Raw genomic sequence first — 144179 nt, 5'->3', positions numbered from 1 at the left:
GGGCGCAAGGCCCTAGGGAAGGTGTTGTGTTGACTTTCTCAGTATTACTGTGATACGCTGCTTTATGCCTACTATGGTTTATGCTGGTGATGCCTGAGGCCTAATAGGTTTATGCCTCCAGAGGTGGCGTAAGGTGTTTAGGCTAGTGAGGTTTGTGTGCCTAATGTGATTTATGCATAATGTATTTATGCACCTGAGGTTTGTGCAAGATATATTTTATACCTAATGTGTAGTGTATTTAATTTTAGGCTGTTAGGCATAATGGCATTTATGCTAAGTTGATGATGCTAAGTTCATTTCTTCTACCAGTAGTGACTGGTTGTTATTACTGATTGACTACATTTATTATTTGTGCTCTACATTTATTATTTGTGCTACATTTACAATTGGTGATTTGTGATTGTTCTGACAGTGGCCCAATTGGCCCTGTCAGGTGTATCTAATCCCCTGTAGATACTGCCCAGTGCCAGTTGGCACAGAGTAAATTGTGTGATTATGATCTAATGTGTTTTATGATAATATAAAGGCTATTTTTATACGTAACCTTGTGTGGAATTCCTTTTGTGGTGTGCCTAGGGTGTGCTGCTGTGTGTGTGTTGTGCAAACGCTTTACACATTGCCTCTGGGATAAGCCTGACTGCTGGTGGGAAGCTACCAATGGGGTGAGCGAGGGTTATCTTTGGCGTGTAACTCCCAAGCCCTGACTACAGTGGTGGTCTCAGCCTGGCTTTGGAGCAAGCCTTAGCCAACCAGAGATCCCATTTCTAACATTGGGGATCAGCGGTGGGATTAGGACTTGTGTTTGCGCAGTACCACAGAGACAACAGGTTGCACTACAAACTCTGCATTTAGATAATCACGTGTTTGGGGATTATTGTTTCTGAGTTTTATTTTATTGTTTCTCCTGAAAGTGTCATTTTAAAATTGTGTACTCTTGCTTCAGCTCAGACAGCTAGGTCTCCTGTGTTGCACGTGTCTCTGAGCGTCCTGCCAAGATGGAATCTGCTTTTAATTTATGTGGTCTGTTTAGATACAGTATGTGAGAATTGGTAGAGTTCTCTGAAGAGAGAGACATATCAGTGAGTGGGTCAGACACCCAGTCCAAAGTTAGGGAAAACACAATCCAATGGCAAAAGGATGACTGGGAACGTGAGCGCAGTGAGGAGGAAAGGGTCAGGGCTGCACGCCAAGAGGGTGGTGGGTCTGAGGGGAGCCCTGAGAAGTCTGAAGAGGAGGAAGAAAATGACAGGACAGGGACGCCAGTAGATAGTGAGGACCCCATAGATAGGGAGTCCCTTGCTGGGTCTAGTGACGGGGCAGCCCCCTATCCCTGTCCCAGAGGAGTGGGTAGATAGGAGGGAAGAAAGGGAGCATCAGCTGGCTTTGGAGAAGCTCAGGGTAGAGCATACCAAGGAGATAGCGCAGCTGGGTGTGGAGGAGAAAAAGTTTGAGACCGAGAGGGTCTTAGCGCAGTAGAGGATGGCGGAGGCTGAGAGGGCCTTCACCAGGGAGAAATTAGCTGTGGAGGGTAGATTATCCCCTGAGCGTAGTGGTAGTCTTCTGGATTCGCCAGTAAGGGTGGAGTCCAGTGGTGGCAGCGATATAGAGTCCAGTGCAGAAAGTTCTATTCCCAGTTCCCAAAGTATGGTACCTTGTTCCCGAGAGGAAGAAAGCAGGTTGAAGTCCAGCGACTGTAAGATGCTGTCTCACCAGGATTGGGGGGCTTTTGTGGATGAATGTTATGATGCACTGATGGATTGGCTGGCGGTCAACCCGAAGCCGGATATTGATGCAGCAGTGAATATGTTATCAGAGCAGATGCTCAGTCATTGTTTGCCGGGGTTGCGACAACACCTGTTGAGATGTGACTACTTTAGTATATGGGTCCTTGCAGAAGAAGCAGACCTCTGGGAAAGTACCCAAGGTTCTGAAGAGGCGTTGGGGAGTGATATCTAAAGTAGTGGCTCAGGTATCTTCCAGTCTTGTAATTGGGAAGACTTTCAAAGTAGCCCAGCTAGGTCCCAGAGTAGTGAGAGGGGTGTAGAGGCTCACGTCCTGTCTCAGTGGAGTAGGAGTTAGTGTGGGACTGAATGTTCCCAGGTGCCCGAAAAACAGTCTCAGAACCTGGATGGTTTCTTCAGGGAACACCAGGTTGGGGCCTAGGCTGCCCTGTTAGTCTATTTGAGGAGGATCTCCTAGTATCCGGAGAAACTGGAGCGTCTGTAAATAGTGCTTCAATGGTTCTAGTGTCTGGCAGTGCCACTCCAGTTGGGAGGGTACAGAAGTCAGAATTGAGGGGTGGATGTGTTTCCCAGTGGAAGAACCGGTGGGTCAGGGACCAGCCAGTAGGGAGCCCTGTTCCCTTGGAGTGTCCATGGTGACAACACTTCTGTTCTGGAGGATCTTCGCTCACTGTCAAGTGGACAGGGGACGGGAGATCTGCGCCAGGCAGACTGTCACACAACATATGAGTCATGTGTTACCCTCGGGGGATCCTGTGAGTCCCCAGAAGTCCTGGAGTGTCAGGCAAGTACTCAGCCAAAGGGTTTAGACCCAAGGTGGGACCTGCCTGACCTGGAGGGAAGTACGTCTGAAATCAGTGTCCTGACCGCTTCATCTTCCAGGGGTACCGCTCCAGTTGGGAGGGTGCAGAACTCTGGAAGGAGGTGCAGAGGGTGGGAGTCCTCGCCTCTGACCCCAGTGCAACCTGAGGAATTAAACCCTAGGTTGGCAGACCAGTTATGGGAGAGAGGTCCTGAACTGGTGGGAGAGTGGAGTTCTATGGGTACCTTTCAAAGGAGGAGAGGGCAGAACCCTAGAAGGAGAGGTAGGGGGAAGAGAGAGTCACCCGTGCCTTGTGGTCAACTTGAGGGGGTAGTGTAGTTCCTATAGTCCCAATAAGCTCTGCGCATTGGAATAATATCTTCAGTAGTGTAGACGTAGGGCTGAGGTTAACTAGGTCTCTACTGACTATATTAGACTTAAGTTTTGTGCCAGCTAGCTAAGAGTTCACTAGAAACTTTCTCGAATAAGCGAGGAGGAGTTTAACCTCCCTGGATAGACAAGAAGGGATTTAGTTTCTGACAACCATAAAACATGACAACTTTGCTCTCCCTGAATAAGAGTATATCTCTAGAGTCGTGTGAAAACAAAAGACAGCTATTTCACTCAATCAAAGGTGCGTACTTAGTTTCACCAGATTGCAGAGAAAAAGAGAGACGGGCGTTTTCAATAAAATGTGTTATTTATTGAGCAGTCTCTTTCCTCATACAAGACAAATGAATTGCTACAATTGCAATACTTGTAGTTAAGTAAAGTGCATACAGTAAAAGCAGGATTATGAAATAATACTGTAAAAGCATTGATATAGTTTCTTAGCCATATGATACTTTAAAATGGATAAAATAGATACATACATATATACATTGACTAATCGTACTCAACTGGTGCTTCTAACTACGCCTACCCTGGTGTACCTGACCTAAGCCTAATACATGGAAAGGAGTAAGTAAGTAGCAGTTTAAGTTAAGTTTGCTTTGCCAAGAATATGACTCAAGAATTCTCTGTAAGGGTTTAGTCAGTTCAGTACCTGGGTATTAGAAGGCAGGAGGGCTGGTATCTCTCTCTCAGGACTCGGTATCCCAGTCACCCGCAAGGGTAAGCTGGAAACGCCGGAGGCTGGATTTCTCGGCAGGAGAAAAGACAGCGTCTTTCTCAGCGCGTCAAAAGGGAGGGGCAGCGTCCGTGGGCTCTCGCATCAGCTGGGCTCTCGGGCAATGGTAGCTGCTCCAGATTCGTCACAACCGTGTGTTTGCTTAAGGCAACGTTGGTATATTTATACCTGAAAGGTGCCGGTTTTGACGTAAGGCTGGACATAAGACGTTAATAAAGATGTCACTAAGAACTGGTCTTTCTTGCAGTGCTTTACTGGAGTTCTCGGACGAAATCAAAACAAAGCAGCGGGGATTTCCCAGGTTGCTGGAGGCTTGGATTTGTTTAAGAACTCGGTGTGCTTTCTAGGGGGCTGGAGGAATAGGCTTGCTTAATGTGACAGCATGCGCTATGACTAAATTATGAAACGGGTTTCTATGCCGTTGTAGGGATATTATTGATTTATAACCGGACAAGGGCAAAGAATAGGAATATTGATTCAGGTACCTAGATAAACACACTACAAGGGTGCAGACCGTAGGCTGGAGGATCAGTGGCAGTCTAGAACAGTCTTGATGAGGGGAAGAGTGCAGAATGGCTACTACGTGCCAGGGATTACTACCCCCCACTCTGTGAATGGGCAAGAACCAGTTACATCAGGTTGGCCTAGGGCCTGGTCCTGGCCGCAGACAGCTAGGGAGTACCAGTGGGATAGCCCAGTTGTCCTGGACAGCTTTTACAGAAGGAACCACATGGATTCACCGTGGCATAGAACAGGAGGGTGTCTCTGCAGTTGCGGGCCTGGGTCCGTGTTCTATCGCCCCAAGCAGGGAAGCCCATCACAGGGGTGATTGGTCTGCCCTGCGTTTTGGCAGGAAGGGGGTTATGTTGGACTTGGCCCTTTTGGCAGGTTCACCCCTAACATTTTGCCTTTTAATATGACCTGATGTTAGTTGTTTTTGGCTTCTGCGCACTTTAGCACTGTGTTGCAGCATAAAGTGCGTGCGCACTCTGAGTGCCTGTGGTGAGATTGGCCTGCCCTCCGATAGGAATGCATTAGGGATATGTGTGTCCATGGTAATTCCTGGTTTGAGAGGAGTGCAGGGGCGAGTTTGGTGTGTGCGAACTTGTGAGAATAAATGCCGCGCAATGGTGTGCACAGATTTATTGTGACTGGTGGAGAAATGCCACTTTTAGAAGTTGGCGCTTCTGTCTGCTGATTGTCTGCCTGCCTGATGTGGAGTGCATATCTGGCTTGTGATTGACAGGGACTGGATGGTGTGCTTGGCTCCAGGAGCCAGATGGGTCTGCCCCGTGGTGAGTAGGGAGATCTGCATGTAGATGGGAGGGAGGAGTTGCACCTGGGACCTGAATAGGGCTGTGCTTTCCCTTCACAATGCTGGCTCTGCCCCCTGTGGTGCGTCCGAGCACTTAGCACCCACCTGACAAAGGGGAGAGGAGCTGAGCGCCACAAAGTGCTCCAAAGCTCCCCCAAACCAGTTGTATCTGGGTTTCCCCCAGCCCTGTGCTGTGTGACAAGGAGGAAAGTGTGTATAAAAGAAGGGGCTGTGACCCCATGAAGGTTGTTCTCTCTGGGTTCCTGACTTGAGGGGGGCCTGCTGCTGGGTGCCAGGAGGAACCACCACTAGGGACTGCCTCCCCGCTGGAGGGCCCTGTGAGCTGGCATGCCTGAGTCCAGCCTTTGCCTCCCCTTCATTCCAAGACTTTCCCAGAACTTTGCCTTACTTTGAAAGAGCGCTTTGCTTTTTACTGCTGGCCAGAGCACTCTTGGACTTTGCGCTCAAGTGAAGCGCCATATTGTCCCGAGGAGCGCTTTGTTTTCCATTGCTAAAGAAGCGCTTTATTGTTCTGAGGAGCACTTTGATGTGAGATGCTAAAGAAGCGCGTTTTTTTTTCCTGAGGAGCGCCTTCGTTGTGGGCTGCATCGCTGAGCTGCGATTGATTTTGAGGGAATCCCAACATCGGCATTCCCCTGCCTTGCTGAGGGCTTGCAGGAGCCTACCCCGCATTATGGCCGTTAACTGATGCGAAATACCGCAGGTGCACACCCCTCATTAAGAGCAAGTAATACTTGTGCCCACTCCGCTTTGGTAAATAGGGAGAACGGGAGCCTACCCCGTATCCCCTCCGCACTGCAGAGATCACCGCCGCAACCCGGAAGTGCAGGAGATTCCGCCCGGATGTTGGCGGGGCCGACTCCGGATGTGCGGTTGTTCGCTGGGCTCCTGTGAGCGGTGAGAGCCCTGCGCAGGAAGGAAAAACGCCGACATGCCAACCACGAGACGGGAGCCCTCCCCACCGACTGGCGCTCTACCGAAGCCGACCTGCAAGGGAGAAGACGGGGGCTACACAAATGTCCAGTGACTGAAAGCCTGGAGAGCCTGTGAGTGAGGGCTTCGCTAGCACATGGTGGTGCAGGCCCCCGTCAGGGTGCAGGTTTCATGCTCCCCGAGGCGCATTGCTGGTGCCTGAAGCATCGTTGGGGGCTGTTAAGGCACCGTAGTGCCAGTACCTGTTTTGACAGCTGCCTGCACGAACGCGGGCAGCTGCAACCTTGGGGCCAAAGTGTGGAGCCTTGTTGGTGCCCCATGAATACGGAGGGTGCCAGTGTCTTACTTGACTAACAAGACACCAGGAGGAGCCCAGTATTCATTGGGCCAGTGCCATTTTTTCACCAGCTGCCCTACTTGGCAGAGGGCAGCTGCTACAATGTGCAAACTCGTGACTACGTCCTAGAGAGGGGCTCGGAAGACACGCTGGTGCCAGGCCTCATTTTCACAGCTGCCCAGCAAGTAGTGGGCAGCTGCTACGTTTAGGTCAAGTGTCCCTTCGCACTTTTTGGATGTTGCTGCATTGGCTGCTTGCACCCTGACTGTTGCACATTGGGCGTTGAAGCCCCAGCGTATGGCCACTTGGCCTGGTGACAGGTTTGGTACATGTGTGCACCACGAGGGTGCAAGGCCCTAGGGAAGGTGTGCACCTTCTCAGTATTTCTGTAATATGCTGCTTTATGCCTACTATGGTTTATGCTGGTGATGCCTGAGGCCTAATGGGTTTATGCCTACAGAGGTGACGTAAGGTGTTTAGGCTAGTGAGGTTTGTGGGCCTAATGTGATTTATGCCCCTGAGGTCTGTGCAGGATATATTTTATACCTATTGTGTAGTGTATGTATGTTTAGGCTGTTAGGCATAATGGCATTTATGCTAAGTTAATGTTGCTAAGTTCATTTCTTCTACCAATAGCGACTGGTTGTTATTACTGATTGACTACATTTATTATTTGTGCTCTACATTTATTATTTGTGCTACATTTACAATTGGTGATTTGGGATTGTTCTGACAGTGGCCCAATTGGCCCTGTCAGGTGTATCTAATCCCCTGTAGATACTGCCCAGTGCCAGTTGGCAAAGTGTAAATTGTGTGATTATGATCTAATGTGTTTTATGATAATACAAAGGCTATTTTTATATATAACCGTGTGAGGAAGTCCTTTTGTGGTGTGCCTAGGGTGTTGCTGCTGTGTGTGTGTGTGTGTTGTGCAAACGCTTTGCACATTGCCCCCGGGATTAGCATTACTGCTCGTGGGAAGCCACCAAGGGGGTGAGCAGGGGTTATCTTTGGCATGTAACTCTCAAGCCCTGACTAGAGTGACAGTCTCTGCCTGGCTTTGGCGCAAGCCTTATCCAACCAGAGATCCCATTTCTAACAACTAGTAATATTGTGACCTAAGTAATCTGTGGAGTTTGTCCTAAATTTGCATTTCTCAGCTTTGATAGAAAGGTTATGATCACACAGTTTCTCTAGAGCTAATTTTAAATGAGAATCATGCTGACATACATTGTCCCCAAAAATTAATATATCATCTTGGTACACATAAACACCTGCGAGACCATGAAGTATATTTTCCATTACTCTTTGGAAAACCGATGATTCTGACACTAAGCCAAAAGGCATACGTATAAATCTGTAAGTGCCAAAAGGTGTAATAAACCGTGTAATAAACAAAGCGAAGTCCCTACATGACTCTTCTAATTCTATTTGGTGATATGCCGAAGTAAGGTCGATTGTACTGAAAACTTTGGCACCACCCAACAAAACCAATAATTCATTTATATTCGGCAAAGGATATTTATCAACTGCTACACATTTGTTTAATTGCCTCAAGTCAATGCAGAGTCTCAAATCCCCATTAGGTTTGCGTGCTGCTACCACTGGGGAAAACCATTCAGTGCCTTCAACCTTTTATATGATACCCCAATCCTTTAGTTTGTCAATTTCCTTTTGCATGTCCTCACTCACAGAAATAGGAACCTTCCTTTATTTATTTATTTATGCAATTTATAAAGCGTGCAACTACCCATGGGTGTCTCGGAGCTGAGGACTGGAGCCAAGGAAGGTAGTCACGACGCGATATTGATTAAAAAGCCATGTCTATATCTGTTTCTTAAAGGTGAGCAAGGTAGGACTGGTCTTGATGTGAGGGGGAAGCTTGTTCCAAAGCTTGGTGGTGGCGCACAGAAACGATCTGTCACCCCAGGATTCTTTTTTTGTGCGAGGAACAATGAAAATATTGGCAGTGAGGAGCGTAATCATCTAGGGGGATGTAAAGGCGTAGGGATTGCGTCAGGTCCGAAGGAATTAACGGCCTTGTATGCAATGCAAAGAGCCTTAAACTTAGATCTGCTTCTGACAAGTAGCCAGTGGAGTTGGCGAACCACTTTAGAAATGGGTTGAATTTGGGAGTGCCTGTCAGCAGCCTGCGTTATCTACTAGTTGGAGTTTGTTAAGGACTCTTTCTTGCGTATTAATGAATATGTTGTTGCAGTAATCTACTTTGGACATGACAAGTTTGCTGATTAATGTTTTAGCTGCTGTGGATGGGAGGGAAGGGAGAGGTTTCTTTATGATTTTAATGCTGTAGAAGGTTGAAGAGACTACTGAATTAGCATGGTGCATGAACAACAACTTGGTGTCGAAAATGACTCCAAGATTTCTAACTTTTGTAACTGGAGAGGGAGGTGTTCCTAAGTCAGCTGGCCACCAAAGAGAGGACCAGGAGTGTGTAAGATTACCGAAGATCATCACTTCCGTCTCGCTGGAGTTCAGTCTGATGGAGTTGTTTGCCATCCAAGTGCTTATAGCAAGCATTCCCTGCTGGAAGTTGGCTACAACCTGAGCACCATCATTGAGTATTGCTAGCACTAGTTGGGTGTCATCGGCGTAGGATGTGAGACCCAGGTTGTAGGTTTTAATGACCCTTGCCAGGTCTGACACGTAGATATTAAACAATGTCAGGCTTAGCGAGGATCCCTGAGGCACACCGCAAGGAAAGGTGAATGGAGGGGAGGTGTAATTGCCAAGCGTGACTGATTGTGAACGGTGGGCCAAGAATGATGCAAGGAGGGCCCTGCCATGTGAGAGACACCCAAAGCAGTGACACGGTCGATCAAGGTGGCATGGTAAACCGTGTCAAATGCTGCTGAAAGATCAAGTAGGATGAGAACCACCGCTCCTCCTGCATTGAGTATTTTGTTAATTTCATCAGACGCTTTGATGAGGGTGGTTTCTGTGCCGTGTCCCCTTCTGAAGCCGAATTGGGTGTCTTCCAATAGGTGGTTTTGCTCGATGAAATGTGTCAGTTGGGTATTCATACTTTTTTCTGCAATTTTTGCTGGTAAGGGTAAGCATGTGATAGGCCTGTAACTAGTTGTGTCAGCTGAGTCAAGGTTGGTCTTTTTGATAAGGGGCTTAATGACCGTCTTTTTCCAGATGGAAGGGTAGATACCGGTTTTGAACATAGAGTTAAGTATCTTAGTTAAGTTGGATCCTATGATGACAGGATTAAGTTTAAGGGTGGCCGGAGGGCATGGATCGTCTGGGGATCCTGATTTCATTGAGGAGAGGAGATGAGTGGTGAGATCGGGGGAGATTTGAATAAATTCTTCAAAGGATGGGTGGTGGTGTGTGCTAGTGGGAGTGGAATCTAGAGGAGCAGGGGTGCCTGTAGGATCGCTGGATCCACTGGTGTTAACTGAGGGTATGTTGGAAGAATTATTTAGTGTGAAGTTATTGTAGATGGAGCTGACTTTCTCCTGGAAGTATGTGGCTAGCGAGTTACAGAGTGTCTGGGATGCGGTGATGGGAAGAGTTGATCCTTGCCCTGAGAGCTTAGTGATGACTTGGAACAGTTGCTTGGTAAAGTTTTTTGCAGATTCAATTTTGATTGCAGAAAAGAAATGTCTTTTAGCTGTGATCAGGAGGCGTTCATAATTACCTAGGGATTATTTATAGAGGTCTTTTTGGATGGGGTCATAGTTTAGGCGCCAGCAACGTTCTTGTTGTCTGAATTTCTGGTTTTCCCACCTAAGGCTCTCATTGAACCAAGGCGCAGAGACAGTGGTTCTGTTATTGGACCTTTGTTTGGTAGGTACCGCCAAGTTGACCGTGTTGTTGATCCAACATGTGTAGTGATTAGCAGCTAAATCGGGGTCATTGGGAGAAAGGTCGGGCTGAGATGTAAGTAAAGAAGATTGAAACCCGAGGGGGTCGATGTTGCTCCAAGCTTTGAACTGTCTGGGAAGTGGGAGATTTAGGTGAGGAGGGGAGTTAGTGTTGGATTGGATATCAAAGAGGACTGCATGATGGTCAGTCCAAGGTAGTGGTAGGACAGTTCCTAGGACAAGGCGCTGGTGATTGGAAAAAAGTCTGTCTAGTGTATGTCCAGCCGAATGTGTGGTGGAGGCGACAATTTGTGAGAGGCCTACCGCATTGAGTTCGGATAGTAAGGCTGCAGTGTCTTGTTCATCATGTAGCTCCAGATGGAAATTAAAATCTCCTAGAATGGAGAAGTTGTTTTCTCCTGCCACTAATTAGAGTAGACAGCCTATGGAGGTAAGGAATTCTGAGCGGGATCCAGGGGGACGGTATAAAAGAATACCTTTGAAAGGAGAGAATTGGGGAATTGTAATTGAGAAGCAGCAAGCTTAACAGATATTAGTGGGGACTAAGTCCGTCTTAATGGAATAGTTTTCCCGTTGAATGAGTGCAAGACCTCCCCCTTTTTTATGAGGTCTGTCAAATCTGCAGACAGAGTAGCCTTCTGGGGTAGCTGTGCAAAACTCCGGCCCAGAGTCCAGGTCACCCCAGGTTTCGGTAATAAAGGGAAGGTCCAAGTTGTGATTTTCTATTAGGTTCTAAATTTCGTATTTGTGTTTTGGAAAGGACCGAGTGTTTATCAAGGCAGAGTGAATGTTTGTATGTGAGTGGATCGAGCTGGGAGGAGGAGGGGGTGACTGGAAAGTGTCTAAGGAGCAGTGGCATTTTGGGCAGCGCGGGATAGGATGAAGGACGCATTTTTCAAATTTGAAGGTGGGGCATTTATGAGGGTAGTTACGGGAGGAGAGTATGGATTTTAGTTGTTCAGGAGTGTAAACTAGTGGTTTGTGGTGGGTAGGTGTGCCAGAAGGATCAGGGGGGAGGCCCTGGGCCCAGTCCAGGCATGGACGGGTGCAGACAGGGTTGCTTTTAGCGTGCCTTTTGCGCGCAGCCAGCACGGCCACTGTGCGCATCTGCTGAGCGAAAGGAAAGGCATCACTTTTTATAGGTTGGCCAGGGGCAGAACAACTGGTCTGTTGACCTGTGCGCCGCTGGCAGAGGAAGTAGTAACCACTTCCGGTGCACAATTAGAATCATGCTTCCCTCCACAACAATCTGAGGAATTCAGCGATGGACCAGGGAAGAGCGTGATGGAGGTGAGAGCAAGCAAATGTAAAGCAAGTTAAAAGCAGTAACTTAGCAGTGTATTTCAGTAAATATCGGCGCAGTGAAAACAAGATTAAGTAAAAGACTGTGGGAGCCCTTTGCCAGGCACTCCGGGAAGATAGCGCTGTAGCGTGATTTACCTTCACTCGGTGAGTTCCTCACCTTGCAACGGATGTATGACATTACAACGCATGCTTTTACCACGCATGCCTTTACAACGCAGTTTTTACAACGCATGCTGTTACAACGCATATCGCTTAGGGGTGCTGGATAGTGAATAGTTTAATTTACTATTCCAACTCCAGTCCCCCTGGATAGTAGGGAAGGTGTTGGATAGTAAATTAAATCTATTCCCTATCCTAGAGCGCCCCCCAGTGCAATGCCTAATGACATGCGTTGTAATAGTTGCGTCGTAAGGGCACTGCGTGGTAAAAGTTGCGTTGTAAAGGATGTTTCCCCCTTGCAACATACCGGACCGGCATCCTTTTTAAATACTATGTTATGTTTATAACCTTTAAAGCAAACCCAAATCCTTTCTGAAAACATTAGGATTTTTTTTTTAGATCAGTAACCAAATCACCATCATCCTTCTCAAGAACAGAATTTACATAATTTTTAAGTTGAATAGGGGTATCAGCATTAGGATCAAGGAAAATTCCAAGATCACCCTGATGGATCCAACTGATAATGCTGTTTCCCTTCTTTGACACATACATTTTTCCTGAGATCAATCTACTTTTATATTCAATATGACCTAAAAAATATCCATGAAGTTTGATGGGTTCTCTGCCAATGGCCTTATGTCAGGTTTCAAGAGCTTGACTTTACCTTTCAAACTATCCATGTAAAATCCACAAGAGACAATAGTAATTTTTGCCCCTTAATCAAATAATACTCTAGTGATAGCTCCCTCAACTAAAATATCATCAGAAGGACAATTTTTCCTCTTTTCTCCACTTACTACTTGTACCACAATTTGTCCGCACTCATAATTATCTGTGCTCGATTCTTCATTTTCACCATCATGAATCTCAACCTCTTTAACTTTGGATATAGGCTTATTGTTGCACATTGAGGCTAAGTGACCCTTCTTTTTACATTTTGGACACGTTTGACCCAAAGCAGAACATTTCTTGTTGTTAGCCAAGTGTCCCGTTCTGCCACACCTGTAACATTTATTGTCTACCCATTTCTCATTTAACCTTTCTTTGTTTGATGTGGCACCCTTATAACGTTTATCTTTAGTTGCAACATTTAATTTACTTTTATTTTTACACATTTTAATGAATGTTCAATCCTTTTAGCTACACTGAGAACTTCATTCAAGGTAGGCTCATCACATAGCCACAATTCCTCCCTGACCTTTTTTCCAAGTTGCATCCGAACATTAACTGGTCTCCGTTCATCAATCAGATTATCAAATTTGCATGAAGATGCAAGTTTCCTCAAATAAATTACATACATTTCCACAGTTTCGACATCGCCTTTCACCCTTTTAGCAAATTTATACCTTTCTAAGATGGTGCTTACCTTCGGGAAGTAATGCTTATCTAATTTCTTGATGCATATTTCATAGTCATTGAGTCCATTAGCTTCCTCTGACGATAGATCTGGTAAGTGATCAAAGACGTCCTGACCCTCCGACCCTAAACTGTGTAGAAGTAATGAAGATTTCCTTTCAGCGCTAAGTGAAGGTCCAACTACCCTAGCATACCTTTTGAACACCACCTTCCGCTTTTTCCACTGTATGGGTGGAGTTACTGCACAAGTAAGAAAGAACGGTGCAGCTGTAACATTCTGCATGTTTAATTTCTTAAATTTAACTTGAAATAAAGTAAAATAAATATTTCATACAAAGTTGTAATGTATTACCCCACTTTGTATAGGTTTATCACTCTATATATGTATATGTGCCTCTACATGAAGAATGAAAATGAAGTATAATTACTTTTTGCACCTTTGTCAATTTACCCTATCAACTTGTATTTATTTTCCAATTAAAGAAAACATTACAACTGAGCTTTTCGTAATTACCACTCTCACAATTCAAATTGAAGTACTGTGCACGTCAGTGCAATGAATGCTGAGCACATCAGAGCATATGGAATGTATACTGCCGTGCGCATCAGCGCAATAAATGTTGTGCGCATCAGCGCAGATTTGTTATCAAATATATTACACCAAACAAATTACGGTGCTGTGCGCATCAGCGCAGTGAATGCTGTACGCATCAGCGAAGAATACTGTGCGTGCCAGTGCAATGAATGCTGTGCGCATCAGCGAAGAATAATTGCCATGTAGTAATAAATAAACCAGATTATACTGCTGTGCGCATCAGCGTAAAGTATGCTGCGCGCATAAAGGCAAATGAAGAAAACTCAACGCTGCCTCATTCCAAATGACTACCTTGTGTTATGTCGTGGGCCCTAGGCCCACATGCTGTTAATAACTGCGACGCAGACACTGGATAGATAGTTCGTTAATGAGCCTTGAGCAAGAGCGCTCAGCTCTATTTATTGACTGTGTCACGTGATGTCGTGACATCAGTGGTGGGTAGGTGTTTAGTGTAGGCTTACAAGTTTAACCCTAGCCTGTGTCTGCTAGGACACAACATTCCTCCCAAAATTTGATAAAAATTAAGGAAAGACAAAAGTCCGAATCTGTGGAGCAAATACACAAATATACAATTATTACAAATTAAATTTAGTCTCTTCAGCCGCTTGCTTGATGACGATGGAAATTGCTGCTGAAACTTTATTTCTTCTTGGCTTGACGTCCTGGTTATCAGTGGGCGTGCTCTTCTTTACTTGCGCCGTGGAAGTGTGTTGGTCAGTCCACTGAGATCTTGCTTTTGAGGATAACGTCAAACAGGATGACCAGATGTTGGACTTGAAGGATGTTGTCTTCTGCTGGTCCGTCGGTTTCTTCACTGTAGGCAGCTTGGCTTTACTTTACAAAGGATGGAGTGTTCGAAGGACATTCTTCTCACTAGGACGCCCCTCTCTCGGATGTTCTTCTGCCACGAGATGTCCCGGAGGCCCTTTTTTACAGGTTTCCACAGGGCCGGGTATTATTCCACAGCGTTGCTCCAACTCCACAGTCTGCGTGTGAATGGAGGAGACGATGGGGGTACTACCTCGCAAAGTCCGTAGCTTCACCTGAAGGGTGGTTGTTGACTTGTGCCTTTGCCCACAAGTTTCTCATCTTCCTGGGACGTGCAGGTTAGACGGCGATGGATTCATCTCTCGTGTCGGGTCCCTCTGCCACCGGTGTCCCTGAGGCCTTTGCCCCTTGGATCTCCACGGGCTGGTGTGGAATGGTCAGTTCTCCTTATTCAGGCCATCTGAGCTCCCACCGCTTCCAGGTTTCCGCTCGATCCCAAAGGTGGGTGTTGCCAATGGTCCGGCCTGTGCTCTCCTACCGTCCACGGGTCGTCCGGGTCTTGTGAATAGGTGCCTGTTCTGTTCTTGGTGCTATCAGTGTTCTCCTGGATGTGCGGGTCACTGTACACGATGTTGTGGTGTGTCACCTCTTCTTCTTCTTGTAGGTGTGTGGACTTGTTACACCTCTCTTCACCTTTTCCAGATGTTCCTGATGGCGTCGTGCCACATGACTTCTTACTTCAGTTCTTTTCTTCATGGCGTCGTGCCACTCTTCTCCCTTTCCTTTTCGCGACACGGTGTTGTCACCTTTCTTCCTTTGTCTTGCTGACCAGGCTTCTTCAAGCAGTGTGCACTCCGCCTGTTTCCGTCTGGTCCTGTCCTGTATTTAGGACACTGTCTTCTCTCCACTCTTTGGTGACTGGACCGGTCATTACGATCTTCTCTCTTGCCTCCTATTACTTCTAGTTATTGTTGGTGTTGCGTCTGTTTCTCCAGGTCTTCTGATCTCTCAGTTTACGGACGTCTTCTGGCAGGACATATTCATCCTGACTTCTTGGCAGAATTTCTTGGGCGCCCCTCTGGCTTGTCGGATCATCCTTTTCTTCTTGGGCGATCTTCTTTGCTACCAGATGGGGTGGACAGCTTCCTCTTCGTGAGTCTTCTTGCTCTCCGCGATCATTGGGATCGCCATGAGCTTCTGCTGCAGTGCTTTTTGCGTTGGCGCAGTTTCGCCTGCGCTCTTCGTGTGCTCTGCTTTTTCCGGAGGGTTAACTTTACCTCTCCTTGGACCTTCTCCGGTGGTTGCACTTCTCGTGCGCGCTTCCGGTGAGGCTATTTAGCTTCTTGGGGCGTTGACCGTGCTTGGTTGCTTCGCCTCCTTTTGGCTGCGGGGTAACTTTGTGTTACTCTTCCGTTGCACGTCAGTGTGCATTGCAGTGGCAAGTTCTTGCTTCACTTGGTACCGTCGTGGTACATCTTCAGTGTCGCTTTGTTCCTTACGGTTCATTAGATTCTTTGGCGTCGTCGCTCTTCCACGTACGTATCGCACTTTTCTTCTTCACACTTGGGTACTTGTCTCGCACGTCTTCTGGTGCTTTTGGTGTGGCTTCCTTACTTTCAGGCGCTGTCCTGTACTATCCGCGTTCGGGGTACACTTGCGCTCTTCCATTGGTTGCCTTTGGATCTTGCTGCTTGCGGTAGACGTCTTGACTCTCCCTCGACGTCCAACGTGAGGTTGTTGTCTCTCCTGCGTTGGCGGTGAGCACCTGTGGCCACAGGCGTCACTTCTGCAGTGGTGATGGGTCTCCATCTACTTCCGCGTTGCTGCAGGCTTGTTTTTCCCTGTAGGCTTTCCCTTGTGCTGTCTTGTGGTGCAGTACCATCCAGTGTCCACTAGATGGCGGAGTAGGCTGTTAGTCCCTTCAGCAGCAGCTTACTCTTCACTTGACTTTCCCTCTTGTTGTTGATGCTTGGAGTCCCGGGCTTGCAGGGCCTGCTGTTGTCCAGGAGTGAGCAGAACAGGAGGGGGCTGGAGTCACTGCTACTGAGGTACTAGGTGAGTCCCATTTCTTTCTTTTGCCTCTGGGGCTGTAGGGCACAAAAGTGTTTATGTTGCGGTGGGGGCAGTCTCTCTGCATTGTCCTCCCTGCGAATCCACGCCCTGGGCATTTATGCATCAATCCTTCCCGCACCTCAGGAGGTGGTCTCTCCCTGCGGTGAGGTTTCTTTCTCTTTGTTGTCTCTTTGGAGGTGGGGACTGCAATGTGTGCGGGCTTTTTCTTACTGCGGGCTGCCCAGCGGGGGTGCCGGTGATGCTCTGCGTTGTGCCCCAGCGCCCGGCAGCTCTTCACATTCGCTCAGGATCTCTTTCCCCTGTAGCAGCTTTATCACTCACGCGCTGCACAGGGTAGGGGAGGGTCGCGCTATTCCCGGGGCTTCCTGCTTCTCTTTCTGTCCCTTGCCGCTACTGCTTCACTCTCACATGCGGTGCGGCGGGGAGAGGGTGTCCGCTCTTTGATGCAGGTGTGTTCCGCTTTACGTTCAGGGACCGGCAGCTCTCCCGTGCATTTTCTTCACCCCGCCGCCGCACTTCACTCACTCTGCGCGGTGGGGGACGCTGGAAGCAGGCTGCGGGTGGGCACCGCGAGTCGTGCTCTATTACGGGCCAGTTTTTAATAGCGGGTAGGCTCCGCTTTCCTTACTCAGTGCCCCGCAGCTCTCCTTCACAGTTTGTTAACTCCCGCCGCCGCAGCCTCTCTCTTCACACGCTGCGCGGCGGGGAACACTGCAGGCAGGTGGGCTCCGCCGGCGCTGCTTTATATAAAGTTTATTGTCGCTGCAATGTCTGTGCGTGTGGGCATCGCGTCAGTTCTCCATACGGTGGGTTCGCTTCATGCAGGCCGCGGGTGGGCACCGCTGGCCTTGCTTAGTCAGTGGGGGACAGTGTACGGTTTATAGCGGGTGGGCTCCGCTTCCGGTGCTTTACTGTCCTGAGCTCACCTTCGGCCGACGGGCCTGTTCTTCAGCTGCGGCCGTGGCGAGTGGGCTCCGCCCGGCCAGCACTCCTCTCCGGGGCACAGTCGCGGCCGGTGCAGGTGGGCCCTGGCCGGTCCGCTTTTCGTCGACGGTAGGCCCGGGGCAAGGCACACACCCCTCGGGCCTCTCGGCGGCCGGCGCCACCTCATCAGCAGGGGGTGCCCTTCGCTCGGGCAGTATTCTCTCCCCTTGACCCACGAAGAAGGTGGCTGTGGCACGCTGGGGCTTAGCCACTCCTCGTCGCCAAATGTTATGTCGTGGGCTCTAGGCCCACATGCTGTTAATAACTGCGACGCAGACACTGGATAGATAGTTCGTTAATGAGCCACGAGCACGAGCGCTCGGCTCTATTTATTGACTGTGTCACGTGATGTCGTGACATCAGTGGTGGGTGGGTGTTTAGTGTAGACTTACAAGTTTAACCCTAGCCTGTGTCTGCTAGGACACAACACCATGTTCAGGGTTGCACTGCGGAATGACGTGGAACACAGCTGGGAAACAGGCTGCCAAGTAACGTTAGCGCATTCAAGATGGCTCCCATGTTCAGATTCACGCTGTGGAATGACGTAGAACGTATCTACTGAAGAGGATGCCAAGTGACGAACTCAGAAGAAGCGAGCACTTAGAATTCTAAGGAGAACGACAACTGCGCAAATGGAAAAATTCTAATTCGAGGATATCAACTCACAGGTATCGATAACGAAAACGTTGATGTTTACTCCCAAATTTCAACATTTACGTTTAAAGTTTAACCATTTGCTAAGGTTCTCGGTCACTAAGGATCACCACAACTTCAAAATAGTTAGGTCGGTGAGTTACATTAGGCAGCAAATCAAGATCATTTAAAAAAAAAAGACTAATGTTTTTCCCTAAATAACGCACTGCCAGAATGTCAAATGCTGGTTACCATTATCAGCGCTTTACAAATACAATAATAACTCTCTCAAATTAATAAGGATGAGCCCGCATCGATTTATGTAAACTTTAGACCCCCACCTAACAGCCACAAGGGGCAAATATGCAGCGAAGCTCCCAATCCTCTAAATAATAAGTTGCAAATAACAAGAAAGGCTTGTTTAAATTCCAATACACATTCCCAGGTTCTTTGATACATTTTGAGAGAGAAAGTCATGAAGTTGAAAGAGAAATATTTTGAGTAATATAAGTTCTTTTGATGATGAATCCTATTTCTTTCATATGAAGATATTTCCCAACAATCTTCAGTGTTGAGATCCTCTTTAGGCATCCTGCCGACTACGCCAGTGAAGCATTTCTGTAACACAACGACTGAACAGAGGAAGGCTGTTTATTCTTAAGTTTATTCCATAGAGAATCCCATCCATCAAGAGGCAGGCATAAACAGCAACTGAACTAGTTTACTTACAAATCTCCTAATAGAATCCAGTGACATAATTGCATAACACATGTAAGATGTTGTACATGACATATAACCAATGTACTAAGATAAGAAGGAAAGGCAGTGCACCACATGCTGCTTACTGGTTTACCCTTTTGTATGTGAAGGCCACATAGTGTGAATGGTGTGAATGGTGGAAACAAGAACATGTGTCATATTTTGTCTGCCCCCAGGAGCTGGACATGAGAAAAAGCATTCCAAATTTTAATGGCCATGTTTATAGAAAAGGTATTATGGTGTGGATGTAAACATACCTACTCTTGTAAAGGGAGTTAAAAGTTGGATTATGGACTGCCTTAACATGCAAGGGATTAAATGGATATGATTATAAACGTATAAAATACATAATGGATAATTAGCCTACCTTACCGCTTTTTATTTAGTGCATTGGTTGAGATATTATAGCTCACTACATTTGCTGTTTAGTTTTTCTGTATGTTGTTCTTTCAAAACTGTCATACTATAAGGTACAATTGCTAATATTGTGCATCTACTGGTGTATTCTTTTAAAGCATATATTGTATTCTTCTAAACTGCTACTGTAATGGATTTATAACAATTGAAGATCTTTCGATTCCGCTCGTTCTCCTCCATGCCTATCTCTACAATTATGCAATTAGTCTGTCTAAAGTGATCATTTACTCCAGAAGACAAATTAACATCTCGTTAGCAATGCATTGTGGCTTACAGATTCCTGTTCCACGCACAGTCTTCCTATGCTGTGGATTTTTGTCTGATCTCGTAACACAGGCTCAAGGACGCCTTTCGAAGTGTTCAGTCTGCACATATGTTCAGCAAATGGTAATTTGTTGAGAAATAATAACCAGAAGCAACAATCCAAGAAGACTTGCGAGCCCGCATCCCTAAATGTAACACACACACTTGCACACACAAAACACACATGTGAGGCATGTATATGCACAAACACAAACACACACAAAACAGTTTTTTGCATATTGTTATCACTTAGGCAAGACGTATGTCATATTTTTGTAAATATATGCCAAAATGTGTAATTTACATATGCTATCTATGCAAATGGACAGAGTATAGTATGTCATTTATTATTGTATGCTGTGAGAGGGGCCATGGCTCATGAGAGGCAAAACCTGAAATGAATTTTAATACTTCCTCAACAACGGTATTCAATTGGCATATATGGTTTATGCAACCATATGTTTTCATGTGTACCTGTTTAACAAAATGTATTTAATCTAAAGCAGGATGCAAGGGGCTAATTGTGTGCAGTAAGGTAACATCGCATTGAAAAAACCTTGTGACTATTGGGAGAGCTAATTTCCTGCATAATGTAATTGTTACATGCAATCAAAAGGATAGTAAAAGGTGTATTTTCTTGAGTCAGTGTTCCTTTAGTGTTGTAAAAAACATCAAATGTTTACACTTTAGTGAATGTACACTATATGTATATAAATTGACACAGGCGGCAAAACTGCATTTGTAGTCAAGGTTAGGTCAGCTTGTCTAATATATTTGTAATTTTGCTAATAGCTGTGACACCTTTTTATGAGTCTGCACAAAACTTTCCAAAACAATAAATGTTCATCCACTTTTGTTTTGTCATGGTAAGCTTCACGCAGATCTTTTAAGTGGGGCCAAAAAACGGAAGGGATTCTGTTAGAAATGGGGGTCTCTAGTTGGCAGAGGTAAGTACCTTTGACCAAATAGGGACTCTAGTCAGGGTAAGGGGGATACACACTTTAGATAACCCCTGCTCACCCCCTTGGTAGCTTGGCACGAGCTGACAGGCTTTTCCCAAAGGCCATGTGTAAAGTATTTCTACCACACTCACAGTAACACAGTGAAAACACCACAAATGGACACCACACCAGTTTAGAAAAATAAAATATCTTTTTCTAAAGTAAAACGACAAAAATCCAATATACAAAAACTCAGTAGAATGTCTTTAGAAAGGTTGTTACAAAAATAAACTTGTAGATGATGAAATGCAACACTTTACTCACAAAGTACCTGGGATGCGTAACGCAAAACAAACAAAAAGGGTCGCAGAGAAGGCGATACGTCGATTCTTCCTGCACTCCAGTTCCAATTTGACAAGATGGCGCTTTGATGTGTTGCGACAATCTGGTGCGATGCGAAAAAATTACATCTTTACTGCGATGCGACAAAATAGAGGCGATGCATGCACGCCCGACGGCCGTGCAGCGAACTCTGTGGTTTTCTGAGCAGCGACAGGCCCTGTAACACGGTACTCCGGTGATGACACCCTCAGTGCTTCTCTGGTGTTGCGGCAGCGATCAGCAGCAGCCCGCTCCCTCAGCGATGCAACGGCCCTGCGACACGCTTCTCCGGTTATACAACGGCACCTTCTCTGTGGAGGCATGCTTCTCCAGTTATGCGACGGCGAACAGCGACAGCGGCGATACACTTCCTGGATGATGTGACAGTGGCTGCTGCAGCGGCGTCACACTTCTCTTTTGCATTGTGCTTCCAGCTCCCTTCAGCAAAAAGGCCTCACACAGAGTTACAGGCCCTCCTAGCAGACTGGAACTCCCAGCAAGGAAGTTCAGGGAAGCTGTGGGTGAAGTTCCTTTGTTCCTGGGACTTCAATAACAGGAGGCCAGCTCTACTCAGGCCCTTGGAGACTTTTCTTCAGATGGACACAGCACACAGCAAAGTCATTCTTCAAGCAGGGGACACAGCACACAGCAAAGTCCCTCAGTAGAAACAGCAAACTGCAGGCCAACCCCAGACACACAGCAAGTGCAGTACTTCTCCTCATTCTGTTCAGCTGATCTTCTTTGGCAGGGATTCCTCTTGATCATAAAGTGGTCAAACTTTCAGGAGTTTCTGCTCACATATTTATACCCCAAAAGTCATTTTTCTCTATGTGTGAGGAGTCCAGGACCTAGTCCAAACCAGTTCTGGGTGCGCTCTGCCAGTGCACAACTTCTTCCTTTGTCAGTGTGGGCCAGGGTCATTCGACACACCACAGGAGGTGGAACCAGCATTGTGGAAGGCAGGCACAACCCTATTCAGGCTCAGGTGCTACTCCTCCCACCACTCCAAATGCAGATAGGTCTATTCAGCCTAGTGCTGACTCTCCCAGACTCCTGGAGCCACCCCAGTCCCTGTCACTTTCAAACCAGACAGTTAATCCACAAACAGGCAGATGAACACAGAAAGGTTGAACAAGAAAATAGCCACTTTCAAAAATTGCTATTTTCAAACACAGAATTTAAAAAACACCTTTCCTAAAAAATGTGTTATTAAATTCTGAGTTCAGGGGTACCAGATTTCAATTTTCTATCTTGCTTCTATGGGAAGATATACAGGTAAACATGTTACACAGCAGTCCCCATTTTGTCCTATGAGCAAGATAGCCTTTCAATAGTGAAACACAAAATTGGGAGGATTTCACTATCAGGACATGTTACACACACTAGTACATGCCCTACCTTTCACATACACTGCACCCTGCCCAGGGGGGTACTTTGGGCCTTCCATAGGGGTGTCCTATGTGTAGGAAAAGGGAAGGGTTATGCCTGGCAAGTGGGTACACTGGCCAGGTCAACATGCCAGTTAGCAAACTGCGCCCAGACACTGCTGTGGCAGGCCTGAGACATCTCTTTGGGGCTACTCATATGGGTGGCACAATAGTTGCTGCAGGCCCACTAGTAGCATTTGAATTTCCACCCCTGGCACACTCAGTGCACTTTACTAGGGACCTACTGGTAAGACAAATATGCCAATCATGGATAACCAATCACAATAACAATTTACACTGAGAGCATATGCACTTTAGCACTGATTAGCAGTGCTAAAGTGCCAAGAGTCCTATAGCCAACAACCACAGGTCAGGAAAAACAAAGGAGGAAGAAGGAAAATGTTTGGGGATAACCCTGCAAAAAGGGCCATTTCCAACAGATTCTCAAAGTGACATTTCCCCTTTTTAATTGCCAAATGATGCATTGCTCCTCAATGCAGAAAACAACAGCTGAACAGAATCAAACAGAATTATACAAACTGGGAATGTAAAAATAACTTTACTCAGGGAAGTGGCATTGCTTGGTTTGGTGTAAATCTGTTCACTACTGTTCAAAAAATGAGTGTTTAAAATGTGTTCCAGTCTGGGCAGAAGGAGGTCACATTTTATAGATATCTGGAACCAGGGATGATTTGCAAATCCAGTAAAAAAAATAAAAGCAAAGCATTGAAACTGGGATGACTTTTATCCTGTTTAACTTTGTGGATTCACAAATTCGGCTGGCAATTTACAACTTTACCACATTTTGTTTGGCCAGCTATCAGAGAAAAATGTATGTTGTGCTCACCATTATCCAACATGGCGCACTGAGGAACATGTTGGGAATACTTTAAAAAGGCTGGCACAGTGACCCTTTCTGACCCCTTAGGCCACATGGGGAGGAAGGCCATCAAAGCATCAAATTTCATGTTAATAACAATTTGTCAACCCTGTGACAGATTCACAAATCATACATCCTCCCTGCATCAAGTGATTTTCCACGAGGTCTCATGATTTGCAAATCCAGTTCAGGATTTGAGGATCCTGCAAAAAAATGTAAACATAATTTAGTTCACAACAGCTGTGCTTATCTAACCCCACTGTGAATGCCTTTGGCTTTCTGCAGTGAAAGCTGGCCACCTGTGGTTGGTAGGACACAGGACCAAAATACCATCCATGTGGATAACCCCCACTAAGCATTACAGAAGGTCAAGCACTGAACACAAACACAGATCCTTGCACAAAATATCTCTTCCTTCTCTAAGTGAGGCTATGGAATCATCTGCACCTATGCTGGTCGGCGATGTTCAACTTGACGACACCACGTTGGAATGCGGGCTGGAGACCAATTTGGAAGACTCTGCCCCCTTGTCCTCATGAACCTCAAGGAAGACCCACCTGTCCGCACCTTGGTTTAATAAACACCTAAGAATTAGTAAAAGGACATCTAGGCCTTGGAAAGGAAATGACACAAAAAATATTCACTTGATGATAGGAAAACCTATAAGACGGCCCTAAAATCTATTTACCTTCTGGTGAAAGAGGCCAAAATTATTTATCTATAGGGAAAGATTGACATGCTAAAAGTAATTGAAACATTATTTTTAACATAGTGAAGTCCTTTACCTCCCCAATGGCAATGAATAAAAAATCTCCTCACTCAGCCGACTGGACTGGTTGCTTTATCCTTTCACAATATGATTGCCTTAATTCAACAATCTTCTGCAGAAACCTTGGAAGAGAACCTAGCAATAGAGCAATATCTGGTCAAAAGGGTAGACACCCCGCTCACCCCTATGTTATTAGAGTTTCCTAAAATACTATTAGCTGACTTGCTCCATTATCTTAAAAGTCTCCGGTCTGACTCGCCTATTGATGCCTGTCCTGCAAAGTTTCTGGCTTCCCTTGACCCCACGAATAATGCCACAGTAAATAGGGTACTGAATTCATTCCTCTCTGTGGGAAATGCCATGCATATGGTAGCAAGCCAAAATCCTTCCACTTTAAAAAAAAAGTTGGCTGACCATAACGATCCCTCCATGTATAGGCCGATATATGTCTCCTTCTGGCTCTCTTAAAAGTTCTAGAAAAACATGTAAATAAAGTCATTTCTAATCATGCAGAAAACTACAATCTGTTGCACCCATTTCAATCAGGATTTAGGGCTCATTTTAGCACTGAGACAGCCCTACTGGATGTGAGTGAGTACATGAGAGAAAAATTGGATCAGGGCGGAAGGGCTGTCCTGATATTACTAAAGCTGTCGGCAGGATTTGACACTGTCCCACAGGTGAGACTCATTGACAGACTGAGGAATCTTGGGACTGCATTGGCCTCGTTGGATTCTTTCCTGCAGGACAGAGCTCAAAGAAATATGGCTTCCCCCCTTCTCGGCCTCCATGCCTGGCATGAAGGTTTGAGTTCCCGAGGACACTATTCTTAGTCAGAACCTTATTAACCTGTACTTGTTCCCCTTGGCATTCGTAGCAGAGGCAAATGGTGCAAGATTATATCCTACGCGGATGACACACAATTGATTTTCACCTGTGAAAAAGGAGCTGATTTTGACGGTGCTAATATCAGAGCATGTCTGACAATGGTATTTCAGTGACTCAAGGTGAATCAGCTTGTCTTATCTGGCTAACCTGCAGTCAGTAGTTGGAACGCATGGTGGCCTGAAGAATATTTGCCTCTACACACAGAGCAATCATCTGTGAGAAACCTTGGTGTTTTCCTGGATAATGCACTTTCCATGAGGTCCCAGGTCCAAAGTCTGGTCGGCACCTGCTTCAGCATTTTGCCCATGCTAAGAAAATGTCTTCCACTTTTGACAATAGAGACTAGGAAAACTAGGAAAACTGTGGTCCAGGCCTTGGTGACCTCAAGACTGGACTAAGATAATGCCCTGTATTTGGACCTTCCCATCAGCCTTGACCCTGTGCCTCATGGGAACAGTCCAGCCCGAACTGCCAAGCCATGTCTTCCCTGGACCGGAATCAAGCATCCTAGGACCGGTTTCTGGCTATCAGCCATCTTCAGCCAGGATAGCTTGACTCCAGTGGCGTAGTGTGCACAGGACCCACGTCTGGGCATACCCTTCCCACATAGGGTGAACAGCAAAACACACAAGATGATGGACGGTATGTTGCACAATGGCAAAACATTCACCCACAGTCACAGATCTGGGTTTAATCCATCGTTATTTTGCTCACCAAGCCACCCCAGTTCAGACATTGCCATATGCAAATCAGCCTTGACCCTGTGCCTTGAAAACGGTCCTAGGATGCTTGATTCCGGTCCAGGGAAGACATGGCTTGGCAGTTCGGGCCTTGACCCTGTGCCTTGAAACCGGTCCTAGGATGCTTTAATCCGGTCCAGGGAAGACATGGCTTGGCAGTTCGGGCTGGACTGTTCCCATGAGGCCTAAGAATTGCTCTGAAATCGATGCTCTTCAGATTTAACAAACAATTCATGCCAAAATGGTACGCAATCTTGAATAAATGTTCCTTAAATCTCATCCTTTTAATCATTGAGCAATTATCCAGCATTTTGAAAGGCCTATCTACAGAGATTGCAGATCTCTTAACAGAAATAGGAAAAAGAACGGAGGGCGATAACTGGACAAAGACACAAAACGAGATCAACGAAAAACTAGATAATCATGCAAAAGAGGGCCACGAGCGAAAACTCAGGAAATTTAAAAGGGACACTATAGACTACAAACTGGGCGAAGTCCATACATGGGCAGTGGCTTTTTTTTTGTTTAACATTTTTTTATTGAGAGTTTTTGTCATCATAGTACAACATATTGCATGTGCAAGTTAGATGTTATGTCAGGTACATACAGACAGGCAAATAATATAGACACATTATGTACCTGCCATCCCATTATTCATCGCCCACATTCAATGAGAGTTATCCCATTGTGCAACTATATTTCTCTGCTAGAAAGAGTGTGTGGGATACAGTGGGGTGGCTGCTGCTGTGTGCCTGGCTGACTGGGTTTCGGCGATGGTGCGGGTTGGAATGTAGTCCCCTACTCCATATTAGTGCCCCTTCTTGCTTAACCCCTTCGGTGCTCATGACGGAGCGGTTCCGTCATGAGCGCCGGGTGGACTGTGCTAATGACGGAACCGCTCCGTCATGGCCCCGCCCGATAAATAGAACCTTCAGCACAGCACGAAAATTTGCGCCGCGCTGAAGGGGTTAATGACCAGTGGTGTGCTCCCAATGAGTAAGTTTCTACCCCGCAGTGTCAAAACATGAATATGAAACTGTGAACAAATGGTGGGGAAGGGGGTGGGGGGTGGGGGGAATTGGGGCTTGGGCCCGGGGGGAATCCGGGGAATTTGCTGAAAAAAGGGAAGAGAAGAAGAGAAGAACAGAAAAAAGGAGGATATGGTATGTCTGGTGTTTACTCTGCGGTAGGTACCAGTACATTCATTAGATGCCTACAGTGTCAGAATCGGGATGGGAGGGATATCTACAGTGAGGCTATGTTTCCCTGCAGCAGTCTGTAAGCCTATCAAGTGGGTTCCCGATACATGAGCAGCTTTTTGTATGGATCAGCTACAGCACCGTGGTATGCGCTTATTCTATCGGGGACAGGGGTGGGGTTTGGGACTGGGCTGGTGTGTCCCTGGGTGAATCGTTTTGTGTGGTCTCTTGCATGAACTGGAACAGGAGTTGCACCCACTCCATCGAGATGGGTTGTTTACGAATCCCCCTCACCTCCTCATCTCTCAATATGACTTCTTCTGCTGCCCCCCATTTTTTAACTCCTCCGAGCCAGGCTGCTTCAGGGTCCTGTTGGTGCCCTCCAGTACATGGCTATCCCCAGCTTTGCCAGTAGTAGGGCTAGGGATGCAAAGCGACCTTGCGCCTTTTCTGTCTTCCGCCTGCAGAAGGATCCCCAGAGCACAGGCCTCCTATGAGGTGATATGCATCAGATGGACTGTCGTCTCTACAACCCGGTGTATACCGCCTGTTAGATCTGGGGGTCTCTAGTTGGCAGAGGTAGGTACCACTGTCCAAATAGGGACCCTTGCTTCTAGTCAGGGCAAGGAGATAACCCTCTGAGATAACCCCTGCTCACCCTCTAGGTAGCTTGGCACGAGCAGTCTAGGCTAACCAGAGGCAATGCGTAAAGTATTTGTACCAACACTCACAGTAACACAGTGAAAACACCACAAACTGACTCCACAACAGTTTAGAAAAATAAAGGTATTTAATCTAAACTACACAAGACCAAAACGACAAAAATCCAACATACACAGTTCAAGAATATGGTTTCAAAAAGAGTTCTTAAGGTTGCGTTAAAATTCTTTAGGTTGCGATAGAATTCTCTACGTTGCGATAGAATTCTCTACAGATGCGTGAAAAGTTCACAGTTGGTGACGTTTACTCACAGTACCTTTTAGTTGCAACAAAGTTCCAAAAGCAGAAGCTGGTGCGGTGGAAAACAAGTGATGCGTTACCCCTGAGACCCTGGGGAGGCGTTTGCAACAGCCCCGCTGCAGCAGCGGGCGTGTTGCGACGAATCCGGTCTGTATGGGGAGGCAGGCCACTTGTATGGATTCCGATGCGTAGGTTCCGTAGGAAGTCTGTTCTCGCAAAGGCACGATGCGACGATCTCGTAGGGGCTGCGACGATCTCCGGGGCGACGATGCGCGGTCCAGCGGGGATCCTCTCTCTCGCAGCTCCTCGATGCGTTGATTCTGCGACGATGCTCGCAGCGACGTGATGCGGTCCGCAAGCAAGCGGTGCGGCGATCTCACCCAGCGACGACAGGCTCTGCGACGATACTCGCAGCGATGTTCGATTCTCCCGCACCGGTCTGGTGCGTCCCGCAAACGAAGGATGCGACGTCTCTGGCAGCGGCGTCAGGCGCTGCGACAATCTCGACCTCCGTAGCGGCGGGAAACTTCTCGCACTGTCGGGGATGCGCTCCGCAAGCGAGCGATGCGACACTTTTCAGTTTCAAAAGTCACTCAAGCGTAGTTTCAAGCTTCCCAGCACAGGTACAACTTCCAGAGGCCCCACAACTGGATCAAGCACTCTAGGAAGGACAGAACTCTCTCAGCAGAGTTCAGGGAAGCTGGGGGTGAAGTCCTTTTGTTCCTGGGACTTCAAAACAGGGAGCCAGCTCTTCTCAGGCCCTTGGAGATTCCTTCAAGACAGGGGACACAGCTCAACAGCAAAGTCCTTCCCCTCTCCTTGGCAGCAAAGCAACAGGTCAGTCCAGCAGAGCAACAGCAGGACAATCTTCCTTCTTCAGTTTCAGCTTTCTCCTTGGCTGAGGTTCCTTCTTGATTCCAGGATGATCTAATTTTCTGTTGTCAGGGGTCCTGTACTTATACCCCTAAAGTCTTTGTTCTCTTGGTGCATGTGGGCCCTGAGCTCGGTCTAAACCAGTTCTGGGTGGATCCTGAGCACTTTGTTTTGCTGGCTGCATCTTTCCTTTCAGAGTGAGGGGCAGGGTCCTCAGCCGCCCAGCAGGGGGGTGGAGCCAGCATTGTGGAAGGCAGGCACAGCCCTATTCAGCCCAGGTGCTAACTCCTCCCACCACTCCAGTTGCAAATGCAGTCATTCAGCCTAGTGCTGACTCATCCAACCTCCTGGGGAATTCCCCAGCCCCTGTCACTCTTAAACCAGACAGTCAATACACAAACAGGCCCAGGCACACAGAAGGGTCAGACAAGAGAACAGCAACTTTCTAAAAGTTCAGGGATACTAGATACTTATGTCCTATCTTGTTCCTATGGGAAGAAATGCTGTTAACCACTGTAGCCAGCATCCCCCATGTTAACCTATGGAGCAAGATAGCCTTACAGTAGTGAAAAACGAAAATGGCTGTAATTCACTACTAGAACATGTTACCTGCACCAGTACATGCTCTACCTTTCACATACACTGCACCCTGCCCAGGGGGGTACCTTGGGCCTTCCATAGGGGTGACTGATGTGCACAAAAAGGGAAGGGTTAGGCCTGGTCAGTGGGGACACTGACCAGGAGGACATGGCAGTTCTAAACTGCCCATAGGCACTGCAGTGGCAGGCCTGAGACATCATTTTAGGGCTACTCCTGTGGGTGGCACAATCAGTGCTGCAGGCCCACTAGTAGCATTTGTCATCACCAGCCCTGGCACACCCAGTGCACTTTACTAGGGACTTCATGGTGATACAAATATGCCAAACATGTATATCCAATCAGAATAACAATTTACACAGAGAGCATATGCACTTTAGCACTGATCAGCAGTGGTAAAGTACGCAGAGTCCTATTGCCAATAGCCACGGGTCAGGAAAAATAAGGGAGGAAGAAGCAAAAAGTTTGGGGATGACCCTGCAAGAAGGGCCAGTTCCAACACCGCCCCAGTATGATTGAATCACAGGACAGTCCCAAAACATGTGCTTGAAGTTTGCAGCGGGCATTTGGCACCTGGTGCACGCAAAATGTGTGTCTGGGGAAAAACGATGAAGCTTATGCGGTGTTAGGTAGGCTCGGTGTGAAATGTTAAATTGTATGTTTTTGAATTGTGCCTTCCGCGATACTTTCTTTGGATATTATAGGGCCTTTTCCAATTCCTTGTCGTTAAGCACTCGACCTATCTCGCCTTCCCATTTCTGACGTAGGGCCTGTAATGGGGCCACTATCAGTTCCCTTAGTGCTTTATAATGCCAGGTGACTAAGTGTCTGCCTCTGCCCATTCAGAGGATGGTGTGCAGCACTGGGTGTGTCGGTGGTTCCCCCCCCGGTAAGATCCCAATATTGCAACGCACTGCCTACTAGCCGTCTGTGCAGCAGAACTTGCCCCGGGGGAAGATCATAGCTATCGCACATTTGAGCATAAGTTTTCAGTTGCCCTCAAACAAAGCCCCTATCTCTGTCACCTCATGCTCCGTCCACACCCAAAGGGCACCGGATGTGTAGTAGTTCTCATTCTGTGGGAATCCCACTAATGGGAGCAATGAGGAGTATAGAGGCACACCCTTTGAATGTCAGTGTATGTGTAGCATGCATTTGCGGGCTATTGTCACTTGTAAGGGGTGTGTGCTTGTTGGTCTGATTCCCTGCATCAGCAGTCTCTGGATGGCCGGGAGAGGTATCCGGCCGTCATAAGTAAATGTTTCCTCTATGTGGCGTTCTGCCTTCCAATCGGACAGCCACTGGATCTGAGTTGTCAGAAAATAGGCCTCGCAGAAGGGGGCTTCCAGGCCCCCATGTGATGTGGGCAAGTAGAGGGTTCGTAAGGCCACTCTAGGCCTACCACCCCCCCATATCAATGTGGTGAGTAATGTGTCTAGTTCTTGAAAAAAGGCCCGGGCCGGTATCATCGGGAGATTGGTAAAGGCGTAGAGTAGCTTGGGAACCATTATCATCTCCGCTAAGGCTACACGACCTATAGGAGTCAAGGGAAGGGTCTTCCAGAAGGCTACTGCTACTCGAAGTCCTGCCAATGTCTTGCGGTGGTTCCCCTCGTAGAGGTCTTCAGGCGAGTGATACATTCTCACTCCGAGGTATCTGGGTCCCACAGCGCTCCACTCGAGTGTCTGTGGTCCTATCATGATCTCGGAGGGGGCAAGGTGGGGGCTGAGTGGAAAGACTGTTGATTTCCCCCAATTAACTTTAAAGCCGGAGACCTCTGATAAGGTATGTAGTACTGTCCATATTGATGTGAGATCACTTGTGATATCTCGCACATAAATCAACCGGTCATCGGCATATAACAATATGCAATAAATCGTATCTGCAATAGGGATACCCCAAGCTTCACCCTCCTGACGTAAACGAATGGCCCACTGCCAAGGCGAAAAGCAGGGGGGATAAGGGGCACCCCTGTCTCGTACCCCTCTCCACCGCAAGTGGGGTTGAAATGTACTTTCCCACTTTCACCCTAGTGATGAGGTTCTTATAGAGAAGTTTTGTAAATGCCATTAGAGTTGGGCCAACACCTATCTTAAGAAGGGTTGCGAATAAATAGGGCCATGTGAGCGTATCAAAGGCTTTTTCGAGGTCTAAAATAAGGCATGCGGCATGCAGGAAGTGTTTCCGTGCCCTATCCTCTATATGGAAGAGCTGACGTATGTTCTGCGACACATTACGCCTGGTAAGAAAGCCATTTTGGCTTGGGTGGATCATTTGCGGGAAGACCTGGATGTAGCTGGCTGCTAGTATTTTCCCTAAAATTTTGCAATCCGCATTAAGTAACGTGATGGGCCTGTATGATGCCGGGAGTGTGAGATCTCTGTTTGGCTTGAGGAATTACTTGGGCAGTGGCTTACGCCCAAAAATTAGTTTTTCACAAAGCAGGTACCTCATCCTCTGAAGAAAGTGTTGTGACGGACCAAGAGATGACATTAACTAGAACTCCGATTCCACCCACCAGTGGTAGCTCAGATAAACAAGCAGAGGTGGGTTCGTCAACAGTCACAGCCAAAGAATCTTTTCTCGCCCAGGGCCAAACTTCCCACCACCCACCAGAAGAGAGGGAAATGGCAAAAGGAAACCAACCAGTAGGGGACATAAGAAAAATCGTGGAGCATTCACGGACCCTCAGGAATCTCAAGATGACTAAATCATGAACATCTCACAGAGACGACTAAACACAAAGAGTGGGCAGTTTTAAATAAAGGAATGTCATTCGTACCAACGTACAACTCAAATACACTAGAAACATATGTGGCTTTTTTCAAATTTATGAGGAAATTACGATTACAGTGTTTTTTACACACCTTGTCTCTGACTGCCCAAACATCAAATGAGAGTAATTACGAAAAATTCAGACCCATGAGCACATTCATGGCACCTTTTTCCCATAAAAGGCTGGATACTTATAAGACGTTAGTAAAGAAAGACCTCCAACAACTGCAATATCAGTAGGCTATACAAAAAAACTTTTCAACAAAGGAACAAAGGATATTGCAGCAATTATGTCAAGTCAGCAAAAATCACGTTTCAACCGGCGGATAAAGGGGGAGCCCTCGTCGTCATGGATAGATCATTCTATGAACAGCAAGTAGATTCAAATGTCTTGAATGAGGATACATGTATCTGTTTGGAATCAGACCCCACAGAAAATGTTATGGATGTATTATCCACATTATTGGACTGAGCACTCGAGATGATATGGATCACGGAAAACATCAGTAAATTTCTATGTTTAGAATTTCCCCGGAGACCGCACATATATATGCTACCAAAAATGCATAAAGATGCCAGGGACGCCCGATTTCGACCCATCGTGGCAGGATGCGGTTCGATTCATGAACCAATCAGAAGATTTCAAGACCACCACTTGCAACCTCTGGTTCAAACTTGGGTTACATATGTAAAAGATACGACTGACTGTCTTAAAAAAAATTCAATAGCATTCAACAGGAGATCACAAGTGATACATTGTTATGTACAATAGATGTAGTGGCATTATATTCGTCAATCCCTCATGGAGAAGGGTTAGACGTGGTTGAATGGATGCTTTTGAATAACTTACAAGTACAAGCCGACAATATATTTCTGATGGAACTACTTCACTTCAGTTTGTTTCACATTTATTTTGTTTAAAAAAAATCAATTTTTCCTTCAAAGATCAGGCACTTCAATGGGCTTTCCTGGAAAAAAAATCTCATCATTAATATACGGTACATTGACGACAGTAAAGGCAATCATCAAGAATCGGAAAATAACATCCAGCTGCTCAATCATCATAATCCACAAATGTACACACCAGATGTGTTTTGAATGATGCTAAGAGGAAAGTAGCACTCAAGGCTAGAGAGGTTTTACTCACTCCTAGACTGAAATTGTCCACCAAGAGAGAAGTTTGTGTACTAGAATTCTCAACCCAAGCTCTAGCCATCAAACGCATCATTTCCCGCAGATGGGAAGTTCTCGAACCGAAACCAGACTTCAGGACATTATTTTCAACCAAACCCATATTTGCGCATTCCCCTTCCAAGAACTTAAGAGAAATGCTGAAGGCATCATCAACGCCAGACAAACTGATATGCACAGGCATGAAATAATGATGGAACTGCAGTATTTGCGGAAACATCATATCAGGCAATACATTTACACACCCACAGACAGGCAAGAACATTGCCTTAAAACATTCATCTGACTGTAATTCTGAGTCAGCAATCTACGCAATCAAATGTCCATGTGGTTTAACATATGTTTAATGAACATCATGTAAAATGAAAGTGAGAATTACAGAACACAAGACTGGACATGGACTTGGAAACCTTAAGACACTAAAGGTAGAGCTTCACATTAATGAAGATACTCGCTCTGTTGCATAGCAACACCGTCAAATTTCCACTTCCAGGAACCATGCTGAGAAAGAACTAGAAACACTGTTAAAGCATGACATCATTAAGCAATCTGCTAGTCCAACACTATGGGTTTCAACCATAGTGGTGGTGCCAAAAAAGGACAGTAGAGGTTCAGTATGCATTTGTGTTGATATGTGGCAGGCGAACAAAGCTATCCAAAGAGAAAGACATACAGGTCCACACACTGAGAACATGATCACAGAGCTGAATGGTGACAAAGTCTTTTCCCACCTTTAACTGAATAAAGGTTACTATCAACATGAACTGGAAGAAAACTGCAGTTACATTACTACTTTTTAAACTCACGTTGGTATGTTCAGCTATAAAAGACAAAGTCTTGGTGTGTCATCAGCTGCAGAAATCTTCCAAGATGTTATTTGTCTAATAATTCAGCCTGTCACACATGTTTTTAATTACAGTGATGATATAATGGTGTTTGGGGCGAATATGACTCATTACATCGCATATTAATACAATGCGTGTCATTACAACGCAGGTATTACTATGTGATGTAAATGACAACGACATACCATTACATCGCAAACTTTTACCACGACTATACCTTTACCATGCATGCCATTACAACGCAAAGGCATGCGTGGTAAAGGTATACTCATGGTAAAAGTTTGAAAGGTAAGTGACTCTACCCTGCCCTACCCTGAATCCTAATTTAGTGACACTGCACGACCCTCTCCCGACCACCAGTCCTCTCCCTACATTTACACTACCCTGCACGACCCCAACACTACCCTAAACCCTAAAACACTACCCTACACTACACAAACACCACACCACTACTCTAAACCATAAAACACTACCCCCAGCACGACCCTACCCCCAGCCCGGTCCCTACACTCAAACACTAAAATGCATGACCCACGACACTACACTAAACCCTAAAACACTACCCTACACTACACAAACACCACAACACTACCCTAAACCCTAAAACACTACCCCCAGCATGACCCTCCCCTGCCCCAGTCCAGTCCCTACACTCAAACACTACCCTGCATGACCCCCTGACACTACCCTAAACCCTAATACACTACCCTACACTACACAAACACCACAACACTACCCTAAACCCTAAAACACTACCCCCAGCACGACCCACACCCTACCCCCGTCTTACCCTACACTCACACACTACCCTGCACGACCCCCAACACTACACTAAACCCTAAAATACTACCTTACACTACACAAACACCACAACATTACCCTAAACCCTAAAACACTACCCCCGGCACTACCCTCCCGTGCCCCCCAGTCTGGTCTTGACACTCAAACACTACCCTGCATGACCCCAACACTACCCTAAACCCTAAAGTACTACCCTACACTGCACAAACATCAAAACACTACCCTAAACCCTAAAACACTACCCCCTGCACGACCCTTCCCCTATCCCCAGTCCGGTCCCTACACTCAAACACTACCCTGCATGACCCCTCAACACTACACTAAACCCTAAAACACTACCCTACACTACAAAAACACCGCAACACTACCCTAAACCCTAAAACACTACCACCTGTACAGCCCTCCCCCTACCCCCAGTCCGGTCCCTACACTCAAACACTACACTGCACGACCCCTGACACTACACTAAACCCTAAAACACTACCCTACACAACACAAACACCACAACACTACCCTATTGTCATGACTCCCTGTCCTAAGCCAATAGCAGCCTCCACAGGGAAAGCACTAAAGACAGTTTGGCGCTATTCACTTAATAAAAACCCACCCATTTCCCGTGCACCTGCACTCCAACTGATGTAATATGAGTGTGTTTTGCTGTACTTGTTATATTTACAAATATGTCACCATTTTTTAAGAGTGTAGGCACGTCACAAAATGTACCTTTGTAACTGATTTCGGCATAATATTAGATTGTATAAGACTTTGTAAACTGTTTGGGCTGAGTAAGCTTCTTGCTTCGGGACTGGGGCAAGGATTCTGTTTCTTCAGGTGTGCTTCAGCCCGACTTTGCCGAGCGCACGCATACGTGGGGTGCGGCTGGGTGCGGTCTGCTATTTAAACTGCGCCCAGCCTTCTGAAGGCGCTTTGCCTTCCGCCTGCTCCAGAGGAAGGTCGCGCTGTGAAACCTCGCTCAAAAAGACGGCCGCTTACCTGTTCAGGATCCCTGGACTTCAGATTTCTTCTCGGCATCTACTGTTGTGACAACAGCCCGGAACCTTCATTTTTCACCGCAATGGAACCTGCAAAGACAAAAGAGAGATAAGTGTTATTTCTTCTACGTTTAAGGCGCCCTTCGCAAGAAAGGCTTCTGGAACAATTTTTGGAACATTCAGCTTAAAAGAACTTCAAGAACCTAGGAACTTTAACTTTATAATTAGTATCTTTTGTAAACAGATGTTATTGTTTAAAAAGAGTCAGAAGGTGATCTCAGCATTTTAGAAAAGATTGTTTTAGGAATGTTGTACCTGTTTTCTATGTTGTCTCTATTTCAGACAGCAAGACGCAGAAAATTAAAGACACAGAACCATTTCTTAAGTAAGTGACTAAAGGTCCAGAGATGAAATAAATTTGCACTAAGAGGGAAAGAGAGTTTTCCATAGAAGGAAGGGTTAGAAAGGATTGTAATTACTCTTTTGTTTATTGCAGAGACTTCCTCAGATCAAACTTATCGTACAAACAGGACAACGAGACTGGAGACTGAATATCACCTCACACAACTGACTATCTTTACAAGGAAGACATACTGGATGAAAACCAAACAACAGCTGCTCGCAAGTAGGAGAAGAATTGCAAACTTAGTGAGAGACCTCAAGTTAGGTAATTGTAGGAATATCTAGAGAGTAGGGTGTTTGAGTAATTCCTTGGTCCTTGTTGTTTCGCAGGTCGACAGCAAGAACATTTACGTCCAGTACCGGCCCTCCTCCCCATTTTCTAGCTTTATTCTTGCAGTGTTAATATATTCTCAAGGTTAAGGTTAGTCTCTCGGGAGGTTGGTCACTTGCGCCCCTGCGAAATGTACTACGTCATCTTAAGGAGTTCATAACAAGACAAGGTAAGAGACAACGTAGAGTTAATCTGACAGAAGGCAAAGCCAAAGTTGAACATTTCGCCTGGACGCAATGGACCAAGTTTCCTTACAGGACATAGCAGCTATGTTGAGTGAATTAAAAGAAGAAAATGTAGCCTTACGAAGAGACATGGCCACTCTTCAAAACGTAGTACAACAACAACAAAAGCCAATTTTAAAACCAGCCACTTTTCAAGGGGCCACCTCTTCTCCTGAAACACAAACTCAAATTCAGGTAATCACACCAGTTCCAACTCCTTTAGCTCAACCCGAGAGGTTTCATGGAGATACAAACAAGTTTACCATCTTTCTTAATCAGTGCCATTTCCATTTTTTGGCAAAACACACAGCCTTCCCTGACGATTCCTCCAAAGTGGCCTTCATGCTATCTTATTTAGGGGGAGATGCAGCTCTTTGGTCAGTCCCATTGGTTGAAAGAGATGATCCTATTTTATATAATTGTAGAGCTTTTGAACGGTCCTTAAAGAAGATCTTTGCAAAGCATGTCTTTGTACAATCGGCTGACAACGAACTTCTAAATTTAAAACAGGGTTCATCTGATTTGCTTCATTATATTTCAGTCTTTAATCATCTGGTCTTAGAAGCCGATTGTCCAATAGATAAGAGAGTGTCTTTATTTTATCGTGGCTTAAGGGACGAGCTCAAAGACATGGTAACCCAAATATTGGAGCCTCCAGAAGATATCAGTGACTTCATAGACCTTGTAGTAAAATTGAATCACAGGCTGTCTGAAAGAAAAGGAGAAAGAGGTAGACCGGACCACAATGTAATGTTCCTAAAGGAAAAAGTCTCAACATCTCGTGAAGTAACTCCTAGGTTAGATCCAGTTGAGCCAATGCAAATAGGTTCTATTCGGGGACCCCTATCAAAGGAGGAAAAGGAAAAAAGGCGGAAATTGAACCAATGTCTGTATTGTGGGAAATCTGGTCATTTCATGAAAGAATGTCCTACTAAACCCAACAAAAGCAAGCCCAAGTCCTCAGATGTAGCTTTAACTTTAGAAGGGTCGGAAAACTTGAGCACTCGATAAAAGAAGAGGTCAGTTTGTCGAGTGTTTGTTCCAGTTCGGCCTCTACTGTCCCACCCAAAGGGTGTCGACATTTCTGTAATATTGTGGAATTGAAAAGTCTGTCCAACCCAGCAAGTTCTTGGAAAGTTGAAGCAGTAATCGATTCAGGAGCTACAGGTAATTTCATAGATACACAATTTTTGAAACATCTAGGGTTTAACTCAATTCTAAAAACTCACCCAGAAACAGTAAGGGCAGTAGACGGTAAGGAGCTGACTTCAGGACTCATTAATAAACAGACTGAGGTTTTACAAATGGACTGTTCTCCTATTCACAGAGAAAGAATCCTTTTTGACGTAATTGATGCTCCTCAATTCAAACTAATTTTGGGAATCCCATGGCTCGTTTTACACAATCCTAGCATCGATTGGGAGTCAAGAACTTTAACATGCAAGTCACATCATTGCTTGGGTCAATGTTTTCTGTTAGACAGGACTGAAAACGTCATTCAAGGTTTTGACTTCACTGCAGACTCTTCAAGTGTCCTGCTCCTTGAGCGAGTACCTACAGTTTATTCTGACTTACTAGACGTTTTTGATTAAAAAAAAGGCTGACACCCTTCCTCCCCATAGGGATTTTGATTGTAGGATAGATCTTGTGCCTGGGGCAACTTTGCCCTGTAGCAGAATATATGCCCTAACAGTAAAAGAAAATGAGCATCTAAGAGAATACCTAGACGAATATCTCGCTAATGGCTTCATCAGACATTCTAAGTCTCCAGTATCATCCTCTCTTTTTTCATTCCAAAACGAGGAGGGGAATTACGAACGTGCATTGATTATAGAGCTTTGAACATGTTACGATTCAGAACAGATATCCCCTGCCTCTTATACCAACTCTACTAGACCAGGTGAAAAAAAGCCACCATTTATACAAAATTGGATTTGCGCGGAGCTTACCATCTTGTTAGAGTCCGAAAAGGCGATGAATGGAAAACAGCTTTCTGTACCAAATTTGGTCTCTTTGAATATCAAGTCATGCCTTTCGGACTCTGTAACGCTCCAGCAGCTTTCCATTTTTTTGATAAATGAAGTGTTGCATGAATTCATTGACGCATGTTGCTTTGTCTATATAGACGATATACTGATTTACTCACATTCTGAGGAAGAACATGTTCAACAAGTTCGAGCCATTCTTCGGAAACTGCTTTCTAATTCATTGTACGTGAAATTAGAAAAAAGTTTATTTCACGTGTCCAAAGTTGATTTTTTGGGATACATTATTAGTCCTTCAGGAATTGAAATGGACCCTAAAAAAGTGGAAGCAGTAAGTTCTTGGCCAAGACCCTCTTCCGTGAAACAGATACAAAGCTTTTTAGGGTTTGCAAATTTTTATCGTCAGTTTATTCAGAATTTTTCTCCGACAATAACTCCCATTACCAAATTACTTCGAAAAGGGGTGAAATTTAATTGGACATATTCCGCTGATAAGGGGCTTTACACGAATTAAAAGTAAAGTTCACTTCTGCTCCCATATTGAGTCATCCTGATCCCAAACAACCATTCATAGTTGAGGCAGACGCTTCCCAATTTGCTTTGGGAGGAATTCTTTCACAACGAAATTTGGAAACTGGTCAAATGCATCCCATAGCCTATTACTCTAGGAAGTTATCTCCAGCAGAACTAAATTACGCTATTGCTGACAAGGAACTTTTGGCTATAAAAGCAGTTTTTGAGGAATGGCGTCACTACTTTTTAGGGGCTCGTCACCCAATAACTATATACACTGATCATAGGAATTTACAAACCTTACAAAAGGTGAAAGCTTTATCAACCAGACAATTAAGGTGGTCAATGTTCTTTAATGATTACAACTTTGTAATTACATACCGTCCTGGAAAAGAGAACTTAAAAGCTGATGCTTTGTCTCGCATGGGTGAAAATAGTTTTGAACAAGAGACTGTTGTTCATTCAGTAATACCTACTACATGCTTTCAAGCCAGTCTATCCGTCAAAGGAATTACTGAAGACATAAGAAAGAAGCTAGAAAATAGAAGTCTTGAAGAATGGAAAAAGGACTATCCATACCTTCAGGAAAAAGACAAACTCCTTTATGTACATGATCTAGTCATGGTTCCTACAAAAGCCCTACAGGAATCAATAATCCATCTTAGTCATGATACCCCTCTCTCAGCTCATCCGGGTGTTATGAAAACCTACGAACTGATCAAAAGACATTTTCTGGTGGCCTTCAATGTTTAAAGATGTTCAACACTTTGTAACGACTTGTAGTGTCTGTATTCAAAATAAGGCTTCTCATCAGCCTCCAAGTGGCTTACTAACACCTCTTCCCATACCACTTCAACCATGGCATTCTATATCATTGGATTTTATTGCGGAACTTCCTTTAACAAAGAAAGGGTACACTACCATTTTGACAGTTGTGGATCAGTTTTCACGTATGGCTCATTTCGTTCCTCTGAAAAAACTTCCAACCACTATGGAATTAGCAAAACGTTTGATAACACATGTCATAAGATTGCATGGAATTCCATTGGTGGTAATTTCAGACAGGGAGTCTCAATTTATATCTCATGTCTGGAAGAATTTAAGTTCTCTTCTTCACATGGATGTTCGTTTGTCATCTAGTTACCACCCCCAAACTGATGGTTTAACTGAACGCACTAATCAGACCATAGAACAATTCCTTCGTTGCATGTTGACGAATGTTTCCGAAGATTGGTCTGATCTTCTAAGCACTTTGGAATTTGCATATAACAATGTAGAACATACATCCACTAAGATGTCCCCTTTTTTCTGTAATTATGGTTTCCACCCTAAGAATTTCCCAGAGGATTCTAAGACCCATAATTCTGTTCCAGCGATCTATGACTATATTTCCAGTTTGTCCTCTATTCATGAGGAAGCACGTTACATGTTTGCCAAAACTAAAGAATCTCAAAAAAAGGCAGCTGATAAATATAGAAGAGAACAGCCCCAGTACAGCCCGGGAGACAAGGTTTGGTTGAGTACAAAAAATTTGGCAATGAAAGGAAATAAAAAATGTAACCCCAGATTTATAGGTCCCTTTCTCATAGAAAAGATCATCAACCCAGTTTGTGTCAAATTACTCCTCCCTCAGAAATACCGGATCCATCCGGTGTTTCATGTGTCTTTACTTAAGCCTTTTGATCCTCAAACTCGAATGATTCGACCTCCATCTGCTATAATAATTGACGGACATCCTGAATTTGAAATTAAAAAAGTGTTGGATTCCTAAAGAGTTTGAGGCAAACTTTTCTATCTGGTAGATTGGAAAGGTTATGGCCCTGAGGAAAGGTCATGGGAGCCAATAGCTCACTTAAAAAATGCTCCACGAGTTTTAAGGTCGTTCCATATACAGAATCCCACCAAACCAAAACCAATTGCAACAGTCTTAGGGGGGATCTTGAGGAGGGAGTACTGTCATGACTCCCCGTCCTAAACCAATAGGAGCCTCCACAGGGAAAGCACTAAAGACAGTTTGGCGCTATTCGCCTAATAAAAACCCACCCCTTTTCCGTGCACCTGCACTCCAAGTGATGTAATATGAGTGTGTTTTGCTGTACTTGTTATATTTAGAAATATGTCTCCAATAGTAAGATTGTAGGCTCGTCACAAAATGTACCTTTGTAACTGATTTTGGCATAATATTAGATTGCGTAAGACTTTGTAAACTGTTTGGGTTGAGTAAGCTTCTTGCTTCGGGACTGGGGCAAGGATTCTGTTTCTTCGCATGTGCTTCAGCCTGACTTTGCCGAGCGCACGCATACGTGGGGTGCGGCTGGGTGCGGTCTGCTATTTAAACTGCGCCCAGCCTTCTGGAAGGCGCTTTGCCTTCCGCCTGCTCCAGAGGAAGGTCGCGCTGTGAACCCTCGCTCAAGAAGACGACCGCTTACCTGTTCAGGATCCCTGGACTTCAGATTTCTTCTCGGCATCTTCTTTTGTAACAACAGCCCAGAACCTTCATTTTTCACCACAATGGAACCTGCAAAGACAAAAGAGAGTAAAGCGTTATTTCTTCTACGTTTAAGGCGCCCTTCACAAGAAAGGCTTCTGGAACACTTTTTGGAACATTCAGCTTAAAAGAACTTCAAGAACCTAGGAACTTTAACTTTATAATTAGTATCTTTTGTAAACAGATGTTATTGTTTAAAAAGAGTCAGAATGTGATTTCAGCATTTTAGAAAAGATTGTTTTAGGAATGTTGTACCTGTTTTCTCTTGCAAAGTAAAACCTCTATTTCAGACAGCAAGACGCAGAAAATTAAAGACACAGAACCATTTCTTAAGTAAGTGACTAAAGGTCCAGAGATGAAATAAATTTGCACTAAGAGGGAAAGAGTGTTTTCCATAGAAGGAAGGGTTAGAAAGGATTGTAATTACTCTTTTGTTTATTGCAGAGACTTCCTCAGATCAAACTTATTGTACAAACGGGACAACGAGACTGGAGACTGAAAATCACCTGCCACAACTGACTATCTTTACAAGAAAGACATACTGGACGAAAACCGAACAACAGCTGCTCGCAGGTAGGAGAAGAATTGCAAACTTAGTGAGAGAGCTCAAGTTAGGCAATTGTAGGAATATCTAGAGAGTAGGGTGTTTGAGTAATTCCTTGGTCCTTGTTGTTTCGCAGGTCGACAGCAAGAACATTTACGTCCATTACCGGCCCTCCTCCCCATTTTCTAGCTTTATTCTTGCAGTGTTAATATATTCTCAAGGTTAAGGTTAGTCTCTCGGGAGGTTGGTCCCTTGTGTCCCTGCGAAATCTACTACGTCATCTTAAGGAGTTCATAACAAGACAAGGTAAGAGACGAAGTAGAGTTAATCTGACACCTATACCCTATAACACTACCCCAGAATGACCCTCCCCCGCCCCAGTCCACTCCCTACACTGAAACACTACACCCAGCACAACCCTCCCTCTACCTACACTACACAAACACCACAACACTACCCTAAACCCTAAAACACTACCCCCAGCATTACCCTCCCCGTCCCAGTCCGCTCCCTACACCGAAACACTACACCCAGCACGACATTCCCCCTACCCCCAATCCCCCTTACCTCTCTCTCCTCATGGTTCCTTTCTCCTGGTTCCAGCATCATCTGAGGTGCAGTGCACTTTACAACATCGTTGTGAGGAAACGGAAGAACCTCAGTTTCCTCACAAGCTATTACATCGAATATGTTGTAAAAGCGCATGCAATGTAATGGTATGCATAGTAATGGTACATGTTGTTACATCACATGCGTTGTAACGCATACAATATAATGACTTGCAGTGAAACAACCGCGTTGTAATGGCTGTTCACCGTTTGGAGCTACACGAAAGGAACATCAGGTTCCTTGAAATCAGGTTAGTAGTTGATCGTGGCAAGGCCGCTGCTATGATCCTACTTGACCTCTCAGCAGCTTTCAATGCCGTCTCCTATAACATATTAATCAACAAGCTTTTTGATATTGGCTTACATTCAAAAGCACTTCAATGGTTTGGCTCTTGCCTAAAGAATAGATTGCATACACTCCAGCTGGGCACTTTCACATTCCGCTCCCACACATCCGAATGAAGAGTTCAACAAGGCTCTCCTTTGCGCCCTACTCTTTTAAAGTCAATGTTTCTTCAGTAGCAAAAAATGTAAGGACATTGGGTTTTGAGGTCTGCTCCTATGCAGAAGACATCTAGTTGTCCAGTACCAAGAAATCAGCCAATAACCTCTGGCTCATTATCAATGACTCTGGGCCCGATCACAGAACTAACTTAAGACAAAATCCTGAACAGAAGGCACTTAATCATTTTGGTATTCACAGAAGGCACTCACTCATTTCGATATTCACAGAAGTTAGGAGTCCTAACTTTAGGACTCCTAAATTCCTTCTGTGAATACTGAAAGTCTTAAAGTTAGGATTTTTCTCAGTTTAGGAGTAGTAAAGTTAGGACTCCTAACTTTAGGACTCCTAAATACCTTCTGTGAATACCAAAAGTCTTAAAGTTAGGATTTTTCTCAGTTTAGGAGTAGTAAAGTTAGGAGTCCTAACTTTACTATTCCTAAACTGAGAAAAATCCTTCGGTATTCACAGAAGGCATTTAGGAGTCCTAAAGTTAGGACTCCTAACTTCTGTGAATACCAAAATGGGTAAGTGCCTTCTGTGAATAGTAAAATGAGTAAGTGCCTTCTGTGAATACTAAAATGGTAGTAAGTTAGGATTTTGTCTTAAGTTAGTTCTGTGAATCGGGCACTCTCTTTCTATGTAAGAACATGTTAAGGTCACCTGCGGTAAATGCTTTGCCCTTCTCAAACTTCTGAGATGGCTGTTTAAGTAGATACCGATAGCCTGCAAAAGGTTCATAGTGCAAGCTCTGATTACAAGTAGACTGGACTACGGCAATGCACTGTGGGCATGTCAGATTAACTCCTCACAAGATTACAGGTAATTCAAAATACTGCTGCGAAGCACATTTGTAACATGGGTAGATTCAGTTCTGCTTCGACTAGTTTGGCACCCTAACATAAGCTACCAATGAGAAAAAGAGCCAGCTTGAAACTTTTATTCCATGCTCACAAGGTTTTGTACAGTACTGGATCCGAAATTCTACATGCCATAGTTTAATTTTATAAACCTTCATGTGACTTGAGATCCCTCAATCTAGCCTTAGCCAAGGTCATACGAATAAGGAAAGCCAGAACAGGGGGTCATTCATTTTTGCATTTGACTGCAGCCCAGTGGAAGTCTCTACCTCTGGATCTCTGTCTTACCAATAACCATTCTTGGGTCAGAAAGACATTGAAAACATGTCTGTTTTTGGGAGAATATCTCTTCTGTATATGATAAATTTCTGCATGGTTGTCATAGTTGAAAGGATGCGTAGCTTCCTTGAGCTGTGATATCCCCAAGGGGGATGAGTGTTGCACTCTATAAATGCATGAAATAAATAATGAAAATAAATAAACATGAAAAAACACTCACACAAGTATGCCATCTGCTTTCTGATGCAGGTCTCACACTAAATGCTGAGAACATTCTTTGGGCATATCTTCCCTGAAAAGAGGATGATTCCTGAACCAGAAAGAGTGGAAGCATTGTCATCTACTAGCCCTCCAGAAGATGTGAACATGCTGCAATCCTTCTTAATACTGATATCTATTTGTACTTCATTTGTCACAATCACATGTGGCACTCATAGTGATTGTAAAACAAATACATGTTTATTTTTCTTTTTATGTTTTTTGTCTGTTTCAAAGAATTCTTTCAGAATTAATGAGTTCATGTTACTATTTTCATGAACATTCCAAATACTTTTGGGACTACAAAACAATACAACCACATGATACAAATATAACACTTACAAATATGACAATACGTTACATTTCTTATTAAAAAACATTGATGCAAATGCGTTATGTGGTGGTAGGAGACCTGAATTATTATCGCCTGAGGGAGATCGATTGAATTGCTAGTTGGGCTGACTCTGTTAACATATATGTAATGCCCAATTGCGGGAGGGTACAATAAAGATTTTTCAAAACCTCACGTCATTCAAGACACCGATTCGGCTGCCTTAATCATAAAAAAGGCGCCGCCGTTCACATCAGATGTGCTGGTCGTGGAACAGACGGGCTACTGGATTCATCTTCAAAATAAAAAAAAACAGAAGCGTGAGGTAAGATTAAATTGGATACGTAATCAGTGGCAGTTTGAAAAGCTCGCCCAATATTATGCGGTTTAATGGTCGGTTTGAACTTTGAATGTCTCGTCTTCTATGCATTCTTTAGATTGATAATCACGTGTGGTTGCGTGACGGCACAAAATAATATGGATACAGTCTTCGGCTACCCCGGCACATCTTGAAGGCATGTGGTTCAGTATGCGCTGAGACAAAACTCTCATTTAGAGGCAATTATAGCTGAACAATGTTTTTGTCCTAAGTTTTTACTTTTCTGCTTTTCCTTGTAAGGTTGTCTGCTGGAGTTTTGTCCCAGCCGCTTTGATGGAAAGATGCACATTTAATCTTTACGTAAGTTAGAGCCAGTTTCTTGCCTTTTTGCTTTGAGGTTGTTCAGGCTCAAATATTTATAGTTTTTCCTTTTTGGTGCAGACAGTGATAGTGGTATTGACATTGGTATTTGTGATATTGTCAAGTAATACAGCTGACACCAGGATAAAGTCTACACAAGGTAAACTGGTTAAATCTTAAACAGAGTTAAAGCTTGTTGGAGTGTTTGAAGATTGAACTGCTTGTAACATGCGGGCCTTTTTGTTTTCCGTTTTTGTTATTTTAGCTCACTTTCCGGGACCTGAGGATAACCCTGTTAATACACAATTGGGGTTTGAAACGTGTAGACCGTTTTTTGTGACCAAACAAGTGTTCTGCAAAATATTTCTAGTATCAGGTCCACACTGGATTGTGTCAACTAACAAATTTGAGTTTCTTACTGACCTGAATACAGTATTGTTTGGCAAATTTTCTCCCTGGGTGTGAGTTTATCTCACATATTCCTGACTTATTGGTGTACTCTTCCAACCTTGACCTTGGGTTACTTTTCCATCTTTTCTTTTTCTTTAACTTATTCTCTTCAGTTTGTGTTGGAATTTGAGCTTGCTCATATGTCTTAAATGTTTTTAAATATGAAATGTAACGTAACGTCATATTTGTAAGTGTTATATTTGTTTCATATGGTTGTATTGTTTTGTGGTCCCAAAAGTATTTGGAATGTTCATGAAAATAGTAACATGAACTCGTTCATTCTGAAATAATCCTTTAAAACGGACAAAAAACATTAAAAGAAACATAAACATTTATTTGTTTTACAATCACTATGAGTGCTACGTGTGATTGTGATGAATGAAGTAGAATAGATATCAGTATTGGCATTTGTTCTGGTGTATTCATTATAGATTGGACCAGCCTTACTAATTATGGGCCAGAACCCTTTATTGATTTGATGCAATCCTTCTTAGGCATGGCCAGCTACTGCTTCAGGTATATTTGGGACCTTGCTGTTGTGAGTGCCCCTCTAAGAGACCTAACAAAGCGAGACGTTCCATTTGAATGGTCCTCTGAATGTGACTGAAATTTAAGAAAATAAAACTTGCAATTGGAAATGCATCTGAAATAGCTTACTTTGATCCAAAATTGCATACAGAAATTGTCCTGGATCTAACCCCGATGGGGTTGGGAGCACTCAGTGGCACATTGTGGCCTTTGCAAGCCGGTGTCTATATCAGACTGAACGTGCTTATTCTCAATCAGAGGAAAAAAGTTAAAGCCTGGCTGTAGTATGAGTATGTGAACACTTCCATATGTTTCTATATGGAAAACATTTCACCTTTGTTACAGATCATCAACCATTGCTCACCATTTTCGGAAATCCGAAAGCCAAGTTGCTCTTTCATATCGAGAGTTGATGGTTGCTTCAGCAGGAGTATGAATACACGATTGTGCACAAACCGGGGAAAGATCAAAACCCCCCAGACTATTTTTTCACGAGTGCCGCTACAGCATCATAGCACAACATCCAAAGCGACTGAGGCCTGTATCAATTTCATAGTAAAGTCAAGTGTGTCTGCAGCTCTTTTGATTGAACAGATTCTAGCAGCTGTTAATACTGACAAAGACTAGCATAAGCGTAAAGAAATCAATACAACACCAACATGGAAGAAGCATACTTGACCTCTTACAGATGATGTTGAATACCAGAAATTCAAAAATCTCCGTGAAGATGTTTCTGTTATCCATGATGGTGTCATACTAAGAGGGGCAAGAATAGTATTGCATGCAGTTCTTTCGACTGAACAGATTCTAGCAGCTTATAATACTGACAAAGACATGCTTATCCTTAAGGTAATCATTACAACACAATCATCTAGGAAGCATACTCGGCCTCTTAGAGATGATGTTGAATACCAGAAATTCAAAAATGTTTGTGAAGACGTTTCTGTTACCCATGATGGTGTAATTCTAAGAGGAGCAAGAATAGTTATCCCTGAAAGTCCAAGGCAAAAAGTTATTGAACTGGCACATAAAGGTCAGTGTGGCATTCCTGCAACTAAAAGAGGGATCGAGAGAGGTTCCAACAGTGTGACGAACGAGCTGAAAGGAAGCTTAAAGCTTGTAATATATTTAACAGCCTGTCTCCCAAAACGACCCAACACTCATTGAACATGTGTGATCAACTTAAGCACTCTTGGAAGAGGGTTGTTATTGATTTATTTGGACCTCTCAACAATGGACATCATCTCATGGTAGTTGTCAATGAGTACTCATGTTTTCATCTAGTGGGAAGACTTATCATCAACTACGCATGACAGAGTCACTGAAATGCTGGGTGACATTTTCACAACATGGGGTGTTCCAGTCATTCTCAAATCTACCACTGGTCTACCCTTTGACAGTAGAGAGTTCAAAGACTTTCTCAATCTTTTGATTATCAAACATCAGAAAAGTACACCTCTCTGGCCAAATGAAAATTGTGTTGTTGAATGATATATGGGTACTTTGAAAAGGATGGCAAAGTTTGCTGCATTGGAAGGCATCAACCGCAAGTCCATGTCTACTGTTCCGCTATTCATTCCACAACAGGATAAAGTCCTGCCTCCTTGCAGTCCAGAGAGCTCTAGGTACAACGATACCTCAATGGACCTCAAGGCAGTCAATAGACCCACACGAGATTTGTGTCACTGACACCTCTCGCAAATGCAAAATGAAGGCCTGCACCAACACGCATCGACATGCTTGAGACACAGTTTTGAGAAGGGCGACCGAGTTCTTGTTAGGCAAAAGTGAACCCACAAAATGGCCATTGCATTTGATGCTGAATTGCTAAGAGTTGTGGTGAGCGAAAAACATATGGTAACTGCCCTATGACCTGAAAAATCCTTAACCAGAGACTTGTCACACCTTAAGCCTTTGTCTCAAAGTTCATCAGCTCCAGACCTAGCGAGAGAGGCACATCCACCAGAGTGCCCAAGTCAAGCATCTGACTCTTCTCCGGAGATGCCAGATGAAGGGGCCCTCCTCTATCTTGTATAACTAGATCTGGATGGTTGGTGCAAGCTCCTCAACAACTCATATAGAAATTATAATGGGTACATGCATATATATTAGCTTATACTTTTTTTTAACAAAGAAGGATATATCGTGTCCTTTGTGTATGTGCATGAAGATTCTAGTGGCCCTCGACAGACTAATTACAAGTATTATGTGATCTGATGAATATGGCTGAGTGTAGCTATTATAATTCAGAAAACATCAAATTCACAGTATAAACATCCTTGTCATCCGAATGCCATCCAGGTACTATGACATCTATGTTATCTGCAGTGTCTCAGTAGGACCAAATACATTGAATATTTTTTTATCCCATACAATTCCAACAGTGACTGGGACCGCTGAAAGGTTAACGAGGGACTGGTCTCTTTTAATTTTATGCAAAGAAGAAGGCGGGGTCAACACCCATTCAACCAGTTCTGCAGCAGATCATTCTGGAAGGTAATGGCCATTGATCAAAAAAAATAAGCCAATCACAAACCCAATCCACATGAACAAATGTACCACGAAAACTATGATCCTTATATATATCCAAGGCAGACCCAGATACATGCATTTTCACTATGAGATGAAAACACAAATTCATGCTGGCGGTGAAGGCGAAACTGAAGACAACGAAGAACTGTCTGAAGAAAAATTATCTTAATCGATATAATAACCAGAGGAACTCACTGGAATAGAAGAGGATGTGTTTATGGAGGGAGAATTGGTTCTTGTACTGCTGATGAGGCATCAACTGGCGGATCTGAATACACAACATCCATTACTGAATGTGTAAATGGTGTAACAGATATCGGGTCAACTGAAGCCTTGATATCCCCCTCCTGCAGCTGGGGAGAATTAGCAAGGATGGTGTTCACGAGCTGTAAAGCAACATTCTGTGTAGGAACAACTTACGTCATACTATTTACGATTGGCCATATGGTGTAACTTGACATGTTAAATGGAACTGAAGCGATTATCCTTGTAACCAGGAAATGAAGGCTAAATGACAATTCATGCACCCTGAAAACCAAGCACTGGAACAGATGCATGGTAGGAGGGACCAAACTCCTTCTTGATCACAATCGTCTCACAAACTAAATTACCAACTTTAGGGAACCAGCTGGTAAATAAACTCTGAACAGCTGGATTGAATTGAACAGAAGATGGCAAATAACTTTTAGCCAAGACGTCAAGTTTTCTGTAGATCCTGAAAGACAGCAGAGTGGTTATATCCATGAAAGTTTGTGGCTGCAGCCACAGCTTCTAGACCATCCTCATCAGCTTGGGACGATTCTTGGTGGCCCATATCGCTAGGGACCGCCCCGGAACCCACAGACCACGCACGCAACTTGGGGGTCATCCTCGACTCCACCCTCTCCATGACCAGGCAAGTCAACGCCGTCTCCGCGTCCTGCTTCAACACCGTCCGCATGCTCCGCAGGATCTTCAAATGGATCCCTCCCGACACGAGGAAAACCTTCACCCAGGCCCTCATCACCAGCAGACTCGACTCCGGGAACGCCCTCTACTCAGGAACAACAACCAATCTCCTGAGACAACTACAACGAATCCAGAACGCCTCAGCACGACTGATCCTCTACATCCCCCAATGCAGCCACATCACACCCCACCTGAGAGGCCTGCACTGGCTCCCCGTCAACAAGAGGATCACCTTCAAACTCCTCATCCACGCACACAAAGCCCTACACAACACCGGACCTAGATACCTCAACATCCGACTCAGCTTCCACACACCCACCCGAAGCCTCTGCTCAGCCAACCTCGCCCTCGCCACAGTTCCTCGTATCCGGAAATCCACCGCCGGCGGCAGATCCTTCTCCTACCTCACCGCCAAGACCTGGAACGCTCTCCCCACCAGTCTACAACAGACTCAGGACTTGCTGGCCTTCAGGGGACTCCTCAAGACCTGGCTCTTTGATCAGTAGCGGCCCCCCTCCCCCCAGCGCCTTGAGACCCTCAATGGTATGTAGAGCGCTTTATAAATGCAGTGATTGATTGATTGATTGATCAATGTCTGGAATATACATCTTGATGCCAAAGAGCATTTTGTATGGGGTCCGCCCACCCAGAGATCTTTTAGGAAGATTATTAAGTGCTCATTTATCCCCGTACAGATGAGTCAACCAGCCACGTCCAGTACCTAATAACCTTGCTATTAAAGACTGCTTTAGGTCATGGTTTATCTGCTCCACAGAGTTACCCACGGGCCCACATGGAGATGAGAAATGCACCTGCACTCTCATTGACGCCATTGCTTCACAGTATGGCTTAGAGGTGAAAGCCAGACCGTGGTCTGAATGGAAAGCACCACAGGATTAAGACCTGCAGATCCTTAATAACAGTTTGAGCATCAGCCAAGCGCTGTGGCCAGACCCGAAGGAACGTAGAGCAAGAATCGACTGCAACCAAAATATTTTTGAATGTAATATCAGAAACAAGGGGACCTCAATGATCAAGATAAATACAGCCAAAGGGCTGATTTGAAATAAAAAGCTGTGTGTGAGGAGGATGAAAACCAGTAGAACATTAAATATGTTGACAAATGTCACAACATAAGACATATCGGCCAGCCTGTTGGTATAGACCACGCCACCAGTAATGCTTCGATAAAAGCGGAACTGTGGCCGCAACACTCGCATGGGCAGAAGCTATGCCTTCATGAGTGGCCATTATTAAGGAGTGTCTGCAGTTGAGGTTTGGTATCAAGCAATCACCAACCCCAGGAATGGTTACAAAGGGAACCTTGTCAGTAGTCAACTGGTATGTATATTTTGAAGGAAAACCTTGAGGAAAAGCCATACCCTTACATCAAGCGGCTACAGCAGCCAAGATGTCATCAGTAATTTTAGTCATAGAATGTGTAATCACAGCAACTCTAGCTGTGGCTAATGCGAATTACCAACGGGGTGCGCTCTAGCACATTGATGGCCCAATGAATGTACAACATGTGTAAGTGGTAGGTGATCTTTAAGATTAATCATAAACACGATTGACAGAGTGCACACCAAATTCTACCATGTTTCATCAAACACTCATGTTGTGCTCTGTTTCGCGTGCAAGCCCGGTTTAGTCATGGTCTGCCCATACACGTAAATTGTAATGACACTGGGAAATGTGGGGCTAACTGAATCCCCACTCCGGACGCACAGCATTATACATAGGAAATGCCAAAAAGTTGATCAACTTCAGAATGTTTATTTAATTTAACCATTCCATATATTACGTTGTTGAAAGTTTGTTCAGTCACATGTCGAACATACTATGTTCACTTTAAAATCCTTAATGCTGTAGATATGCCATTACAAGCCTTTTTCTATGGCATGGAACATTACATCAATGCTCCTTAATTCAATCGATTCCGTTACCTAATGCATTTTGTGCCTTTCCTGGCACTTCGTCAGGGGTTATTCTGCAAATTTAAAATGTAACTATCAGATGACTGACTTGTGTCACAGCCAATACATTCCATATCACATAAAACATGCTTGAGTTCACCCTGTCATCAACATTTTTGCCCACAGAATTCATGCTGATAATTTCACCTGTTAAATGCCCCATTCTTTCTATAACACTTGTTAATCCCCAAAATATACTTGACCTGTCTCTCTCGCCAAAATCACCTTATCTATCCCTCGTGAATCTCCGTTGAAAATAGATTAAACACACCCATACCTCGAGTGTTCTGATGACTGCCTCTGTTCATTTTCTCATCAGTACTGAATACCAGACTCCCTCCTCCTATTACCGACACCTGTGTCTAGTTCCCTCCTGTACATGTCCTTCCTGTTCACCCCCCCCCCCCATCTAATCAAACTACTAGGCCCATAATGCACAATTTTCACGTCTGTGCAATTTCTTTACTCATATAATTTATGCATTCCTTATGTGTGAATTATCTGCCAGCACATATTCAATCTGTTATTATTTATCTTCGATCATGGACGGAATAAAGACACCCCACATTTACAGTAATATTTTGGACATTTCAACAAAGATTAGCCACCTTGTCCCAAAGCATTTTATGCTATATTATGCTGCCTTTGGAATCTCAAAAGTCATTTTGTTTCCAAAAATTTTCATTTTCATTATATGATCGCACACAGTAAAAACAATCACCCTAAGGTGAGCGACTTGGGATCAGAATGCTCGAGGGCCAAAAGCAGTGCTCTTAGCTCAGCCAACTGTGCAGTACAGTCACCTAGAGACTGTGTATGAAGTGAACCAAAGTGTAGTGGAAAACTCCATCAATCATATTGCCTACAACAATAGCGCAAGCTGCTGAATATGTCTGCTTAGAACCAATGCTCGGTTGTGCTGAACCATCAGTGTAAATTATATATTTATTCTGAACAAGAGGAAGCTGCGTAAAAGGAAGAGGATGAACATCCTGATATTGAAGAAGTCTTGTGTTTGCAGTGAAGGGTCAACAACAAAGAAAACATCAACAGATGTCAAAGACATAGCCCACTGAATCCAACACAGGTGAAGCTTTACAATTTGGAATGCTAGCTTTCATGACCGTAGCTAAGGCAGGGACAGGTGAAACACCAAAGATGTGTTTACCTTGAGCCAGAGGCCGTTCTTTAAGGATGGCCATCTGCACTGCAGTCAAACATTTTTCAGTAGATGAAAAACGCATCTCAGCTGGATTGTAAAGATGTGCCTTGTAAGCAATAGGAACTGCGTCACCATAATTGAAAGTGACATAAGTAAAACCAATTGCACCCTGTACTATTCTGATGACCAAATTAGTGGTGTTAGACATGGTCTGTAAAAGCTGTGTAACAAATAAATCAGACTATAAGCCGCGTATGTTCCAGAAGCTATGAGGAAGTTTAAAAAACAAGCAAAGACTGCAATTATTTTAGAGTAGAAGGTGGTTGCTATTGTGCACACTACTCCAAAAAATGTGGAGCCAAACCTTTACTCTCATAGGTCAAATTATAACCAAGAAAAAAGACTGCAGGAAACGCAATGTTAGACTTTGCAAAATTGAACTTGAAGCCAAGTTCAGTGAATCGCATATTAATACAGATTTAAATAATCATCGATAAGGTATATATCATCGAAATAGGACAAATCATCAGGATCAATATCATGTAAAAGGGACATGATACATACTGCAAAAACACTAGGGCTGTTCTCATACTCCATTGGTATATAATTGTATCATCACTGGAAACCGAGGGTGATAAATGTGGGCCAAACGCGGCTCTGGAGCAAAGTTGTGACTAAAAAACCTGTTAGAAATGTCCAGCATAATTGTAAACATTTTACAGATTATATTGTTAATAAGGGCCCTACTGTGCATGTTCTGTACTGCAAAAGTGCGTGTGTGACTATTTAAATGTCTAGAATCCAAGACAATGCGATAAGAGAGATCAAGTTTCAAAACTGTAAAAAGAGGATTATTCATAGAAGAGACACAGGGTTCAAGAACTCCATGATACTCCAGCTGAGTAACAATGTACTTAACGGACGCTTTTGCGTCACTGTCCAACTCCTGTCCAAGAGAAGGGCTCTCACTATCTGGGGTAGATTTTGCCATTAATGCAGCAACCTTCTTCTTCCTGCAGGGGGCTCTATATGGAGGCAGTTCCTCTCTTTTGACTTTTGTGTCAAACGAGCGCTGTGTGTCCTGTTTAGCCTGCATGGACTCACCTTGCCTCCTATCCTGTCGCCCTCCTCTGTCATACTGTTGAACCTGAAAACACTCCAGAGTCTAAATTTTTGTGTGATCACGCAAATCATATCTTCGTTCAGAAGCGTCCAGTGTCAGAGAGCCACCATGAGACCTGGGCTTCTGTTCTTGTTGTCCAGATTTATCTAAAAATTTCGTGGGAATAACCGGGCAACCTTCCTTTTCAGGAAGAGGTTTGCCGAAGGATTGCACAGGTGGTCTGAACTTCAAACTATTACATTCTAAAGAGGTATAAACATCAGAAATAATGACTGGCAACTCATGCACGCAGTCGGCTACAGTCATAGCAGTTAGTAGCTGGCGTATAATCAAGGACACTACTTCACCTTTAACTTTAGAAAGAAATATTTTGGAGACTACTGGAAAATTACCCACTAGCTTCATCCCCAAATCTAGGGCAGGACCTGCCCCATGTTCATTCTGTACATGTTTGGGAATGTTTGGAACAATGCTCATCAAGGGGGTGCCATAACAAATTGTATACACTGTTGCAAACACCGTTCCCCAGCTGTTGCAGTCAGCCAAGGGGGAGACCACACCAGTAGGCAAGCACATAGCATGGATCCTATGGTTCTCTAGGGGATCAGTGAGGGAAAAAACAGAATCAAATTGAACAATATTTGGAGCAATCCAAAATGGAACGTCTTCTCAATTAAGGCATTGTTTGCCTAAAACAGAGTTAATAGTGACAGGGCAAATTACAAGCTCCACATCATTTGGGGTCTGCACAGGGGGTGCTGCCTCAGGTGGAGCTGACAGAAATGCACAAGCAACAAATTGAATCAAGCATCTACACAGATGGACTACTTGAGCAGATAACAAGCCGACATCTGCCACAGTAGCGGTGACATAATGTGGACATGGAGTAAAACCTGCGAAAACAGCCATGTGGCCCCATAAATACTTAAGGGGTCCATGTGAACAGAAGGAAGAAGATGGAGCAGGGAGCAATTAAGCCAAATCTGTTTCTCCCAGGCCGTAAGAGGAACATCAATGATATCGCATAAGGGTGATAAGCTGCAGGAACATTAGCTACTGCATAAGAATAGAAAGTATTCATTTGCATCAACAGTAGGAAATGCAACCCAGGAGTAAAAAAAATCAAAGTGGTATGTAGGGTCCACTTTGACCACAAAAACAACGGGATACCAGCATTGGGGACCCGATTCTGCTACAAATTTTGAGTCACCACTGCGCGGCAATGAGCTGAAATCGTAACCAGTTGAGCCATCGGTAAAAGTAAGGGATCCAAACAGCAGCACAAAAATGATCTAAACTTTTTAAAATCCATGCTTGAAAAACCTACAGCAATAGGAAGTACACACAAACTGAGGAGGTGAAGCCCCCAGCATCACAGACGTCTCCATGCAATGGTGTAAGGGTAGTGTGGACGAGAACAAGCACTACTCTGGGGTCCCGCAAATAAGAACCAAACCGAACGTTGGCGGTGCCATGTTCCAGGGATTCTGCTAAATCACAGAACTATGCTTGGAACCATAGAACCTTAGGAGGCAGGAACTGAGGTATTCTACCACCTTAGTACCCATTAGCCCAGGACTGACGACCTATAGTATCACTCTTGCTGTGCTACTTACTCACAGAGGAACAAGTAATTAAACACCCCAGGACACAACACCCCAGAGCCTCTCAGGAATTGCAGTGACAGGAAGCACCCTTTCGCTCTTACACTCGCACTTGTCCACAATAAAATCTGACAGAGACATGAGTTTAAAATATTTATTTTAACTATTGTGTGCTAGTATGCAGTATACATGCCACAACATGTAAAACATCAACATAGTAAGTAATCCATAAATCATAATAGGAACTGTCATTGTATAAGATAGGGTAAACTAACCTCCCTGCCCTTCTACAGAAGCAAAGTGAATATATATTAGAAGATCTCTGGGGTGTTTGCAGCAGACCCCATACCTTAGCAAGCACAGGTGAAGGTTCTACAATTTTAGGTGCAGTCGCAATCTCGTCATGTGCTTGCCTGTCTGTACATACATATATGACAAATAGAACATGTTCCCAAACAACAGCTGCATGTGTGTGTTTTATCTATGTGCTAGAGACTGACTAAAACAGAAACACAAGGGGCATTGTCGTTTGACCTTGTCTATGGTGTTCAGACTAAATCCTAGGCAAATAGAAAACAAAAAAATAACAGTAAGTTCTGTGTGAAAGTACAGAGTGACACAAAGCAAAATATGTGTCTATAGTTATGTGTGGAAAGCAAAGTAGGGACTAAAGCATACTCATGCTAACATAGGGAAAATGGCAATGGGCCTGCAGGGGAAATGTGGCAACAGTTATCATGTTTTATTACATAAATGTATTCAACAATTGCAGTGAACGTATAGGCAATTCAATTAAAGCATTTTATTAGTGTACGAAGTAGGGGGACACCACATAAACCCTCATTTAGAGTATGGCAGATGGCCTATTGGTTAGCCAATGCTGCAGAGGAATGTACTTTCCTGGTCTGCAGTAAGAATAACTACTGTATTTGCAGATCTATGCTAGGCAGACAGAGAGCTGTATTCTTTCAGCAGAACCTCTGTCATAGTGGCTCCGCTGAAAGCACTGACACTTTGCTGAGTCGGATCAATATTCACTGTAGCCGCTCAGCAAAGATGTTAGTTTTTTCAATAACAAACTCCCAAAGTAGTAATTTGTTAATGAAAACCAAAGAAGAAATATTCATGACGTGCTGAGAATATTCTCAGGGCATAAGGGAGGGCTTTTGTTTCTTGGGATTCCTGTTTTGAATTGCCATGCTTTCCTCTGGGGTACTAGCATAAAAGAAGACATTGCAACACATGGCCAAATAGGATACATTGTCTGAGGTACTTTTACTGACAGGTCAATGTCCAAGGGGCCGTTGGTCAAAGGTTTTCACTAGCAGCGACAGTGTGATCTCCATTGTCCGAGAAATTGTGCTTCCCCATCTCTAAATGGTGCGGGGGAACGCATGTTAAACGGACTCAACATCTGTCATGTATTTTATGGAATATCTAGCTTGCCAAACCCTAAAACAGGCCCTTAATAATAATAATTATTTATGTTTTTTAATTCCTTTATGTTAATTACTAGCTAAATTAGATTTCCTTGGATTCTTAGACATCCCTTTAAAACCCTCTTCTTTGCTTTATTTTTAATAAAATGACTTTCATAATTGCCAATCCTAGAAGAGTCTGCACACAAATTCAAATCATTGTTTACTTGGCCTTAAAATAAATGTTTTGCAATATATGTATATGTCTGTGGATATGAAATTGTCTAGAGTGATATGCTTAGTAAGTTCAGTGCTGACCGAGGGCCATACTCCTCAGAGCCTAAATGTTGAGGAACAAACAGGTTCCTCTGCTAATTATTATACGAAATAGTGGTATTGAATATTCAAAAACAAATGAGAGCAGAAGCATCCAGATACAATACGTTTGTGGTCAGGCCAGGTAATAAAACAAGTCCCTTTGTTTTTCTTCTTTTTGCTGATGGCATTACAAAAGAATTATCCTCTGGAAACACATAGGCAATGCTAACATCTGCAATGCAAAACAGACCATTCTATCCATCTTTGGTACCAATTCTGAGTGATCACAAAATCAGGTGCAATATTAGTAAAATGACAAGTGGAAAGGCAAAAACAGAGAACATACACACAATCTGGTTCTAGAGAGGTCAGGCCAAACAAGCTTTTGACGATGTCATTCAACCAACTTCAATTGAAATGAAAAAGAGACTTCAATTACAAGTGTCCCTACAACACCAGATATCCCCCCTTCACTTTTAAAAAATTTGGTCAGATCAAACTGGTAGAAATGTAATGGAGTAAAAGGCCCCCAAAATGGGTTACGGTGCATAAGGCAAAAAATAAAAACAAATACAGGTATTCCTCATTTGAAGGTGGAAACCTGTAATTAGATTTAATTATCACACTCTGAAAATTGTGAACCCTAAGGTCATGGATTTTACTAGTTTTAATAGTTATACCAAAATATTCGGGGGGCACTCGTAATTCAGGCCAGAAAACTGAAAATGAAAAGAGAAAACAGAGAAGAGATATATTGGTGTCCTGAAGATATGTTTAACAAATAGAATTAATGATCCACTTTTCTTGAAAAAAGTCCTCTCCTAAAAGGTGGTTTTTAACCTCTTCTGTGCATCGAATGGCTGGGAGCCGTCAGACGTTACGGTGGGCGTGTGCATCAGCCGGCTCCCAGCCGGCCTAGCATCCACCCACGGGGGAAGCGCTGGCGCTCCTCCCATGGGCCACCTTCCTATGTGCCTCCACCCGGGAAGGTAGAGGAAGCCCTTCCCCTGCCTCCCCCCACCCCCACCTCCTCGTCATCAATGACGTCAGTGCGTGAGGTAGGCTGAGTTCACTGGAGGTTTCCCTTTAGTTTCCCGACACGCTGGAAGCCATTTGCTTCCATTGCTTTGGGGAACAAAGATGAGTTTTGGATCTGGGGAGGAGGGATTTAAACAAAAGAGGCATCAGGGGAAAGGAAAGGGTTTTCCTTTCCCCAATGCCTCTTTTATGCATTCCTGCTGCACGATTGTGCAGTTGTGCAGCGGGAATGCCCACTAGCACCAGGGATTTTTTTTTTACAAATTGAAATGCCTAAACAGCTTGCAGGGAGCGGCCCCCTAGGCAAGGGTCACTCCCCCTTTAGGGGCAATATGGCTTGCCAATAATTATCAATTTAAACGCCCACTAGACCACCAGGCACTAACTGTGGGGAGTGGCCCTTTGGGCAAGGGTCACTCCCCATTGGGGGCAATGTTCTTTGCTGTCTGCCCCCCTGGGAGGCAGATTACGCCATGAAATTTTGTTTTAGATGCCCACTAGACCACCAGGAGCTACCTGGGGGCAGATCTTGCCACCTAATTTAATTTTAAAAGCCCACTATACCACCAGGGACTAACTGTGGGGAGTGGCCCCTTGGCAAAGGGTCACTCCCCATTGGGGGCAATGTTTTGGCTGTCTGCCCCCCTGGGGGCGGGCAGATCTCACCATGTAATGTTATTTTAGATGCCCACTAGACCACCAGGGACTAACTGGGGGCAGATCTCACCACTTAATTTAATTAACTGTGGGGAGTGGCCCTTTGAGCAAGGGTTACTCCCCTTTTACTGGGATGAATATTTAAATTATACTCTTAGGCCCACCTATCCCTTAGCTTGGCTGGTGCATATTTGTCTATGTGATTGTAATGTTTTTTTTTCTCTTTTTATTCTAGTGTAAAGCTTTTGATTCTTTTTTTGAAGTTTCAGCAATGTTTGTTTTGCACTTTTGCGTAGTTGCATTTAATTGGTAAGACAGACATTTTTGTTGTGTTTACTCCAAATGAGTATTATTTTCATGCATGAATGGCAGCATATTTAGTTAGTGTTTTGTGCATGAAATTCTTTGTGATGTGTTTTGCATTGTCCTATGTGTAGTTTACTTTTCTTTTTTCTTTTTCATTTTTAGTGGGTTATTGTTGATCCTTACTGTGTCTGTGCATAGTAGGTGGTGGTGAGTCTAGCTGCTTCTGGCAAGTGAGTGGTATCGTTTTGGAGTATATAGGTCTTTGTGATAAAGATGCATTTTGTTTATTACTTATTTTACAAAGTGTTTGTTGTTGTTGACTTGTTTGAACAGTTACCTTTATTAGTAAGGATTATGGCTAGCCGTAGTATTACTGCCCAGCAGGTGGGTGTTATGCTTTTTTAATCTTCCTCTGATTATGATTATGAGACTGACAGTGAGTCTGAGGAAGAGGAGGGAGGGGAAGTTTCAGGCAGTGAGTTTTCTCTCCACGTGGAATCATCGGATGATGAAGCTACTCTCAGTGTGGATGAAGCTACTCTCAGTGTGGATGAAGCTACTCTCAGAGGAGATGAAGTGCCTGTTTTAGAGGAGGGCACTGATGTGCTGATGGTGCAAGAGGCATCTGGATGGCATCCTGGGGATGGAAGGCTTCCCATTGGGAGTGCTGGACTCTGGGTTTATCCAAACATGGTGCAGCCGGTGCAGCCGGTGCTGCCTGCCTTTAGTGGTGATGCAGGGTGTAGAGTGATTTGTGATTTTTTTTGCCTATACAGCTTTTTCAGTTGTTTATGGATGATGTATTTTTGGCTGAGATAGTTGAGCAGACTAATTTGTATGCTGAACAGTATTTGAGGAACAACAGTGCCAGACATAGGCCCCCGCTCTATATCTACACGGTGGATTCCCACAAATATGGATGAGATGAAGACGATTTTGGGTTTGACTTTTTTGATGGGCTTGATAAGGAAGCCGTCCCTGGCTTCATATTGGTCTACCAGTCCCTTGATGGCAATGGCTATATTTCCTGCAAGTATGAGTCGTGATCAGTATTTACTTTTACTTCGGATGCTGCATTTTGTTGATAATGCTTTGGCGTTGCCACGAGATCACCCTGACTGTGACTGTCTTTTTAAGATTTGGCCTGTTCTTGATTACTTTGTAGATCGATTTTCAGAGATCTATACTCCAGGCAAAGAAATATCTATTGATGAGTCTTTTGTCCTGTTCAAGGGCTGTTTGGTTTTTAGGCAGTACATTCCTAGCAAGAGGGCATGTTATGGAATTAAGCTGTATATGTTGTCTGAGAGTAGGAGAGGATATGTCTTTAAGTTCCGGGTGTACACTGGTAAGGATTCCACTATTGACCCCCCTGGTTGTCGGTCCACTTTAGGAGTTTCAGAGAAAATTGGGTGGGAACTTGCTAGAGGACTGTTTAACAGAGGTCACCATTTGTACATTGATAACTTCTATACTGCCTTGCCTTTGTTTAAGGAATTGTTAAAAGCGGTCACTTTTGCTTGTGGCACAATCCGCACTAACCGTAAAGGTTACCCAAAAGAGCTTGTTTGCAAATGGTGATTTTTTTTCAACTAGATTTGAGGTTTGCAGGGAATTCTTGGTAAGGAAATTTTGGGGGATCGACGCAAATCATACCTCCCTGGAATCCCCCGGATGTCTAGTGTTCAGAAATGTATGGGTTTGGTAAGTTTCCCTAGATGGCCACTGAGTACGGGGCCAAAAACCCAGGTGAACCCCCCTTGCAAAACCAGGTCATTTCAGATAGGCAATTTTGATGTCGCCTCAATACGTTTTGGGCCCTTGCCTGTCGCCGGTACTTGGGCCTCCCACGCGAGTGAGGCACCTTTTTTAGCGGGAGATCCAGGGGAACACTGAGTGATAGGAAATTTGTGTCAGACCGGTGATGCCTCTACTTTCCCACAAACAAATGTGTGGAAAAAGTGATTTGTTTCTGCTAAATTTGATGTTTGAAGGGGATTTGTGTGTGTTTGGTGGGTTTTCTTGGATGGCCGCCGAGCACGGGGCGAAAAACCCCACTCACCCCCTTGCAAAACATAGTAGTTTTGAGATAGGCAATTTTGATGTTGCCGTAATATGTTTTGGGCCCTTGCCTGTCGCAGGTACTTGGGCCTCCCACATGAGTGAGGCACCATTTTTATTGGGTGACCCGGATGAACGCTGGGTGGTAGGAAATTTGTGTCAGCCCGGTGATACCACAACTTTCCCACACAAAAATGTGCGAAAAAAGTGACTTTTTTCAGCTAAATCTGAGGTGTGTAGTGGATTCTGGATAAGGAACCGTTGGGAGAACCACGCAAGCTATACCTCCTTGGAATCCCCAGGAGTCTAGTTTTCAGAAATGTGTGGGTTTGGTAGGTTTCCCTAGATGGCTGCTGAGCACAGGGCCAAAAACAAAGGTGACCCCTCCTCGCAAATACATTTTGGGCCCTTGCCTGTCACGGTACTTGGCCCTCCCACACGAGTGAGGCACCACTTGTATGGTGAGACCTTGGGCACGCTGGGTGGTAGGATATTTGTGTCAGCCCGGTGATGCCACAACTTTCCCACACAAAAATGTGCGAAATAAAAAAAAAAAAAACATAAAAACCAGGGGGGAAAAAAAAAAACATACAAAATATAGAAAAAGAAGCAGGTAATCAGTCTCACCGAATGAGGGTAGATGGGGTTAGAGACCAAACACACCTACGTAAACCTGGCAAACCAACACGCCAGGAGAAGTGAGGGGGGGTTTTCCAAGGGTGGAGGGTGGGCAGGGGGGTGCAATGAAAAAACATCAGATGCCTGTATTCATTTTCCTTTTTACAATCACACTCTTAAGTTCGCCCACAAACAATATCAATTGACATCAACCAATATCACAATGTCACCCCGAGAGAGATTAAAAACTCTGCTAAAGGGAGGAGGATATAAAAGGTCGTGTAGGCTTAGAAGAGGAGAAAAAACATGACAGAAACACACTTTTTATCCTGGAACATCAATGGGCTGCGAGTGAAGGGGAGGAGACATAGAATCTTACAATACTTCAGGGATTCCCCGGCCCAGATAATAGTGTTACAGGAGACACACCTGCTCAAACAGGAAGTAGAAACAATACGGAAAACACAGAAGTGGGTTGATTTATTTATTTGTACAAATCAGTCCGCAAATATTCGTGGGATTCTCATTCTGTTTAAAAAATCTGCGAAAGCACAAATTTTGGCTTATGAGGAAGATCTTAGTGGCAGGTGGCTGGTTTGTAAAATAACGTTAGATGGTCAACATTATACACTCGTAGGGTATTATGGTCCGAACCAGGACGACCCATCCTACCTCCAAAAAATCCAAGGGGCATTAGTCACATCGAATCATCCTATCATATGGGTGGGGGACTTCAATATCGTCCTGAACCCCAAGCTTGATAAGTCCCCAAACTCCAGAGCGCTGGTATCATCTAAATCAAGACAGGTTATGCTGTCCATAATGTCGTCTCTGGGGTTGGCAGATGTATGGAGAGATAGGGCTGGAAATGCTCTCGGGGTTTCGTATAGCAACCTCAAGTACAAACATGGGTCAAGGATCGATTATGCTCTTTTTAGTTACAGTATTCAAGAGACGGTGAAGGGGCTACGGTATCTACCCTCACACCTCTCAGACCACTCAGCAATAATGTTCTCTCTGACACTTACACAACAAAAAAAAATTTCATCATGGTCTTTTGACCGGACGATACTTTTAGATCAGGTGGAGACCGACTTGTTGGCAGAAGAAGTGTCAAACTTCCTGGAAATAAACCTAGATTCTGCGGAAATAAGTATAGTGTGGGAATCCCTCAAAGCTTTTTTAAGAGGGCATATTACAAATCGTGCATCATTTAGAGGCAAAGCTTACAGGGAAAAAATCAGGAATCTAGAAAGGGACCTGGTTAGTCTAGATAGGATTTGTGGGCCCTCTGGGGGTACTCCTGCAGAGCAGGAAGAACGAAATAAACTGAAGCAGGAACTGAATAAAATTTTACAGGAAAGAGTAGAGAAGAGGTGGGAGGCAAGCAAGATTTCGAACTTTGAATACGGAGAGGCGGCTGGTAAGGTTTTAGCTTTGAAAGTCAAAATAGACAAATCTAAAAAGTTTATAAAGGACATTTGTAAGGAGGTAGACACTACTGCTAGGAACACCAATACCGAGATCGGTAGGGCTTTTCAGGAATTCTTTCAAAACATCTATACTGAAGATATTGAAGACGATCCCCAGGCAAGAAATCTATGGTTAGATAGGATTCAACTACCTACCCTCTCTGGAGATCAGATCGACCGCCTTGATAGGGAGATATCAGAGGAGGAAGTGAGTAAGGCGATAGGTCAATTAAAGCAGGGGAAGGCGGCAGGGCCAGACGGCCTCCCAGGGGAATTATACCGGGTTTTGTGTTCAGAGCTAGTAACAACATTGACTTATTTATTTAATAACATCTTTACAAAAGGGTTAGTGCCTCCTGCATCATGGAGCAAAGCAAGTATAGTCCTTATACCAAAACCAGGTAAAGATCCAACTGACTGCGGATCCTATAGGCCGATCTCGCTGCTGAATATAGATTATAAGATCTTCGCTGCAGTTTTAACAGCACGTTTGGCAAGCGAGATCGGCTCTATAGTCCATGAGGATCAAAGGGGCTTTATCAGGGGACGTCAGATGGCGGATCTAACCAGGGATTTGGTTGCGGCAATAGATATCGCCACAACTTTCTCCTTACCCCTGGCCACCCTAATATTAGATGCCACAAAGGCCTTTGATAGGGTCAATTGGCTCTATCTGACGGCCGTATTAAGGAAGTTCCAACTAGGCGAGAAGTTTTGCCGTACTATCCAGCTTCTATACAGAGCTCCTACCGCTAAGTTACTAGTAAACGACACACTCACTGAGCCAGTTAAGATTTCACGAGGAACTAGGCAGGGCTGTCCCCTTTCCCCGCTTCTGTTCGATCTTTATATAGAGCCCTTTGCGCAGATAATAAGAGAAGAACAGAGTATTATCCCCTTTGAGTTCAGTGGATGGGTGAAACGTCTGGGCATGTATGCAGACGACATCCTGATATATACGTCAGATCCCATTCAGGCATTTCCAACAGTTGTCAGGAGAGCAGAAGAATTCGGGGAAATCTCGGGGTACCAGATAAATGCGGAGAAAACCGAAATAATGGAGTGGAACATTAACAATTCACAATTGGACACAACCTCTTCAATGCGCTATCTGGGAATTACGATCACCCAGGAAGTCAAGAATATAGCTCAGGTAAATTTGAATCGGGTGTCCCGAGAATGTCGGGCGCTTCTAAAAGCATGGACATTTCTCCCTCTGACGATCTATGGGAGGGTAAGCCTTATAAAAATGTCAATTATACCGAAGCTTACATTTATATTTAACAGCATCCCATTAGCTTTTGATTCAAAACAAATAAAGAAGTGCCAACAGGACATTAACTCGTTTGTGTGGAATTACAAAGCAACTCGGATAGCATGGAAGAAACTGAGGAGGAGGAGGGAAAAGGGAGGGCTCTCCCTCCCAGACATACAATACTGCGCCTGGGCCTTTCAGTTATCATTCTCAAGAATGCTACTGAAGACCCCAACAGACTCATCAATAGGGAGAATGTTTAAGGCCATGTTAACTGGAACGGGACTGCCAATGGACGGGTTTTTATTCAAATTTGGAGAACAGAAATTTTTCAAGAAGGTGAGGTTGAAGGTCTTGCAATCATTGGCCAGAGCCTGGACAAGGATTAAGAGGTCAACAAGGCTGGCATACTATTCAAACTGGGCTCCAATGTGGGGTTCCCCGGGGCTCCCACCGTGTTTCGGTGACAACCTCTCTACGCCATTAAGAGAAGGGGGGATCACGAGATGGGGAGACCTGTTAGCTGGTGGGGCATTAATATCATGGGATAAGCTGCTTGAAAAGGTGGGCCCAGGGCTATCAAGGTTTAAATACATGCAACTAATAAGCTGGTCTAGAGAACTCTTCAAAAAGAACGCCTTGGTGGGGAGGTGTAGCATGTTAGAACAACAACTGGTGGAGAAACCACAGGGAAGCAAAGAAGTGGCACACTGGTACTGGGCAATTTCGGAGGAGGTGGACGGAGACTTCGACCTTCTTGACGAAATATGGGCGGAGGATATGCTCCTTCAAGGAGAAGATTGGTGGATAAGATCATTCACACTTTTATATAAAATTGTCAAACCGGCATGGTTGAGGCGAAACCACCTCTTTACACTACACCGAGCCTATTGGTCACCACAAAAGCTGGCAAAGTTCCAAGCCGGTAAAGGTTGTAATAAGTGCGGTCTTCAGGGCGCATCAGACGTTCACATGTTTATGGACTGTCCACAAATTAAGACTTTTTGGGCGGAAGTCCTGGAAACACTGGGCTCGATACTTAAAGTATCTTTAACCTGTTCAATAACCCTGATAATTTCAGGAATGGATGATAATGTGACTGGTACAGCAAGGCCGTTACTGTTTTATGCAATTTTACTCGCCAGACGTCAGATATGTAAATTTTGGATTGACTCAAAGGCGCCAACACATGCCAGTTGGCTATCATCTTTAATTGAAACATCAAAAGTAGACCTGGCTAGATCTTGTAGCAGACAAAACCTCTCTTTTTGGAATCTGGTATCTTCGTGGTGTTAGAGTACCGGGTTTTTTTTTTTGTTTTTTTTTTCCCCGGTCCTATGATTATGCCTCCAAACTTCAGAGTCCACTGTGGCGGTTCCGTTAGACAAGAAAAGGACCTCGTGGTAGACCCTACCTTGATGGAGTATGTGTCGGGTATGGCTGGTCGCCACTCGTCACAAAATACCTCAGTAAACCCAGATTCGGTCTCCCGCCAGAATGTTCCCCAAAGAGGTGGAGATTGTGAGTGCGTTCTATCCTGAGTCGCACGAATAGGTGGTTGGCTATATAGTCTGCGGGTAAGAGGTACAGGCAAATGAGGACAAAAAAAAAAGTGCGAAAAAAGTGATTTTTCCCAGGTAAATTTGAGGTTTGCAGGGGATTCTGGGTAAGGAAACGTTGGGCAATCCACGCAAGCCATACCTCCCTGGAATTCCCAAGGTATCTAGTTTTTATAAATGTGTGGGTTTGGTACGTTTCCCTAGATGGCCGACGAGCACGGGGCCAACAACTGAGGTGACCCCCCCTTGCAAAACCTGGTAGTTTTGAGATAGGCAATTTTGATGTTGCCGTAATATGTTTTGGGCCCTTGCCTGTCGCAGGTACTTGGGCCTCCCACACGAGTGAGGTGCCATTTTTATTGGGAGACCCGGGGGAACGCTGGGTGGTAGGAAATTTGTGTCAGCCCGGTGATGCCACAACTTTCCCACACAAAAATGTGCGAAAAAAGTGAGTTTTTCAGCTAAATTTGAGGTGCGTAGGGGATTCTGGATAAGGAACCGTTCGGAGATCCACGCAAGCTATACCTCCCTGAAATCCCCAGGTGTCTAGTTTTCAGAAATGTGTGGGTTTGGTAGGTTTCCCTGGATGGCCGCTGAGCACAGGGCCAAATACAAAGGTTACCCCTCCTCGCAAAAGCAGGTCGTTTTGAGATAGGCAATTTTGAGGTTGCCTCAATACATTTTGGGCCCTTGCTGTTGCGGGTACTTGGCCCTCCCACACGAGTGAGGCATCATTTTTATCGGGAGACCTGGGGAACGCTTTGTGGTAGGAAATTTACGTCAGCCCGGTGATGCAACAACTTTCCAACACAAAAATATGTGAAAAAAGGAATTTCTTCAGATAAATTTGAGGTTTGCCGGGTATTCTGGGTAAGGAAACATTGGGGAATCCAAGCAAGCCACACCTCCCTGAATCCCCCAGGTGTCTAGTTTAAAAAAATGTATAGGTTTACTAGGTTTCCCTTGGTGCCGGCAGAGCTAGGGTTAAAAAACAACGGCTGGGCACTTTTCCAAAAAAGGGTAATTTTTCACTGTGAAATTGTGGTGTGTCCACGTTGAGTTTTGTGCCCATTCATGTCACGGGCACAAGGCCTACCCACGCAAGTGGGGTACCATTTTTCTCGAAATACTTTGGGGAATGCGGGGTCGGTGGAAATTTGTGGATCCACGCATATTCCAGAACTTTTCACCACAGAAATGTGCGTAAAATGTGTTTTTTGGACAATTTTCTAGGTTTGCAAGAGATTCTGGCAGAGGCGGCTGGTGACATTTGAAAGTGGTGAGGCGTAAAATTATTGCCGTACTGCATCGCGGAGAGAGAGTGCTGCCAGTGAGCCCAAACAACCTACGGGGAGGTTTGGAAAAAAAGAGTGGATAAATGGTGCATTTTCAAGCAAATTTGAGGAAGCAGGAAGGTTAATAGAGCAATACGAGTACTTTGAATATCTGCCCCATCCATGACTTTCTGAACCACAACAGCTTGTTTCAAATCTCCCTGCACCCACCGCACTCTCAAAGGCAGGGGGAGCTGAGCAGACACCCCAAGGAAAGGTCTCTAGATCGCACGTCCTGCCTGTGCCCTGGTGATGGAGAAGGTCTCTTGCGCTACAAGATGTCTGATGCTCCAGAGTGTCTCTGGGATTGCAGTCTGCCTCTGTCTTAGCGGGGTGTCTACCAACTGTTTTTGGTGCTGCTTGATGCATTCAGAGTATAAGGGTGTCTCCTCCTCTGTGTTTGCGGGTTGCGGGATGTCTCAGGCGCTACAGTCTTACAGGAGCTGCATGGAGTCTCTGGAGCTGTTCTGTATCTGTCTCCCCCTGCTTCTGATGCTGCGGAAAGTTTCTGAAGCAGGTGGGTGTCTGACTGTTTCCGGGGCTGAAGGGTGTCTCTAGGCTGTGGGGTGTCTCTAACTGTCCCTGTAGCTCCAGGATATCCGTCTCTGTAACTTGGGATGCCTCTGACCCTTCACGCTTTCTTTAGGGCTGCAGGTTGTCTCTGTGGTTTCAAGTAGGCTGAGTGGTGGCAGGGTGTCTCGATCACATGGGAATGCATCTCTGGGTATCTCTGTTTCTAGGGTTGCACTGAGTCTCTGGGGCCACCCCCCTCCTCTTCCTCCTCAGAGGACAGGGTCGTCCTAGCAGAGGGAAACAACTTCTCCTACCTCTTCCCCTCATAAATTGTATGCCCACAAATTGTAACTGTTGCATCATCGTGTCAGTGTGCTCACCAGTCACCACACACGAGCCACTACAAAGCCACAGATAGACACCTAGCCAGCCCATCACCACCCATGCTTCAGGCACCCACTCGTTAGTGTGAAAACGTGCACACATCCAACCAACCATCATCGGTGACATACCCGAGTCTTGGTGCGCGCCTGTGTGCCAAACTGTGCCACCTGGCACCTCAGCCGTTCCCCCCCCCTAACCGCGCCTCACTAGATTTGGACCCTCAGCATGTACTGTGCACATCCCAACCTTTCGCCACAGTAGTATAAGACCGGACTAGCAACTGTCTACCATAGTATTCCCTCTGGAGCTTTTGGGCCTCAGTGTACACATTCCAAGGTGTCCCCTCGGATGTCTAACACAATCGACAGTATGCCAAAACCAAGGCAATTTCATCTTGAAAGGTTGAAAGTACTGAAGGCTCTCGTGATTCATAATAACATTCCTTAGCAAGCAGCTTATGGCATGCTCTTTTCACATTACATTGATGTCAATAATCAAACCCCAATGTACATACGTTTGAACAATTTTAAGGACTACTATCGATCCCCAGTCTCCACAACAACCATGTAGGAATCTTCCCAAAGATCATCATTTGTGATCTGCAGTGGTTAATATGGATGGGGTTCACCCTAGTCTGAGTAAAGCTATTGTTCCACGCTTACATCTGCCAGGCCCTGCAACTACGAGAATGCTATCCTAAGTCGTCTACGTTAAAGAACACTGTCAGGTCAAGAAGAAGTGTAAATTAAAATGAACAGGTCTCCGTTTAACCCACTGCTGCATGCACTCATTCTGTCTGCACTGTCATTCAATTAAGATGCAGAAAAGAGCCAGAGAACCCACCTCCCTCCACACAAATACCTTACTTCATAATAAAGTTAAACAGCTGCATAACGGTAGTGTATTTGGCCAGTCGCTGTGTTCAAACATGGATCCCTTGACGCTCCATTGCCTTAAGTCAGAAAACAGTGTTAAGGGGAGTTTTGCATGGGGACGAAACTTCAGTAGAAAGAACTACATGCCTGATGCGGTCACCAACAGAGCTCACACTAAAAGAACACGGATTTTAACTGAACGTTAGACACAATTAGGCAAGCATACATAAACGCACAACATGCTGTGCAGTCATATTTTTTTTCATTTCCCAAGGTTGTGGCATAACGTTGGGAAATGAAAAAAAATGACTGCTATGGTAAATTGATAAAAAATTCTACACAATAAAAATAACAGAATACGTGATCAAGTCTAGTTAACAAGCAGAGACGGATGTTTCTAGATTGAATCACGTCTGAGAAACAAGGCACAGCAGGAGAACTTTGACCTTCCAAAACAAAATGTTATGAATTTAGGTAATGATTTGCCTTCGTGACTAGCATACACGGTATAGTGCAAGAGTTGACAAAGCGCTGGGCAAAAAAAGCCTCAAGGCGCACACATCCGTCCAACATCTTATATTGTAAAAGTTTATAATTTAAAGCAGAATGCAGCAAATAAAATGAAATTTTAACAACTAAGTTTGATGGTATGTCTTTTACCTCACAGAGCTTCACATGAACCTTACCGACTTGGGTTTTACTGCATATTGCATATATTGCATAGTGACTACTATATCAATAACCAATTACCAATAACCAATTACCAATAACCAATAATATGTCCTACTAACCTCTGAGTCCTGTTGCAGTCAAGCCAGTCGTGGCACCGGGCCAGCAAGCAGCAAACTGGCATTAAATGATTGACTGTCTCCGGACACTCGACTCGAGTCAGAGAGAGTAGTTTCTGCAGTCCATGTCCTCTCTGACGCAGTGGCTTCCAGAAAGTTCCAGGGCATACATGTGGGAAGCAGTCTGAGGCTGAGTCTGCGCAGACTTGAATCCTCAGCTTCCTGCCTGCCACACCCCTTTCCCAACTCATCACAGGGTGGGTCCCCCATGCCCTGTAATGAGTTGAGAAGGGGCTGGGTGACAGTCTCCACTCTCTGATTGACATGGAGGGTTAGCGATACCGGGCTTAGACTTAAAACACCCGGGGCTAACTTTCCCTCTGCCACAGCACATTTCCATGTTGCCATCGGACGAGAACGTTATCCCCCGCAGTCTGGAAGCACTCTTACTCAAAAACTATCCTGGGATTCTCCCTTTTTGAGCCTACTTTTCATCACGGGGTGGATGCTGTGAAGTCCTCTCTACGACCTTTCCGACCCCATATACCAGATGCGGTAATAACTGATAATTATCTATCAGTGTTTGATCTTTTGAAGCACGAAGCTCTATTTTAAAGAATAACAACCCACCTCTGTTACTCAAAGGAAAGAAAATAGGAGCCTCTTTTCGGCCGAATAGAAATCCCTCTTTCTTTTTAAAAAAAAAGACTTGGAAAATGTGGACCCTGTGAACCTTTAATTCGACCGAAACCTCCTTGACTCCAGCATGTTTGTACCCCTCCTTGGCGGTATCTGCTTGCCCTGACGAAGGTGCCATACACCGAAACGTGCGTCAGCGTTCCTTTTTAGGCAGGATTTGAGCCCTTGAGGACAACTTCCTTCCATCTAATCTGCCTTCCTATTTTTGCACCCCCGTCCATGCAACTATAATTTCATTCTTTAGTTGCAGGCCATGATATATTTATTTAATTGAACTGTGTTGAATGTTTGTGAGTTTGATTGATCCCCTGATGGTATGAGTGTTTGTTTAGTTCTTAGAACTTCCCTGGAGTGAGTGGAACATTGATTATTATGAATTTGTCTTTTTCTTTTTATGTGATATGAAAAATTTCATGTGTCTTATCTATTGAATCCTGTGCATGTATATACCGAATGCTTTTTAGAAATGTCAGATTCTATAAAAACAAATAAATATATATTTTCTAAATAAATCATGAACTGACCTACACCTGTTTGATGTCCTTGGCTCTGATACACATTTAATATTGCTCCATATATAACAGTTATGGATCCCTTAGAGGACCTTTAGTTATCTGTCTCGGCGGGGTTTTGCTCTTTCTATTTACATTGTTCTAATCCCCTCCTTTCCTGCCGATATCATTTATCTTGTTGGGGAACCCCCTTCTATTGTGTACTAACTTTCCCTCTGCGCCATCGAGGGGTGGAGACTGGGCCCTGAAGCTAGGTCTTTTCTGAGCTGATGACATCACAGTCTTCAGGGCTGTGAGGTTGTTGGCCCAGCAAACACATAGGCTTCTTTGGACTCCCAAGGGGAGTCAGTCATGTGACATGCCTCCCGCCGGCGGTATTGGTGAGTGGCCAGGGCTGCTGGGGCAGCCAGGCTGACAGTGGCTGCTGTGTTGATTGTGTAATGGAGCCAAAATTAGAAGATGTTTAAAAAAACGTATTTCTTAAACTTAATATGATTGAGCAATGAGCAGCTCTTAGGAACGAGGGCGGAGCCCCGACTCCCTCAGGGAGAAACCTTGACTGGATTCTGGGTAACAGAACCTGGTGGGAGCCAGTCAAGTCCCCCTATCCTGGAATCCCCTGCGTGTATAGTTTTCAAAAATATATAGGTTTTCTAGGTTTCCCTAGGTGCCGGCAGAGCTAGGGTTAAAAAATACAGCTAGGCACTTTGCCAAAAAAGGGTAATTTTTCACTGTGATATTGTGGTGTTTCAATGTTGCTTTTTGCGCCGTTTCCTGTTGCAGGCACTAAGCCTACCCATGTAAGTGAGGATACCATTTTTCTCAGAAGACTTTGGGAAACGCGGGGTAGGTGGAACGTTGTGGATCCACGCAGATTTCAGAACTTTCCACCACAGAAATGTGAGGAAAATGTGGGTTTTTTGGCAATTTTGTAGGTCTGCAAGGGATTCTGGGTAACAGAACCTGGTGAGAGCCAGACAAGTCACCTTATCCTGGATTTCGATGGGTGTCTAGTTTTCATAAATGTATAGGTTTGCTATGTTAAACCAAAGGAAACCGGTCCTAGGATGCTTGATTCCGGTCCAGGACAGACATGGCTTGGCAGTTCGGGCTGGACTGTTCCCATGAGGTACAGGGTCAAGGCTGATTTGCATATGGCCATGTCTGAACTGGGGTGGTGTGGAGTGCAAAAAAATGATGGATTTAGGCCCAGATCTCTGTACTGGGGTGAATGTATGACATTGTTCTGCATTCTGTCCATCAACTGTTGTTTTGCATAGGTTTGCTAGGTTTCCCTAGGTGCCGGCAGAGCCAGGGTTAAAAAAACTACCGCTAGGCACTTTGCCAAGAAAGGGTCATTTTTCACTGTGGAATTGTGGTGTGTTCATGTTGCGTTTTGTGCCGTTTCATGTTGCCGGCACTAGGCCTACGCACGCAAGTGAGGTACCATTTTTCTCGGAAGACTTTGGGGAACGCGGGGTGGGTAGAAATTTGTGGATCCACGCATATTCCAGAACATTCCACCACAGAAATGTGAGGAAAATTAGTTTTTTTTAACAATTGTTTAGGTTTGCAAGGGATTCTGGGTAACAGAACCTGGTGGGAGCCAGTCAAGTCGCCCCATCCTGAATTTCCCTGGGTGTCTAGGTTTCGGAAATGTGTAGGTTTTTTAGGTTTCCCTAGGTGCCGGCAAGCTAGGGTTTAAAAACTACAGCTAGACACTTTGCCAAAAAAGGATCATTTTTCACTGTGAAATTGTGGTTTGTCCACGTTGCGTTTTGCGCTGTTTCCTGTCGCAGGTAGTAGGCCTACCCATGCAATTGAGGTGCCATGTTTGTCATAAGACTTTGGGGGATGCGGGGTGGGTGGACATTTGTGGATCCACGCAAATTTCAGAACTTTCCACCACAGAAATGTGGGGAAAATTTGTTTTTTTAAAAATACTTTTTTAGGTTTGCAAGGGATCCTGGGTATCAGAACCTGGTGAGAGGCATTCAAGTCACCCTATTTTGAATTTCTCTGGGTGTCTAGTTTTCAAAAATGTATAGGTTTGCTAGGTTTCCCTGTGTGCCAGCAGAGCTAGGGTCAAAAAACGACAGCAAGGCACTTTGCCAAAAAAGGAATATTTTTCTCTGTGAAATTGTGCTGTGTCCACGTTGCGTTTTGCTCAATTTCCTGTTGTGGGCACTAAGCCTACCCACACAAGTGAGGTACAATTTTTCTCTGAAGACTTTGGGAAATGTGGGGTGGGTAAAAATGTGTGGATCCACGTAGATTCCAGAACTTTCCACCATAGAAATGTGAGGAAAATGTGGGTTTTTTTTGCAATTCTTTAGGTTTGCAAGGGATTCTGTGTAACAGAACCTGGTGAGAGCCAGACAAGTCACCCCATCCTGGATTCCACTGGGTGTCTAGTTTTTAAAAATGTAAAGGTTTGCTAGGTTTCCCTAGGTTCCGGCAGAGCCAGGGTTCAAAAAGTACAGCTAGGCACTGTATCAAAAAAGGGTCATTTTTCATTGTGAAATTGTGGTGTGTTCATGTTGCGTTTTGTGCCGTTTCACGTTGCGGGCACTAAGCCTACGCACGCAAGTGAGATACCATTTTTCTCGGAAGACTTTGGGGGACACGGGGTAGGTAGAAATTTGTGGATCCACGCATATTTCACAATGTTCCACCACAGAAATGTAAGGAAAATGTGTTTTTTTGACAATTTTGTTGGTTTGCAAAGGATTGTGGGTAACAGAACATGGTGGGAGCCAGTCAAGTCACTCCATCCTGGATTTCCCTGGGTGTCTAGTTTTCATAAATGTATAGGTTTTCCAGGTTTCCCTAGGTGCCAGCAGAGCTAGGGTTCAAAAACTACAACTAGGAACTTTGCCAAAAAAGGGATATTTTTCTCTGTGAAATTGTGTTGTGTCCACGTTGTGTTTTGCTCAATTTCCTGTCGTGGGCACTAAGCCTACCCACACAAGTGAGGTACAATTTTTCTCTGAAGACTTTGGGAAATGTGGGGTGGGTAAAAATGTGTGGATCCACATAGATTCCAGAACTTTCCACCATAGAAATGTGAGGAAAATGTTTTTTTTTGCAATTCTTTAGGTTTGCAAGGGATTCTGTGTAACAGAACCTGGTGAGAGCCAGACAAGTCACCCCATCCTGGATTCCACTGGGTGTCTAGTTTTTAAAAATGTAAAGGTTTGCTAGGTTTCCCTAGGTGCCGGCAGAGCCAGGGTTCAAAAAGTACAGCTAGGCACTGTATCAAAAAAGGGTCATTTTTCACTGTGAAATTGTGGTGTGTTCATGTTGCGTTTTGTGCCTTTTCATGCTGCGGGCACTAAGCCTACGCACGCAAGTGAGATACCATTTTTCTTGGAAGACTTTGGGGGACACGGGGTAGGTAGAAATTTGTGGATCCACGCATATTTCACAATGTTCCACCACAGAAATGTAAGGAAAATGTGTTTTTTTGACAATTTTGTTGGTTTGCAAAGGATTGTGGGTAACAGAACATGGTGGGAGCCAGTCAAGTCACTCCATCCTGGATTTCCCTGGGTGTCTAGTTTTCAAAAATGTATAGGTTTTCCAGGTTTCCCTAGGTGCCAGCAGAGCTAGGGTTCAAAAACTACAACTAGGAACTTTGCCAAAAAAGGGATATTTTTCTCTGTGAAATTGTGTTGTGTCCACGTTGTGTTTTGCTCAATTTCCTGTCGTGGGCACTAAGCCTACCCACACAAGTGAGGTACAATTTTTCTCTGAAGACTTTGGGAAATGTGGGGTGGGTAAAAATGTGTGGATCCACGTAGATTCCAGAACTTTCCACCATAGAAATGTGAGGAAAATGTTTTTTTTTTTGCAATTCTTTAGGTTTGCAAGGGATTCTGTGTAACAGAACCTGGTGAGAGCCAGACAAGTCACCCCATCCTGGATTCCACTGGGTGTCTAGTTTTTAAAAATGTAAAGGTTTGCTAGGTTTCCCTAGGTGCCGGCAGAGCCAGGGTTCAAAAAGTACAGCTAGGCACTGTATCAAAAAAGGGTCATTTTTCACTGTGAAATTGTGGTGTGTTCATGTTGCGTTTTGTGCCTTTTCATGCTGCGGGCACTAAGCCTACGCACGCAAGTGAGATACCATTTTTCTCGGAAGACTTTGGGGGACACGGGGTAGGTAGAAATTTGTGGATCCACGCATATTTCACAATGTTCCACCACAGAAATGTAAGGAAAATGTGTTTTTTTGACAATTTTGTTGGTTTGCAAAGGATTGTGGGTAACAGAACATGGTGGGAGCCAGTCAAGTCACTCCATCCTGGATTTCCCTGGGTGTCTAGTCTTCAAAAATTTATAGGTTTTCCAGGTTTCCCTAGGTGCCAGCAGAGCTAGGGTTCAAAAACTACAACTAGGAACTTTGCCAAAAAAGGGTCATTTTTCACAGTGAAATTGTGGTGTGTCCACGTTGCGTTTTGCACCATTTGCTGTCGTGGGGACTAGGCCTACCCATGCAAGTGAGGTACAATTTTTCTCTGAAGACTTTGGGGAACGCGGGGTGGGTGTACATTTGTGGATTCACACAGATTCCAGAACTTTCCACCTCAGAAATATGAGGAAAATTTGTTTTTTTGAAATTTTTTTAGGTTTGCAAGGGATTCGGGGTAATAGAACCTAGTGAGAGCCAGTCAAGTCACTCCATTCTGGATTCCCCGAGATGTCTATTTTCAAAAATGTATAGGCTTGCTAGGTTTCCCTAGGTGCCGACAGAGCTAGTGTTAAAAAATTACAGCTAGGCACTTTTGCAAAAAAAGGGTAATTTTTATTTGTGAAAATGCGATGTGTTCATGTTGCGTTTTGAGCCGTTTCCTGTCGTGGGCACTATGCCTACCCACACAAGTAAGGTACCATTTTTTTTGTTGAAGTTTTATTAAACTGTAGCTTGTCTCACACAGCTTGTAGCCACAACCCGGAGGCCGGCAGCAAACATAGCAGTAATATTGCCTTAGTGTTCCGTCATACACAGCCAAATAGCCGACAACACGGAGGTCCGGCGGCGTGTCAACAGGAGCAATGCACACACAATCAGGAATGTCTGTCTTCACTCTTGCAACCTGTTCGCTTGATTCCGAATTGAGGAAGAACACCTTCTTCGCGCTGCGCTGGCTCCTGGGGCTGCTCGCTAGTGTGTGCAATCATGTGTACCCTATGAAGTCTCTCAGCTAAACAAACCCCAAACAGTCCCTCCCCCCACCCCGTTTCCACCCCAACTCTCATTCTGGTTCAACGCCTGCTCTATTCTACGCTCCTCCTTTTGTCCTTGACTCCCCATGGAGGCCCCCTACTCAGTATTAGTCACATGATTCCCGCTTCACAGCTCAGCTTCGTTTAAGAGTGTCTGTTCCTCATATTCCTCTACTTGTATGTCCTGCTCTGTGTCCTGCATTTTCTGGTGCTCCTGATATAGGCTCCAGAAGTTCGTGGGCCAACTCATCTGAGGAAGCAATTCGCTATAGCACTCCGACTGCGTACAGCAGTACAGCATGTCATGCGCCCATCTCTTCGTGGTTGGGAGTGGCCCTCTCATCCAACACATTGCAACAACCCTTCTGGCCATAAGCATGCCTATATCTGTTAGTCGCCGCACCGCGACCGGCAGGCCCCTGGAGTGGCCTATAAGTGCTAAAGCAGGATCAGGAGTAAGCTCCATGTCTAGAAACAAGCTCATTTCAGTGAATATCCCGTCCCAAAATTTGCGAATTCCAGGGCACCACCACGATAGGTGCAAGAAGTCTGCAATCGGTTCCCGGCATCGTTCGCATTCAGCCGTCTGTCTAAGGCCGTACCTATGTAGCCTCTCCGGGGTATAATACACACGTTGGAGATATTTGAAATGAATCAGTCTGTGCCTGCCATTTAGCGACAGTTTGCTGGTGCTGGCACAACAGTATGCCCACATGCCATCATCTATTGTGATCTGTAGATCTGCGCTCCTCATGCGCTCTGTTCATTCTGTACAGGTTCGTGACCAATTTATAGGGGGAGGGAGTTTTGATAACATATGTGAGTTCCGGCACTTCCGGCGGTTCCGCCAGCTCCGGGCCCAAGAGGTCTAGGAGAGCGCTGCGAACTCTATGATATTGAAATCGTAGCAGTAGTGAGGCCTTATCCGGGTCCGGCACCGCTTGCTCCCAGGTTTTCACTCTACCCTCGAAGAATAAATCTCCCGCAGTGTGGATGCCCACCGTACGCAACGCTTGGGTCACTATGCAGCTGCTGAGGGTTTACGCGGTGGGCCTGAAGACCTATCGAGCTCTGGATCTAACACCAGGTTCAAGTCTCCTCCCCAAATCATTTATGCAGTGGAATATGCTCGGCAACACTGAGCTAAGGTGTCATAAAAGTCCGGTGAGTCGTAGTTAGGGCCATACACATTAACCACAATTAGGTCGTATCCCTTCCCCGTGCATCTTGATATTAGGTATCGGCCCTCCAGGTCCGCCCTCAGTAAAGACAAAACTAATTTTGACCTAGGAGTCACCCATGTCATTACTCCCCTGGAATGAGTCGTGAACCCTGCTACCGTGATGTTACCCACCAATCCTCTACTATTGAGCATTTTACTTGTGAGCGGGAGGTGCGTTTCCTGTATGAGTGCCAAATCCACATTGTGTCGCTGTAAATAGTTCATAACCTTTCTGAGTTTGCGATGATCATTAAGACCCCTCACATTCCATGTCAGTGCTCTGAGTGTCTCCGCCTCCCCGCCCGGGGTTATTCCATTTGTACTAGACATCTTATCAGTGAGGTAAATCGGTCAATATCAGTAAACAATGCAAGGCTAGCGTAGGCAGCGTAAACAGGCAGAACATATAACATCTTACCCAAACCCTTCCCAGTCCCTCCACCCCCTCCCACAGCAGACCCCCCCAACTTGCCCTTGCAGATTCCCATCCAACCCGCCCTGTCCCAAAAACAAATCACCCAATTCGGTATCTAGAACTCCAACAGTGCATTGTGCTTGGGGACCAAGGTCACCGGACAGCCTATTACCCTAAATGTACTCAAAGTACTTTGTCAGGCCCCCCCCCGCCATGCACCGACTTCGGTATGTCCAGAGCAACTTCGTGTTTTTGCATTCAGCCCTATCAGATCTTCTTACCCCCTCCCTCCCCCACTGTCTCTGATGACCTCCTTTAGACCCTTAGGCTAACATTGTGCAGACATGTAGTAGGACTAATGTCACCTCCCTGTATTCGTGTCCCCACTTATCTGCCAGAAGTCTTCCATCAGAAAAGCGGACCAAGCATCCAATCATGTCCTCTCCGCCTGGCAGAATATTCAGGGAGCCGTGGATTTCCGCACCTAGATCATTCTATTGTAATGTTCTGGGTTCCTGATCATTCCTGGTCGTCTAAATGACTATTTTCACCATCCGCCGGCGTGTCCACAGTGCCATTTCTCTGCTCTCTTGACCATCTCTTCATTGCTTGCTGCAGTTCCTTTGGGCCTGTGAAGATATGCGAGTGTCCCTGTCTATTGACATGCAGTTTGGTGGGGTACAGCATCGCGTAATACAGTCCCAGTTCTCTGAGGCGCTTCTTATGTGGGATGAAGTGTTTGCGCGCTTCTTGCACTTTAGCGGTGAAGTCCGGGTAAATTGATATCGCCGACCCTTCATATTGGAGTGTAGATTTGGCTCTAGCCAGCCTGAGGGCAGTGTCCCTGTCCCGGTAGTTGAGCAATTTAGCAATGATTGGGCGGGGGGGGCATTCCCGGACGCGGCCGCGGGCCCGGGCCACGATGCGCTCGTTCTACCACAAACATTACCGAGAACACCCCTTCCCCCAGGAGGGTGGTGAGAAGTTTCTCTACGAATAGTTCCATTGTGCCAGTTTGCGTGTTCTCCGCAGGCCTGTTATACGAATGTTACTTAGTCGTGAGCGTGCTTCTAAATCCTCTGCCTTGTCTTGGAGGGACCGCATCAAATACTCCACCTTCTTGTGCGCCATGTCTAACTATGTCTGCGCCTCTTCGACTTCCGTTATCCTCCTCTCAGCCATGTCGTGTTTCTCAGCATGTTTATCAAGGCGTTCGGCCATGCGGTCCATCCTGTACGTCATGGCATCCATTTTGGTACCCAGAGCCTAGATACTGGATTGAAGACTCTGTTCCATGGAGCGCAGCATGCTCTTGATATCAGAGTCAGCCACCTGGTCCCCCTCCGGCTGCATAACTTCTCTGTGCTCCACGGGAGGGCTTTGTAGCTGCAATCGTCTCTGCGCGAAGGGAAGTTTACTTTGCGTCTTCTCTCCTTTACCCATCGCTATCACCGGGCCGCCACCCGACTGCTGGTGCTCTCGTGGCACGCCCCTCCAGAGGAGTCCGTTTCGCGTCAGGGCGACCCACGGCTTATCCAGCCGCTACTCTACTCCCAGTCGCAGGGCCGCAAGTAGCACCGTCAGCCCAGTGTTGAGCGGCTTCTTCGAGGTCCACCGCATCCAGCGCAGCAGTAAAGATCCAGACTGGCCCGGTTCTGTGTGTCCCCTCGTGGCGGGCGGACTTCGAATTGCACCAGGGCCTCGCTGCAGTGGGAACAGCCAGCCGCCCAGCGGCGTCCACGTCCAACACTCCCCACCTCCGCCTGTCTATATGGGCAACCGTTGCGCTCACGCGGCAGTGGGGGCTCAGCAAGTGTACGTGCGCCAAGCTCTGGTCGCCACGGCCCCGTTTCTATTATCGCGGATCTGATCGCCACGCGGGGCCCGCCGCCGGGAGTCGCCGCCCGTCTCACGCAGCTTCCACCGGTGTCTTTCAGGCCTCGCAGCCGCTAACGCCTCCGGGGGATGGGGGGAAGCGCTCCCAGCGCCCCCGTGTCTCCCCTCCTGTCAGTCTCTACTCGTGTCCATACTCCAAGTGCCCGGCCCGCAGTCACTCAGGCACCGGAGCCGCCGCCTCCTCCAATGGCGCACCCCAGCCATGCCGCGCCTCCTCTGCCTTACCGAGCCCCACGATCTCTGCTGAAGGGGTATTCTTCCCACACGAAGGAACTGCGCCTACGTCTCACCCTCCGATCCTGCTGGGAAGGTCCGGGTCCGTGCTCCGTTGTGAGTCCTCCTCGGGACTCCAAGGCAACCGCACTCCACTCAGTCGCACGTCTGGTCATGTCGCTCGGGACAATGTTTTGCCTGTCAGCGCGCAGATCTATGCTGCATCACGTTCGCGCCCCTGGTAGTCGGCCCTCCACACATTCAGGATCGTCGGAGTCACAGCAACGTCCGCCGTTAGGGGAGGGAGTTTGAGGCCCAACTATTTGCTCTGTGTAAGGATAATTAAGGATAATTAGCGGGGCCCGGCGGAGCCTCGGGTTAAAGCGGCCATCTTAGCTGCCGGCAAGCTCCGACCCCCAAGTAAGGTACCATTTTTATCGAGACACTTACGGTAATTCAGATTTGTAAAACAACTGTTATTACCTATTGACTTTCAATGCATTTCTGCCTTCCAAATGAAAGACAATATGTAAAAAAGAAGTCCTTTTGAAAACTGCTCGATAATTCTCATGCTAGTATGAGTATTCCTAATTTCAGAAATGTGCAAATATCTACTGTTTCTAAACTCTATATTTTGTTCCCATTTCAGAAATACATAGGTGTCTCTGATAACGGTTTTTCCATGTATACATTTTCCCAGAACAATTGTTATATACCCAATGTACATAATAAAAAACCATTGCAAGTCACTGCACAGTTTTTGGCTCTGGGTTCGTCGGGTTCTTGGTGAACCTACAAGTTCTATATATCCCCACAATAAGTAAGGTGCCGCAGATGTAACAGTATATTGATTTCAAAGAACTGTCATAGTTAGAAGAAGTTACAGGTGAAAACGTTAACACAAAAGGCTGTTTTTTTCAACTAATTTTCAATTTTTCCAATATTTATCTGTTAGTTTCTATAAGAAACCTTGGAGGATCTACAAAAATGGCCTCTTGATGAATTCAGAATTTTGTCTTCTTTACTAAAATGTATAGCTTTCCAGGATCCATTATTGCTATCAAACCAATTTCTACCATTAACTGGAAGGAGGTTAAAAGCACAAACAATAGCAAAAATAGGCTATGTCCTAGAAAAATGCCATTGCTGTGTATAAAATTTTTGTTTTCTGGCAAAAGTCTGTCATTCCCTAAAAACTGGGGAAATGGTGATTTCAGCCCCACAAACCCTTTTTTTATACCATTTGCAGGGAAAAACCCACACTCTTTCATTTGCAGCCCATTTTTCCCGAAAAAAACCCTAAAGTTTAGCTGTATTTTGTCTAATTTCTGGGTCGCCTCCAGGGGAATCCACAAACCTGGGTACCTTTAGACTCCCCATGATGTTGGATGAAAAGGCCACAAATTTGGCGTGGATACCTTATGTGGTCAAAAAGGTACAGGGGCCTAAGCACGAACTACCCCAAATAGCCAAAAAAAGGCTTAGCACAGGGGAGTGAAAGGTCTAGAAGCAAAGGGGTTAAGCAGAATTGTATTTTTTACCTGATGCCATTGTTATATTCCTGGGATAGGCCCATGTAGTGAAGCAGATCATATCTTACAAAATCCTCACAATAACATTTCAGCTGTGCACGTTTGCACATATTTGCGTGCACAGCACTGATGGATTTGTTTCCTTGAAACTAAACTTGTTTACACATCTAGCTTCACACAACATTATCAAAATGCCCTGAACCTCATGTACAAGGTCTCTTTGTGCACTATGTACAAATTTCTATTATCATCCATGAGAGAGTCAGGGCTATTTACATATCCATAACATGACTAATCTATACGCACATTGCAAGGCTGCTTTCTAATATAAAAGATGAGCATCCCAATAGATTGGTAGAGGAGGCGCTTCGGCCGACACAGAGGGTCCGTGCATGCTGAGACTTCACCATGCAGCAGTCTGACATCTCATGAGGGTTGTCTAGTTTGTGACCAAGATGGGATTCTTTATTCACTCCCCTCAGGTAACAGGGTTGGTTCGCCCCTTGGGGAGAATCTTGGCTCTACACCTAAACACGCACTCTAGGTACATTTAGAGTACGATTCCCATAGTAGGAATGCACTTGATTACTGCTTTGTTTCATATGCCTGCATATATACACTGTTTTAACACCATAGTCGAACTATACCTACTATTTATACTTTTGGTGCTTCTAATTACTTTTTTTTGCTTCTGTCTATTAGTCATTGCAGCACATGTCTTTTATACAAGAACAACATTGGTTCAATAATCCCATTGAAAAAGTCACACTGTGTATTCTCGGTATACTTCTCTGAGAATAAGTGAGCAAGAGTGACTGAGTGAAAGGTTGTGTACTGTTTCCATGATGGGGGGGGCAGGGTTGTCATGTTTAGTGGTTGCCAGAGGCCATCTGCTCCATAATAGGATTAGGGGGCTGACGGTGGGTCAGTGAGCTAGCTGGTCTATAGGCCAGCAAATCCTGTGGGGGTGTCTAGAATCTTTCTACGCACTAAGCCCCTAGTTTATGTTGTCCAACAACTTTGCAGATCCTACAGATTAGTAGGAACTAAATGACACCAGGTTCAAGCAGAATAATGAATGAAAGTTGGTTAATCATGCTTCAGGGCCTATCTAATATGTGGAGCCATCCAAAGAAAAGAAGTTGTGCAAAAGAGCCAAAGAAACGAGTGACAAACTGCATAATACAAACTAGCAGTGCTGAACATTAACTTATGTCCACTAACAGTGCACTTCCTAAATGCTTTTTAATGTTTACCTTTATATCTTTATATCTTTATACCTTCCAAGGAACAATTGTACTCCCTTTACCACTGGGTTTAACTCACTGAGTAATAGAGAAAACAGCAGGGTGGGTCTCTGTCATAAGAAAATGCTAAACGTGTAAAAATACCTTTTTCAAGTGCATTTGTAGTCACTGTGTGTAAATCTCCTTCATTGGGTTGGGTGGGAGGGGTGATCCATAGCGGCATTGGGCAAATGAATATTAACGCCCACATACATTCATGTGTGAGTATTAAGAGACTATTTTCGCCTTAGAAAATAACTGATATTTTCCGGTGGAAATCAAGAAAGTTAACAACAAGTGCTCTTGCTCTGTTTTTTGACACATATATTTTTACATGCAAGTAAGGACTTCCCAGATCCTCTTCAATATGACGGTTATAAAGCTGCAAATGTCCCTATTTTTAAGATTTATCTGGATACAATTTGCAAATTACAATTATGCAAAGTGCACGCAAGCAAAGCTCTAAACCTGTGGGTGTGTGTATATCTGACTGTTTTTTAACAATTGAACCTCATGTATTTACATAGAGCTATCATTATTGCAAACACCTTACCCTACTTACATGTTTTCAATCCGCGAAAAACAGCACTTTCTCACCACCATATTTATTTTTATACACAAACCTGCTAATGACAATAAACAATGAAAGACCTCAAAAGATAAGATGATCTTGATAAAATTAACTCTTTACATCATCAAAGGAAACCTGAAAACAATTCTGCTTTGGTCTCAAATGCTTTTACAATTAAACAATGCATCACTTTGTCCTACGTGAATTAAAGGCTCAAATATAACTGATGCTCATTTAGTTATCTGAAATGAAACCAATAGGGGAAAAGATCAATCAGCAATATCTCTGAATCTAGCTACTGAATCGCTTTGAAAGTGTATCAGGCATCAACATATGGTGAATACTATCTAATAATCTGTAACTGCTGGAAATAAAAAAAAACATAGTAATCTCAAAGGGAATGCAAACAAAGCAAAAAGAAAACCGATCAGACAGTGAGGATAATATGATAACACAATGTTCACCAAAGGAAAGCCAAGCTTAAGTCCTGTGAAAATGAATAGATGACTGTCACCTCAATATAAGCACAGACTCCAACTGAGTAGGGGGGTAACATTGCACAAACAACAAGCTTCACAAAATTCACATTTCAGAATAATTTATGAACATTCTCATCAAATTATGGTTTTATAAACCTGACTACCAAAAAAATAAGACCAAACAATTCACAGTGAAAAAGGAGGAATAGACCCGGAAAAGAGCAGAAAAGTATGTTATCACTAGAAGACACAGAGAACGTGCAAGCTACAACAGAACATCGTGGAGAAATGAGTGTGTATATCAAGGGGTCAGCCTACTTCAAATGATGTATGGATCAAAGAATGTATTTTTACGTCTTCATGGGAGATGAAGTGGACTGTACCAAGTAGAAAGTGAAACTGGCACTCCACTCTGCTCCACTTACCTGTAAGCTCATATCCCGCCAAAACGTCAATAAGGAGTTATCCATCAAACCTAGGCTAATCTTTTGGCACATCCCAGCCGTAGAGAATTCTGCGGTATGTACCCTGGTAATTGTGGAAGGTAAGATGTCTTCTCAGTAAGTCACTTAAGTGTGCAGGCATTTGTTTAGAAGTTCACTTGATCTTCACCTCTGTTTGTCTCTCTAATAGACACTTGGTGACAGTGCGTATTATTATTTTCTATTTGATTTTGAGCCGTGAACTTCTGTGGTTTTGTTGGTCATCATTACTTAAGTAAATTAATATGGACCCGCAAGTGCCTTTCTGGGGGGTTCTTTGGAATTAACTTAAAGGGTATAGCAGCTTCCGGTACGGTCATATTTATTTTTGTTAAGATGAGCATTTTGTTTTCAGTAAAGTTAGGCTTTTTGTCAGCTTTCATATGTCGCTGCTTGAGGAGCTGATTACACTGCTGGCATTCTCTGTTAGGACACAGAAGTACTGGGAAGTAGAGTGCATGAAATTGGCTTTCATGTTGTCAGCTACAAACTGCTGTAGTCATTGTTGGTGAACTTCAGGGAGTGGTTTGTCTTTCTCAGGCTGTATTCAAGCGTTGTGCACATCACAGATATATTTGCAATCATTCTGATGTGATGCCCTTTTATTGGTGATAATGCAGTGGTGCTACTACTGGGCCGGTGTTTAGAAGTGGTAGTCTGGGAGTGCACTTCATTGTGGTCTATGTCATTTTTGCGTTGGAATCAGATGTGTGTCCAATAAGCGAGTGGAGGTCTATTCCTTGAATAGTGTTATATTTTTTGTTGTGGTGCTGAAAATCTTCTTTTTTAAAGTTCCTTGGTCTTCACCTGGGTGTTGGTTTCTCCAGTATTCATGATATCTGTAGAGGTTTACAGGTGGAGATTCCTTGAAATTCAAGGTTCACAGTATGTTGGTCAGCAGGTAGGGGATGTAGGTATTACATAAAGCAGCGCTGTAATCCACAGACATGTTGAGTAGGCATTGTAGCAATGTGCGCGACAATGTTAACAATGTAAATTGGGCTGCGTATTAACATCCACATTATTTAATCTATATAGCTTATTTAAATAAGCCCCTAAACGAGGCGTTTGGTTTACCCCTAGGATGGCAAACCAACTGCTAACCAACCTTCTGTTCATGGATGATATTGTCCTTAGGAGTCACACCGCATGGGTCTGCAGAGGATAGTTACAGCATTGGGAAGCTACTCTACAGAAAACAGCCTGGAAATCAATCTTAAAAACTATGATGATGACTTTTGCTCAGCAAAGAAAAGTGGCAGCTGGTTTTTAGAGGGAAGAAGGATCTTGAACATGAAAACATACCTTTGTGTCATCCTTAATAGAAACAACAACTTCAAGTCCCAGTTCAAATAGGTAAGAACCACAGCGATAAGTTTGACTTTTGCAATTGGTTCATTAGAATCTTTTTTTAAAGTGAGTAACAGCAAATTTCTATTATCTTTAGCATATGGACCCAAAATATTGCGAGGTGAAGATACAAATTTGAATACACTCTTCAAGCTAACCTAAATAAAGTATTGTTTCATCTGCAAAAAATACCATCCAGGCCCAGACATGCCTGGAATTTGGCCTAAAACAATATCTATCCAGCTCTTCAGAAAACTGTGTGATGCACCAAATAGCGCTATAAACAGTCTCAATTGGATAGACACAAAAACTACTAAAGCAGGCAATCAGTGATAACATTATTTGAAATGGCAATTTTCGGGAAGGTTAGGACTGGCGTTGCTGTGTACAACTAGTGAGAAGACCTGTTACATTGTTATCACTGTCTTAAGGCAAAGGGCCTGATTACGATGGCGTCGGACGTGTTACTCCATCACAAAAGTGACGGCTATCCCTTCCGCCGAAATCTTAATCCCATTATATCCTATTATATTTAGATTTTGGCTGAAGGAATATCTGTCACCGTTGTGACTGAGTAACCAGTTTGTCGAGATCATAATCAGACCCTAAGACTTATTGGGGGAAATAAGTCCATAATTGGGCAGTGATAGTATAGTATGTTAATTAACCCCGCAAAGCGCCCACTTTTCGATATACTCAAAACTAACAGAGGCGCTGCGTCAGTTTCTTAGATGATGCATCTGAAAAAGGTGCAGATGCTTTGCGCTTCTCGTTGTTGCATAGCTTTCCCAGCTCCCAACAGCAGGAACAACCGCCAGAGGTCAAGAACAGCAGCAGGCACCTCCTGGCTGGTCAGAACTCCCAGCAAGGAAGATCAGGGGAACTGGGAGTGAAGTCTGTTTATCCCTGAGACTTCAAAATCAGGAGGCAAGCTCTACTTCAAGCCCTTGGAGATCTTCCTCAAGTAGGGGACACAGCACACAGCAAAGTCGTTGTCCTTTCCTTTGCAGAAACAGCCACTGCAGGCCAACTCCAGACAGCACAAGCACTGGGGCAGGACTTCTCCTCAGATTCTCCAGCTCTTCAGTTTGGCAAAGGTTTCTCTTGAATTCCAGAAGTAATCTAAAAGTCTGGGGTCTGGTGGCAGGGAAGCTCTTTGCCTAGCCAAAACCAGTGTTGTCCTCTCTGGTGCAGCTTCCTGGCAGGAGGTGGAGACAGCATTGTCAAAGGCAGACCAGGCCCATTCAGGTGTTAAAGAAATCTTCTCTCCTACTCTGAATGCAGCCCAGGTCCATGTAGCCCAGCTCTGACTCATCCTGGAAAGGCAGGACACACCTCACCCCCAAGTGGCTGTCTGAACAGAATGGACATGCCCAGCCTCTGTCACTCCAAAGCCAGGCAGTCAATACACAAATCTAGCAGAGGCACACAGGATGGCTAAGCAAGAAAATACAGACTTTCTAAAAATGGTATTGTCAAACAAACAATGTAAATATCGTCCTCACTAAAAGATGCATCTTTATATTCTGAGTTGAGGCATACTAAACTGTATCTCCCTATCTTGTACCAATGGGAAGTTATATTTATAAGATGTTATAAATGAACTCCCATTCTATCTGACGAGACAGACAGCCTGCCAATAGTGAAAAACGAAATTGGCAGTATTTCAATATCAGGAAATGCCACACACCCTGCCCACAGGAGTACCTTGGTCCTACCTTAGGGGTGACTCACATGTAAGGAAAGGGAAGGTTAGCGCCTAGCAAGTGGGTGCACTTGGCAGGTCGATATGGCAGTACCAAACTGTGCACAGACAATGCAGTGGCAGGTCTGAGTAACATTTATGGGCTGCTTATGAGGGTTGCACAATAGGTACTGCATGCACACTAGCAGCATTTGAATTACAGGCCCTGAGCACACACAGTGCCCTGTATTAGGGACTGACTAGTAAATCAAATATGCCAATCATGGAATCACCAATCCATAACCACAATTTACTGGGAGCACTTGCATTTTCGCACTGAACAACAGTGGCAAAGTGCCCAAAGCATCTAGACCAGCAAAAACGAAGTCCAACGCATAGCAAAATAACAGGAAGCAAAGGCAAAAAGGATTTTGGAAAAAGGGGGTGGTGATGGACAGAGTTTCTGAATGATGCAGAATACTCTTACCAAGTCAAGAGATCATGGTTTTAATCCATCACCTGTTTTTTAGCTCATTGCACCATCCCAGCTCAGAACCTGGCTATATGCAAATTAGTCTGTTCCTGTCCCAGTGCATGATGGGAACAGGGCAAACCAAACTACCAAGCCAATTCTTATACTGGGAAGGAAACAAGCTCCCGGGGACCGGTTTCTGGCATCACAGCCTTCTTCGGCCCGGTTTGCTTGAATCCTGATGGTGCAATGAGCAAGGGACTCACGTCTGAGTATACCCTCCCACACATAGTGTGGATAAAACCGATTTTGAAAAAGGGGGGTGGTGATGGACAGAGTTTCTGAATGATGCAGAATACTCTTACCAAGTCAAGAGATCATGGTTTTAATCCATCACCGTTTTTTAGCTCACTGCACCATCCCAGCTCAGAACCTGGCTATATGCAAATTAGTCTGTTCCTGTCCCAGTGCATGATGGGAACAGGGCAAACCAAACTACCAAGCCAATTCTTATACTGGGAAGGAAACAAGCTCCCGGGGACCGGTTTCTGGCATCACAGCCTTCTTCGGCCCGGTTTGCTTGAATCCTGATGGTGCAATGAGCAAGGGACTCACGTCTGAGTATACCCTCCCACACATAGTGTGGATAAAACCGATTTTGAAAAAGGGGGGTGGTGATGGACAGAGTTTCTGAATGATGCAGAATACTCTTACCAAGTCAAGAGATCATGGTTTTAATCCATCACCGTTTTTTAGCTCACTGCACCATCCCAGCTCAGAACCTGGCTATATGCAAATTAGTCTGTTCCTGTCCCAGTGCATGATGGGAACAGGGCAAACCAAACTACCAAGCCAATTCTTATACTGGGAAGGAAGCTGGGATGGTGCAATGAGCTAAAAAACAGGTGATGGATTAAAACCATGATCTCTTGACTTGGTAAGAGTATTCTGCATCATTCAGAAACTCTGTCCATCACCACCCCCTTTTTCCAAAATCGATTTTATCCACACTATGTGTGGGAGGGTATACTCAGACGTGAGTCCCTTGCTCGTTGCACCATCAGGATTCAAGCAAGCCGGGCCGACGAAGGCTGTGATGCCAGAAACCGGTCCCCGGAAGCTTGTCTCCTTCCCAGTATAAGAATTGGCTTGGTAGTTTGGTTTGCCCTGTTCCCATCATGCACTGGGACAGGAACAGACTAATTTGCATATAGCCAGGTTCTGAGCTGGGATGGTGCAGTGAGCTAAAAAACGGTGATGGATTAAAACCATGATCTCTTGACTTGGTAAGAGTATTCTGCATCATTCAGAAACTCTGTCCATCACCACCCCCCTTTTTCAAAATCGGTTTTATCCACACTATGTGTGGGAGGGTATACTCAGACGTGAGTCCCTTGCTCATTGCACCATCAGGATTCAAGCAAACCGGGCCGAAGAAGGCTGTGATGCCAGAAACCGGTCCCCGGGAGCTTGTTTCCTTCCCAGTATAAGAATTGGCTTGGTAGTTTGGTTTGCCCTGTTCCCATCATGCACTGGGACAGGAACAGACTAATTTGCATATAGCCAGGTTCTGAGCTGGGATGGTGCAGTGAGCTAAAAAACGGTGATGGATTAAAACCATGATCTCTTGACTTGGTAAGAGTATTCTGCATCATTCAGAAACTCTGTCCATCACCACCCCCCTTTTTCAAAATCGGTTTTATCCACACTATTTGTGGGAGGGTATACTCAGACGTGAGTCCCTTGCTCATTGCACCATCAGGATTCAAGCAAACCGGGCCGAAGAAGGCTGTGATGCCAGAAACCGGTCCCCGGGAGCTTGTTTCCTTCCCAGTATAAGAATTGGCTTGGTAGTTTGGTTTGCCCTGTTCCCATCATGCACTGGGACAGGAACAGACTAATTTGCATATAGCCAGGTTCTGAGCTGGGATGGTGCAGTGAGCTAAAAAACGGTGATGGATTAAAACCATGATCTCTTGACTTGGTAAGAGTATTCTGCATCATTCAGAAACTCTGTCCATCACCACCCCCCTTTTTCAAAATCAGCAAAGGCAAAAAGTACAGGGGAAACCCACGCCAATGATGCCTGACCTTTATGGCGACGTGTTGCTGCAGAATTTGGGACTGCCGACACTGTGTATTTTCGTGGACTTAGAAGTATTCAAGAACCCGGAGATTTACCCCCGTGAGTTTTAGAGCGGATACACACAAGAAACCGTTGGAGTTGGTTAACATAGCGGGTGGCTTTGCCGCCATGAAATTTAAGTTTGTTTGTCCCCCTTCTTTTGTCGCCCTGTCCTTAGGAGGCCTAATTTTTGGAAGGCCGAAACGCGACCGCGGCGACACTTTCCTTTTGGAGGAGTCTTTTTGTTTCCAATTAATTTGTGAAAGATACATCACTGGACACATGTGAAGATTGGGGTTCCATGAGGATTTTGGTTTGGAACCGTTGTGTCTGACTACCTCCTAGTGTACCACCTAGATTTAATAGGAGGACACGTTTGTAGTACTGTTCTATAGGGTGAAAGATAGGAAGTATTTAACAGAGATACATTTATTAAGTATATTCTCCCCATTCATTTTTTTGCTTTATGTTTTTGCTGTATAAAGTGTATATGTTGTTTCATTGTGTATATTTGTTGTATATAGGTATGTACATAGGTATGCTTATTCGTTGTGTATAATGTATATATTTGTCGCGAGAGGATTTAGTATTTGTGGTTTGTGACATACATAAAAGAAATAAGAAAAGTATGCTTTGAATAAGATTGCAATAAATGGAAATGTGTAATCTTTTCATCCTGTGGGTGTGATGATACTGGAAAATATTTGAATAATTCCATAGTGGACTTTTGCCACAAGACCAATAGGAGAATTTATTGTCACCTATTCTGAAAATTTGTTTATATTTGTTCCTCCTTTTGCCAATTCTCCCTTCACAGATAAATGATGCCAGGTCTAACACAACGAAATAGAAAAATACATGGTCAATCATAAATTGCAGACTCTGTGTATAAAGAATTGAGTCAATCTGTAAATGACCCTTTTGGACCAAAACAGAGAAAGCTTTTACATCCCCATTTTATAGATGTACACGTGGGAACTTGCAGGCAAATTCTGATACCAAGACTGAATGGCAAGAACGCAACTGCAAATCCATCAGATTTATGTTATCTAAAACATAGTACTATAATAATTTAACATAAGACAAGTAAACATATCAGGTGATTTATGAATTTTAGGATGCTTCTTTTTATACATCAAGCCAATTTTAAGTAATGGTTTAAACTAACTGCACAATACATATATATTATTTATTTATTTATTTATAGCTACAGCCATTTCACACTCTATGTGGAATAGAGATTTCCTTCACACCCTCTTCAGTCATTGCTGTTAGGACAAATGCGATAAGAAGTCTCGGCCTTTGGCTCACACTGGTCACCAAGAATTGCACCTAGAATTACTGGCAATACTGCAGGTTTTTCCTGATCGCTGAACTTTTTCCTTGGACATTTGCCACCTGCTCTGAAAAAATTGAAACCTTCAGTGGAAATGTCAGTGGTTTTACTGTGTGCGTGTAGCATTCAGTGAAATGGGCCCTGTACCACACACCCAGTAATTTCATATACAGGAAGAACGGGCCACTCAAAATTGCTGACTAGTTCTGTGATAACACCAGAAACAAAGATGGTCCTATACATTTACAGTTAGGGGGTTGTGACATCTAATTCAAATTGCCACACTCCGGATATAAATCTCTGAGATTTAATGTGTCACATTGTGGGCTGCCAACACCCAACAGTATTCAGTGAGTTAGGCAAATGTGAAATTAACTCTCAATTCATACCTTCTTTTTGATTTATGACATGTTTTATGGGCTGGTTCCCAAAATAATGTATACTGTTCTCCGTTCAATAAGAATTCTACATTGACTTTTACAACATGTGTTTATTGTAATCCAAGAGAACAATTAGTAGGATAAAATGAACGCTAGATTTATTTTACACAGATCCATATGATTTTGCACAATACCGACATGGAAATAATTAAAACAACAGGTAAAAGAAGCAAGACATGTAGTTGAGCAGCAGCTAATTCAAAGGTTATAAGAAGATGCCCGACCTCTTCCTAGAGGCCAGACTGAATATAAATAACAGCTGAAACCTGAATCGGTAGTCCACTTTAAAATGTCTCACACCTAGGGCAATGCAAATGATCCTCATCCAGGCCCGCCTCAGACTTGAAAACGCGGGGCAAAAGAATAGTAAAGGTCCACAATCGAGTTTTTACAAAGTGGAGGTTTAGTTCGTTTAGATTTCCAGTTGCGGATGAACTTACTCACCAACAGTGTGCCCAACCTAAGTTTTATTAACAATGTGCAGGCGGGAGACAGTTGGATTACATCCTGCTTTGGCATTACAATGACAGGCATTATTCTTACGGTTCCAGAATGTTGCTTTTGCAATAGCCTTGGCATTATTATTAGTTGATGAGGGATTGCTCCAATATGTACTTAAACCTAAATCACTAAAATGGATTTTAAAGTGAGAAACCATTGAATAAGGTGGTGTGATTATCCCGAGTTCAAGATTTCTTTTGTGGCGAACCTGTATTAGTGTAGCTCGGTAATTGACCGCAGCCTAAATAATAAAAGAAGGGGTTTTAAGGTTGCATGTTCACCAATACTTTTAATCCCAATGCAAAAAATAACAGGCTCCTGGGAGTGCTCTGGGGCAAACTAAATAAAGATCTTAAGAAGCTATTTTCTTTAGAAGTCAATCGACTGGTGTTTTCAACCCCCTAAATCTCGGCCCCATATACGGCTGCAGTCTGTTCCTTTGTCCCATACCTCAATGGCTACGGAAACGGATTTGGGGGTGGACACTTTGTTTCTCTTGGTTATCGCTGATGTACTGTAAGGCAATGACAATTCACTTTTTTGAATATGGTATTTCCAGTTATATGATTTGTAATTCTAACTTCTAGGCAGTCAAATATGTTTGCAGAAACGTCTCCTTCAGTCAACACCCCTCTCAATATGATCTATGAGTTTTGAACACCATGATCTTGGTCTTTGATGAGTTCATTTCTAGGCCACAAATGTCACAAAAATCAACAAAACTGTTGAGCAGATTTTGAAGCCCATATGGGGTGTGGGACAACAGAAGGGTGTCATCTGCAAAAAGCAGTGCTGGAATGGGAAGATCGCACAGTCTAGGAGAGTCATGAACACAGACACTTAAATGATCAACTACATAATTTCTATAAAGTGAGAACAAGGTTGGGGCAAGAACGCACCCAACGTTCAACCACTACGTGGTCCCTCAGCTTGCCTTCCATTACCCACCTCACTTGTGCAAAATTGTTCTTATGTAGTCCAAAAAGAACAACTAACAGTACATAATTGAATCCCATTGATGAGACAGTGGACCCAAATTGATGTCTAGGGACTAAATCAATAGCCGCCCTTAGCTTCATGAAGGCCATGTACAGATGGTCCATGGAAAGATTTAAGCATTTCCAGACAATAAGGTTCAGTCAAAACATCTGATCAATCATATTCACCTTAGTGCAAAACCCTACCTGAAAAGAAGAGAGGATGCTAGCTTCTTCAAGCCAATGAAACAATGTAATGAGGACTAGGCGGCAAAACGCCTTCTGTAGTTTCTCGATTAGACTGACAGATGGATTATTCCATCACCTTTTTTGAACACTGGAATTATCTTAGCAACACACCACAAATCAGGAATTATTTCTCCTGTCGAATTCATGTTTGACAGTGTATTTATATAGGGGCCAAATATGGCAGGCTCAGAACAAAACAGGTCACCTGGGACTTTATGTGGGCCCAGTGCCTTCCTTGGTTGCAGAGACTGAATGGCCCTAAGAGTGTTGTCTAGTGAAAATTTAATAGAATCATTATCTTTATCGCTCCCTGAGTCCTGAACATCTAATGTGCTTTCCGCAACACCTGTGGTAGTTGGTGTATACATTCCTTTGAAATGTTCCACCAACTGTTGCGGATGCATGTAAAGTTCTAAGGAACTATACATTTTTGGGCTGCCATGTGCAAGAATATGCCAGAAAGTCTGGGAATCATTTTTTTATGCCTCACCAAGGCTAACCAGCTGGTGATGAACCATCTCTGTTTTAAAGATGTTATAATTTCTTTATGCTTTATACAAACTTCACTAATTGCCTCATGGCCCCTAGTTTAATGGCATTAATTAGTTTACCTTTGGCCTTACGGCACTCTTTTGAATACCAAGCAGATGGCCGTTCATCTGACATTTTATTTCACTGGGTGTACTTTGGGGCAGATTTATGTCGGACTTGCGCCACGTTTACGCCGCCGTTGCGTCACGCAACGGCACTGAAACGTGGCGCATCCCTGCGACCTATTTACAACGTGACGCATCTAGGCAGATGCGTCACGTTGTAAAGCCCTGCGCCACATGAAACCTGCGTCAGGTTTCATGTGGGCGTTCTGTCGCAGGGTGGGCGTTCCCTCGTAGGAAAGCCCCGTAAAACTGACGTAGTGAAATCTACAAGATTTCACTGAGTCAGTTTTACGACGCTGCTGGGTCAAATCCTTACGCCTGCTTGAAGCAGGCGTAAGGAGTGACGCACCACGTTATGTATGGGTGGCCTCTGTACATTGCAGGAGTTGCGTCGCACTTGCGACGCTACTCCAGCAATGCGCCGCCCGTACACCACAAGATGCGTCACGCATCTGCCCTTCCTTGCACCATGGTGCGCCGCATTGTAAATGCGGCGCATCTGTGGTGCCACAAGGAGGGAATTGCGTGACGCATCAGTTCTGGCGCATCCCTGCTGATTTGCAGAGATGCGCCAGAACTCATAAATCTGCCCCTTTGTATCTAGATGATACAAGGCCTTAAATAGGTCGTCAATGGATTTGTGTCAGGTCAATATATTGTAAATGGATCAAAAACATTCCAGTTATTATAAATTTGCAATAATGTGTCAGTTTTAAGGCATAGCTTTAACCATTTAACAGATGTCCTGTTGTTCCCAAGCGTTAGAGCTGTCTCTGATCGAGTACCCAAATCGTTGGTGTCCATGAACAAATTGCCCTTCAGTATTAGCTTGAGGGCTTTATGTTCACTATCTGATCTGGGCAGGATTTCAAAAACTGACGTTGCATGCAAGAGATTGGTATCTAAGATAACGCAGTCTATTCTACTCTTGCTGTCACGCCATATAAATGTAGAGGCACAGAATCTGTCAGATGTGAATCTCCCATTACAGACTCGCAAGCCATAGGTCTGAATGATGGACAATAACAGCATAGTGGAGGCAAACCAGGATTGTGGGGGTTCAGCCTCCAATGTCTGGATATCCCTGGCTTCATCTTCCATTTGGCTGGCCAAAGTGAAGCCGTCTAATGGCTCGAAAATGGTATTCAAATCTTCGGCAATCAAAAGAGGTGCATTGCCCAGTCTTCCAGAGAGATAATGGGTGATCAATTTTAACATGGGGGATTCTTTATTTCTCTGCACGGTATTGTTGTACACCTTATATAGGTCTACCCTTCAACCATTAATTTCCTTAATGGTCCCCTTATGGTCAGACCTAAGATGTTTTTGCTATCAATCTCTAGTTCTTTACAGTAACACTAGCAGCCCATCCCGACGTTGTCCGGGTATGAAATAGAATGTGTGTATTTGGCAAGGGCAATTTATTTTAAAATCTAGCGGTAGACAACATTTTTTGTTTCATTAGAATAGGGACGGAGAAGGCCCAGCTGCAGCCCTGGTTGATGTTAGCAGGCGCGTGTAATTGGTGTAGTGATCCGCCGCCTGAGCCCGGCTACAGCCCTGGATGATGTTAGCAGGCGCGTGTAATGTCGTTGAATGAGAGAGCTATCAGCTGCGGGTAAATCCGTTTAATGAGAGAGTTGAGTGACAGCGAGTAGGAGAGGCTGCAGTAATTGTCCCCACAGACACGCTCATTTGCGTGTTCCCCCATTTGAGGCCCAGATGCAGGCCTGTTTGATGTTAGCAGGCATGTGTTCCCCCGCTTGAGGCCCAGCTGCAGCCCTGGTTGATGTTATCAGGGGCGTGTAATTAGTGTACTGATCCGCCACCTGAGCCCGGCTAGAGCCCTGGTTGATAGTAGCAGGCGCGTGTAATTTTGTTGAATAAGAGAGTTCAGTAACAGCGCGCAGGAGAGGCTGCAGTAACGTTACTTACCAGGCATCCAGATGAACGCGTTTGTCACGCCCCCAGCACACGGCCACAGCAGACGATCTTCTGATTAATGTACGATCCACCTTGCACGAAGGGCGGAACGTAGCACACGCCCCCAGCGTTTCTCATGCCCCCAGCGTGCCCCTTGATGCGGCGCAATTGCGTTCACATGGCATGAAGGCCGGACAGATGCCACCAGCGTTTCTCACGCCCCCAGCGTGTCACGCCCCCAGCGTGTCATGCCCCCAGCGTGCCCCTTGATGCTGCGCAGCAATGTAATTGGCGCTTGTATGTACGACTCACATGGCAATAAGGGCGGACACACGCCCCCAAGTGTTTGTCAGCCCCCAGCGTTTGTCACGCCCCCAGCAAATTCCCACAGCCCACGATTTGATGGCCGTACCACTCGCCCCCAGCGTTAGTCACGCCCCCAGCCCATGCCCACAGCACAACGCAGACACGCCCACAAGGGACTACTTTGCTGGCACGGTTCTTTTACCTTTTAAATGTATAGAGGAGTTGGCCTAACGACTAAGGCGCTCGATCTCGGACCTGGGGATCTGGGTTCGAGTCTTGGTAACGACGCCAAACATCCTGTGATTCTGGGCAAATCACTTAATCTCCCCGTGCCTAACAAAAATGAATGTGTGTCCTCATGTAACGTAACTGGTGCTATGTAAAGCGCTCTGATACCTGATTCAGTTTGGGTCAAGTTCGCGCTATATAAAACTCTGCAAAAAAAACAAAATAATATGGTGGCCGTCTGCATAGCCTATGTCCTTCTGTTGCAACTGCCCTTTCCAACACTGTATTGGGTGTTGTGATTGGTGCTGTGGTTACTGAGATTACCCGCCTCAAAGGTTTGGGCTCTCTCTTTATAATATTTGTATGGATTAGTCACATTCTTTATGCATATTAGAAGGCTGCCAGAAGGGCGACCAGCTCTAGATGGCACAGCTTCTATACTACAGTTTGAATAACTCGGTCTAAAAGATTTTCCAGTCCCCATGTCTCCTGCAAAGTACTATATCATATTGGCTGAAAAACATTCCCCACTCTCATTTTTCAACGCATAACAGCTATATTCCAGGATAGTAACAAAAGAGGAGGCATGCTTGCGTGGAAGAGTCTGAACAGGCTTGCGCTGACAGTGCAAGTTAACATTTGCGGATAATGGATAAACAGTATTGCCCTGTTGAGTGCAAGGCTGCAAAGGTAATTCAGGGGAGTTTGATGGAATAGGGATAGCCCACTCAGTTTCAGGGAATGAAAGCCAAGTGTCCGGGCAAGAAGTATTCTCACACTCATTAATTGTCAGGGCATAATCCACTCAATCAACCTCTTCAAGGGCGGATAGTACAGGTCCCACAACTTCAGAAAGGCTCTGTTGAGCTGCAGTGCTAACTAGATCCATGTCACTGTGGAAATTTTGAGCTGCTATCTATGCATGTTTGCTTGACAAGTGCGAGCTCCCAAAGCGGTGTGGACTAAGGGTTTACAAAACTATGATACTTTAAAAATGTGTATAAGAACCATGGGTGACCGCTCAGCCCTCCACAGGGCTTGGTCGCCCCACTCACTGCTGCCGCTCCTGCCTGCCTTTGCCGCCTCCTGCCTGCAGATTCCTTCGCTCGCTGCCCGCTGCCCATGGGAATTTCCCGCTGTTCCTGGGAATTCCCGCTGCTCCTGGGAATTTCCCGCTGCTCCTGGGAATTTCCCGCTTCCCGCTGCTTCTTGGAATTTCCCGCCGCTGACTCCCTGCGGCCCCGCCCCCCTGTGATTCCATTCGCCGCCCCGCTCCCGCCACCCAGCTGCTCCTCCCTCCCGGCTCCTTACTTATGACGCCCCCAGGGCGACCGCGTAGCGGACGCGCGCAGCGGGAGCACCGATTGAGCGCCGAAGGTGCGCCAAAGGTAAGCCTGTCTGCGCCCGTCCGCGCCTGGCCCGCGCCCAGTGCCAGGACCCCTGGCCCTCCCCGCCGAGGCAAGACGACCCGACTGACCTACGACGCCGCCACTCTCAACGCACTCAATGCCGGCCGGACCCACGCCTGCTGCCGAGCCACCCCGAGACGCACCCACGGACTTTTCACCTGCTGAACCTGCAAGTTCACCTGCCTCCGAACCTGCCCCGCACCCGCCAAGACAAACACCAGCAGCAACCACCTGAAGTGCATCCTGATCAACACCCGCTCCGTCCACAGACACGCTGTGGAACTCTGGAACCTCCTCGACGCTACATCACCGGACGTCGCCTTCCTCACGAAAACCTGGATGAACGCCTCCTCTGCACCCGACATCGCCATCGCCATCCCGGACGGGTACAAGATCATCAGGAGGGACCGCATCAACCAGACCGGAGGTGGCATCGCCATCGTCCACAGGAACACCATCCGCATCACGACCGACGCCAACGACTCCTTCGCCGCAGCCGAACATCTCCACTTCCAGATTCACACCGACCCTAAGACGACCCTCAGAGGCACCCTTGTCTACAGACCCCCGGGACCATGCACACAATTCAGCGAAGACATCACAGACTTCATCAGCCCGCACGCCCTCCCATCCACCGACTACATCCTCCTCGGGGACCTCAACTTCCACCTGGAGAACAACAAGGACCGCAACACCACCGCCCTGCTGAAAAACCTCGCCAACCTCGGACTCAAGCAACTGGTCAACACCCCCACCCACTACGCCGGCCACACGCTTGATCCCGTCTTCTCTTCCAGCAAGTACATCACCTTCAGCCACGCCACCGGACTCCACTGGACCGACCACAGCTGCGTCCACTTCAGCTTCAAAAGATCCACGACCCACCACCACCCGCAACAGGTACCTCACAGGAATTGGAGCAAGATCACCGCAGACCAGCTCACCACCTCCCTCAACAGAGCCCACCCGCCAACACAACGGACCCCAACGAAGCAGCCCGCAACTTCACACAGTGGCTGACCGCCTGCGCCGACGACCTCGCGCCACTGAAGAACCCTCCCAGCAGACCCAGAAGCAAGAAGGCATCCTGGTTCACCGACGACCTCAAGGACTCCAAGAAGACCTGCCGCACCCTCGAGAAAGCCTGGCTCCTCGACCGGACCACCGACAACATGACCGCCCTAAAACACGCAACCCGCAAGCACCACCAGCTCATCCGCACCACCAAGAAGAAATCCCTGAAGGAACGACTGGACAACAACGCCCACGACAGCAAAGAGCTCTTCACTATCGTCAAGGAGTTCTCCAACCCCAGCACCGGCACCAACGACATCACTCCGTCACAAGACCTCTGCGACTCCCTCGCCTCGTTCTTCCACCGCAAGATCGCCGACATCCACAACAGCTTCGGCGCCCCACCCACGCACCCAACCATCGAACCAACGCCCCCCACCGCCACTCTTCGCACCTGAACCACGGTGACCACCGAAGATACAGCCCGCACGATGAACACCATCCACTCCGGATCACCGACCGACCCCTGCCCACACCACGTCTTCAACAAGGCCGACTCCACCATCGCACCCCAACTCCGGAACATCATCAACGCCTCCTTCAACACCGCCACCTTCCCGGAGAGCTGGAAGCACGCCGAGATCAGCGCCCTCCTGAAGAAACCTACAGCGGACCCCACCGATCTCAAAAACTTCCGCCCCATCTCGCTCCTCCCTTTTCCTGCTAAAGTCATCGAGAAGATCGTCAACAGACAGCTGACCGCCTTCCTCGAGACGAACGGATCCCTCGACCCCTCGCAGTCCGGCTTCAGAGCCAACCACAGCACCGAGACCGCCCTCATCGCAGCCACCGACGACATCCGGACCCTGCTCAACAAGGGGGAAACAGTGGCCCTCATCCTCCTGGACCTCTCCGCTGCATTTGACACGGTCTGCCACCACACCCTAGTCCAGCGCCTCAGCAACATCGGTATCCAAGAGAAGGCACTGGAGTGGATCATCTCGTTCCTCGCCGGAAGAACACAAAGAGTCCGCCTCCCCCGTTTCGCTCCGAGGCCACCGAAGTCATCTGCGGCATCCCGCAAGGATCTTCACTCAGCCCCACCCTCTTCAACATCTACATGAAACCTCTCGCAGCCATCGCACGCCAGCACAACCTCAACATCATCTCCTACGCCGACGACACCCAGCTAATCCTCTCCCTCACCAGAGACCCCGACACAGCCAGAACCTGCCTACACGAAGGGATGAAAGACGTCGCCGAGTGGATGAAAGACAGCCGCCTGAAACTGAACTCGGACAAGACGGAAGTCCTCATCCTGGGATCTTCGCCCTCCGCCTGGGACGACTCCTGGTGGCCCCCAGCCCTGGGCACCGCACCCAAGCCAACCGACCACGCACGCAACCTGGGCTTCATCCTGGACCCCTCCCTCTCGATGACCAGACAAGTCAACGCCGTCTCCTCATCGTGCTTCAACACCCTGCGTATGCTTCGCAAGATCTTCCGCTGGATCCCGACCGAGACTCGGAAGACTGGACGGAGGAAACGCCCTCTACGCCGGAACCACAGCCAAGCTACAGAAAAGACTCCAGCGCATCCAGAACGCCTCCGCCCGACTCATCCTGGATGTCCCCCGACGCAGCCACATCTCCAGCCACCTGAGGAACCTGCACTGGCTCCCCGTCAACAAGAGGATCACGTTCCGGCTCCTCACCCACGCACACAAGTCTCTCCACGACCTGGGCCCCAAGTACCTCAACAACCGCCTGACCTTCTACACGCCCACCCGCCAGCTACGGTCCACCAGCCTCGCAGCCGTACCACGCATCCGAAGAGCCACCGCCGGAGGAAGATCCTTCTCTTACCTGGCTGCCAAGACTTGGAACTCCCTCCCCATCCACCATCGGCTGACCCAGGACCATCTCGCCTTCAGGAAACAACTGAAGACCTGGCTGTTCGAGCAGTAGCATACCCCTCCCCCCAAGCGCCTTGAGACCCTCCCGGGTGAGTAGTGCGCTATACAAATGGCATGATTGATTGATGGGGGGAAATGATCACGCATACAACACCTGTTACCCATTGGCTATGGAATGGTTTCTCAAACTCAATTTAATGGTGTCATGATCATCACTGTGGATAGTCAAGAGCTTTGCATGTGCAATGTCAGAATATATTAAGGATAAACACTGCCACTGATACCAAATCCAAATGTGTCACGTTGTTAACTAAGCCTGCCTTTAATTTGGGGACATTGATCGTATTAATTAATGGTTCTTATTGTCAATTGGGGTAAGGAAACAGATTTTTTATCGGATATCAGGGATGTATTGACCAAACCATTAGATCTGGATCTATCTAAATGCTGCAAGCATCTGGTATTTTTTTGTGGAAAAAAGGAGGTCTAGGGCATCGCTGGGCTAAGCTATATGGTCCCAGTTTAGAGTCATCCCTGGTTTCATGACATGGACACTCCCCTCCCCTGTATGACTTTAATCATCTCTGATGTTTCATGGGTCTGTGGGCATGGTACAAGAGGTAGCACTACTAACATTTGATCGCCTTCTTGATGCTTCTGCTGCCAAATTCACTAATCTTTGCTGGAAACTTTATTGTTCCACATGGGTCTAAGCTGGTGTTCTACAAATATTTTGGATAGTCTCTTGTTTGCTTTTGATAGCTCTATTACTCTACTAAATTTATTGTTAATTTGATAGAGCCAATTTCACTCCTGAGGTTGCTAATCAGTGCTATGAAGTCCTCCAAATTCCTAGTATCTCATGCTGTAACAGAATTAAGAGGCTGGAGCTTTTAACTAATAGGAGTAGCCTGTGGAACATATCAATTAGAGCATGTTAAACTAGGCATGGTTGTCGTGTGAGGAAGCTGACTGGTAATAGAGAGTGGCTGATTGATGGGGCGGATTATGAGGCAAGGTGTATTTTTTACTGGCAATGCCTGTGTGGACCAATGTTACAACAGATTGGGAAATGTTTGGGCTAGGCCTACGCTTGCCTGCTTTGTCCATACAAAATTTAGTTATTTTTACCTAGGAGCCTTGTATACCTGCCTGTTTCCTCCCTTTATTTATTATGTCCTCTACCTCGTCAATAAAATTGTCAGCATGCCTTTAAAGTGTAATTTTCTGCTGCATATCTCTTTTTTCCAGCTTTGGATCCTTTCCAACACCCGGTACCAGATCCGCTGCCTTCCGTTTGACCATAGTGCAACTCCTGTTTTAACAACAAGGGTAACCCAATTAAAGTTGGCTAGGGACCTTGGGAGTCAATTATTTATCACAACAGTGGTCCCTAGTGTAGAGCAATAAAATGAACAGGGGACAAATAAATACAGACCCGATCAGTGCTGTATTGGTAAGAACTTGTCCAGCCGGACAGAGGTTCAATGTTTTAATTTAGAGACAATTTTTAGGATTCAGCACAAAAGGATCTGAAAGTGGGACACAAGCCTGTGTCCTACTACAAAGACATTAGGACATACAGTTCGGGAAACATAGAAGGGGGGGCTTCAGGCAATGCTCACTGTTTGTTTTCTAAACAAGTAGGTAATTAGGCAAACAAATCGCAAGGAGAACAATACAGGGATCATCTTCAGGACATTAAATATGCATGCCTGTGATTAGGTGCCTAATTGAAGTGCAATGATATAATCAAAGCATAATTCACAATGGGGAAAGAAAGGGGGAGAAAAACAAGAAAAAGGTGATACAAAGGTATCTGTACGTTGACTCCAATGCTTATCTGACTCAGTAAATTCAGAATAGCAGTGTGTGGTGTGCAAATGCTAACACGTTTACAATTCCAGTGACAGTGGTAAGTTGACTTTGCATATTTCCATAATATTAAGTTCTAGGAATTGTGGTGTTTAGGGAAAACAAGGTTGGGTAGGTGGTGTTGGTGGATCAGTAAGTTTGTTTTCCATATTGGCAATTAGATTACATAATGAAAAAACACAATGAATAACAACAGGGATTAGATGAGGGAAGTGGGCAGTTGGGAGGACAAGGTTAGGTAGGTGGTGTTTGGCGGCGCAGTAAGTTAGTGTCCATATTGGCAATTAGATTACATAATGAAAAAAACAACTGCCACTGTGATTAGATGAGGAAAACGGGCAGTAGGTAGGTAGGAGGTGTAAGCGGCGCAGTGACATGGTGATTAAAACATGTAAAAAGGATGGCGCAGTGACTAGTGGGGACCAGGGCAGGGTGTTAGGCTTAGGATAAGAGCTATTGCCAGGCGGGGGCAAACTGTGAGTACGTTGAAGGAGTTAGCATGCTTACTGAGAGAAGTGGTAGCCGATGCTACATGGGTGGACCACCACTGGCGGGTGACCAGGAGCGTTTGACCTGATGGAGAGAAAGGATCCGGTGTGAATCCTATAGCCGTGCGAAGGGGGAGGAGGGGTATAGGACGTATGGGCATAGGATCCTTACCAGTAGGGCAGTTGCGTACCGTTGCAAGGACGGTAAAAGCCGTAAGTGATTGGGAGGCAGGGACCTTTGCCAGTGATGGAGGGTGGGTTAGCCTCTATGGCGCGATATGTCTGGAACCGGTTTCCTGCAATAGGACAACAATAATTGTTATTGTTATTGTTATTTTGGATTTGTATCGCGCCCAATCACCTACAGGTCTTTAGGCGCACGGAAACCGATGGTAAGAACAATAACTTGGCAATCACAGAGTAAAAGGCATCCACTGGCCTATATAGCACTCATGATTCTTCTGAACAGCAGTGTTTTTAGCACCTTTCTAAACCGTAGGAGGTTCCCTTCCCTGCGCAGCGTCTCAGGTAGCGTGTTCCATAACTGGGGGACTAACACAGAGAAGGCTCTCCCTCCCTTGGTTACAAGTTTGTACCGGGGACAGACCAAACTCTGAGAATCTGAAGATCTAAGAATTCTCATTGGACTGTACACCACCAAGCGATCTTTAATGTAGGCGGGTGCCAGACCGTAGATTGCCTTGTGAGCTGTGCACAGATTCTTAAATTCCACTCGCTCTTTGATAGGGAGCCAGTGCAGGCTCTGTAGCAGGGGAGATGCTTTAGTTCATCTTGGGAGCCTGAAAATAAGTCTTGCAGCGTCGTTCATGACGACCTGTAGCCTATTGGTCAGGGTTTTCGGCAGGCCGAGATAGAGAGCATTACCGTAATCTATCCTTGAGATAACAGTGGCTGCTACGATTGAGCGCATCATGGATTGAGAAAGGACGGGGGCTAGCTTCCGTAGCTGTTGGATGATATTAGTGCAGCTTCCCACCACAGAAGAGATCTGACTGGCCATTGATAGATCACAGTCTAGTTTGATCCCCAAGCTCTTTACATTCAAGCTAGGTTTTGGAGCCGGGCCTAACTCTGCAGGCCAGTAGAGGTCACACCATGGTGAGGTGGTAGATGGAATCACCAATACCTCGGTCTTATCTGGATTGATTTTCAAAAGATTTTCCGTCATCCATTGTACAGTGTACCTCAAGATATTCTGGGCTTGGAGTTGTGCGGCGCTTGTGTTATCGACACTCAGCAACAGCTGCGTGTCGTCCGCATAATTAAATACTCTACAGCCCATGCTTGCCAAGGAAGCAATCAGAGGTTGCAGGTACAGATTGAATAGAAGTGGGGACAGGGCCGAGCCCTGAGGCACCCCACATTCTAAAGTCCCCACCTCGGATGTTTCGTCCCCCAGTTGTATCCTTTGGGTCCTTCCCAAGAGGAAGGATTGCAACCATCTGAAGGCCAGGCCTTTGATCCCGAAGTCACTCAATCTATCCAGAAGCAGGGCATGGCTGACGGTATCGAACGCCGCTGAAAGATCTAACAAAATCAGGGCGCTTGGTTTCTTACAGTCAGCCATGCCTCTCAATTCATCCAGCACCGAGAGCATCACCAGCTCGGTGCTGTGATGAGCTCGGAACCCTGCCTGTCGTTCATGAAGTAGATGGTGAGACTCTAGGTACATGGACAAGGATTTTAATACATGCTGTTCCAGTATTTTTGAGAGGAATGGCAACTGAGAGATAGGCCTGTAGTTCTTTAGCACTGCGGGGTCTGCGCCCGATTTCTTCAGTAGAGGTCTTACACGTGCTTCCTTAAGTTCAGCTGGTAGATACCCTGTTTAAAGGATCTGTTGTGGAGGGAGATGATACATTCCTCCAGTAGGGGGCGAGCTACCCGAAAGACACTGGGTGGACACGGGTCTGCTGGGGAGCCGGATTTGATTCTACCCATCAACTGCTCCAGACTCAATATATCAATCTCTGGAAACAGTGCGATAGTACAGTCAGCCGGTTTATGAGGGGCTATAGGTATAGCCATCCCATTTGCTATGCCACTCTTTATTTCCTGGATAATGGTTCTTACTTTCTCCAAGAAGTATCCCTGGAAGATGTTGCAGTTTATGGGAGACTGGGAGCTTTCGGGTTTTTTGCTCAGCTCCGCCAAAACCTTAAAGGTCTCTTTCTGGACATTAGCTGCCTTACTTAGGCGGGACTCATAATATTCTGCTTTAGCTAGAGCAATCGACTTTTTATATAGGTGAAGAGAGTTTCGGTAGAGGTTCCTAGCTGTGTCCTGCTTGGTTTTTCTCCATCCTCTTTCCAACGCTCTAAGCTTCCTTTTATGGTCCCTCAATGATGGCGTAAACCATGGAGCCCCTTTACCAGGTCCCTTTATTAGCTGTGTTCTTATTGGTGCTATCTGATCAATAGCCTGAGTCAGGCTCCGCGTCAAATCCGCGTATTCCCGGTCCAGACTACGTCCCGGGCCCAAAGACTGATCCATTGGCGAGAGCACCTTGGTCAGGGTTATCAAATCAACCTCTGCCCATTTACGGGTTCTCCTAACTTCCGGCGATAAGTTATTTATGTGGCCATTAATGCGTACCTCGCAGGATACTAAATGATGGTCAGACCATATGCATGGGGCAACGTCTTTAAGGGCCGCATTTGGGTCTGTGGTCCACACGAGGTCAAAAACATGACCTTTGATGTGTGTGGGAACCTCCACAAGTTGTTTGAAGCTTAGAGCTGACATCATGGTGTCCAATTGGCGCATAGGCAGGTCCCAATGGGACTTATCCCAATGTAGATTAAAGTCTCCTGTTACTAAGATTTTCGTATATCGGGTACATAAGTCTGACATAATGGGACCAAAAAGATCATAGAAAAGTGGGGATGAGTTAGGTGGGCGATAAACTGATAGCACCACTCAGCAAAAGTTATTCAAGGTGACCTTTACCCCAAGTAAATCAGCTAGATCGACTGTCTCTGATAGCGTCTTTCCACTAGCAGAGCCTTTTTAAAAAGGACCGCTACCCCTCCCCCCCGTGCACCTCCTGGGCGGTTATGCCATATAGCATCATAGCCGCTAGGGAGAGCGGCAATGATGTCAGTCATCGAATTCTCGCCCATCCAAGTCTCTGAAAGGGTCAATATATCTATATCGTTGTCCTGAAGCAGATTGTAAACTTCCACATGGTGGCAGTGGAGCGAGCGGGTATTTAGGCTAGCTATTTTCAGTGTAGAGCACAGCCCTGAGGGGGTCCCATTATGGGGGAGAGATATTGCGTACTTCCTAAGTTTCATCAGGGTTACATGATCCAGGCGTAGCTCACCTTTATCCAAATTACGCAACTCCTCCGAGGAGTAGGTACGCCGTTGGCCAGAAGTCCCCGCCCCCGGGCCCGTCCGTGCGCGGACGGGCGCAGACGGGCTGGACTCTGGCGTGACTCCGGCGATGCTCTGGCGAGCCCGCCGCGCGTGCCCGCTGCGCTTCAGCATGACTGGCTTAAGTACCGGTCTAGCGTCCTTGTGACGACTAGACCGCTCCAATCCTTAGCCCTCACTCAAGATGTCCGCCGTTCTGACGGTGTGGTGCAATTTCAAAGGGGAAAAGGGACCTGCTCCAAACGCGGTGATTTCACAATATTATGTGCAGGTATGCTGCAGGTGAATAATGAATTAAAAGCAAGGTACAATGTAAAAATCAATTCCGAACCAAAAAGACAAAACGGGAGTTTTAAAACAAGCTGTGAAGCTCCTGGTGAGCGCGCTACGCTCTACTATAGAACAGAGCCTCTCTATGTTGCCAAATAGCCAAATGGCAGTTTCCAAGTGTTCGGCCGCCTAAATTACCTGGCTTAAGTACCGGTCTAGCGTCCTTGTGACGACTAGACCGCTCCAATCCTTAGCCCTCACTCAAGATGTCCGCCGTTCTGACGGTGTGGTGTAATTTCAAAGGGGAAAAGGGACCCGCTCCAAACACGGTGATCTCACAATATTATGTGCAGGTATGCGGCAGGTGAATAATGAATTAAAAGCAAGGTACAATGTAAAAATCAATTCCGAACCAAAAAGGCAAAACAGGAGTTTTAAAACAAGCTGTGAAGCTCCTGGTGAGCGCGCTACGCTCTACGATAGAACAGAGCCTCTCTATGTTGCCAAATAGCCAAATGGCAGTTTCCAAGTGTTCGGCCGCCTAATTTACCTGGCTTAAGTACCGGTCTAGCGTCCTTGTGACGACTAGACCGCTCCAATCCTTAGCCCTCACTCAAGATGTCCGCCGTTCTGACGGTGTGGTGCAATTTCAAAGGGGAAAAGGGACCCGCTCCAAACGCGGTGATCTCACAATATTATGTGCAGGTATGCGGCAGGTGAATAATGAATTAAAAGCGAGGTACAATGTAAAAATCAATTCCGAACCAAAAAGACAAAACGGGAGTTTTAAAACAAGCTGTGAAGCTCCTGGTGAGCGTGCTACGCTCTACGATAGAACAGAGCCTCTCTATGTTGCCAAATAGCCAAATGGCAGCTTCCAAGTGTTCGGCCGCCTAATTTACCTGGCTTAAGTACCGGTCTAGCGTCCTTGTGACGACTAGACCGCTCCAATCCTTAGCCCTCACTCAAGATGTCTGCCGTTCTGACGGTGTGGTGCAATTTCAAAGGGGGAAAGGGACCCGCTCCAAACGCGGTGATCTCACAATATTATGTGCAGGTATGCGGCAGGTGAATAATGAATTAAAAGCAAGGTACAATGTAAAAATCAATTCCGAACCAAAAAGACAAAACGGGAGTTTTAAAACAAGCTGTGAAGCTCCTGGTGAGCGCGCTACGCTCTACGATAGAACAGAGCCTCGCTATGTTGCCAAATAGCCAAATGGCAGTTTCCAAGTGTTCGGCCGCCTAATTTACCTGGCTTAAGTACCGGTCTAGCGTCCTTGTGACGACTAGACCGCTCCAATCCTTAGCCCTCACTCAAGATGTCCGCCGTTCTGACGGTGTGGTGCAATTTCAAAGGGGAAAAGGGACCCGCTCCAAACGCGGTGATCTCACAATATTATGTGCAGGTATGCGGCAGGTGAATAATGAATTAAAAGCAAGGTACAATGTAAAAATCAATTCCGAACCAAAAAGACAAAACGGGAGTTTTAAAACAAGCTGTGAAGCTCCTGGTGAGCGCGCTACGCTCTACGATAGAACCGAGCCTCTCTATGTTGCCAAATAGCCAAATGGCAGTTTCCAAGTGTGCCAAGTGTCAATAAAAGGAACGGAGGGGGAGCGGGTACTAATGGGGCTGCGCAACGGTCGATAGCTCACCTATGGTTTCCAGATTTGCATGGGTGAGAGATAATCGTCCCAAGTGGGGGAGCCACAGCCGTGTGCTCGTTGCGCCGGGATCGCCTAAAGTAAAATTGCGAGGGGTCAATTACTGGCCATGAGGGGCAGGTGACATGAAGGCTCTAGGGGGAGAGCATCAGGCTTACCTTGGGCCGGGATGACAGCGTATTACTGCGGGGGTCTGCTTCTTTGGTGGAGGAGAGGAAAAGCAACCACGCAGGGATTCATGTGGGAAAGGCGCGCAGTAATTGGTCGGGATGGGGTCCCGTGATCGGGTGGCTCCAGGGAAAGTGTTGCAGGACTAATTCCTGTAAATGGGGGCCATTTTGGAATGGAGGGCGGTACGACAATTGTACAGGGGCACAATATACCGCATAGGAATGAAAAGCCACATCCAGGGAGAAGGTGATGGTTATTTAAAAACAAAGGTGTAATGTGCGAAAATTCAAAATTATAAACAAAAATAAGAAAACAGGGAGAATGCAACGGACACTAATGTTGTACAATAAAGCATGTTCTTAGATCAAGTGAAGTAACTGAGACTCAGAAGGGCTGTCCTTATGTGAAGGTATGCAGAGGGCCAGGTTACAGTTCAATTTCATTGTTCCGGGTTAGATAAGGGTTGTCCAGTCCTCAAGGCGATTAAGTCCAGAGTGGAGGCTATTGGTTTTCAAAATCCATTTAAATTCTTCCTTGTTCAAAAGTTTGGATAAGTCGCCACCCATGGGTGGGAGTTTGACCACACTTATAACTGTCCAGTGCATGTCGTCCTCGGAATGTCCAGTTGCAGTGTAGTGGTCAACCAATGGAGCATTCAGAGCCTTGCATCTTACTCTGCTCCGGTGCTGACACATGCATAGTCGTGTTTTCTGGGTGGTTTGGCTAATATATATCCTATTGCAGGGACATAAAATTGCGTTTACAACATTGCAAGTATTACAATTGGTGAATTTTTTACATTCAACTCATATATTCTCAAAACAGAACTCTTTGCCTTCAATTGTGAGATCACAGATGCTGCAATTACCGCATTTTACAGGACCTGTAAGTGGAGGTAGTCCCCACTGATCGTTTAAAGTGATTGGTTGAGATTTAGTGGGTAGGGATGCACATACTAGGTGGTCTTTGATATTATTGTTTTTTTTAAATGCAAACATGGGGAGCTCGAGATTCAGACTGCCAGCATTAAGGACATTCCATTTTTTCAACATAGATTTGCGTACAGTGTTGGAGACTGGGGAGAAGGTAGTCACACAAACCAGCCGGCTTTGAGTTGGTTATAGTTTTGACCACCAAAAGGACTTCACATGGGCAGTACCACGCTCTTTTCATGGCGTTACGTACAAGTCTCCGTGGGTACTCTCTGCTTGTTAGTTTGTTATGTAGTAGTTTTGCCTCGTGGAAGTAGTCTTCCTTCAAGGAGCAGTTCCTCCTAATTCGAAGGAACTGGGAATAGGGTAGAGAGTCACGGAGTGCCCACGGATGGTGGCTATCATATTGCAATAGGGTGTTCCTCTCAGTGGGTTTACAGAATAAGCTAGTGATGAGGGTGCCCTCCCTATGTACAATGTTAAGGTCAAGGAATGGAATCGCTGCTTTTGCTTTTGACAATGTGAATTGGAGGCCGAAACAATTATTATTGAGCCAATGGAGAACAGATCCTAGGTTAAGTTTGTTATCCTGCCAGATCATGAAGATGTCATCTATATATCTCTTCCATTGTTTAATGCCATTGTGGAAGGGATTTGTTGTAGATAAAATATAGTTAGTCTCCAGATAATCCATGTATAAAATGGCTGGATTGGGGGAAAAAACTGCCCCCATTGATGTACCCTTGACTTGCTGGTAGAATTGTCCTTCGAATACGAAGAAATTCCTAGTGAAACATATCTCAAGGATTTGTAGTATAAAGTTGGTAGGGACAGTGTGAGGGTGTGGTTGTTTGTTGAGGACAATTTCCATCACGAGTAGTGAGTCAGTCTAAGGAATATTTATGTATAAGGACTCAACGTCCAATGTGCAGAGAGTTTTAGTGGAGGGGTTGAAGGGATGGTTTTCAACCATGTTAATCATTGACATGCTATCACGTATATAGCAGTCAGTGTGTGGCACAAATTCCCTAATGAAAAAGTCAACATATTGTCCCAGGGGCTCCAGGATCGAGCCACACCCTGAGACAATTGGGCGGCCTGGCAGTTTGTCCATATTTTTATGCACTTTTGGTAAAGTGTAAATAACTAGGGATGTTAAGATATCGATGTTCGCGTTTGCTACGGAAGCCCTGCTCAAGACCCTCATTGGAAATCCGCAAAATCATGGTTTGAAGTTCCTTTGTAGGATTGGTAGGTAATCTACAATAATGGTCTGTGTTAGAGAGTTGACTGTTGATTTCTACCTTATACGTGTTCAGCCCCCCATGCAGGAGATGCAGCGCACTTTCACCATGATAACAGGGCCCTGCCTCCTTCATGTGGGAAAGTGCTGTCAAGGGATAATGAGGCTGGTGTTCCTTCAAGCCCTCAACAAGGTGCATTGTGGTCTCATGGCTCCAGGGGAGGCAGCATACATTTAGCACAATATCACACCCGGCCTCTCCATCAAGGGGTAATGGGGATGGTGGTCCATCAAACTGCCAGGAAGGTCCATGGTGGCACCATGGCATGGGAGATTCAGTGTGCTTTTAGTGCAATATCGGGGACCCATCTCCTCTGTGTGGGCTTGGTGCTGCAAAGGGATGATGCTCGTCTCTGAACACTGCTCAACCATCATCCATTGCACAGATTCATTCATCTCAGTCCAAACACATTCCATTGTGCATTAGTCTTGCTTTACAATTTTGTTTCATTCTGAGCTTTTTCATACATATGCCTATATGTCTACATGAACTCTAGCATCAAGGATCCAACCTACTCCAAGCTTCTTAAGATACAGCCACTGATTTTGTCTACCTGTATAATTTATTCTCTAATATTTATTTATTTATTTATTTATTTTAATATTTTGTATAGCGCGAACATGACCCGTGGGTATCAGAGCGCTTTACATTCAGAGGTTGGTAAACAATTAACAAAACTAGAAAACAGTTTGAAAATAAAAAGATTTGAGGTAGGTGCTAAGCAGCAATAAGGAGGTGATACCAATATATCTATATACCTTAACGTGAGCGCTATATATTAGGAGGTAGGTCAAGGATTAACGTATATATTATATAATTTAAAGGTAACACACGTGAGGTAGATAATTCTATGGCATTACATTGTTGCGTAAATATATATATACATTCAAATTAACAAGAGGTAGCAGTAAGGATACAGCTTGGACTCGGTAGTCACGTTTTTCCCGAATCATCGTTCATCCTATATCTTTGTTCATGTCGGCTGTTTTCCCTTATAATGATCGTGCTGCTCTAAGTCGGGGCAGCATACAGGTCATATCTGTGCTCAGTAAACTTCACTATGCAAAGTATTTACTCATCATGAGGCTCTTCACTTCTCTCTTAAATGTTACTGTATTTTTAATCTTTCTAATGTTTGGAGGGAGTGAGTTCCAGATTCTGGGGGCTGCTCCTGAGAACGCTCGGTCATAAGTTTTTTTCTTCCGGAAAATGGCTGGCCACAACAGCAGCTCCTTGGCACTCCTAGCTGGTCTGTTTCCTCCTGATAGTTCAATTTTTCCGGCCAGGTATCTTGGTGTGTTGTAATGGATCGCTTTATGAGTGATACATGCTATTTTTAAGTGAATTCTGGCTTCATAGGGGAGCCAGTTTAATGCTTTCAGGTGGGGAGAGATATGGTCGAATTTCCTGGATCCAGTGATCAGTCTTGCCGCTGCGTTGAGGCATGCTTTTAGCGGTGCTGTGGTCGTTTTTGGTAAACCGGCTAAGGTGGTGCACCCATATTCAATCCTTGGAATTACTAAGGACTGGACTGCCAGTTTAAGATCCGCCTCTGAGATGAAATGTTTCAATTTTCCTATGTAGTTCAAGTGGAACCGTGCACTTTTAGCCATTGATTTAATGTGGACTTGCATGTCGAGGTTCTCATCTAATGTGATTCCTAGCGATTTCGCTGAGTTAACTAGGGTTGGGGTGCAGTTTAGCGCTGTCAACAGCTTGGTCCATTCCTTAATTTCCTTCTGGCTCCTTGCTGGTGAGATTAGTAGAAACTCTGTTTTGTGGGCGTTTAGCTTCAGGTGATTTGTTGTTAACCATTTCAATGTCATTTTTAATGCCTCATTCATCAGTTCAATGTCTTCCAGGGACCCGATCTTCATGTATATTTGCGTGTCGTCCGCATACATGTGATATTGTATCTGTGTGTTTCGGAGAATTTCTGTGAGCGGTTCGACATATAAGTTGAATAGTGCTGGGGATAGTGTCGAACCTTGAGGTACTCCAATTGAGTTAGGACATGATGGTGATAGTGATTGGTTGACCAGGAATCTCTGTGTTCTGTTCCGCAGAAATGATTCAAACCATTTCAAAACAATTCCAGACAGTCCCATCCTTTCCTGCAGCCTGTTCAATAGTGCTTCATGATTCACTGTGTCAAATGATGATGACAAGTCTAGGAGAATCAGTAGGCATGCTTGATTTTGATCCAGGGCCTGTAGCGCGTCATCAGCAATATGGAGGATCGCTGTTTCCGTGCTATGCCCTGTTCTGAATCCTGATTGGCATTCATCTAGTAGGGAGAAGTTGTTGATGTGTTGGTTCAGTTGGCTTTGCACGCATTTCTCCATTAGTTTGGCCAGTATAGGGATGTTGGTCACTGGTCGAAAGTTATTCGGATCTGTTGCATCCGCTGACGGTTTTTTGATTAAGGGGACAACTTGACCTGTTTTTAGGCAGTCTGGGAGGATCCCTTGTGCTAGTGATGCATTTATTATTGTGGTCCAGATTGGAACCACAATATGGCTAATTTCCTTTAGGCATTTCGCGGGTAGAGGGTCCTGATAGTGGTTGTTTGGTTTGACATCCGAGAGCGTTTTGGCAACGGTATTTTGGTCATATAGTTTGAAGTTATCTCAATGTGCCTTGTTTTTAGACTTATTTCCTTCTGTTTTTGAGCTGGTATCGAGCGTAGACAATGACTGGTTAGTTAGATTATCCGCTGCACTTTTGAGCTCTTTCTCAAGCGAGTTGGCTTTCTCTGTGAAGAATGTCGAGAATTGTTCGCAGCTTAGTGAAGTTTTAGTGTTCTCTTGTGCAGATTTGGCTACTTTATTTGATTGTTGCTTTAAGATTTCAAATGGTTTCCTTGGTCTGTTTTTGGCATTGTCCAGTTCTGATCTTATAAATTCCTTTTTGGAGTTGATGATCTTTTTGTTATATTGGTTTCTGATTTTTCTGAGGGATTCCAGCTCAGAGGGTGATGGGTGTCGTCTCCATTTTCTTTCAGCCAATCTCAATTTTCGCCTATCTTCGTTCAGTGCCCCACTAAACCATGGATTTTTTGTCTTTTCTGTGACTCTTTTCCATTTTAATGGCAAGGTGTCGTTGATAATATTCGCAACAGCCGTTTTGTAGTGATCTGTCAACTCTTTTACATTCTGCAGGTTGCTAGGTAGCTTCAGGTCTCTCTCACATCTTTCTATTAGTCGCCCAATAATTTCCTCTTTTGTGTCGCGCATCCATTTTTTGACCTTGACGGGTTGCGAGGTCTTGCTCTTTTTCCATGTGGGTATCATGAATGTTATGGCATGATGATCTGACCAGTCACACGGTGCTATTGAGAGGATTGAAGTATCTTCTTTTCTTGACATTATCCAGTCTAACGTTGCTCCTTTCAAGTGTGTAGGTTGCGTGTATGCTTGAGTGAGGTTTAGCTCCGAGAGAAAATCTTCAAGCACGTTGACCAGTTTGTCATTGCAGTCATCCCAGTGTAAGTTGAAGTCACCTAGGTAAATGTTCTTGGTATCGGTGTTATAGTCGGCTGTTATGATCTCCATTAAATGTTCTGTGAACTTGGCGTTCTCTCCCGGCGGGTGGTAAAGCGCATGCAGGTTGCATCTTTGATTGTCTGCTGATCTTATGTTAAGACTTAGGTATTCACAGGCCTCTAGTGGGTCGGATTGTATTTGGTTAATCTCTATATCCGATCGGTGAATGCAGGCTATACCTCCACCTGACTTTTTTAGTCTATCTAGTCGCACAATGTTATACTGAGGTGGTACTAAGAGATCCATGGTTATGTTTACATAGTTTATGTAAGTGTGAAGGTAGAGTCCTACACTGGCATAAAGCCACATCTTTTTCTTACAACCTGGACCTGTACCAATATATACTAATCTTCATGATATTTTTCTCCTTGAAGTTTGCGGTGCAGTATTTTTCTAGAGCTATATTTAGTACACAAAATTCTGACATACAGGCAGGTCTCTGAAGGACACCTATATAAATATTAATTATTTTTATGTTTGAAATTATTTATTGGCAGTAGCACTAGATATCACACTCAGAAACATGTGGGCTGCAACAAAAAGATAAATTGCTCAGGCTACAATTAGTTTCAAGTACTGATGAATTGCTAATAAAGAATTTGTTTTATTCCTCCACCAGCTCTTTTTACAATCCACGCAGATTAAAAAGAATTAACTTTCAATCAATCAATCAAAGAATTTGTAAAGTGCACTACTTACCCTAAAGGGTCTCAAGGCGCTGAGGGGAGGGGGTGCCACTATTGCTCGAAGAGCCAGGTCTTGAGTAGTCTTCTGAAGGTGAGCAGGTCTTGGGTCTGCCGCAGGTGGGTGGGAGGGTGTTCCAGGTCTTGGCGGCAAGGAAGGAGTAGGATCTGCCACCGGAGGTCATTCGTTGTATGCTGGGGATGGTGGCGAGGGCGAGGCTGGTGGAGCGGAGCTGGTGGGTGGGGGTGTGGAAGCTGAGTCTGCTATTCAGGTAGGCTGGACCCGTGTTGTGGAGGGCTTTGTGTGCGTGGATGAGGAGCTTGAAGGTGATCCTCTTGTTGACGGGAGCCAGTGTAGGTGTCTGAGGTGGGGGGTGATGTGGCTGCGATGAGGAACGTTGAGGATTAGTCGGGCGGAGGAGTTTTGGATATGTTGTAGTCGTTGCAGGTGTTTGACCGGGATTACTGCATAGAGTGCGTTGCTGTAGTCCAGTCTGCTGCTGACGAGGGCCTGTGTCACCGTTCTTCTTGTTTTGGTCGGGATCCACTTGTAGATCCTTCGGAGCAGGCGGAGGGTGTAATAGCAGGAGGAGGAGATGGCGTTGACCTGCTTCGACATGGATAGAGAGGAGTCGAGGATGAATCCTAGGTTGTGTGCGTGGTTGGTGGGTGTCGGTGCGGTTGGCCACCAGGAGTCATCCCAGGCAGAGAGGGTGGGGTCGAGGATGGGGAACTCTGTCTTGTCTGAGTTAATTTTCAGACGGGCTGCTCCTCATCCAATCGGCGATGGCCTTCATTCCCTTCTGGAGGTTGGTTTTGGTGGTGAGCGGGTCATTGGTGAGGGAGAGGATGAGCTGGGTGTCGTTGGCATAGGAGATGATGTTTAGGTCGTGCTGGCGGGCCACTTGTGCGAGGGGGGCCACGTAGACGTTGAACAGTGTCGGGCTGAAGGGTGAGCCCTGGGGTATGCCGCAAATGATGTCGGTGGATTCGGACCGCACCGGAGGTAGGTGGACGCTCTGGGTTCTGCCAGAGAGGAAGGATGTGGTCCAGTCCAGGGCCTTCTCTTGGATTCCGGCTTCTTGGAGGTGTGTCTTTAGCGTGCGGTGGCAAACCGTGTCGTAGGCGGCTGACAGGTCCAGGAGGCTGAGGCTGATGTTTCGCTGTTGTCTAGTTGGCACCTGATGTCATCTGTGGCGGCGATGAGGGCTGTCTCGATGCTGTGGTTTCATCTGAATCCGGACTTGGACGGGTCTAAGATGTTGTTGTCCTCGAGGTGGCGGGCCAGATGCATGTTGACGATTTTCTCTATGACTTTTGCCGGGAAAGGGAGCAGGGAGATGGGCCGGAATTTCTTGAGGTTCATGGTTCCGCCTTGGGTTTCTTGAGGAGGGCGCTGATTTCGGCGTGCTTCCAGATTTCTGGGAATGTTGCTGTCTCAAAGGAGATGTTGATGACCTTCTGTAATTGGGGTGCGATGGCTGCGTCTGCTTTGTTGAAAACGTGGTGTGGGCAGAGGTCTGAAGGTGATCCTGAGTGGATGTAGTTCATGACCTTACGTGTCTCGTCATCGTTGACGTTGGACCAGAAGGTCAGGCCGTTGGGTCGGGTGGTGTACGCACAGGGGGTGGAGTCTGACGTACGTGGGGGGGGCCGTGGTGTTGAAGCTGTCGTGGATGTCAGCGATATTGCGGTGGAAGAAGGTGGCCAGGGAATCACACAGATCTTGTGAAAGCGGGATGTCGTTGGTGTTGGCGCTGGGGATGGAGAGTTCCTTCACTATGCTGAATAGCTCTTTGCTGTCGTGTGCGTTGTCCAGGCGGGCTTTGAAGGAGGATCTCTTGGCTGATCTGATGAGGTGGTGATGTCTGTGGATGGTGTCCTTGTGGGCTGCATGGCTGTCCTGGGTACGTTCGTGCAGCCATTTCTTTTCTAGTTTTCGACATATATGTTTGGAGGTCTGGAGCTCTTCGGTGAACCAGGTGGCTTTCTTGCTGGTGTGGCTGATGGAGGGTTTCTTGAGCAGTGCGAGAGTGTTGGCGCAGTCATCGATCCACTGTCTGAGGTTACAGGCAGCGGCATCTGGGTCGGTAGGCTCAGTGGGTGGGTTCAGGGGCGAGGGTGGTGGTCAGCTGGTCTTCGGTGACTTTGCTCCGTCAGCAGCAGGGCAGCTGTTGGGTGCGGTGGTGCGTGGTGGGTTTCTTGAAGGTGAAATGGATGCAGCGGTGGTCAGTCCAGTGGAGTTCGGAGATGTGGTTGAAGGTGACGTGGGCACTTGTTGAGAAGACGGGGTCGAGCGTGTGGCCGGCGACGTGGGTGGTGAGTTGTCTGAAACCGAAGTTGGCGAGGTTGTTGATCAGGGTGGCGGTGTTGGCGTCGTTATTGTTCGTGAGATGGAAGTTCAGGTCCCTGAGGAGGATGTAGTCCATGGAGGCGAGTGCGTGGGTGCTGGCAAGGTCGACGATGGAGTCGCTGAACTGTGCCCAGGGTCCGGGGGGTATGTAGACGAGTGTTCCTCTAAGGGTGGTGTTGGGGTTGGTGTGGATCCGGAAGTGCAGGTGTTCGGCGGAGTTGAGGGTGTTGTCTGCGTGGGTGGAGACCTTGAGGGTTGACTTGTGGACGATGGCTAGACCTCTTACAATTCCGTTGGTTGGATCCGTGCGGGTGATCTTCTAGCCACCCGGGATGGCAATGGCAATGTTTGGTGCCGAGGAGTCGTTCCACCAAGTCTCGGTCAGGGAGGCAACGTCTGGGGCAGAGGTGTCGAGCAGGCCCCAGAGCTCAACGGCGTGTTTGCATGTGGAGCGGGTGTTGAGGAGTATGCAGTGAAGGTGGTTGGGTCCGGTCCTTGGAGGGATGGTGGCTTTGTCGCAGGTGAAACTGCAGGTGTGGCAGGAGAAGGGACTGTGGGTGCGTTTCGGGGCGGCCTGGAAGCAGCGGTGGTCTAAGCCGGCGTTGAGAGCGAGTAGTGCGCTGGCGTCGTATCGGCGTCTGGGGTCGTGGTGTTGGCGCGGTCCAGGGGTTCTGGCGCTGGGCGCGGTCCAGGAGCAGACGGGCTTTCCTCTGGCGTGCCTCCGGCGCGCCAAAGGCGTGGTCGCGCAGTGGCCGCATTTAAGTCGGGGAGGGAGGGAGGATCAGGTGAGCGGGGCGGCGAGGGGGCATGGCCGCGGGGGAGCAGGGCGGGAGACGGGCAATGAAAACAGAAGAAAGGGGAGGGGAGAGGGAGAGAGCTGGACGCAAGGGAAAAAAGAGGCAAAACAAGGGCAAAAGTAGAACCATAATATACAAGACACAGAATACAAGCACAAGATCACAAAACGGAGACAGACACCAAGAGGCAGAGCAGGATTGAACTCACGGTGGTGGGGCAGCAATGGGTAGAAGTGCTGGCACTTCGGCTGAGCTGAGCGGCAGGAGGGGGGCGACCTGACCTGTGAGGGTCAGGGGTCATTCTTACTACCGCGCAGGGGCCGGCAATTAAGGCGGGGAGGGAGGGAGGGAGGGAGGATCAGCTGGGAGGTGGGAGCAGGGCAGCGAGGGGGCTTGGGCACGGGGGAGCAGCGGCCGGAGACGGGCAATGAAAACAGAAGAAAGGGGGGTGGGGGAGAGGGCTGGACGCAAGGAAAAAAAGAGGCAAAACGAGGGGAAAAGCAGAACCATAATAAACAAGACACAGAATACAAGCACAAGATCATAAAACGGAGACAGACGCCAAGATGCAGAGCAGGATTGAACTCACAGTGGGGCGGCAGCAATGGGGAGAGGTGCTGACACTCCGGTTGAGCTGAGCGGCAGGAGGGGCGAGTCCTGGCCTGTGAGGATCAGGGGTCGCTCTTACTGCCGCGCAGTTGCCGGCATTTAAGACAGGAGGGAGGGAGGATCAGCTGGGAGGCAGGAGCGGGGAGACGAGGTTGCGTGGCCTTGGGGGAGCAGCGGTGGGAGAAGGGCAATGAAAACAGAAGAGAGGGGGGAGAGAGCTGGACGCAAAGGAAAAAAGAGGCAAAACGAGGGCAAAAGCAGAACCGTAATATACAAGACACAGAACACAAGCACAAGATCACAAAACGGAGACAATCGCCAAGAGGCAGAGCAGGATTGAACTCACAGTGGTGCGGTAGCAATGGGGAGAGGTGCTGGCACTCCGGTGGAGCTGAGCGGCAGGAGGGGTGCGACCTGGCCTGTGAAAGTTTTTTTTTGCTGTAATGACCTTTGACACACTTGCTCAATATATGTTTAGTGCCAAGTTTATTGCTTACATTTTACTTCTATATTTGGTATAGATTGTTAATACAAACTGTTTTGAAACGCTCTTGTGTAGAATTTTTACTAAAATTGCCAGTGGACAATAAAGTTAAGCATTGCTGTTTGGTTGGATGCTACTCGTTCATCTCAAGCACGTTGTTACAGTTGCCTATGCTTGTTATGCTAGACAACTGAAGCGAGCCAGTGTTACCCTACAGGAAACCTGTTTCACTCTACGTGTACTACTGTATGGGAAGTGGGGAAGCTAAGTGGAAGTTCACAACAGGACTCAGATCTATCTGTCTTCTAGTCTGACAATCATGTTCTATTCTTACTACACATTGTGTTGGGCGTTGTACACATTCATCGTGTATTTGTAGAGGAGAGTTTCTTGGTGGTATAGCAATCTGTAACAATTAGCATTTGTTTATTTTTGTGATCTTTTTATGTACTTTACATAGAACGTCATAATCTAAATATTTGGATGATTACTGCAAATAATGATACAAACCAGGGTTTTTGTGCTGTGAAGATTATCATCATGTTTGTTGGATACTAATGGATGAACTGCTTGTTTGATTGTTCCCTTGGACCATAATGAAAATTATTTGTTTATGGTTCAGACTTTTATGTTTGATATATATATCCTAAGCACCAGTTCCGGTTAGTTATGAGGCTGTCAGGCGGGCAGTCTGGATTTGGGTTACCGGATAACCCTACTATGCAGTAAGTCTTCCTCCCGGTCAGCAGGAAATACCCAGACACTCCAATATGCTTCAAGTAAGTTTAATGGCACAATGACGTGTTTAGGCTTACGCCTTCATCATGGTCAGAAAAATTCAATATCGCTCACCCATATTGAAATTAATTCACAAGAAATAGAAAGAGGACTACACCATAACCACATGGTTTTGATAATGAGTAAAAACGTGGCGGCCATCTTAACACAGGAAAAGTATTCGACCATGTTTAGGAAAATGATAACTCCGTAATGGTTGCTATTAAATTAAAGCAGAATACTGTATTCAATTATAAATGCATAAAATACGATACTCCGGTATGAGACATTTACCGAATGTGATCGCAATTGTGTAAAATGGCAAACAATGCAAATTCATAATCAAAATTACATATAATTAGTCTCATATTCAGCTGTAATGACACAAATTCACACAAAGGTTGTGCCCCAGTGGGCAATTCAACCGCCTGGTTTTGATAGTGAGTAAAAACGTGGCAGCCATCTTAACACAGGAAAAGTATTCTACAATGTTTAAGAAAATGATAACTCCATGATGGTTGCTTTTAAGTTATAGCAGAATACCGTATTCAATCATAAATGCATACTATACTATAATCCGGTATGAGAGATTTTCTGAATGTGATCACAATCGCGTAAAGTGGCAAACAATGCAAATTCATCATCAAAATTACATATAATAAGTCTGATATTCAGCTATAATACCACAAATTCACACGAAGGTTGTGCCCCAGGGGACAATTCAACCGCCTGGTTCAGTAAATATTCTTAAAGTCCTTACCCAGTGGGCACATTTACACAAAAGTTCATCTGTTGTGTCAGAAGTTATTTGAAAACAATGGTTCCATGTTAATCACTATCAATCACAAGAATATGGTGGAAGTCCCTGCACCGGTGTAGATAAAGTAAAATACAACTTGTAAAAATATTAACATACCAACTGTACAAATTCTGCAACTCTATTAAAACATTCCAACTAACTATAACGTCCCTGAAACCTATGTTTTTTCAGTGAATTTCAAAGGTTTTTACATGTTAATTTCTAACTTAAACGTCAATGAAACCTGTGGTTTTTTCAGTGAACTTCAACGGTTTTTTAAATGCTAATTTCTAACTATAACGTCTCCAAAACCTATGTTTTTTTTCAGTGAATTTCTAAGGTTTTTTAAATGTTAATTTCTAACTATGCCTACAGAGGTAGTACATGTGCAGAAAGAGGAAGGCACAGAAAGAAGAAAGAGAAATTAAGAAAGAGGCAACAGAAGTCCAGAAAGAGGACGAAAGGTGCAGAAGGATGCAAGAGGTATACAGAAAAACCAACAGAGGTGCAGAAAGAGGCCTTGTTGCAAAGTCATCTTGTTCCCCCAACTGTTTGCCGACTGGTACTGGTGGCAACTGACTCTGACTAACCAGGCCCAGAGCCAGTGCTATGCTGAAAGGCACTTAGAATACAGTGAAAACACCTACATACACTAGGGTATACTATGGGTTGGGGTATCCCTGTGATTGGCATGGCCTCCCCTGTAAGGCCCTATTACATCATAGGGCAGGGGGATTAAAACTACCTCTAACAGTGAGGTGCAGAAAGAGGCAAGAGTGGTGCAGAAAGAGGCAAGAGAGTTGCACAAATAAGGAAGAGGGCTGCAGCAAGAGGCAGGAGGGGTGCAGAAAGAATTAACAGAGGTGGCAAAAGAGGTAAGAGAGGTGCATAAAGAAGCAAGTAAAGTGCAGAAACAGGCAACAGAGGTGCAAAAAGACACAAGAGAGGTGCAGACAAGCAATAGAAGTGCAGAAGGAGCTAAGAGAATTGCTGAAAAAGCAACACAGGTTTAGAAAAAATCAAGAGAAGTGCAGAAAGAGGCAAGTGATGTGCAGAAAAAAGCAAGAGCAGTACATAAAGAAGCAACAGAGGTGCAAAGAAAGGCTAGAGGGGTGCGGAAAGAGGTAGGAGAGGTGCACAAAGAGGCAAGAGAGGTACCGAAAGAGGCCGGAGGGGTGCAAAAAGAAGGAAGAGAAGTACAGAAAGAGGCAAGAGCATTGCTGAAAGAAGAAACAGAGGTATAGGAAGAAGCAAGAGAAGTGCAGAAAGAGTCGAATGAGGTGCAGAAAAAAGCTAGAGCAGTGCAGAAAGAACCAACAGAGGTGCTGAAAGAGGTGCAAAGCTTGCAGAAAGAGCAAGAGACGTGCAGAAAGAGGTAACAGAGTTACATAAAGAGGCAAGAGATATGCAAACACAGGCAGGAAAGATGCAGAAAGAGGGAACAGGGGTAAAGAGAGTCAAGAGAGGTGCAGAAAGAAAAAAGATGGGTTTCGAAAGGGGCAAGAGATTTGCAGAAAGAAGCAACAGAGGTACAGAAAGACACAACTGAGGTGCAGAAAGAGGCAAGAGAGGTGCAGAACAAAGCAAGAGAGGTACAGAAAAAGGCAATAGAAGCACAGAAAGAAGCAACAGATGTGCAGAAAGAGGCAATAGGGATGCAGAAAGAGGAGAGAGAAGTGCAGAAAGAAGCGAAAGAGGTGCTCAAAGAGGTAAGAGAGATGCAGACAGAGGCAAGAGCACTACAGAAAGAAACAAGAGAAGTACAGAAAGAAGCAACAGAGATGCGGAAAGAGGCAGAAAGGGTGCAGAAAGAGACCAGAGAAGTACAGAAAGAAGCAATGGAGGTATATAAAGAGGCAAGAGTGGTACAGAATGAGGGAAGAGAGGTGTAGAAAGAGGCAAGAGAGGTGCACAAATAGGGAAGAAGGGTGAGAAAAGAGGCAGGAGGGGTGCAGAAAGAAGCAACAGAGATGCCAAAATAGTCAATAGAGGTGCAGAAAGAAGCAAGTGAAGTGCAAAAAGAGGCAACAGAGGTGCAGAAAGACACAAGAGTGGTGCAGAAACAAGCAAGAGAAGTGCATGAAGAGGAAAGAGAATTACTGAAAGAATCAAAAGAGGTTTAGAAAGAAGCAAGAGAAGTGCAGAAAGGGGCACATGAGGTGCAGAAGAAGCAAGAGTAGTGCAGAAAGAACCAATAGAGGTATAAAAAGAGGCAAGAGGGGTGCAGAAAGAGGTAGGAGGTGTGCACAAAGAGGCACAAGAGGTACAGAAATAGGCAGGAGGGGTACAAAAAGAAGGAAGAGAAGTGCAGAAAGAGGCAAGAGCATTGCTGAAGGAAGCAACAGAAGTGTAGAAAGAGGCAAGAGAAGTGCAGAAAGAGGCAAGTGAGGTGCAGAAAGAAGCAAGAGCAGTGCAGAAAGAACCAATAGAGGTACAAAAAGAGGCAAGAGGGGTGCATAAAAAGGTAGGAGGGGTGCACAAAGAGGCAAGAGAAGAACAGAAAGAGGCAGGAGAGTGCAGAAAGAAGTAATAAAAGTAGAAGAGGCAGGAGAATTGCTAAAAGAAGCAACAGAGGTGTAGAAAGAAGCAAGAGAAGTACAGAAAGAGGCAAGTGAGGTACAGAAAGAAGCAAGAGCAGTACAAAAAGAACCAACAGAGATGATGAAAGAGGCAAGTGAGGTGCAGAAAGAGGCAAGAGAGCTACAGAAAAAAGCAACAGAGCTGCTGAAAGAGCAAGTGAGGTGCAGAAAGAAGCAAGAGAGGTACAGAAAGAGGCAATAGGGATGCAGAAAGAGGAGAGAGAAGTGCAGAAAGAAGCGAAAGAGGTTCTCAAAGAGGTAAGAGAGATGCAGACAGAGGCAAGAGCAGTACAGAAAGAAACAAGAGAAGTACAGAAAGAAGCAACAGAGATGCGGAAAGAGGAAGAAAGGGTGCAGAAAGAGACCAGAGAAGTACAGAAAGAAGCAATGGAGGTATATAAAGAGGCAAGAGTGGTACAGAATGAGGGAAGAGAGGTGTAGAAAGAGGCAAGAGAGGTGCACAAATAGGGAAGAAGGGTGCGAAAAGAGGCAGGAGGGGTGCAGAAAGAAGCAACAGAGCTGCCAAAATAGTCAAGAGAGGTGCAGAAAGAAGCAAGTTAAGTGCAAAAAGAGGCAACAGAGGTGCAGAAAGACACAAGAGAGGTGCGGCAACAAGCAAGAGAAGTGCATGAAGAGGAAAGAGAATTGCTGAAAGAATCAAAAGAGGTTTAGAAAGCAGCAAGAGAAGTGCAGAAAGAGGCACATGAGGTGCAGAAGAAGCAAGAGTAGTGCAGAAAGAACCAATAGAGGTATAAAAAGAGGCAAGAAGGGTGCAGAAAGAGGTAGGAGGTGTGCACAAAGAGGCACAAGAGGTACAGACATAGGCAGGAGGGGTACAAAAAGAAGGAAGAGAAGTGCAGAAAGAGGCAAGAGCATTGCTGAAAGAAGCAACAGAAGTATAGAAAGAAGCAAGAGAAGTGCAGAAAGAGGCAAGTGAGGTACAGAAAGAAGCAAGAGCAGTGCAGAAAGAACCAATAGAGGTACAAAAAGAGGCAAGAGGGGTGCATAAAAAGGTAGGAGGGGTGCACAAAGAGGCAAGAGAAGAACAGAAAGAGGCAGGAGAGTGCAGAAAGAAGTAATAAAAGTAGAAGAGGCAGGAGAATTGCTAAAAGAAGCAACAGAGGTGTAGAAAGAAGCAAGACAAGTACAGAAAGAGGCAAGTGAGGTACAGAAAGAAGCAAGAGCAGTACAAAAAGAACCATCAGAGATGATGAAAGAGGCAAGTGAGGTGCAGAAAGAGGCAAGAGAGCTACAGAAAAAAGCAACAGAGCTGCTGAAAGAGCAAGTGAGGTGCAGAAAGAAGCAAGAGAGGGTCAGAAAGAGGCAATAGGGATGCAGAAAGAGGAGAGAGAAGTGCAGAAAGAAGCGAAAGAGGTTCTCAAAGAGGTAAGAGAGATGCAGACAGAGGCAAGAGCAGTACAGAAAGAAACAAGAGAAGTACAGAAAGAAGCAACAGAGATGCGGAATGAGGAAGAAAGGGTGCAGAAAGAGACCAGAGAAGTACAGAAAGAAGCAATGGAGGTATATAAAGAGGCAAGAGTGGTACAGAATGAGGGAAGAGAGGTGTAGAAAGAGGCAAGAGAGGTGCACAAATAGGGAAGAAGGGTGCGAAAAGAGGCAGGAGGGGTGCAGAAAGAAGCAACAGAGCTGCCAAAATAGTCAAGAGAGGTGCAGAAAGATGCAAGTTAAGTGCAAAAAGAGGCAACAGAGGTGCAGAAAGACACAAGAGTGGTGCAGAAACAAGCAAGAGAAGTGCATGAAGAGGAAAGAGAATTACTGAAAGAATCAAAAGAGGTTTAGAAAGCAGCAAGAGAAGTGCAGAAAGGGGCACATGAGGTGCAGAAGAAGCAAGAGTAGTGCAGAAAGAACCAATAGAGGTATAAAAAGAGGCAAGAAGGGTGCAGAAAGAGGTAGGAGGTGTGCACAAAGAGGCACAAGAGGTACAGACATAGGCAGGAGGGGTACAAAAAGAAGGAAGAGAAGTGCAGAAAGAGGCAAGAGCATTGCTGAAAGAAGCAACAGAAGTATAGAAAGAAGCAAGAGAAGTGCAGAAAGAGGCAAGTGAGGTACAGAAAGAAGCAAGAGCAGTGCAGAAAGAACCAATAGAGGTACAAAAAGAGGCAAGAGGGGTGCATAAAAAGGTAGGAGGGGTGCACAAAGAGGCAAGAGAAGAACAGAAAGAGGCAGGAGAGTGCAGAAAGAAGTAATAAAAGTAGAAGAGGCAGGAGAATTGCTAAAAGAAGCAACAGAGGTGTAGAAAGAAGCAAGACAAGTACAGAAAGAGGCAAGTGAGGTACAGAAAGAAGCAAGAGCAGTACAAAAAGAACCATCAGAGATGATGAAAGAGGCAAGTGAGGTGCAGAAAGAGGCAAGAGAGCTACAGAAAAAAGCAACAGAGCTGCTGAAAGAGCAAGTGAGGTGCAGAAAGAAGCAAGAGAGGGTCAGAAAGAGGCAATAGGGATGCAGAAAGAGGAGAGAGAAGTGCAGAAAGAAGCGAAAGAGGTTCTCAAAGAGGTAAGAGAGATGCAGACAGAGGCAAGAGCAGTACAGAAAGAAACAAGAGAAGTACAGAAAGAAGCAACAGAGATGCGGAAAGAGGAAGAAAGGGTGCAGAAAGAGACCAGAGAAGTACAGAAAGAAGCAATGGAGGTATATAAAGAGGCAAGAGTGGTACAGAATGAGGGAAGAGAGGTGTAGAAAGAGGCAAGAGAGGTGCACAAATAGGGAAGAAGGGTGCGAAAAGAGGCAGGAGGGGTGCAGAAAGAAGCAACAGAGCTGCCAAAATAGTCAAGAGAGGTGCAGAAAGATGCAAGTTAAGTGCAAAAAGAGGCAACAGAGGTGCAGAAAGACACAAGAGAGGTGCGGAAACAAGCAAGAGAAGTGCATGAAGAGGAAAGAGAATTGCTGAAAGAATCAAAAGAGGTTTAGAAAGCAGCAAGTGAAGTGCAGAAAGAGGCACATGAGGTGCAGAAGAAGCAAGAGTAGTGCAGAAAGAACCAATAGAGGTATAAAAAGAGGCAAGAAGGGTGCAGAAAGAGGTAGGAGGTGTGCACAAAGAGGCACAAGAGGTACAGACATAGGCAGGAGGGTACAAAAAGAAGGAAGAGAAGTGCAGAAAGAGGCAAGAGCATTGCTGAAAGAAGCAACATAAGTGTAGAAAGAAGCAAGAGAAGTGCAGAAAGAGGCAAGTGAGGTACAGAAAGAAGCAAGAGCAGTGCAGAAAGAACCAATAGAGGTACAAAAAGAGGCAAGAGGGGTGCATAAAAAGGTAGGAGGGGTGCACAAAGAGGCAAGAGAAGAACAGAAAGAGGCAGGAGAGTGCAGAAAGAAGTAAGAAAAGTAGAAGAGGCAGGAGAATTGCTAAAAGAAGCAACAGAGGTGTAGAAAGAAGCAAGAGAAGTACAGAAAGAGGCAAGTGAGGTACAGAAAGAAGCAAGAGCAGTACAAAAAGAACCAACAGAGGTGCTGAAAGAGGCAAGTGAGCTACAGAAAAAAGCAACAGAGCTGCTGAAAGAGCAAGTGAGGTTCAGAAAGAAGCAAGAGAGGTACAGAAAGAGGGAATAGAAGTGAAGAAAGAAGTAACAGAGGTGCAGAAAGAGGCAAAAAGGGTGCAGAAAGATGTAAGAGGTATACAGAAAAAGGCAAGATGGGTGCAGAAAGAGGGAAGAAGAGTGCAGAAAGAGGCAAGTGTGGTACAGAAAGAAGCAAATGAGGTGCAGAAAGAGGCAACCGACATGCAGAAAGAGGAAAGAGAGGTACAGAATGTAGAAGAGATTTGCAGAAAGAGGCAATAAAAGTGCAGAAAAAGAAAGAAATGTGCAGAGAGAAGCAACAGAAATGCAGAGAAAGGCAAGAGAGGCACATAAGGAAGCATAAGTGGCTTGCACACCATTAGTACCATATTAATGTTAATAGATTTTATTGTGTATGGTTAGTTAAAACCTTTACAATTTTTCCTTACAATCATCAATTTAACAAAACATTCATATTTACATTTCCAATATCGAAAAAGACGAAAGACATAAAACATCTAAAATTCAAGAGAAATATAAGCCATTATACTAATTTATGCCAGATAATAGACCTCCAATGTTAGAACTGGGGGTCTCTAGTTGGCAGAGGCAGGTACCTTTTTCCAAATAGGGACCCTTGCTTCTAGTCAGGGTAAGGGGGATACACACTTTAGATAACCACTGCTTACCCGCGTGGTACCTTGGCACGAGCAGACAGGCTTATCCCAAAGGCAATGTGTAAAGTATTTGCACCAACACTTACAGTAACACAATGAAAGCACCACAAATGGATACCACACCAGTTTAGAAAAATAAAATATCTTTATCTAAACTAAACAAGACTAAAACAACACAAATCTAACAAACAGATACTCAGTAGAATGTCTTTAAAAAGGGCTGTTGCAAAAATAAACTTGTAGATGGTGAATGCAACACTTTTCTCTCAAAGTATCTTAAATGCATAACGCAGAACAAACGAAAGGGCCGCAGAGAAGGCGATGCGTTGATTCTTCCTGCGCTCCGGTCTCGATGCGGCCAGATGGTGCCTCAGTGCATTGCGACGATCTGGTGCAATGCAATAAAATGGCCTTTCTGATCCGATGCAACAACATGGATGTGATGCGTGTACGCCCGACGGCCGTGCGGCAAAATCGGTGGTTTCTTGAGCCGCAACAGGCCCTGCGACACTCTTCTCCGGTGATGCAATGTCGGGCAGCGGCGACAAGCTTCCTCAGCAATGCGATGGTCCGGCGACACGCTTCTCCAGTGAAGCAACGGCGAGCAGCGGTGACATGCTTTCTTGGCGATGCAATGGCGGCTGTTGTGGTGGCCTTACGCTTCTCCCTCTTCGCGTCGCGCTTCCATCTCCGAGCAGCAAGGGCCTCGCACACAGTTACAGGCACCTCAGGGCAGGTCAGAACGATCAGCAAGGAAGTCAGGGAAACAGGGGTGAAGTCATTTTGCGCCTGGGATTTCAGGAACAGGAGTCCAGCTCTTCTCCGGGCCTTGGAGACTTTTCTTCAGATGGACACAGCATACAGCAAAGTCCTTCTTCAAGCAGGGGACACAGCACACAGCAAAGTCCCTTGATACTCTCCTCAGCAGAAACAGCAAACTACAAGTGAGCTCCTGACACACAGCAAGGACAGTACTTCTCCTCAGTCTCTTCAGCTGTCCTCTTTGGCAACAATTTCTTCTTGATCACAAAGTAGTCTTGGAAACGTTTTAATCTCTCTGTTTCCACAACAGGAGGTAAGCTCTTCTCAGGCCCTTGGAGAGTTTCTTTTCAGGACACAGCACACAACAAAGTCCTTGTCAAGCAGGGGGGCACAGCACACAGCCAAGTCCCTCACCCTTCCTTTGGCAGAAATAGCAACTGCAGGCCAACCCCAGACACACAGCAAGGGCAGTACTTCGCCTTCAACTCTTCAGCTTTTCTTCTCAGCAAAGGTTCCTCCTTGGTTCCAAAGTAGTCTAAAGTTCAGGGGTTTCAGCTCTCATATTTATACCCCAAAAGTCTTTGTTCTCTATGTGTGAGGGGTCCTGGACCCAGTCCAAACCAGTTCTGGGTGAACTCTGCCAGTGCACAACTTCTTCCTTTGTCAGTGTGGGCCAGGGTCATCAGACACACCACAGGAAGGGGAGCCAGCATTGTGGAAGGCAGGCACAGCCCTATTCAGGCGGGAAACATCCTTTACAACGCACCTTTTACCACGCAGTGCTATTACAATGCAGGTTTTACAACGAAAACCATTACAACGCATTGCGCTGGGGGGCGCTCTTGGATAGGGAATAGATTTAATTTACTATCCAACACCTTCCCTAGTGTCCACGGGGACTGGAGTTGGAATAGTAAATTAAACTATTCACTATCCAGCACCCCAAAGCGCTATGCGTTATAATGGTATGCGTTGTAAAAACTGCGTTGTAACAGCATGCGTGGTAAAAGCATGTATTGTAACGTCATACATCCATTCAGGCCCATGTGCTACTCCTCCCACCACTTCAAATGCAGATAGGTCTATTCAGCCTAGTCCTGACTCGCCCAGACTTTTGGAGCCTTTCCAGCCCCTGTCACTCTCAAACCAGACAGTCAATCTACAAACAGGCAGGGGCATACAGAAAGGTTAAAAAAGGAATAAGCACTTTCTAAAAGTGCTATTTTAAAACACAGAATTTTAAAACCATCCTTCCTAAAAGATGTCTTATTAAATTCTGAGTTCAGGGATACCAGACTCAAGTTTTCTATCTCACTCCTATGGGAAGATATGCAGGTAAACATGTTATACAGCATTCCCCATTTTGGCCTATGGGCAAGATAGCCTTTCAATAGTGAAAAAACAAAATTGGCAGTATTTCACTATCAGGACACGTTACCCGCACTAGTACATGCCCTACCTTTTACATACACTGCACCCTGCCCAAGGGTGGGTACCTTGGGCCTACCATAGCGGTATCCTATGTGTAAGAAAAGAGAAGGGTAAGGCCTGGCTAGTGGGTACACTGGCCAAGTCGACATGGCAGTTAGCAAACTGCACACAGACACTGGGGTGGCAGGCCTGAGACATTTCCTTGGGGCTACTCATGTGGGTGACACAATCAGTGTCGCAGGCCCGCTAGTAGCATTTGAATTACTAGCCCTGGCGCAGTCAGTGCACTTTACTAGGGACCTACTGGTAAAACAAATAAGCCAATCATGGATAACCAATCACAATAACAATTTACAGAGAGCTTATGCACTTTAGCACTGATCAGCAGTGGTAAAGTGCCCAGAGTCCTATAGCCAACAACCACAGGTCAGGAAAAAAAGAGGCGGAAGAAGCTAAAAGTTTGGGGATAACCCTGCAAAAAGGGCCATTTCATATTTTGAGTTCAAGTGAAAAGGTTGCAATAATGCTTACCGCTTTAAACATAGGACTATCTAAAATCAGCATAACACAACAGAATTTTGACATTAAGAGAAATTCACTGCGAGCTTGCTAATACCATATACAAAGTAATACCATTAGTACCAATTTAACACCCACATTTAGCAATAAGTAACAGGTGACCATTCTAGGTTTGCAAAGGGCCTTCCACCTGTTAGATCCCCAACCGGCCCGAGCACTGCAGGGACGTAGCATGCACCAGTCCCCTTCTCCTGCCCACGGGACACCCACCGGAAAAACACAGTGGGTACACCTATGGACCAGAAAAGAGGGTGGTTATGTGAGGAGACACCAAGTCTACCACCCTTGTAGGCACCAGGACACTGCTCCCTCGTTCTTTACGCTTCTGCACCTGCAGCACAAGTAGAGAAAAACAACACCTTTCATATATCCTGGACACCACTATAACCAACCCCCAATGACCATGCCTTGTCCACCATGTAATCCTCCTCACCTGTGTCTCTGGCAGGCTTGGCCTCGTAAAGATGCTGGGTATAGTACAAAAATATACGCTGTATTCCTGTCTCTGCTAGAGTGACTGTTGCAGAGGAAATGAGGGAGCGTGAGCAATGACACTGATGCTAAAAATAAGAAGGACGGGGAAAAAGGTCTGAGGAGGCACACAGCCAATACCAAAAAACCCCGTTTGCCAAATAATAATAACGAAGGGGCAATGAGCAGGGAACCCTCCGATGCGCTAACCGATCGGCGCTAGAGAAAAACAAAACCGCCGCGGAGTGACCCAAAACGTCACTTCCGCAAACAACAAGGCGGATAGCACTGTGTTCGGGGCGCGATTGAACTAGCGTAGAAACGCTGGACTTTAGCGTACTACTAACAAACACGCTGGAGTGTCCGGGAGCCCCCGGTTCACTCTAGACCAGCAGTAAAATAAAACCCCCAGTGACAAAAAAGAAATAAAGAGGAAAAAGGAAGGGAATACCGGGATACCGCTAAATACCTAGAAAGGGAAGGAAAGACGGGGAAGGAACAAGAACAATGCCCAAAAGAAGCACTAACCCTCCTCACGAGCCCGTGAGAGGGTAAAGGTCAGCAACAAGGGAAAAGACCACAGGGAGGGAACTCAGCTCTGCAGCCTCCAGCAACCAACAACCAGGAAGGGAATCCAAACACTGGCAATATCGAGCAACGAGCTAAAGGTAGGACTGGCTATTTATCTACCTATCCCTGGTCATGTGATGGTAAGGCATGGTCACTGAGATAGGACTAGCTCGATTCCTAACAGTACCCCCCCCCGACAATCCTCCCCACCGGTCTGGGCTTAGAGGGGTGCGATCTATGAAAAGCCCGAACCAACCGCGGGGCGTGCACCCCCCCAGCAGGCTCCCAGGATCTGTCGTCCTTCGTGTACCCCTTCCAGTCCACCAAATAATATAGACGCCCCCTGACTCGCTTCGAATTAAGGATAGCCTGGACCTCATATTCCTCCTGTCCATCAATCAGGATCGCAGGAGGAGGTGGCAGTACCTGGTCAGTTGGCACGTAGGGTTTGAGCAGTGAAGTATGGAAAACAGGATGCACACTATACTCCTGTGGCAATTTAAGCTTCATTGCCACCGGATTGATAACCTGGAGGATAGGATATGGACCCACAAACCTGGGCTGCAGTTTACGTGGTCCCTGTAATCTCAGGTTGCGTGTAGACAGCCACACAAGATCCCCAATTTCGTAGGTAGGAGCAGGGACGCGGTGTTTATCCGCTTGTGCCTTCATAGCCTCCTTTGCCTCCAGAAGACTATTTCTAGCCAAAGTCCAGACTTCCCCCAATTGGCTACATATACTGTCAATGGCTGGCACGCGACCCGTGGGTTGTATCGCCATCGCCCTTGGATGGTACCCCAGGGAACAGAAAAAAGGGGACATGCCCAAGGCGGAGTGCACGCTGTTGTTATAGGCAAACTCCGCGATGGGCAGGGCAGTGACCCAATCGCATGACAAGGACGCTATCAGACACCGTAAGTATTGCTCCATCGTCTGATTAGTGCGCTCCGTCTGACCGTCAGACTGGGGGTGGTAAGAAGAAGAGAGACAGATCTTGGTTTTGAGCACCTGACATAACTCAGTCCAGAAGTGTGAAATGAACTGGGCCCCTCTATCGGATATAATCACCTCCGGTAACCCATGCAAACGCACGATCGAAGACATGAACACCACTGCCATCTCCTTTGCGGTAGGAATCTTGGGAAACGGGATAAAGTGGGCCATCTTGGTAAATAAGTCTACCACCACCAATACTGTAGTAAGACCTGTGACAGTAGGTAGATCGGTTACAAAATCCATGCTCAAAGAATGCCATGGACCAGGTGGAACTGCCAAAGGCTGTAACAGTCCCGAGGGTTTACAATGCGAGGGCTTGCTTGTTACACATACTGGACACGCACTTACGTAACCCTGAACATCTCTTGACATGGACTCCCACCAAAACCACCTCATGCACAGGTCCTTAGTCTTTCGTATACCCGGGTGGGCTGCCAAGGTAGAGGAATGACACCACTCTAACACCTCATCCCTCAGCGCAGGGGGAATAAACAACTTGCCCTCCTTATACAACAGACCATCCTTCATCTCAATTTGTGGCAGGGATAACCAAGGGGCCAGATCCAAGTGACTTAACCGATCTTTCACTAGAGCAGGAAAGTCGTCCAGTGTCAATGCCCCTACGATTCTCTCCGGATCTATCATGGTCCTACTTGCACCCAAGGAACCTTCGTCCTTCATGTCCACATGTATTCTAGAGAGCGCATCAGATTTCACTTGTTGGGCTGCAGGTCGATATGTAATAACGAAATCGAATTCATTAAAAAACAAAACCCATCTCATCTGACGCGGTGTTAATGCCCTCGCAGAACGAAAGAACTCTAAATTCTTATGATCAGTGTAGATGGTGATTACGTGACGAGCACCCCATAAATAATGGCGCCATTCCTCAAACGCTAGTTTGACCGCCAGCAGTTGTCTCTCTGCCACCGTATAATTGCGTTCCGCTGGCAATAGAGTTTTGGAAAAGAACGCAATCGGATGCATATGGCCAGTGGCTTCGTCTCTCTGCGACAAAACACCTCCTACCGCGCACAAGGACGCATCTGTTTCAACAAAATACGGCAGGGCAGGATCAGGGTGCACCAATACAGGGGCAGACACAAACTGTTTCAACAACACCCGAAAAGCCTCTTGAGTTTCACCAGTCCAAATAAAAGGGACACCCTTTCTCAAGAGGCGAGTCAGTGGGGCCACTATCTCGGAGAAATGGAGGATAAATCGCCGATAAAAATGAGCGAATCCTAGGAGCATCTGTATTTGTTTCACATTCGTCGGCACTGGCCAGGACACAATAGCCTGAATCTTTTTAGGATCCATACGAATGCCTGACGCAGAAATGACAAATCCCAAGAACTCCACTTCAGAAGCCCCAAACTGACATTTCTCTAACTTGGCGTACAAATGGTGTTCCTGTAATGTCCGTAACACCTGCCTCACATGCTCTGTATGATCAAGACCTTTTTCCGAATAAATGAGAATGTCATCCAAATACACTATAACGGTTTGATCCAAGTATTTACCGAGTACTTCATTTATGAAGAACTGAAACGCCGCGGGCGCGTTGCACAGACCAAACGGCATTACTGTGTATTCGAACAATCCATACTTCGTCTTAAAAGCCGTCTTCCACTCATCCCCTGGCCGGACTCTGATAAGATGATATGCGCCCCGCAAGTCCAGTTTGGTGAACACTGTAGCCTTGCGGAGTTGGTCCAGCAACACGGAGATGAGAGGAAGAGGGTAACGGTTCTTAACCGTGGCGGAATTCAAGGTGCGGTAGTCCACACACGCCCTCAAGGACCCCTCTTTCTTCGGTATAAAAAAGATAGCCGATGACACGGGCGAAGAGGAAGGGCGTATGTACCCCAATGACAACATCTCATCTATATAGGTCTTCAGATGAGCCTCTTCGGGTTCAGATAATGCGTAAACCCGACTACATGGCAACGAGGCACCTGGTATGAGGTCGATCTTACAGTCATATGACCTGTGGGGAGGGAGACCTTGGGCACACTCTTTGTCAAACACCTCCTCATAGGCCGCATACTGTGGAGGGATTCTACACGTCTCGGTAGCAGCACAGGACAAAGGGTTAATCTGCTCCGCCGCCACCACATAACAGTTCTTTAAGCAGTGTACCGAGTCTAGGGTGACCAATCTTTGTACCCAGTCAATCCTGGGGTTGTGCGTTTGTAACCACGGGACCCCCAGAACCAAGCCAAACGAGGGGGCATCAATCAAATCGAAAACCACGGATTCCACATGCCCATTGTCACACACTAAACCCAAGGGCTCGGTCTGTCTAGTGATACACCCCGATGTCAACTCAGTTCCATCAATGGCCCTTACTGGTTCCGGTTGTTCCTTTAGCTGACAAGGAACCATCAACTTATCCGCCATCGATATATCCATGAAATTCCCGGTGGCCCCGGAATCAAGTAACACAGACACCGGGACACGGCTCTGCGCAGATATCAATAGCTGAGCGTTAATCACAAAATGCCTAGGGGCCTGATCAATCGCCCCCACCACTTCGTATTGCAATGTCTTGTCCTTCTCCATTATCCGTTCTTTTTGTATGCATGCCACCTTTTTCCCAAACCCTGCTCCAGAAGGCTTCACGGGACAATCACGTGCAAAATGCCCCCCTTGTCCGCAATACAAGCACAAATTTTTCTCTCTCCTTCTCTTCTTTTCCTCAGATGTCAAAGGACCTCGTACTCCCCCTATCTCCATAGGCTCGGGTGTGGCCTTGCTCTCACCTCCCGCCTTTACCTCTGGTCTCACATAACCACCTCTGGAGTACTGAAATCGGCTACGTTCACCTCGCCGTTCTGTCACCCTATGGTTAAGTTTCACTACCAAGTCTATGAATGCCGCACAGTCTTCTGGAGGATCCACCACTTGAGACACTATGTCCTTCAATTCTTCGTTTAACCCTTGATAGAAAAGGGACGTCCTCTTTTCAGTCGGCCAATGCGTCTCAGAGACCAAGCGATTGAAGTTGGCTATATAAGACAACAAGTCCTGCCTGCCCTGCCGCAATTTCACAGTTCGGCGTCACTGGCCTGCATGAACGCATGTTTGGCAAATAGACTATGCATTAAAACTTTAAACGCCTGGTAGTTGTACAACACCCGGTCGTTATTTTCCACCAACGGAATTGCCCATTGGGCCGCGTTACCAGCCAGATATGACAATATGAAAGCAGTTTTGGCGGAGTCGTCAGGAAAGGCGTTAGTTCTGCACATAAAGTGCAGTTGACACTGGTTCATGAAAGTGCCAAATTTGTCACTGTCTCCTGTGAATCTCTCAGGGGGGGCCAAGGGCACTGCCACAGGAGTGGAGACTGTTACCGCTATGGGTGAACCGCCGCTAGCAGTACTAGATCCCGCTCCTCCAGTATACTGGAAGGTAGCTGGCTGAATCACTGGAGTAGTGCCCCTCTGCTGTAACTGTTCTCGGGCTCTTACTGCTACTAACTCCTGCTTCAGCCCTACATTCTCCTGCTGCAACTCTTGCACCTGTGCCTGCAGGGTATGGACGGCTCCCATAATATCCTGCATTGAAGGGCCCCCTGTACCACCTCCCAGCGGATTCCCATCCTCATCCATGCCAGTCCGGGCAGTGCTATATTAACGTGGGCTCGATATTCTGTTAGATCCCCAACCGGCCCGAGCACTGCAGGGACGTAGCATGCACCAGTCCCCTTCTCCTGCCCACGGGACACCCACCGGAAAAACACAGTGGGTACACCTATGGACCAGAAAAGAGGGTGGTTATGTGAGGAGACACCAAGTCTACCACCCTTGTAGGCACCAGGACACTGCTCCCTCGTTCTTTACGCTTCTGCACCTGCAGCACAAGTAGAGAAAAACAACACCTTTCATATATCCTGGACACCACTATAACCAACCCCCAATGACCATGCCTTGTCCACCATGTAATCCTCCTCACCTGTGTCTCTGGCAGGCTTGGCCTCGTAAAGATGCTGGGTATAGTACAAAAATATACGCTGTATTCCTGTCTCTGCTAGAGTGACTGTTGCAGAGGAAATGAGGGAGCGTGAGCAATGACACTGATGCTAAAAATAAGAAGGACGGGGAAAAAGGTCTGAGGAGGCACACAGCCAATACCAAAAAACCCCGTTTGCCAAATAATAATAACGAAGGGGCAATGAGCAGGGAACCCTCCGATGCGCTAACCGATCGGCGCTAGAGAAAAACAAAACCGCCGCGGAGTGACCCAAAACGTCACTTCCGCAAACAACAAGGCGGATAGCACTGTGTTCGGGGCGCGATTGAACTAGCGTAGAAACGCTGGACTTTAGCGTACTACTAACAAACACGCTGGAGTGTCCGGGAGCCCCCGGTTCACTCTAGACCAGCAGTAAAATAAAACCCCCAGTGACAAAAAAGAAATAAAGAGGAAAAAGGAAGGGAATACCGGGATACCGCTAAATACCTAGAAAGGGAACGAAAGACGGGGAAGGAACAAGAACAATGCCCAAAAGAAGCACTAACCCTCCTCACGAGCCCGTGAGAGGGTAAAGGTCAGCAACAAGGGAAAAGACCACAGGGAGGGAACTCAGCTCTGCAGCCTCCAGCAACCAACAACCAGGAAGGGAATCCAAACACTGGCAATATCGAGCAACGAGCTAAAGGTAGGACTGGCTATTTATCTACCTATCCCTGGTCATGTGATGGTAAGGCATGGTCACTGAGATAGGACTAGCTCGATTCCTAACACCACCATGCTCTAACACTTGTCGCTGCATTTTTGGTAACGTTTGAGCCGTTTGAGCTAGAAACAAGGCTTTTTTTGTTCAAATCTGCAGATTAGGGAGCAGATGATGTATTATGTGGCTATTGCAGAAAATGTATAATTGTGTGAAAGTTGGTGCAGCCAAAAAGTCGCATAATTTCAGTGGCCCTGCTCATATCTCTGACTAGATATACAGGTGCTCCTCAGTGATTCCTTCTTTTTTTCTCTCACTAACTTCATAGTTGAGCTTCTATGGAAATGAGGAAGACTAAACCTGAAGTTAGCACTCCACAGCACAGACTACCATACCACATAATTACTCTCCACCATAACACATAATCCCACGCCACATCATTCCTATACACTAATACCACATACTTTCTATCCACATAATTTCACTGCACAACATACCACATATTTCCACTACACACAATGTACATCCACTCCGCTCCAAAAAACATTAGTAAAAAACTTTTTTATTTACAATGCCAATGCCAATAGCTCTAATTCTCACAAAAGCGAAACCTATTACATTGCAAACACTTCTTTAATTGGTAGTCACGTTTGCAGAGTGGTGGAGAAAGGGTACTGGGCCTCTGACCAGCGCTCAGGAATTCCGCTGAGTAGGACTTACAGGAGGTTTCAGGAAGGCTTCTTGGCCCGCAAAGTCCAGCAGGAGTAAATTGGACTTTATCCCTGATCCCGTAGTCTGCCAGGAAGCAGACTATGGTTGCATGGCCTCTAAAGACACCTTAGCAGTCCCACTATGTGGGACTTACTGGAGGTAACAAGAGGGGTAGTTGGCCCCCAAGGACATCCTTGGGGTCAACTACCACTCCTATTACCACCAGTAGGTCCCACACAGCAGGATTGCTAAATTCTCATAGCAGGCCAAGTCCCCTTTGCTCACCACTCTACAAACGCGCTCCCTGGTGCGCTCTTGGATGGCAATTGAAGTCCCGTTCGCTGCTGGGGTCTTTTAAGGGCCAAATAGCCTACCTCTTACCTCCAGTAAGCCCCGGACAGTGGGATTGCTGAGAGGTAGACAAAGGCCACCCCCCCCTTTCCCCACCACTTTGCAAACACGCCCCCTGGCATGATCTATGTTGGGAAATTAAGTCCCCTTGAATCATGAGGGTCCCTGGGGGTCAACTAACCCACCAGGTGCCTCCAGTAAGCGCCACACACCTGAATTGCTGAGAGTGGTCCGAGGCCACGCCCTCTTATTATACCACGATGCAAATGCTGCTCCTGGCACACTGCTGCTTGGGGGATGAAGTTCACTTCTGTCCTGAGGACCTTATCTCCCCACCAGAAGTGCCCCAAGAGGCGTGTTTGCAGAGTGATGTAAAAAGGGGCGTGGCCTCAGTCCACTTCTCTGCAATTCAGCTGGGTGCCGCTTACTCTAGGTACCTTGTGGGTTAGTTGGCCCCCATGGACCCTCAGTATTCAAGGGGACTTAATTCCTCAACTTAGGACACGCCAGGGGGCGTGTTTGCAGAGTGGTGCAGGGAGGGGGCGGGGCCTCCAGGAGATGCCTGCTTCTTTTTTTTTGGGAATGGGGCTGTGTGGTCCCTCTTCCCTGGGCCACTATTGGCCCCGGGGACCCCACCCCCCGCCTCCCCGGGGCTTAATATATGTAGAAGCCCCCAAATGTAGGACCCCAAAGCCCCGGGGATCACCACCTCCCCGGGGCTCAAATCATTATTATGTGTCGGGCTCGAGCCCTTCACACTGACCCAGAGACCACCACCTCCCTAGGGCACTTTCAAATTCAAATTCAAATTCGGGGGCCTATAACGGACCCCCGGCCCAGGGGACCACCCCTTCCCTGGGGCATTGCCAATGTTGGGAGGAGCCACATGGCCCCCCTCCAGGGGCCCTTGCTGGCCCTGGGGACCACCATCCCCTAGGGCCAGCTCCTTCTGTGTCCTGGGGTGCCCACCCCCGGGACATTGCTGTTTGCTATGGCAGGGCAAGAGTACGGCTCCCGCCCTGTCTTAGCAAACCCTGGTTTGCTTCATTGAAGCGAGTGCAGGGAAACCTGCTCTCGCTTCAATGAAGCAAAGCAGGAGTGCTTTTGAACAAGGGGAGCTTCATGCCTGCAGCTCCCCTTGCCCAAAAGCAATGCCGGCTCCCACAGGAGGGGAGGAGCTGGCGGGACCATGGGGGCATTAGGGCCCCCCACGGTTCCCAATGGTGAGGCCAGGCCCCGGGAGATGGGGTCCCCGGGGACAGAAGTGGCTCGGGAGTGGAGCAACGCCAGCCCCCCTCAAAAAAATATATATATATAAAAATAAAAAATAAAGGCAGGCCCCGGGGAATGGGGTCCCGGGGCCAATAGAGGCCTCAGGAGGAGGAGCCACACAGCCCCCCTCCTACATAAAAAAAAATGATAGCCATCCCCCAGGGATGGGGTCCCGAGGCCGGAATGGGCCAAAGGAAGGGGGCCCATGCGGCCCCCTTCCCGTTCATATATATATATATATATATATATATATATATATATATATATATATTTTTTTTTTTTTAAAGGGGTTAGGTCCTGGGGGATGGGGACCCCTGGGCTCAAGAAAAGGAAAAAGAAGGGGGGCCGCACAACCCCCTTCTAAAAAAGTCAAATAAAAAAACACTGCGGTCGTGCCGGAGGCTCCGCCCCCTCCCAGCAACACTTTGCAAACGTGCCCTGTGGAGTGTTTTAAATTGGGGAATTAATTCCCCTTCAATACTGTAGGTCCCTGAAGGCCAACTAGCCCAACAGGTACCTCTAGTAAGCACCACAGGCCTGTTTTGCAGAGAGGTGGTCCAGGCCACACCCTTTTTACACCTCTCTGTAATGCAGCTCTGTGGGCGCTTACTGGAGGTACCTAGTGGGCTAGTTGGACCCCATGGACCCTCAGGATTCTAGGGGACTTAATCCCCAAACTTAAAACGCACCACGGGTGCATTTGCTGATTGGTGAAGGGAGGGAGCCCTGAGGTGACATGTGTGGCAAACACTCCCTGTGGTGTGTTTTAAGTTAGGGAATTAATTCCTCTTCAATCCTGAGGGTCCCTGGGGGCCAACTAGCCCACCAGGTACCTCCAGTAAGCGCCACTGCGCTGCATTGCAGAGAGGTGGTCCAGGCCTCACCCCTTTTTACACCTCTCTGCAATGCAGCTCTGTGCACTTACTGGAGGTACCTGGTGGGCTAGTTGGACCCCAGGGACCCTCTGGATTCAAGGTGACGTAATCCCCCAACTTACAACCCACCAGGGGGCACGTTTGCAGAGTGATGGAGAAAGGGGGCATGGCCTTTGTCTACCTCTCACCAATCCCACTGTGTGGGGCTTACTGGAGGTAAAAGGTAGGCTAGTTGGCCCCTAAAGGACCCCCAGCAGTGAAGGGTACTTCAATCCCCATCCAAGAGCGTGCAAGGGAGTGTGTTTGTAGAGTGGTGGGCAAAGTGGGCGTAGCCTGGTATGAGTACTTACCAATGCTGCTGTGTGGGACTGACTGGAGGAAATAGTTTGGGAAGTTGGCCCCAAGGATGTCCTTGGTGGCAAAATGCCACTCTTATTACCTCCAGTAAGTCCCACACAGTGGTTTTGCTAAGACGTCTTCGGAGGCCATGGCCCCCTTTCTCTACCACTCTGCAAACGTGCCTCGTGGCTAACTATGGGATGGGGGATGAAGTCCAATTTAGTCCTGAGGGAGTTTGGGGCCAAGAATCCCTTCTGGAACCTCCTGTAAGTCCTACGCAGTGGAATTCCTGAGCGATGGTTGGACGCCCATCACCCTTTCTCCACCACCCTGCAAATGCGACTACTAGTTAAAGAAGCATATTTCTGCACCTCTGACTTAGAGGTAGTTTTAATCCCCCTGCCCTATTATGTACTAGGGTCTTACGGAGGAGGTCATGCTAATCACAGGGGTACCTCAACCCATAGTGTTCCCTAGTGTATGTAGATGTTTTCACTGTTTTCTAAGTGTCTTTTAGCATAGCAATGGCTCTAGGCCTGGTCAGTCAGAGTCAGTTGCTACCAGTACCCATCTGAAAAAGTTGTGGGCACAGGATGATTTTACAACAAGGCCTCTTTTTGCCCTCTGTTGGTTCTTACTGCACATGTCTTGCTTCTTACTGCACTTTTCTTCGTCCTTGTGGACTTCTGTTGCTACTTTCTGAATTTCTTTTGCCTCCTTCTGTGCATTTTTCTTCTTTCTTCACATGTCCTACCCCTGTAGGCATAGTTAGAAACTAGCATTTAAAAAAACCTTAAAAATTCACTTAAAAAACCATAGGTATCAGGCACGTTATAGTTAGAATTTAGCATTTAAAAAACCTCTGAATTTCACTGAAAAATACATCGGCTTCAGGCATGATATAGTTAGAAATTAGCATTTAAAAAACCTTTGAAATTCACTGAAAAAACCATAGGTTTCAGGCACGTTATAGTTTGAAATAAGCATTTAAAAAACCTCCGAAATTCACTGAAAAAACCATAGGTTTCAGGGGCGTTATAGTTAGTTGGACATTTCACTCGTACAAAACCAGTGAAATTCTCCCGTTATAGTTAGTTCAGCTAACTACAACTCACGCCCCTGCAATGCACTGCTGATGACGTTCCATACTACATCACTCATGACATGGTCAGTGACATCACTGATGACATCTCAAATGACATCACTGATGACATCATCCATGTGATAATTTTATGCATCTTCTCACACCCTTATATAACTTTTGAAACACCCACTCTAAATTACAGACTGCCATTCTCAAAACCATAGACACTCCAACACCAATAACTACATACCCACTCACTGATTCTTAGGTTTTCACACACATCCACTCACTCACCGTACAGTCAGTCATACTTACGGTCACTCAGTACAGGACTATCATAAGCACTCATATAACTTTATAGACACTCACACACTGCCACTCAACCATAGAGGTTCTCACACACCCAGTCAGTCATGCAAATAATTAATCACACTCCCAGATTCAGGAAAGTCCGAGCCGGAGGCAGATCCTTTGAGGTGGCAGCTGCCAAACTCTGGAATACTCTCCCTGTCGAGATTAGGCACATCACTGAACTCCTCCCATTCAGAAGAAGGATTAAAACCTGGTTATTTCCTATGGCAACCGCTTGAAAGTTCACACTCCCTGTGATCACTTCCGCTTCTTCCGATCTTATCAGCACCAGGATACCTGCAATGGTGACAGCCGCGCTTTATAAGTTCTAAACTCACCTATACAGTTATTTACACACTAGCTCACTTACTCATACAAATGCTAGCGCATTCTTATACTCTTATCCATTCACTGATACACGCACACACTCATCCACACAGCCACTCTCACAATCACATATATACATACGTATAATGTATGCAAAGGGGGCGTTCACACGCAAAAAGCCTCGTAATAGTGACGCAGTGAAATCTATGAGATTTCAGTGCTTCACTTTTAGGATGCTGTTGCGTCAAAATCTTGCGCCTGCCTCACAGCAGGCGTAAGACTGACGCAAGCCCTTTCACATGGGGCTTTCCCCATGTGAAAGGGCGCATTGCTGGAGTTGCATCACTTTTGTGACACACCCCGGCAATGCATGACTTTTGCGCTTACAGATACGTTAGAAATACTGACGTATCTGTAACTCCTTGCGACATGATGCGTCATATTATAAATATGACGCATCAATCATGTCGCAGGGAGAGCGCAGTGAAAAGTGACGCATCGCTGTTTTCACGCAGCGATGCGTCACTTTTCATAAATAAGGCCCCTTGATGTATCTAGTCTCCAAGAGGCGCAATTTGCCCTCTCTATCCCCTCCCCGTTTCAAGGGTAATATTGTGTCGATTAGGTAGTATTGGAGACTACTAGGGTCACTGTTGTGTAATAATTCAAAGTG

The sequence above is a fragment of the Lissotriton helveticus genome, chromosome 7, assembly GCF_964261635.1.
Source record: "Lissotriton helveticus chromosome 7, aLisHel1.1, whole genome shotgun sequence".
Taxonomy (NCBI): Eukaryota; Metazoa; Chordata; class Amphibia; order Caudata; family Salamandridae; genus Lissotriton; species Lissotriton helveticus.
Note: the sequence above shows the minus strand (reverse complement) of the source record.